At 39.4% G+C, this 144,179-nt stretch overlaps 4 protein-coding genes across 7 annotated transcripts; 2 read left to right on the forward strand and 2 right to left on the reverse strand.

The window, feature by feature from the left end:
* Positions 1-5,673: 5,673 nt before the first annotated feature.
* PNN (pinin, desmosome associated protein) lies at positions 5,674-19,120 on the reverse strand. Its single transcript, XM_067533759.1, has 9 exons — positions 18,876-19,120; positions 17,973-18,044; positions 17,444-17,509; positions 14,130-14,202; positions 13,951-14,045; positions 11,433-11,508; positions 10,252-10,407; positions 10,025-10,163; positions 5,674-7,992 (listed from the first exon to the last, which is right to left on the reverse strand). Exons 1-9 carry the CDS (start codon positions 18,986-18,988, stop codon positions 6,701-6,703), a joined length of 2,082 nt encoding a protein of 693 aa, XP_067389860.1. The 5' UTR covers positions 18,989-19,120; the 3' UTR covers positions 5,674-6,700.
* Positions 19,121-19,390: 270 nt separating this feature from the next.
* On the forward strand, positions 19,391-29,059 carry TRAPPC6B (trafficking protein particle complex subunit 6B). Its single transcript, XM_067533804.1, has 6 exons — positions 19,391-21,278; positions 21,756-21,823; positions 23,879-23,996; positions 26,402-26,485; positions 27,636-27,729; positions 28,859-29,059. The coding sequence occupies exons 1-6, from the start codon at positions 21,183-21,185 to the stop codon at positions 28,888-28,890; spliced, it is 492 nt and encodes a 163-aa protein (XP_067389905.1). The 5' UTR covers positions 19,391-21,182; the 3' UTR covers positions 28,891-29,059.
* Positions 29,060-31,218: 2,159 nt separating this feature from the next.
* On the reverse strand, positions 31,219-42,879 carry GEMIN2 (gem nuclear organelle associated protein 2). 4 transcript variants are annotated; one of them, XM_067533769.1, is made up of 10 exons: positions 42,689-42,879; positions 40,794-40,878; positions 37,609-37,698; positions 35,789-35,848; positions 35,485-35,598; positions 34,391-34,435; positions 32,958-33,026; positions 32,481-32,591; positions 32,149-32,207; positions 31,219-31,737 (listed from the first exon to the last, which is right to left on the reverse strand). In XM_067533769.1, exons 1-10 carry the CDS (start codon positions 42,808-42,810, stop codon positions 31,698-31,700), a joined length of 795 nt encoding a protein of 264 aa, XP_067389870.1. In that variant the 5' UTR covers positions 42,811-42,879; the 3' UTR covers positions 31,219-31,697. The 4 variants fall into 4 exon arrangements, with proteins under 4 accessions (XP_067389870.1, XP_067389878.1, XP_067389887.1 ...); XM_067533777.1 differs by having other exon boundaries at positions 31,219-32,004; XM_067533786.1 differs by lacking the exon at positions 34,391-34,435.
* An 11,530-nt stretch (positions 42,880-54,409) lies between these two features.
* Positions 54,410-92,855, forward strand: SEC23A (SEC23 homolog A, COPII coat complex component). Its single transcript, XM_067533817.1, has 20 exons — positions 54,410-54,819; positions 61,427-61,668; positions 64,037-64,094; positions 64,391-64,477; positions 65,731-65,967; positions 66,078-66,157; positions 67,453-67,597; positions 70,013-70,171; positions 70,744-70,859; positions 73,427-73,550; positions 74,434-74,514; positions 75,285-75,374; positions 80,454-80,560; positions 82,214-82,367; positions 83,478-83,555; positions 84,662-84,823; positions 87,480-87,566; positions 88,439-88,594; positions 89,474-89,539; positions 91,344-92,855. Exons 2-20 carry the CDS (start codon positions 61,448-61,450, stop codon positions 91,431-91,433), a joined length of 2,298 nt encoding a protein of 765 aa, XP_067389918.1. The 5' UTR covers positions 54,410-54,819; positions 61,427-61,447; the 3' UTR covers positions 91,434-92,855.
* The last annotated feature ends 51,324 nt before the right edge of the window (positions 92,856-144,179 follow it).

Consider the following 144,179-nt stretch of genomic DNA (forward strand, 5'->3'; position numbering starts at 1 on the left):
TGCTGCTGCTCCTACAGCAAAGTTTCCTCTGGGAACAGTTTCATAAACAAAGTCACTATGCTAGGTTCTCTTGGCACCTTTTGCTGGCTCCCATGCTGGATTCTGGAGCCGCCAGGTCATCATCCTGGCTGACCGGGTCATCATGCACCACGGCTGGCTCTGTGTTTGGCATAGTACTCAGCACCCGGTCAAACACCTCATAAACAGGCATGATGTCAGCAAGTTACCCAAAGTGTGGTTCTAGAACCTGGTTTTCTGGCACTCATTCTTGAGCCACTTAATCGGCTCCCTGCACTGGTCACCAGTTCGGTAAATTTGCAACACTGCCAGTTTCTTTGTTATTTGTAGGTTTACATGACCATTCCTGGTACTCTTACTAAAGTCCACTGTTTTGCTGGTTTTGCACAAGAGATTTACCAAAATCTGGCTGGGCTCCCGTGACCGGGAAGCAGCGAGCTTTGCAGAAGACTTCTTCTGTTTAGTCTCCATTGCAAACACAGAAAGCTTTGTGATGATGTGTTTGCAGCTCGGTGGTCAGAAAACAATGGAAAGTTTAAACACTGACGCACTGAGCTGCTGCATTGCACCAAGGTAGGTTGCTTCAGTGTCTCTGGAGTCAACTGGTGATTCTTGGGAGAGAGAGGACAAAGGAAGTGGCTCATGGGATTGTGGGATACTTTTGGTGACTCCCAGGACCCGAGTCCAGGGCGGGCTGCATCTACACTGCAAAGCAATAGGGCTCTAACCCTGAGTCCCAGCTAGACTCGAGCTTGAAGCCCTGCAGGGTACAAGCCTGGGTCTGAGCCTGAGAAATGTGTATGTAGACAGAAGAGAGGTTTGAACACAAGCCTGAGTCTGAGCCCAGGCTTACACTGCAGTGTAAACATGCCCTAAGTGATTTACAAACAGTCAAACATGATAGCTGTGGTAGACCAGAACTGAGGCCAGATTCTCGGAGTTCTAACCCAGTGCCTTAACCACAACACTGTACTTTTTCCTCCTTACATGTGTACAACTCAATTGATGACCATTTGAAAATCTGTTAGTCTGAGAACAGAATTTTGCTCTGCATGGTTTTCTACAGTTCAGTAGTGCTTAATTTTTATTTTATAAAAATGTACTTCCAATTTCCTTTAAAGATAAGAAGTTTTAAGTGTTAAGGGCAAAGACATGAGACTATGTAAATAACAGGGATTTTCTGAGTGATGTGGCTACACATTTGCTACATTTCACTTAGCTGCTCTGTTCATCATTCATGAACAATCTTCCTACAGATGTTCCATTTTAGCACAAGGACTCAGCTACTGTGGAACCTCACACTAGAAGATGAAGGGCATTACACACCACATTTAAAAACAAATGTTTAATTCAGTTTATAGTTCCTATTTTTATTTGTTTAATGGATGCTTATCAATATGCAGAGCCAGTGGAAAACTGTACTGTATCCCAGGGTGGTGGAGCTTCATTTTGTAACAAAATACAGAAAAAAACTACCATTCTTGTCATCTACTGCATCAATCTTAGTCACAGCATTACTACCCTGGTGAAATATCCAAGGTGATGACGCTATGTATGGAGCAAACTACATGGTAAACATTGTTTACTTTTTAGAGAACAGACATGTAAGGAAGGAGCAGCTAGATCTACTTTGCTGGAAATTGAAAATGTATGTACATTATCTAGGTAATAAATGACATCCTGAGCCTGTACATCCAAGATGGCAATGAAGAAAGCATCTCAACTTTATTCCTCTAACGGCTAAATAAAAAATTGGCAAAATTTAGAGGGAAGTCAAGTCCAAGAGATTTGTTTTCAGCTTTCTTGTCTCCCAAGTCTTGTTTTGACTTGCCAGACCAACTAAGGCACACATTTTTAACAGTGAGGGTAATTCACTATTGGAACAACTTACAAAAGGGTTGTGGTAGATTCTCCATCACTGAAAAATTTTAAATCAGGATTAGATTTTCCCCCTTAAAAGATATGCTCTGTTTCAAACAGGAATTATTTAAGGAAAGTCTTAAAGTCTACGCTATGCAGATCAGACTAGGTGATCACAAAGTTCCCCTCTGACTTTATAATCTATGAACCCCCACATCATGTAAATACTATTTTTTGTTTGAGACTGGATGTATATCTTGGCAGGAGTCTTTCACAGACTGATCATGAATATCATGTACCACAAATTTCCCTAAAGCAGGATTTTCTAGTCATAATTTTAAGGCCAGACATCATAATAATATAGTCTGATCACCTGGAAAACAGAAACAACATATCTGGTACAGTATTAGAAAGATAGTGTTTTAGTCTCATTGCCAATTTATCCAAACTACTGCCTCTATTTAATCAACTGGTCTCCAAGTCTGACTTTTTTTTCTCCACACTGTTGAGACTAGAAAGAGAATGGGACCTTCCCCTATCTCTAATCCTCATCTCCAGGCAGGAAAATGGACTTTTCTTACGCCTACGGACAGCAGCTACACAATGACGCCATGCACTCTACACCTTGAGACCCAGTAATCACTATAGAAATATTCAGTTTAAGATGCAATTTTCAATATTGGATGATGCAAATGATTGCTTTTCCCTCTTTAAAAAAAAAATTTAAAAAATCATGAAGATATCTCATAGCTGTATGTTTTGCAGGGAGAAAGGGACTTCAGCTTTTAGAGAAGTTACTGGGAAGACCACAAAGCAGCTTTCTGAAGTTGCTGCTGACATACATGGTTCTGTTTTAGTTTGGTTTGCAAGCATCTTGCTTTTGAGAAGTTTAGTTTTTCTGACCATATCATACATAAATGTCTGGATCTGATTAAACTGGACAATTTTAGTAAGGCTGGTTGTGAATGATGCAGCAATGTGATCTTATGGTATTTATATAGTTGCCATTAATATCATGATAAAACCTCTTGCATTTGAAGTGTTAAGCTATCAGATACACCATCTACACTGTTACTCTGCAAAACTAGAAGTACTTAACCAAATACTTCTCTAATCTAAATTAAAACCAGGACAGCAATCATGTTCCCTTATTTCCATAGCAATAACTTTCCCTTATTTCCATCTTGTCAAAACTTATTGCTGCATGAAATAGGACCTAAAATAAGAATTAATTACATTTAATCAACCCACTCTCTAATTGACTCACCATGACCCACTGCATGCTATTGTATGTTGTACTAGCTCATTCCTTCTAGCCTATGTAGTGTGGTGTCTGATTAGCACAGAGTCCTGGACAAGAAATGAGCTATAAATGATTAATAATGCTTGATGTTATTTAAGTATGTTTATTATATTAATAACACAAAAGCAGTGTTACTCAACACTTCCTGTACAATAACTGAACTGCTCAACTATGTTGACAGAATAAAGGACAGCTTTGTAAGATGCTGCACACTATTTCACAGGGGATGCTTTCAAGTAAAAAAGTTAAAATGGCTTCCAAAAATGGAATGTGAAACCAAATTATGGAAACAAAGGAATGTGAAACCAAGGACATGCCTGCTAACAGCTTCCCTGTAAACAACAGAATTCCTGAGAGTTGGAAACTGCTACATTTAACATTTGGAATAGCTGAATTTGTTACCCCTACATTGGTTTATAATCTGCAAGGTAGAGTCACCAAATGCAGATTATGCACAAATTCTTCTGCAGGTATTAAATCAACCCATCTCAGCTCTGAACCATTGTTTAAAAAAAAAAAAAAAAAAAAAAACAGAAGGGGAAGTGAGTTTGCACTGAGTGACAGGCAAAAAGTAAAGAAGCAGCAATTCCAGAGAAGCAAAAGCAGAAAGCACACAGAAGTGAACTGGAAGATTGATGGAAGATCCTGACTGAAAGGAATACTTGCTAGCTAGTTAGTGCAAGGCAGAAACTTGAGCAGCATCACCACTCCATATCATCCACTCTCAGCACCTCATTTCATTCTTGGGTAGTCAAGTTTTCTTTAAGCAAAGGAATCCAATGTTCTGCTCTACTATAAAATGATGTGGTCAGGCTGAATGATTTGAAAAGTGTCTGCAGAATTTAACTGAAAAATGAGTTAAGCACCAGGAAAGTTTGGCATAAGCATTGTAGTTGATTATTTTGTCTCTCTTCTGAAATGGTTCTAGGACTTCCTGAAGATATTTATGGGTGAATCATTCTGAGATTCATCTTACCAAGCCCAACTCCCACCCCCACGTACTGGGGCACGCAACGCATGTGTTTCACTCAGTTTTTCATTAGTACAGTAGTTTTGCAATTCACCTTTTAAAAATTGTTTTGGCTAGAACTTCACATGCTGTAGGAAGGACAGTCACCTTCAAATACCATGTATACGGCACAAAGATGACAACCTTTCTGCTTGCAGTAATGTTGTAGCCATGCTACTCCCAGGATATGAGACAGACAAGGGGGAGGAGGCAATATCTTCCACTAGGTCAACTTCTGTTGGTAGAGAGGACAAGCTTTTGAGACCAAAAGAGCTGCTCTTCAGGTCTAGAGAAGGTAACCAGAATGCCCAAGATAAACACAAGGTGGGATAGATTGTTAAGCATAAGAGGTTCTCACATGCTGGGAGAAATCAGCATTTATAATGAAATGGGCAATTAACAGCTCGGCAGTAGTAGAGCAATGAAAGACTACTAGGCATCAGGATGCATTACAAATTGTTTTAATGGGCCATAAAACCTGTTAAACCCATGTTTTTTAGTGTCCTGCAAAGTTATGAATTTTCCTAAGCTTGTCTTTTGAAGATGGGGTGCAGTTTTCCTTTGAGGATGAAGACTGACAGGTCAGATATGAAGCGATTGCTGTGTGAAAAGTGTTCACTCACAAGTGTTTGTCTTATTTTTCTGTGCGAGTTTGAGAGCATAGTGATTGTCTGGTTTCACCCACGCAGTTATTGTTGGGGCATCTGATGCCATGGATGAGGTTCACCACATTGTGGTAGGCGTATATAGGACTCATGGAAACCTGTACAACATCTTCAAAAGATGAGCCTGGGAATTTAAATGAATAAGGCTTTATTTACACTAGTACTTTTGTTGGTAAAACTTTTGTCTGTCCGGGATGTGAAAAAACACCCCGACTAACAAATTTCACTGACAAAAGCGCTGGTGTAGACAGCGCTACATTAGCAGGAGACGCTCTCTCCCATTGGCATAAAGCAGCAAAATGGGAGACCTTACAGCAGCGCAACTGTGCCACTGTATAAGGTCTGTAGTGTAGACATAGCCTAATTCTGCTGGACACCTAAAACCATTGACTTAAACAGCAACACTGGTTTTATCATCCATTATTACAACGATCTGTATCACACCTGGCTGCTTCTGTTGTCCTAAAACTGCAGAGGAGTAAAATGCTCACTTCATTTTAAGTGGTCTCCTACAATGTGTGAAGCCCTTATGCTTAACAATCTTGCTTACCTTGTATTTAGTTTGGAGACGGGCTACCCTTCTCCAGACCTTAAGTGCAGCTCTCCACCAACAGAAGTTAGTCTAGTAAAAGACACTACCTTACCCACTTTGTATCTCTCAATGTTAGCCTTTACAGATTAGTAAGAGCAGAAAAACAGTCTTAAGCATTCATACAGTAGTCTAATAAGCCACATTTATTTGCACATGTACAGAACAGGCCAATAAGTATAATGTGATTGTTTCATACAAATTTATAAAAACAATAAAGTCACCTTGATACACCATACTGCTTTATTTGGAACTTTCACACTTCCCTATCAAATACATTCAAAATGTATCCTTGAACAAACACAACATTGGTATTAGTCCCAGATAACTCCAACACTGCAACATAATATTTCTAATGGCACATAGGGATCAAATTTTAATCAGTGGCTAACAAATATAAGATCATAGTTAAAAAAATAACCAGAGGCCTTGGCCTTGTCCATCACTGGGCAAGAAAGCAGGGAACATCACTAAACAGACATGGTCTTCAAAACATAGTTGTAAACATAACCCGAGCACCTGCAGAGGGCAAACAGCATAGTATTCCAGACTCTCTGATTTCAGCAGTCTTGGTCAATGTTAGCACTTTTATGTAACTACTGCTCATATGCGGGTTAAAGAGACACATTTGTAAAATGGGAAAATAAATCAAGCTAGAATTGGTTGGGGTGGGGAAGAAATAAAGGAGTGAAAACAGATTGTTCGTTCCCCTCCCACCCCCGTCCTGCTTTGGGAAGGTAAGGCTGACTTTACTGGGACTTTGAATTCTTAGCAGGCATGGAGGAGAGAAGGTAGAAGGGGAATTATGCTAGGCAATGTTATAAAAGCTCCTAAAATATGTAGATCCAAAGGGGAAAGTTAAGTGTCAACAGGACATCTCAAACCATTTCTTTAAAATGCACATTTATTTCTACGAAAAAGATGTATAATACAGAAGTAGAAGTGATCACACCAATTTAAACATTTACCTATTAAAATATACAGAGATTCTTAATGAGTACAGGATATTTAAAAAAGATGCAAAGGATGTTACTTTTTATTTTTACAGGTTTTTGGAATTTCACATAATTTTGATAAGTAACTTTTACAAAATTATGTAAAAAGTACAACGTCTGGTAAATGGTCTGCATTTTTCCAAAAGACTTTTTACAGCATGCATTTGTTAAGGCAGCCTTCTCCTCCTCATAAGGAATCCTTTTACTCATCAAGTAATCTTCTGCTGCAAAGATTAGGCTAAGGAAGCTTGGTCTCTTCTGTTAACGCCTTTTGTCTTTCCTGTCTGATTTACGGTCTCTTTCACTCCGTGAAGTTCTTTTGCCTGACCGACTACTTTCTGACACAGACCTCTTTCTGTCAGACCTTGAACTTTTATCCTTTGATCCTTTTGTATCTCTGTTACTACCTTTTGAAGACTTGTGACTTCTGTCTAATCCTGAAGCATCCCTTCGCTTCCTATCCACGCTCCTCCTGCGCTTTCTATCCCTATTATGTCCCCGTCCTCTGCTTCGACTTCTGCTCTCACTGCTTGTAGTACTACTGCTACTGTCTCTGCTACTACTTCCACTAGTGCTACTGCTGCTGCTAGAACTACTCCGACTACTGCTGCTGCCACTGCTGGAACTGCTACCAGTACTACTGCTGGTTGAGCTACTACTACTAGTACTACTGCTGCTGCTATGACTCCGACTCTTGCTAGTCTTGTTCTTTGTCCTACCCCTGCTTCCACTCCTAGTTTTACTCTTATTTTCTACACTCGTCGCCTGGATCTGATCGGACTGCAACTCACCCAGCCTTACAGATACCACAGTGACTTCTTCCTTGTCTGCCTGAGGCTCTTGATCCTGAATGGATTGAGAAAATGGTAGAGGCTGTGGCAGTGGCACAGACACTGGCTGGGGCTGGACCTCAGCCTCCAGCTCTGGCTGGGTTGCAGCCTCTTTTTCCTGTTTCTCTTCAGGTTCAGCTTCAATTTCTGGTTTGTTAGCTTTCTCCTTTTCAGGAGAATCAGTGTTAAGCTCTTTTGCTGGCTGAGTGTCACACTCAGCTTCTAGTTCCACTTCTCTGCTATTTTCACATTCTAATGGTTCTACACTATCAACCTCATTCATCTCCATCATATCCTGCTCATTATCCAATGGCCGAGTACTCTCACCTTCCTCTCTCACAACCATGACTTCTTCATGCTGACTATCCTGCTGCCTGTCATTCTCTTTCACCTCAGCTCTCTCTTCTATTTTATCCTCCATATCATGTTTCTGCTCCTCCTCCTCCTCCTCCTGTTCTTTCTCTGCATCACTATGACCTGCCCCTATTTTTATCTTTTCCTCCCCTGCCTCCTCCATTTCTACATCATTATTCTGGTTACCTGTCTCCATCTCTTCCACCTGCTGAGCCACCTTACCCTCTTCCTGCTCCTTGTTCTGTTCTTCTTTCTTTTCTTCATTGTGCACCTCCTGCTGTTCTTTTTCCTTCATAGACTGTCTTCTGGGCCTGGCCTCCATTTTGTTAATTTGTTCTGCAAATTCATTGCGTCTATTTTCAAACATTGCTAGAGAACAAGAGGCAAATATGAAAGAGTAAATTTCAGAATAACTTGTCAAAGTTAAGACTGAAATCTTACTTATTCCCAAATATGCGTTGAAAGTTAAGTGATTATTCTGAACTGTACAATATTATGTTCCTGTTATCTTTCCAAAGTGTTGTGTCATTCAAGTGTAATCCAAAAGATGGCAACTGTTTACCAAAATAATAAAAAGGGGACAGAGGAAGGTGAATTTAAGCCCAAATTTTAGGTTTTTTGAAAAGCTGTACAAAAAAATTGGTCAACGGAAGTTCAAGATTTCTAGAATTCCAATGAAGAATTTTGATTGACTGAAACATTAATAGCTTTAAAAACTAAACATCAGAACAGAGGTTTCCTTGGGCCTAATTTTAAAGCTTGGCCAAAACCAAACTAGACATAGGCAATCTAAAGCCAGCCCAAGCAGAATGAGTTCAGATACTTGTAGTCAGGTGCAGTGGGTTTGGGTCAGATTGCAAGAGTCTAGCCCAGAGGTTCTCAACCTATTTACCATTGTGGGCCACATATGCAGCTCATATATGTTATGTGGGCCACATCCACACGAGATATATACTACCTGTGTGGCCCTGAGGATATCACATGTGCCAGAGCTGTATGCTGATTGGACTGCAAGTGGCCTGCAGGCCATTGGTCTGGACTCCATTTTCTTGACTTTGTTTCTTCTGTGGAGCCACCAAGGCTAATTACCCTAACCCCTCTCAGACCTCAGTCCAGTACCCCGCAAACAAAGGGTGTCTGCTTCTCCCTGGACCACTGCTCCTGAAACTGTGCTCAGTGCTGATGCCCATCCTTGGGGCCCAGCTCCTGATAGTCTCCTCACTGTGCTGTGTGCACTATCAGCACACTCACTCCGCAACACACACAGTGCAGCAAGGTGATGGCGGCCAGTAGGAAAGGGGCATGAAGTTGCTACCGTGCCAACCCAATGGGCAAAAGGAGGTGACAAGAGACTACCTAACCTGACCTAAACCCAAGAGTGTCAGGCTGTTTTCAATCCAACCCTAATGCTTATGTCACCTTTGGGTTGGTTTGCAAGGCTCTAACTCCAGAATTCTTTCACTTCCTGATACTGACTATTGGCACTGACCAGGTTCCATTACCCAAACTGAATGAAATTCAAGTATTAAAAGCCTAAATGGCACAAAGTAAATTAAATGTTTAAAAATCAATTTTAAATAAGAAGGTATTTGCATACATGAATTAGTTTTAATCTAGAATTTAACTTGACAGTATTCTTTTCAGTTAAGAAAGTCAGTCAGAATTATATAAATCCCAATATAGAAAAAAGGCTTTGAGGAAGGGTGATGTGTTTAAGAAGATGCAAAGAAAGATACCAGCTGATAAATTCTCAACTGAATTAATAATTTCCCCTTTCAAAAAAGCCATAAGATGCTCAATATCACACATATTGATCTACTTTAAATTGTTTCCTGAAAGAAAACTTAGATAGTTATTCTGAGGAAAAAGGTGTGCATGCACTATATTAAGATGGACAATTTTTTTAAGTTAAATTAATCTTATTTAGGTTATCAAACAAAAGCTAATTATTCTGTTCCTAAGAACATACAAGTTGCTGACTCCTTGGTAACACTTACATTTTCATATATGCTCATTCCATGGAATCTGCCGCCTTACCTTCTTGCCTCAGCATTTACAGGTGAGACATGGCTACGGGTGATAATACGAAGCAAAGAATACAACTCACAAACCTTTAAAAGACCATATGCATACACCACTTCTGATTTAATTTTGCACTAGATAAATTAAATCTCTTTTTTAGGGAAAAAAAAAAGTCATTAAGAACCACTTACAAAGAAACTCTGAGTAACTGTTGTACCAAACAATCTCACCCCACTTCTCCACCAACCACTTTTTAGAAATGTAAAACTTGTTCTGGTAATGGAATGAGGATATTGAAATGCAAAAAGTTAAAGAAAATGCATATCTTGCTTGAGGGAGGGGAGTACGCTCACACCCCTTTTCTGTACATATCACCTACCATTCATTTTTTTCTGCGACTCTTCTATTAGCTTCTGCGTAGCGGGACACATCCTGCCAGGTATATAGAAAAGATGGGGTCTTGTCTTGGTTCTTATATATTTAATTATTTTGGCATTATGTTCATTCCATTCTTCTTGCTGAGAAACAAAAGGAAAAAAATGTAAGATACACAAGAGTATATTTTACATAAAGAGAAGTACTGAGAGTAAAAGTCAGAAGACTCACCAGTTGAGCAAGTTCAACCTTTTGTTCCAATAGACGCAGTTCTGTCTGTTTAGCACGCCTTTCTTCAAACAGTTCTCGCCTCTCATTTTCAACTTGCTTTCTCTCCTCCTCTGCCTGCACTTCAAGCTTTTGTTCAATTTCTTGACGTCTCTTTTGCTGAAGGTAAATAAAGTATTGTTTTAGCATTTTCTTCTAGTGTAGAAAACGTGCTCTTGATCAGTTTTGTAAGTGTAAGAGTTATACAAAGACAAATGTTACAGAGTTACACTAGCTCAGATTAGGATCAAAGAGTTGTCTCAATAGGAAAAAATTCAGAACTGCAACTTACCAATAACTGTTTAATTGATTAGGTAAAATTAACTATTTTTCTTTTTTTTTTTAAATCCTATTATCTATTTAGGATCAGGCTGATCAACCACCAAAAAAGCTTTTCTAGTTTAAATGGTTATCTAGTGATAAGTTACAGCTATACTCACTATAGCTTTATCAATACCAGAGGAGACTCGCACATTTATTTATTGAAAACAGGAAGGTTTACAATACATGTTATGGAAAAGTCATTGATTTATGCACATAAGTAGCATAGCACAATTACATTCTTATGCACTTTTGGCACAGTTGGCTATGGTTTACAAGATCAGAACACAGATATAATCTGTGCGTTTTAAATCAATGATTGAGTATCTTTAACAGTTGTTTCATTCTGTATTGTTCACAGCAACAGACCACTTGTTTGACTGGTTAGATATCACAGCCAGCCTTTTAGTTGGTTACAAGTGCCATTTACTTTGAAATTACTCAAAGTACTCAATACCAAGAGGAAAATGTTATCCTTTTCCTGCATTGCAAGTGTTTTAGAACATGTTGCTCTCTTAAATAGTATATGCTCATAAGAAATTTTATTACTTGTGTCACAACAACTGGGGACAAAGCTGAGAGTAGCGCTATGAAGTCCTAAAAGACAGAAGAGTCCCTACCTACTTTTTATAGCTTTTTAGTTCAAAGCAGCTTTAAAAGCTTTTTAAATTCTTGGGCCCCAGAAGTCGGGATGTCTCACTACAAACAATGCATGTATCAAGGGAATTTTTCATTCCCTCCATTGAAGCAGTAACTACCTAATTTTGCCTCACTTGCTTTCGTTGTGTCAGTTTATAACATATAACATTAAGAGAAACAAGTACCCTCTCAGTAGCAACTGTGGATTCTTGTTTAAATTTCTGAAGAGTGCCCATCAACAAGCCAAATATACGCCGATTCCTGAATAAAAGACAAAACAGCTTCAGTTTAAAAAACACTGTTTTTGCATGCATAAACAATGATGGAAGTTATTTTACATCAGTGACATCTATTTCTAAAAGGTCACTAACATTCCAAGGCCACAAGAAAGAGTGTATGGTTTGTGCCAACAGTGTAGAACTTAATATATACTGTGACATAAATGTATACGATGCTTTACCAAATAGAGTAAGATATGGTCCCCACCCAGATCTCACACTAACAGATAATAGTTCAGGTAATAGTGTGAAAAAATAACTGGAGAAGAATTCTATATAAAATATATATACATATATGGAAAAAGTGGATTTTAAGGAAGGACTTAGAAAAGAGCACATAGAAAATTAAAAGCAAAAAAACTGTTCCAAGTGCAGGGAATAGCAGAAAGAAATAAGGATTAAAGCTGAACAGAAAATGTGGTCTAGTAGGGAGATCCATGGACTGGAAGAGTCTGGGTTGTGTCACCGGACTATTGTGTGACCTTAGAAAAGTCATTTCACTTTGTCTACTGAGGAAAGGACCACATATCACTATGTATTTGCACAAAATTTTATACAATGGGATGTCACACATTCAGTGGTAAGGGCTGACTCACTCTGACTTAGAGTTTAAGGGCTGGGAATAAAAGTTCATTGACAAGAGGCTAGTTGTGATCTGTCCAACTGCAGAATGTGCTTGACAATTATAATGTTTCTTAAGTAAATGCATTTACAAGATCTCCCTTCCCCTGTTCATTAACTCACTCCACCATGCCTTCCCTGTTCCCACCTTTTTCTGTATATTCTTCTCCCCAACCCAATACTTCCCCCCCCACCCGGCTTTAGGATTTTCCACCTTGTCCCCCCCACTTTTAGGGACTATGCCTCCCCCAACAGAATTCCTCCCCTCACTCATTTCGGGCATTCACCCGAGGAGATGGGGTACCAGAAGCAACTGCTCCTCTCAGCATGGTGCTACAGGGCTCACGATGAGCAGCAAGAGCTGGACAGGAAGAAGGAAGAGAACAGAAGCAGAGTCCTACAGGCTCAGCAGCAAGGCTAGGGACGAGGGAGGCAAGTGAGAGCTGAGGACAACACATCCTCTACCAGGGGATTAGAAGAATCAGGATAGTTTCACCATTTCACCATTCCTCTTGGAGAAAGCCTTTCCACCATAAGTGACATTTGCAATTCAAACACCCTATTTATTCCCAACCCCACCACCTCCAAGAAAAATACCTACTTACCTTAAGCAGAGTTCTGACCTCAAAGGGAGAAGTGCCAGAGACTCCATAAAGTGCATTAGGGACATTGATTTTGTGTGTAAAATGATTTGATAGTATGGTGATGGGTGGCAGCATAAAACTACCTCTAAGCCTGGATGGTGAAGGCTGCTCAAAGAGCTGTTGAAGGAAGATGAGGAGGTGCTCAGATGCCTGTGCCCCATCAGACATGATGTCTCTCCTCTGCACCTCCTCTTTCCCCCCCATATGAAGTGCAGACGAGGCAGTTGCATACCAAATTTTGTTGAAGTACATGGGGCGGGCTACAGATAGGAGGGAAAGGATCCTAAGTAGCAGATCCAGCACATGAGCTATATGTTCAAGACCCCGGCCTAGAATGAGGCCCTGATTTCAACTGGGGCTTCTAGAAGTTACCATAATTTGAATAATTATGATGAGCAGGAAGAAGACAGATGGTAAGATTATAAGGAGAAAATTATATCAGAGATGCATAAATAATATTACATATAGCCTTGAAGGCGGCAAGGAGCTTGAAATTGATATAGAAGAAGTAAGTAGCAAATACAGGAATTTGGAGGCCAGTACAGGAGTCAGAACAATCAAAGGCTTTATTTTAGTCAGTAAAGCAGGTAGATCTGTTAAGATGCTTTTTAAGAAGAATATTTTTCTAATTGCCACTGCACTCAATGGAAAAAAAACAGGCTCAAAGATTTCTTTGCACTGGGGAAAACAAAACAGAATTGTGCTAGAACAGCACATCCTGAAAGGGAAACAGTCCAAATTCAGTGAAGTATCATCAGTAGTAAACCAGATTCTAGTTTAGTTTTCCATTTTAACAATCCAAGAGGTTAAGGCTCAAGTAGCAGCCTATCAGCAAAGTTATGTACCTTTTTGTTGCATCCTAATAAAACTTGTAATAAATGGCATGGATAAACATATCAGACCATATATAGAAACATCAATAATTCCACTTAAAATTAATCAAGATGTGATGTATTTGATCATCATGGCTGCATGTAATCCATTTAAAGAAGTATATCTATGCTATGTTTATACTCTGAAGGTAGCCCTTCAAAGTCACCTGTGATGTATAAATATTGCCTTCAGTAACCACATGAAAAATTTTAAAAGTCATATCACATTCCATGTTAGGAGACAGAACACATGAAGGCATCACATAAGCATAACAGATTTATAGGTACCTTTGTTTTCCCTTCTCATCCATATTTTGATCCTGAATAAGATCTCGACGTGTTCGCTCTTTGGAGGTAGCAACAACAGAAGATTGCAACGCCGGCTACAAGAACAACAAAACACTCAGTCAGTCAGTGTTCTATCTACATGCTTCTATTCCAAATGCCCACTCTCTCAAATATTATACCTTTTTAACATCTTCATCCTCGGCGTCGCTTTCATGGCGTGATTCTCTCCTAGTCCGACGTTCCCCACCCAGCCTAAGGAGAATATACAAGAGTCAAACATCATTTGAGACTGAAACAAGTATCAAGGAAAATGTACATCCTGATAGAGGCAGCATTTTCAAGACTGCTGCAGCCAAGCGCATCAAGATTTCCAATCAACTCTCCCATCTTCCAGAAGTTTAAAAAATGTCCAATAAATAGTGCTCAGGCTAAAATTTTGCATACAGGACTCCAGTGTCAGAGAACACAAGTATTACAGTTTATGAATGGTGCCTGAAGTTGCTTTAAGCTGTGTCTAGTAAAGCAAGAGACAGAATGGCCCATTTAGCTATTTACTGTACACCCAAAACATTACTATCTTTAGTTTTATTCCCACTTCATAACGTCTCTGTGCTTAAGTTTATTCAGCCTTTGTAAAACAGGTACAGTGTTTACATACATGCAGCACTACAAGGTGGAGTTCAAAGGCTTCCAAATTTGTTAATGGTTATGAAATTTCAAGAGAAAATGCTACTGAAGTTATTTAAAATGGATGAAATCCTTACAATAAATTAATCCTTGAAACACTGCTATTTTCCAGATAATGCAATAATGGTTACACTGAAATATTTTTTGCAGAATTGTGTGAACTTTCTAACAGATTTTAACCCAGAACAATTATTCTCCAAAGTTAAAACCCTGAAAGGTTTTAGAAGAAGCAGACTAGTACAGTTCTGCAATATGATTATTTTTAGTGAAAATGATTTATGACTAAGCAGCTAAATACTTTAAATGGAGTAAATTCTACTTTTGAGGGAAATATGAGCCCCAATTCAGCAAAGCCCTTAAGTACCTGTTTAAGTGCTTTGCTGAACCAAGGCCTTACTAAAGAGTGACAAGTCTACAAATTAAGAACAAAGCTACGCTCAATTTTTATCTCCTGGTATTTCTGTACCACAAGGCCAAATATAAACTTTTCACACTTCAAGACAAATCACATACAGAAGAATACTAAAAACATATGTAACAATGCTGACCTTGTTTTCTCAAAAGGGTACACAATGAATAAAATTTTAAGAAACTATGAAACTTCTTTAAAACGCCACAAACAAAACCACTTGAGACCTTATTGCTGAACTGCAGCCAAAGACAAAGTGTTTCTGATTAAAAGGGATCCGTTACACAAGAATAAACTTGGGCACAGCTAAACAAAATTTTATGAAATTCTATTCCTGTGCGTTGCTTGTGTTTATTTAACATGTCTCCTGCACAGCCCAGTTTCTTTGTAAAGTCAAGACTTTCTGCTGTAAAGTCAAACCTAAGTAAAAACTTTCTGTTTTTACAGAACGTTGCAGTGTGACAAGTTCTACACCATATTTCCACTGCATGGATCACATAGAAAAGATTTCATGAGGAGACAGTCCCTATCAAAAGCGATGAATTCAGCAGCAAGCGCCTTAAACATATTCACAAACACTTATTTGCCTAAGACACATACTAAATTATGTGGCAAGAAAAGTCTACTGAACTGACAAAGAAATAAAATCACTGCGATATTCCTAACATTATTTTATTAACAGTGACCTACAAGGAAAAAAATAGAGAATATTCATCTGTAACTGGAGTTCTTTGAAATGGACTCTACACCGTCACACTCTTGGGTTGCACTACTGGGAGAGCTCCAGTCCATGAATGCTTCACTGCAGTGCTACCCAAGTGTTCTCATATTTCCTCCTCCCTCTTTCCTTCACTGTTCCTGAATATTTTGAGAATAAAGCTATAAAAGTGGGTGTGATTACACCCCCTTCAGTTCCTTCTATCACCTTCTTAGGTCTGTGACTGTAATAAAGACTTCACGGGCCACGGGCAGGGAGTGTGAATGTACATAGCCCATCTCAAAGAACTCCAGTGACAGGGAAGTAACCTCTATTTCTTCTTTGAGTGACATTTACACACTCCCACTCTTGGGACAGTCTGGCAAGTGGAAATGAGGAAGGTGGGATCCAGAGTTCTAATTAAACAGTGACTGAAGTAGAGCTCTACTGAACTGTGCTTCACACCTGGAAGCTAAATCAAGGGACTAACGTTTAGTGAACGTGTGTACAGAGCTCCAAAGTGCAGCTCTGCAGTTTTCAACAATAGGCATGCTTTTAAGACATGCCAAAGAGGCTGCCTTAGCCTAGTGAAATGAGTCTTTTAATCTTCCAGGAAGAGGGACACAAGGCAGCTTGTAGTTCTCCAATATAGAGCCTAACCTACTGTGACAAGCATTCAGAAATAATGCTGACCCTTACTATTCTCTATCAAGGATATGGAGAGATTAGGGGACTGAAATATAATGTCAGTGCTCTTTTATCATGTGTGAAGTTTTGATTCTCCCAAATGTGCATAAGGTCGGGAAAAGAACACTGGCAGAATAAGTGACTGATTGACATGGAAGTCAATGAGAGCAACAGGCAGCATGAGAGCTATGTAACTGCTATAAAGAAGTGTTCCACTGTCATCTAACTGCTATAAAGAAGAGTTCCACTGTCAAGAGGTATGCATAAAGACCACTCAAAGATGTAATAACAGGTTTGTGATCCTATGCTTTCTCCACATGCGAGTTTGCACTGGTTTAACTTAATTGGTTTAATATCGGTTTGGTTAAACCATTGCAATTTTCACGTGTGGAAGTCTTAGTTCTCTGCCCTAGCAATCAGATACTCAACAAACTGCTTGCACTGTCCAACTTCTGCCACTGCATTCAAAGACAAAAAACACTCTAGCAGAAACATTCAGTTAGTATGTTCAGCAGTTAACGCTGACAATTAAGCATTTTAGATTACAGTGTTAACAACCCATTGAGCTGAATAGGGCAGTTTACACCCATATATGACTTCAGAAGCATTGAATTGAGAGAGTCTGTGTCTGACCACTCAAAATTCCACATCTGATTGCACCCCTTCAGAATTAGAACATATAACCCCCTTGTCCCACTACTGATAACTGAAAGAAAAGTCTAATCTTACAGGTCCATTGTACTGCACATTTTATAGTGAGGAGAATGAGACCAGATTTCATCGAATGTGAGATGGACATGTTAATGCACAGATAGGGAGTCATACTCTTACTGGTACAACAGTGATCATCCAAAAATATTAGTGACAAGAGTCTTAAATTTGGAATGAGTGATCTATAAGCAAGTAGGTATAAATCCACCAGACTAACAATTACTAGTTCTGAGCATTTAAATTTGCTAAATCACGATGACACTTTACCCCAGTAAAGTTTTTATGTCTACCTCCATACCTACCTACTGGTTGCCCCTTCAAGATCCCTCTGTTTGGCTGGGGGTCCTCCACTATCCGAGAATCCACGCCTAAAAAAATACAAGAATTAAGATAGTTAGTACAACAAATAAGATGTAGTCTGAGCAGAAACCTGGAAGCTGGAATTCCAGAACTCCCAATACAAAGTCTGCGACTGACTCAACTATGACCATGGGAAAGTCAAACCTGCTATCTGTGTGGGTAACGCTTGCCTACCTCTCAGGATATAACCACCATAATAAATACATTATATTTTGGTAACAACCAAATTATATAGCACTCTCCAAACACTAAGTAAAATGCCCTATATTAGTGGCATGAAGTATACAATAACCCTGTAATTCTGACCCTATGACACCTGATATTCTACTTTGAGAAAGTAACATTTGATCATTTGGCCAGGGCAGACAGTCAGCTACAAAATAAATAAATGCCCCATGCAGTCACAGTCAAAGCTAACATGCATAAACATACAGTAACTTTATTTTATCATTTAATTTTGCAGTTTTTTACCTTAGCAATATGCTACCACGCCCTCTACCTCCACCAGGGCCTGTGATGGTCAATAATCTACCTTGAGCGGGCCTGGAAGAAAGAAATGTATTAGGCGTTAGAACTAGAGGAGGATAAGCAAATACATGTTCTCTCACAGACATGGACTTTGACAGTGGGAGAGCCTCAGGGGCTCAGAAACAGAGCCCTGTGCTACCTTGCCTGTGAGCAGCAGCACATCCCTCAGGGAGATTATACAGGGATGTGAGGGTGGCCAACCTTGTATCTAAAAAAAATAAGGGGCTGTTTTCTTAGCAGCCCCACCCCTCCGGCTGATATCATTATCATCAATAATGAAGAATAAATATTAGTCAGGGGGTATTTCTTGCTGTTTTTTTTTTTTTTTTTTTTTTTTTTTTGCAGCACTCAGTAACTCCCGATATTGTACAGGGTTTGAAAAAAATAAAGAGCTCAGGTTGCTAGTAGTCCTTTGTGTGTCCCTTAGATACGCTACCGACCGTGCGGGCAAAACACACGCACCGGGTCCCTACAATCATGGGATATGAGAGTCGGCCCAGTGCCCCGGCACAGCGACCCCATTGGAGCAGCAGGAAAGCGGCGGGGAGCTCCCACCCGCACGCTAGAGGAAGGCTGCAGCGCAAGCCAGGGCGCTCCCGCTGGTCTCCCGCCCTCACAGGGTGGCCCCAGGGGCCCGAACCGAGGAGAATGGGCTCCTCATGCCGCAGCCCGACACCCTAAGACCCGCCTTCAGGGCCACCTTTACTGCCAGGGTAGGACACGCGCGGCCTCTCCGCTCCCCGAGAAAAGGAGCCCGCAAGGCGCGCCCTGCCCGCCAGGGCCCGGCCCAACCCAGCTGCCCCCGCCGCGTGCAGCCTCGGGACACGCACCCAGCCCCGGCCTCACCTCACATCGTTGGGGTCCCGGCCCGTGAGTTTGCGGATATTCTCGTCCACGTGCTTGAGGCTCTCCTTGGCCTTCTCCAGCTGCTCCTGCAGCGCGCGCACCGCCACCGCCATCCCGCCAGCAGCGCGGCCTAGCCAAGGCCTACAGCGCAAAGCACCGCTGGGTAACGGGAAGAGACGCCCCGCCTACAGGCCACTCATTCCGCCTTTCAATCCGCCAATCACCAAGCCCCGAATAGGAGCGACACCTCCGATGGCCAACTATCGCCCGACGTATGGGCCAATTACAGAGCCCGAAAATCGGAGTGACATCCCTACAGCCAATCAACAGTCGCCCTTGCCTGCCACACCTGCGAATCACCCAATGGACAAACAGAATGACCTCGCTCACAGCCAACCAAGACCATTTCCTCCCTTCACGTAAACCAATCAGAAGCGAAGTAATACTGCCTATCTCCACTCTCTCCGAACTTTCCCACCCCACCCAGCGAGGCGCCTTAGAGGCCAGGAGGCAGAACTAACAGGAGGGGGAGGGGCGGTACCTAAGCAGCAGCCAATCAGCTTCCGGGATGCTCAATCGCAGTCCTGTCGTTTTAAATGATCCAATAACAAAGCATTTCATTGAGCAATCAGAAGGGAAGAGCTATACATGGCAAAGGCGCGCGTTGCCTGATTGCGTCGTCTCTCACCCTCCGGCTCAGCCTCACTCTGTCCAGTCCCTGTGCGATGATGTGATCCTGTCCTGTCCTTCCGCTGCCTCGCCCCCATGGGGTGAACCTGCTGCGGAGGAGAGAGCGAGCCGTGAGCCGCCCGGAGTTCGAGCCGCGCGGGGCGAGGCGCCTGCTTGGCGCTGTTGTCCCGTCCCTCCCGGCGCAGCGCGGGTCGGGCATTTCCCGCTGCATTGTGAATCGAGCTCCGCCACTCCACAGCCTGAGTCTGCCCCACTCCGGTGTGCACCCGCCGTCCGGCACTGCCACACGATCTCCGCCACCTATTGCAGCATGACCGGCAGGGGCAGGTCCCCGCCCGGGACAGTTCTGTGGTTGTTCTAGTCCCTGCAGAGAACTTCATACTCAGGCTTCGCGCTCATTGCCCAGGAGTTTGTAGTTCGCAATGAGTCGGGTAGCCGAGTGCCTCTGTTCTTCTGTCTTAAAAATCCTGTGGAAGAGGGTGACTTTATTCCTCTTATTTGCTATTCTGGGTCTCCAGCTGTTTAGGTTCTTTTACTGCAGCCAGCACTGTGGCATGATGAGCAACTTTCAGAATTAGAATGAAATGAAAATACATTTATTTTTCTCTCTCCCTTGCTCCGTAGTCAGTAGGGACTGTGTTGATTTTTTTGTTTTGTTTTTTGTGTGTGGGGATGCTGTGGGAACGATATGGGCCAATTACCCTTTTAAAATCAACAGGCAAGGAAACATGACTGAAATATGGGTTCAGTGTGCAGGTGCTGGGTGATTGGACTAGATGATCTAGTCTCTTCAGGCCTTAAATTCTATGACTCTAAAATAGTGTGGTAAATGTGAAGAAAGTCAGAAATTTACTTTTATCTCTAACATCATCAGTTAAATCTGGGCATAAACTAAGGGAAATGACCTGAATTAGAGGCTGTCATTTATGAACTCACATCCAGCTTGTATTCCCCCAACCCAGATCTGCCAAGACTTTGTCCTGCAGGCTGCTGTTTATTCCCTTTGTAATGAATGCTACCCAAAGAGCATTCTGCCCTTAATGACATTAGTGTAACTAAAAAAAGGTAAAATGCATTGACCAAACGATATTGGTAAAATGTCTATAACAGCTTCCAGAGCAGATAAAACTACTGGATGTGCCAGTTGAAAACAGCTGGTTGAGACCAGTGGCTGGGCATCGGTGTGAAGGGCAGCAATTATACCTTGTCCCTATGGAGAAAATTGATTTGACTGTATTTCAGTCGGGCCGCAATATTTGAACATACCTGACATTAAAATAGTCCCCGACTTTCATACCCAGCATCCTCTTCTACCTGGGCCTGCATCCCCTGCCTTGTCCTGCATCCCCTCCCTCTAGCTTTGCGTGCCCCTCCCTTGCCCCGCGTTCCCCCTCCTTCCCCGTACGCGTTTCACCTGGGGGGCGGAGCCCCTGGAGTCTGACAGCGGGAAGCCCCGCCCCTGTCCGGAAGCCACCCGTTGCCTTGGCAGTGAGGCCGCGCTACTTCCCGGTGTGCCGTGGCCGTGGCCGGATCTGGGAAGGAAAGAGCCGGGGAGGAGGAAGACAGAGAGGGGAGGCAGCGCCGGGCCGGGCCGGGCCCTGTCCCTCAGCCCCCGGCATGACCAGGCCGGAGATGGCGGACGAGGCGTTATTTCTGCTGCTGCACAACGAGATGGTGTCTGGGCTGTACCGGGCCGCGGAGCAGGGCGAAGGGGTGAGGCGGAAACGGCCGGGGGAGAGAGACTGAGGAGCCCCATTTCCCGGGCATTCGCACGCATTGCCCGGGCGGAGGGGGGTGGTCTCCCAGGGGTTCCTTATCCAGCTGGTCCCTACGCTCCGGCTTCGCGCTGTGCCTGTGGCTGGAGCAGACCCCGCTCCTGCCAGTGCCTTTGGGAGCCAGGAGCACAGTAGGGCAGAGCCCAGCCTGGAGCTGCCCTGCGGAGACAGAAAGACATGAACAAGGGGATTTCCTGAACTCAAAATATCTGATTCTCCTGTAAAATCTTTCAAGAGAGCCAGCTGGCCAAATATTATTAGCATGTGTTTGCAGGGGAGGAGCACGAACTGAAATAGCATACTAGTCTATAGCTACAGGCTATTGGGGTTGGATGAGTCCTTATTTTCCCTCTCCATCTGTGCTACAAGACTGTCATTAATAGCCTATGAAAAATGTAACTTTTGTATCTTCTAGGAAAATGGACGCTGCATCACTAAACTGGAAAATATGGGGTTTAGAGTAGGACAAGGATTAATAGAAAGGTAAGAATGGTGAGATTTTTAAAAATTGTAAAGTATAGCCCTGCTCCCACCCCCCAGATCTCCTTTCCCAGTAATACCTTGTGGACTGGAACCCTCCATGGATTTTTGGTATTGAAGTAAAGGTTTGTGGGACTATACTTCTCAGTATCACTTCGTGTCTTTTTAAGAGACAGCATCTGCTCACCTTCAGACCTTTGGTAGAGTAGCTGATTTTAATGGGTGATTGAATACTTTCATTAGCCATCCAGCCACTTCATTCTTAAAATCATCCATAATTCTTGGATGAATACTTGATTTATTTGGGTGATTTATAACTCTTTAATTGTAATTTGTTCTAGCACCTTCTCTTTTGACATTTCATTCTATGACAGTACTTCATATTTATTACTTGAAGATAGGTTACTCCCCAGCAACCTGTGTGGTAAAGATTGAGGCAAACAAATTACATACTTACTCTAATGTCCTTTTCCTTGTGAATTGTGCCTTTTACTCCCTTATAGCCCACCAGACTTATTGCTTCTCTTACAGGCTTACCACTTTTGATATACTTCATGAATTTCTTGTTTCTTCTGGTATTTGCTTTTCAGAATCCCTTTTAGCCCTCCTAATTTACATAATACTTTTTGTCTGCCATGGGTTATGCTCATTATTGACTGCAGTAGGGTCGAATTTCCCATTTCTTAAGGATGCCTCTTTGACCCTCCTGAACCTTGCCATTTAACCATACAATATTATTTTTCTTGTCTTCCTGATTCTTTTTTCCTTTAAGGACATGCTTGCCGTCTGTGACTCACATATGGTTTACTCAAGTGGACTCCATGTTGAATCTAAAGATTTTATTTTGTTTCTCTTTGATTAACATTCTATTTTTAAATCCCTTTCCCCTAAACATAGGTGTGTGTGTATATGTAGGTATATGAATGAATAATGCCAGGCAGAGGGGTAGTTGGAGGTAAACTGTATTGAGGGATGGAAAAAACAAGTAATTATATTTAAAAAATAATACGAAGTGGGCACAGGATCACTCTTTTTAGCAAGGTGTGGCAAATTAAAGGGTATGTATTTGTCTCTAGTGACTAGTTCTTTTGCCATATTTGAAGGAATTTTTGTTTTGAAAATAATAGTAAGCATATGATAATATGCCATGTGTGAGCAGTATGTTGTCTTCTGACAATCATTTTAACACAGTCTCTGATGCATACATCTGGAGCATCACACACAAACACATTAACTTTGCTTCTCTGCTCTAAGTTAATACTCAGTGCTTTGAATCCTTCCTGTATCCCTGTCAGCCATTCATTCCCCAAGATTAAAGTTAGTAAATTCAAAGATATTGGTCCCAGCATAATTTTTCACATCATGCACAGGTATTAAGATAACATAAAAGCAACACACAACACTATGTATACATAACAAAAGCTGAGTGACAGTGGCCATGGGAGTCTTATGTCTGAATTTTCTAACTGTTGTTAAATATTTAAATCTCAACCAATGTTGCATATAGAATATAAGAACATAAGAACGGCCATACTGGGTCAGACTAAAGATCCATCTAGTCCAGTATCCTGTCTTCTGACAGCGGCCAATGCCAGGTGCTTCAGAGAGAATGAACAGAACAGGTAATCGGGTGATCCATCCCATCGCCCATTCCCAGTTTCTGACAAACAGCAATCCCTGCTCATCTGGCTAATAATTGATGGACCTATCCTCCATGAACTTACCTAGTTTTTTTAAATTTTTAAACTCATTATAGTCTTGGCCTTTACAACATCCTCTGGCAAGGAGTTCCACAGGTTGACTGTGTTGTATGAAGAATATTTCCTATTGTTCATTTTAAACTTGCTACCTATTAATTTCATTTGGTGATCTTGTGTTATGAGGAGTAAATAACACTTCCTTATTTATTTTCTCTACACCAGTCATGATGTTATAGACTTCTTATAGCTTTTCTATACTTTATTTTTGTCATTTACTTGATGTGGTCAATTGAGAAAGTCATTGTACAGCTTCATTTACTTGAACAAAATCAACCTAACCATTTCTGGTTGCTCTTAGGTTTACCAAAGACACTGCCAGGTTCAAGGATGAGTTAGATATTATGAAGTTCATCTGCAAAGATTTTTGGACTACTGTATTCAAAAAGCAAATTGATAATCTAAGGACCAATCATCAGGTATTAATACTGTAGCAGAAGAGTTAATTTGTGGAGCTTGTTATAAATATTTTAGTATTTTGAAGGAATAATATTGTTTTAGTTTGTCTTGGTCTGAAATTAATCATACACATTTTCCATCAGGGATAACATTTTTCTTTATATGCTCTTAATTTAAAAAGTAGCTGTCCTTAGTTAAAAAAAATTGTTGTTGATGCTTCTTTCATTGCAGACGTCACTATAATAAATGTTGGAGTGGTGTGCAAACTTGGCTGCAATAAAAGCTTTAGAGTGATGTTATACTCTTTTGCCATTTTAAAAGACTGATGACCAGATTGTCAAAGGTATTTAGGTTCCTAACTTCCATTAAAATCAATAGCTGCTTAAATACCTTTGATGATCTGAGCTGAAAAGCCTGCAGTCTCCCAAACATTCTTTTTAGTGCTGCTGCACCAACAGACCAAATACAAGTACACAGTCCAGAAATAGAGAAGACAATTGTGATTGAGTTTTGTTTTAACACCTTTTTACATACCTGATGAAGCATTTAATAGAAAGCAATTTTACTTTGTCATACAGTACATACTATCTCTAACTGCTTGCATAATATTTTTCTAGAATGGGTTCCTTGAACCAGTTTTACTTTGAAGTCATTATTGTATGCTTATGAATGTTACCATTTGAAATACAGTAGAACTTACAAACTAGTCAACCACACATCTCATTTGGAACCAGAAGTACACAATTAGGCAGCAGCAGAGACCAGAAAAAAGAAAATACAGTATAGCATTGTGTTAAATGTAAACTATTTTTTTTTTAAAAAAAAAAGAAAGTTTAAAAAAAAAAAAGGTTTGACAGGGTAAGGAAACTGTTTCTGTGCTTGTTTCATTTAAATTAAGATGGTTAAAAGCAGCATTTTTCTTCTGCATAGTAAAGTTTCAAAGCTGCATTAAGTCAATGTTCAGTTGTAGACTTTTGAAAGAACCACCATAATGTTTTGTTTAGAGTTATGTACAACCTCCATTCCTGAGGTGTTCGTAACTCTGAGGTTCCACTGTACTTGCACCCTGCTGATCACATTTTGTATAAAACAATTAACAAACTTTCACTGCAAATTGGCATCCACTGATATTGCTCTGTATTCATGTCCCTCTCTTTGTGGAGTTATCCAGTTCTCAAAGCTATAGCAGAACATGTAAACACCTGTTTTCATTGTTAGATCCTCAGCTCTCTGGTTTTTCTTTCAAGAATCTATGATATGGCACAATTCTGATGGTAAAACTGGGATGGGGGACTTGTATGGAGGAGAAATGGCTGTGAAAAGGTAAACTCTGTAAAGTATTTAATTTCCAATGGGTATTTTATCACCAATAACATTTAACAAGGAATACTTGCAAATTAGAAACTGTATTCTCAAATCAAATAATTTGTTCTTTATTCTAATAGTTATCTTTGGAATATAATAATTTGAGATCTGTAATAGCAGAGCCTTAAACAAAGTCAGTTTTTTTATATACTTTTAAAATTTCTTTTAATAAATGTTAGGCGTTAAATTGACAGAATCATCCTTACTTTCTCCAGACAGAAATTAATCTTGGAAGCATTTTCATTGCATGCTTAGATCAGCCTGTCCTGTTTTTATATTTCCTGTTACATAAAGTTATGTGGGCACCTTTTTAATATATGCAGAGGGGATTATTAGAATCTGCTTTTATGCTATTCATATCAGGGAGTACTCATGTCCATATCCTCTTCAATGCCTATTAATTCTTAAATTATTTGGGGGGGAAAGTAGTGGAGAAAAAATTAAGTTTCTTAAGTATTAAAATAAACATTAAAAATATTAACAACAAACAAAATTGAATACATCAGAGCTGCTGTTAAAATTATTCTTCACAACTGGAAAGACTATTCCCAATTACATGGAAGTCATCAGGCAAATGCCCGCTTCACAACTTTAACCCTTGAAAGATTTGTGCCAAAAGTAAGTTAGGTACGCAGATACCACAACAGTGAATGTGCTTTCAAACTTGGATACATAAAATCATTACAGGATCCTAAATACAAAGAAATTAGCTTAAGAAAACATTATACACTTTTTACCTGCAAGTTGATAATATGTATTCATGCAATATATTGGTTTTGTATAAGCTTGTATTTTGATGGATCTTTTCTATGGTTTTATTTTATAAAACTTTTAAGAAACAGTTCAGCTTAAACTTTCCACTCTTTATTCTTTATTTATATTATATATATATATATATATATATATATATATATATATAATTCCAGTTTTCTGTTTCAATCTGAAAACATTTCACTCGTATTTGTATCTCTTACAAAAAGATGAACTGATTCTCCTCAAAAATGTTGATGACGATATGTTACTAAATATTCTGCTAAAGGAAAAACTTCTTTTCCTATAGGGTATCTATGTACTTCAGGACAACAAATTTCGTCTCTTGACTCAGATGTCTGCAGGAAAACAGTATTTAGAATATGCACCTAAGGTAATCTTCAGCTGTAGCCTGGAAAATTAGCAGTCTCAGATTTGTATTATCTTGATTCAGTTATAAAAATTCTTATGACTGGAGTTGTGTCGAAAGAAAAGATACAAAAATATGTTTGGAGAGCATTTTCTGTGTATATGTGTTAGACTAGATATCGGTTATGTTTTTTTTATTGTATTTAAGGTACAGTGAATATTATTGGTGGGTCAGGAAATAATCATTGTCATTTTGAAGCCTAGCAGTGTCAAGTTTGAATGGCTTGTCTAACAGAGCTAGGTCTGTATGTGGGTCTCTTCTGCTCTGCCTGTGAATGGAACATCAGTCAAACAACACACCCTTGCTCTATGGGAATACCATAATGGGAGTGACCGTTAGCCTCACCAAACTATTTTCTTTCTCCTCTTTAGTAGAAAGCAAGCATGTGCCTGATATTATCAGGAATCTTCCTGTCTTTCTGTTCCATTTCTTTTCTCCTAATTCCCAAGAGATGATATTATACTAAAATGATGCTCAAAACAAACTTTCAACAATACTACATTTTTATAAGAACTATCTTCCATCAGATTTTTATAAATAGCTATGTTTTATTCATTTAAATATTGTAGCTAGCATAATAGGTTAGATAACTTAAATAGATGCCTCAGCAGAGATTCTGCTGCTATGAAATGGTTTTGGTTAGAGTGGATGATGGAAAAGGTGTGCTCAATTAAATTATACTATACTATAAACAACTTAGATATCTGAACAGAAGACATGACTATGGATCTTTATAATACTGGATACAGTCTTTGGAGATTTCCCTCTTTCTGTCTAGTCTGCTTGAGATACTGTGTTTTCTACTTTTAAAATTTCTTTAAAAATATTTGGAGATATCATTAGAAATGGGTAAAAGATAAAATGGGCTTTGATTTGCCAGCAGACCTCTTAGTTTGAAGTCACTCCCTAAGTATTCTGGTATTAAATTTATATATCCTCTGGCTAAATGTCTTGTAAAACATAGGAATGTCTTGAAATGTTGAAACAAAACTAGAACTACCATATAGGCCATTTTATGCATTTGTAATTAGATTGATACAATGCTAGTATACTTTTATTGTAAACTTCATTTTTGATGATTCTGACATAAAATAAAATGTAATTTTATGTTTAGTATCTGGCATTCACCTGTGGACTAATCAGAGGAGGCTTATCGAATCTGGGAATAAAGAGTATTGTAACAGCTGAAGTTTCAGCAATGCCTGCATGTGAGTACATCTCAGATTAGACAACTGTAGTAAGATCATTTAATAGCTTTCCTTATCTACTTCATCACCATTCAAGTGTTCAGTGTGGGATGAGAATTTAAAGCTGTACTAAGTGTGGATATTAGAAAATGGCTTATTTTGAATATTATTGAAGGTTGCTCTATTGAAAGAGCAAAGGACAAGGTTACCATGAAGAAAAATCGTAATTATAAAATGAAAAGCAAAACCAAGAAAAATATATAGAAAAAGGAGGGAATGAAAAGCAGCAATCATGCCAGGGTGGGGCAGTAGGGGAAAAAAGAGGTAGGTTCCAACCAAATGAGATTGAAAATTGCAGCCTGAACAGGTATCTTCTACCTCTAGAACAGCGGTTCCCAAACTCTACCATGCTGTGTACCACCAACATAAAACACCACCATTTGTAGTACCACCACCAAGAAGCAGCGACCGGCCAAGGAACTAAGCTGCTCGACTCCAGTTGCTCAGGTAGGTTAAATGGAGCGTTGGCAGCAGAACTTCACGCTAAGCTGCTGCCAACACTCCGCTTAAGCTACCCGGGTAACTGGAGCATTGGGCAGCTTAGATGCATACCACTGGGAGATGGCCTATGTACCACTGGTGGTATGCGTACCACAATTTGGGAACTCCTGCTTTAGAAGATGATTACTACTTTTTTAGAATTCCAGGTGTCATGGGATTTAACTTTTTTTTTAGTACAACTTGGATTATTGCCTGCAAAATGAACATGTTATAGTTATTGACAAACTATCCACTCTCTACTCCTCTTCAATATCTAATGAAACCACCAGGAGAGGTGGTGACACAATGGGCTTCACTGCCAACAACATAATTAAAATCTAAGTAAATGCCCCCCCACAGGGCTTGGCACTACTTTAAATTTTTTGTTTTTACAGATTTAAAGTTAAACTGATGCAACTTTGAACGTAGACAAACTTGTAAAAACACTTTTAACTGTTAAATAAATCTAGCCATTCAACATGTTAATTAGCAAACAAGAGGACTGCACGGTCCCCTGCTAGCTCTTTTGCTAGTGTGAGAAGTTACTGCCCTTGGAAGGATTTACAGATAATACTGATATTTTGTAACTTGATTCTGCTTTTCTTTGCAGGTAAATTTCAGGTGATGATACAGAAGATGTAAAACACGTTGATTTGTATATCTGCCCGTTTTTAAAAACCCTGTGTATACTAAAGATGTCTTGATTAATTAACTTCAACTGTATACCATATAACTAAGTTATAGTAGCATGTAGCACAATTCCTGCATTATGTAAAGTAAATGTTAACTTAATAAAAATAGCTTAACACTATATTAGTTTCTTGGTATGAAATTAGTAAATTCTGTATTAAGATATTAAATATCTACCACAATACATATTCAACAACTTTAGCAAAAACAGATGATGCATTTCAGTTACTAGAATGCTATATGATGAAGATGGCAGGCAGATGTATTTTAAAAATCTTTAAAGTTGGAAACTGAAAACCTGAAGGATGGTAGTGTGGGAAACTTTTCCCCCTCCCTTTTTGTTTTTTAATAGTGTTAACTAGAATCCTGTGGGTGAGAATGAATGGATTGTAAAAGGGAGTGAAGTTTGTACATTTCAGCAACTGAGGGATTGGCAGAGTAATGGCATGTTTGTTAATGGGGTATATGGGGGTATTGCTGAAAGAGGACAGAATTAAGGTTGCTCAGGCATAGGGATAACATAACATAGGGATTTTTTGCCATTGAATTTTCTAGTTTTTTGAGTGGGAAAAGTTATGTTGTTGGTAGGGGTTAGTAGTCGTTCAGGCAGTTGTAGGTATCATGTCCCACAATTTGCATACTGAGACATCCAGAACTCCCTGCCCCCCGATCAGTTGTGCCCTACTAGCCATCCCTGATACTTCTCCATGTTTCTCAGCAGGCTCCCCACCACTACAGCAGGGAACAGATGTCCCTGAAGCCTTCACTATTTGGTATACAAACACTTCTGTTGCTGTTACTTTCCCCCATACTATAATGCAACTTGAGTAAAGGACAATTATGTTACAGTGGAATGGTGTTTGTGGTCATGTTTTGGAATGGGTGGAGGGCAGAGTTTGTGGTAGGGCTAGTGAGAGAAATCAGACACAGTGTCTGTTCCAAAATAGTTCATTTTATATTTGAGCCAGCGAGGAAATGATTTGATGGCTTGGTGGTTAGGGCAGCCATGTGGGAGGCAATTCCAGTCCCTTCTCCAATCATTCTCATTATTTATCCATAGAACAGCTTTAGCAGAAGGTGCAGAAATCTTACATCAGAATATGGGATAGCTCACTGGTTAGAGCACTCAGAGGTGAGAGACCCCTGTTCAAGTCCTTTCTCCCACTCAGGCACAGAAGAGGGTATTGGGTTTCCTTTCATGGATTGCTAAGCAGAGACACACAGCCAGGATATAGACACCTCTTTCAGAGAAGGGCAGAGCTTGGCACACATCCATCATTAGCATCTCCCATGAGCTAGCTTCAGTGACTCCCATCCAGTGTGCTGGCTTCTGTGAATAACATTCTTAGGTGCTTAATATCTCTTCCCATTCATTGTAAAGGGAGCCTAAGCACCTAACTCAGGCAGTGTGGATCAATATTGTTCCTGGGATTTTCTAAGTACTTAAAAGTTACATGCTGTGACACCCAGTATTGCAATGTCTAAATCCCTTTATGGATCCTCCCTCCCGTTTGTTCTTGAAAGGAAAGCTAGTATTTAACAGCAGTTAATGGTTGTACTACATAAGCTATGTTCAGTCTGCTGTGGCATTGTAAGAACTTAAATTTAATTATGAAAATATTAATGCTATATTATAACTCGCAGTGTTTAAGTATTTAACACATTGAATAGCTTCAGTTCCTGTATATACCCAGACTTGACTGTAAGTGCCAATATCAATAAAGTTTCTCTCCTGCTTTATAACTAACAGAGCATAGAGAAACTAGCTTCATCTTGAAGTGGTGGAATATATAAAAAGTATACTTAATCTGTGTATGAGACTATTCATAGAAATCCAGTAAAGTGAAAAAGGATTAAAGGTTACAGTATTTGTCAACATTACACTAGACCAGGTCAAATAGTTATACAAGCTTGTTCATGCTGTAATAAATACACCCATTATGCTCTTGAGTAAATGTGTAATTATCTTCTTTGCTAAAGTTAGTGTAACTACAGTTTTGCCTTATTTTGAAATTATTGCACTTGCAAGCAACATTTTCAGATCCTTGTTTTATCTGCAGTGTATACAGAGCCAGTTGTTAAGATTAGTCCCTCACTAATAAGGAATATAGTTTTGTAGTAGTGTTTAAGTTCAGTATCTGAATTGAGTCCGTTAAAAAAACCTCAGTTCCCATGTATATCTAACATGTCCACCAATTCTGAAAGGTGGCATATTATAAATAGTAAAAATAGAAGCCAAGAAGCAGGTTTTAGAAACATTCTAGCACAACACACACAGAGCAGTTTTGAAAGTTTTATTGTAAAGTTTTACCAAAAAAACTTTAATATCTGATTCTTTAGATGGGTTCATGGAAGAGCTTTCTCACTTCCTTGAGCTTTCATTTGTACAAAGCTTGGGGCCCACTCTTGCACATCTTTATTCACATAAGTAATTCAATTTCAACAAACGGGCTTACTCCCCAGAAGTAAGTTTTCAGAATCAACTACTCTTGGGTGCTTACAACAGCTCAATTTGCATGCCACTTTCAAGACCAATAGATTTTGCAGAGAAACAGGTTTATAGAAAGTAGATAGGCACTTTGCTGCTGACCTTTTTCAGGTCATGAATTATTCAGTAAGACCATCAGTCTTTTACTCAACATCATTCAAACTCACTACCAAGAAGGTAAATTTTGAGCTGCATTGCACCTGGCAGTTTAACACTGGTAGTAATGCTGGTTCTATAGTGATGCGAGACATTTAATGTCCCCAACCTGGGATCAGGAGGGCTCGTCAGCCAGATCACGTTGATCAAAATACCTATTAGAGAAGCACAATTTGAATATATTGAGGAAAAAGTTAATCTATGAAAGATTAAGATATTATTCTTTTCTCCCTCCAATTAAGTAATTGACAGGATATTTTACTGTTAGCTTATATTCCCAGAAAGTTTCTGGTTTCATGTAAATAGCTCTAGTTGTAGTTGAACTACAAGTAGTTGTTCAAAAGGTTCATTGTTGATCATGTGCTTTAGATGAGTTTTTTTATTTTACTCACCTCTCCTTGAGGAAATTAGTACATGCTTACCTTTAAAACCAAGGGAAAACGAAGTCATTGTATACTATGGTATACATTTGCTCAGTTAAAAAGTCTTTGCAAAAACACTATTGTTCTTGCTCTGTACATAAATTACTCTTAAGTTCTATTTAATGAAAATGAAGCTTGCAGTACCTGCTAACTAAACAGATTAGCAAATTCAGAGCAGATGCTCTCTCTTCGTTCTTGTTCTCCTGCAACAAAGGAATATGAAGTCTTAGGTCATATGTCTAATATCACTTGGTTGCAGAAAAGGACTGCCATTCTTATGCAACTTGCTAGGTTCCCATAAAAAACCATTCTTAATACTTTGCTTTTTCATTCACCTGAGTCTACTATCTATACACTGTTAAATCTAATGACAACTTATATAAATAAGAAAATTCTTAGTTTGCCACAATACTGTCAAGTCACCCCCCACAATATGCTAAATTGTAAGATTCTCCCCATATTAAATTGTTACTTACCTCTAATACTCTGACTTCAGAGCATCGTCTTGCCAATTGCCGAATTAGGGAGTGGGCTTCAGGCAACAAAGGCTTTTCCAGACACGCCAACAAAGCATAAAGCCATCTACCCTACATGGATTTAAATAGTAAAAGTACAGCGTGGTGTTTTTCAAATTAATTTTTACCATAATTAATTGATAACACACCAATGTCCTATACATTGCTAGCCATTGCCTTTATATTGAATGCTAGTGGAGACCAATATCTAGTCCAAGAACACACATACATTAATAAATATTGTCAGGATAGAGAGGAGTTAGGGAAAAAGGTTTCAAAGTCTGTTTTTATACCAAATACATGCTCCCTAGTGCATACCTACAGGCAAGGGAGACAAGATATTGTTACAAAAATAAATTTGAGTTTCCTGCTATGTATTTGAAATATATAACTCTCCGCTGAGTTAGTTTATAGGTAGATAGAATAAACTAAAATTACCAATTCTGGAGTAAACTCTTTCCCTCCAAACCAGTTTATCAGATATTCCAGGACACTAGTTACTGTTGCCTTTTAAAAGAGGAAAAAAGAAAAAAAAACACCTGAAAAGGAAGAATGACTACATATAACAGCCATAGTACCAATTTTTGATGATGGTTTTTGATATAGTTCTTAATAAACTATAAATAGAAGTGTGACTTTACTTTGCATAGTGAAATGACACTTGTTTACTACCATTCTTTGGTGCATCTAGACAGGCATTTATTTCAATCTGAAACTTGACATACAGGGAGAAAGGAAATGACAGGACTGATATTGGAAGTTGCAGGCTGATATTGGAAAGGACTATGAATATATAGTAAGGAAAGTAAATAATGCCCAAAGTGGAACACAATACCAGAGGCATAGAAAGACCTTTATGTCAGTAAATGAAAAAATTCAGACTTTTTTTTAAGAGATGACTAACAGGGGACATAATAGTAAAGTGAAGTAAATCAAGCACTTCTATTTAGTCTCATCGTACAGGATCAAGGGTTCATACAATGACATTGAAAGACTATTTAAAACTGTTAAGAATAAATAATCACACACACAATGTATAGTTTGTGTATAGTATAATTTGTAGAACTCAATACCTCAGATATCATCTGACAGTGAGCACCAGTAATGAAGTGATTTCCCCCCCCCTTCAAAATGTGTATTCTCTGTAGGTTTTTATATCAAGCATCATAGTATGAGGGGCTTCTATGACTTTTCAGAATGCCACAAGATGTTCCAGCAAACGCCGTTCTCTGGGTTGCTTGTAACATCTGGGATAAAAGTCCACCAACTGAAAGATGGAGGAAGACCCTCTATTACATGGATGCATCAAGTCTTCAGACATTGGACTTTTGGCCTGTCATGTCCTTGCGGCCACACAGGAATGCACCAACTGGCAAACAATCGTAACAGCTGACTGTTTGACTAAGTGTTGAAGAAGAAGTAGCGCAGTAAGCAATGTGACTAAGCATCACATCTGTTCTGTGTTTGTTCTCTCACCCTCTCTTCAGGAGGAGAAGAATGTGCAGTGGAGCATCTTGTTTTGGTAGGATTATTATTATTATTATTATTATTATTAAAGCCACAAGCAGGAGATTGTGTCCTGAGTACAATAATAAAAAAAAGTAGCTCATACAAATAAACAATATTTCTATTTTAACACAAAATATCAGTGAGAAAAGGGTAGTGGTTTGATTTGTTAGATTGTATCAAATAAAATTTTAGTGGCAGGTTGCAGTAATGCCTCAAACAAGTTATATGGTATAAATTATTGTGTCCTTGAATACGACACAATAGATGGGATAGCCATGGAATTAATAGGAAAACTATGAAAAAAAGCAAACTTTTTTGGTGATAAATATTTTACTCTCATAAGTAGAAACACATAGACTTACCTGATTCATTCTGCTAACAATACTTAAAAAAGGAGGAAAACCAATCTGAAAAGGAATATCAAGATGGAATTGTAATATATGAAGTAAGCTTCCCAACAAATAACCTTGTAATTTAAGATTTAAATTAGAAGTAACTTTGAACATGAAGACATAAATCCACTTCATATTTTCTATTGTAATGGTTTTTCAAAGCATACTAAATACTGATAGTGAAAATGCCTTACAATATATAATGGGAAGAGCAATAGAGCAAACATAAGCAACAAAAATAGCTATTAATCTAAATGTCACCATATACTAGGAGAGGCATCAGATTTAAAAGGATAACTTGAATTCCTTTATACTGCAATTTTTTTAAAAGGTATTTTTTTGGGTCTCACACTCTTTAAATAGGTCTTGAATTTTTATAAAAGGGTTTTCTGGCTCTCTGATGTTTACTAAGGGCCTTTTGGGCAAGTCCAAGAGCAACAACAAATAATGCTTGAGCCTACCTCTTGACCTATCTCTCTGTACACACCCATGCCCACCCGTCCCTACCTCCTTCCCCTCTGTACACACCCAGGCTTAATGTCTCTGTGGTTTCAGCTTTGCTGCTACTGGTAAGCACACCCTTAAAAGGCTTGGGGAATAGCATATAGGAGAGTTCCTCGGAGAGTAAGCTGCACAAGAGACACACTGCAATTGACCATCAGCAAAAAATGGAGACTATGCAGAAAATGCTGATAAATATACAGAATAAAACATTGTCTATAACAAAGGATATATATATCTATAGATATAGATATATATATAAAATAAATATATATAATAAAGGATGTTTCAGTTAACAATAATCCTAAGAGTTACTGATAGTTGTAAATTACGTAAATACATAATTTCCAGATGAAAATATAGGTTCAGATTCTCTGCTTCACCAAGTTTCCACTTAATGTAGCAGGAAGGTTGGTGGCGTGCTCATCACAGAGCCTGTTTTGGACTCAGAGTGGATCCGCAGTTGCCAACACAGGTTAGGACAGTTTCTGGAAGCTGTGAATGAGACATAACAACCAAGAACTAAGAAAGAGCTTAATATTCTTATTGAAAGTGATACCCACCTTTATGTAATCAATTCCCAGGTTTTCATTACCAGACACTTCAATAGCTGCTTCTGAATAAACCCTTTTACCCAGACAAAACAGTTTCCAGCCTTCTTCATCCTCAGATTTTGGCTGAAAAGATAAATAACCATGGGCTATTTTTCATATATTATGATTCAGTATTTTCATTATGTAAGCTATACATTTTCAAACAATTTATAACTCTGGAAATCCTGATTTGCAGTTTAACACACAAACATTACCAGAATAATACAACAGTGAAAGTATGAGGTTCACAAAATTTGTGATAATATTCACTCACCATTGTAACATTGCTGTCCAAGTGTTGTGCCTTCCAATGATTTCTGTGTTTGTTCAAACTCTGTGGATAAAAATAATTAAGCCTGATTATGGTTTATAATATAATGATTTTATTCTAGCCAAAGTAGCTTTTCATCTCCCATTTGCTTTAATTGTTCCTTCAAAATCATTAAAAAACAATTCAATACCATTATAATGTTTATTTTTCTTTTGGAGAAAGTAGATTGCATGTTGCTGTATAAATCTGGCAAATAATTGTTTATTAAATAATTGATCAAATTATTCATGTATTTCTTTTACTATAACAGTAGACTGCAATTGTAAGCTAGAATTTACTACTTTATAACCTCTAAAGACAGATGAAATATGAAGGAAATTTGTTGCTTGGTTAGTCTACTCCTTAAAATTTGATTTCAAATACTCCATTTATATACATATTGGAAAGGACTATGAATATATAGCAAGTACTCTAATTTTAGCACTACTAATCCTTTAAAGAGATTTTTTTCTTTAGGTAGCTATTTTAAGAAAAAGAATTTTCAGTTCCTGAAAGACTGCCCTTGCTTCTGTTTTGAGATGTGTGTTTAAATGGGGAACTTTCATCTTCATAAGCCAACTTTTTCCTTCTAGTGGATCTGGCAATGTTATCACCTGTTTGATAATCTTGCCCTAGAAATAAGTGTCAACAAGTACTGCAATATCCCAAATGAGGGGAACACTGGCTGAAAGGAATCAAAACCTTGTTTCAATACAAATACCAAGTACAGCAAGAAAACAACCATGAGTAAGAGATTAGATGTATTTAGATTCTCAGTCCAGTATAAGTCAAGACCCTTCGTAGCAAAACTAAAATGACCTGTTTTTGGTTTTTGTTTAAAAGCAGGCACCATGAGATCAGGATTCTGTGCTAAAATCAGAATAGCTGACAGATTTTATACAAACATAATGCTAGCACAGAATGCTAGCCTTCTGATTTTTCTTCACTACTATCATGTTTCCAATACTTTTCCTGTCCCTCCACGCTAATTCTGTCAGAGAGTATTTAACATGCTGCAATAGGAATGCTATACGGTTTAAGTCACTTAAGATCTTAGAGTATTGAAACTTTGTGATAAAAATCTAGTTTACTATTGTTTACCTTTTGCATTTTACCCAGCTTTGACTGTGGGGTGAAAAAAGGCTTTTCAGATTTCCTTTTTTAATTTTCATACAACAGGACAACTTGCAAGCACAGACTGTATGGAAGATTTAAGATCCTATCATTGGATCTGTGCAGATGGATCATTCTACCCAGATGGAATCCTACTGAAGTCAATGCATTCCTGTATAGGTGCCAGGTTCTGTCCACATGAGCCCTACTGCTGGACTGGGGCCCAAATGTTTTTATTTTGATCTAAGTAGTTCATTAAAACAGCCCTATTAATACTACATTTTGTAATTTTTTTTGATCAGCTACAAAAAACCCTAAGCTTTATCCTCAACTACTTGACAGTGATCCTTTAAATACCCAGATATCATCATTTACAAAGACTTTGTTCTCAACCAGCTAAAATGTATGATTGCCTGTTTTCTCCAAGACCCTCTCTGGTGCTGGAGTGTCATGATAAATTAGTTTTGCAGGAAAAACCCAAACAAACAAAAAATAAGTTTTCCAAAGACAGAGTAATTATCTACTTTATTTACTATTTTCTATCATAAAACGTTAAGGCCTATATCTTTCCCTAGAATACAGTTAAAGTCCACGCCCAAACCCTAAAAAAAAGTCATATTAGATACCATCATATCCACACTGCGATAGTTTGTGAACACAGTATCCTTTACCTGACGAACGGCTGAAAAGTGAGACACTTGCTGCTGTTGCCATTTGAGAGTTGGAGAATATCCTTCGGGAGCAGGATGGCATCCAGTGAGCTAAGAAAGCATAAGCAAGAACTTTTTATAACAAGTAGTCAACAAACAGAACTCTAAACTCAGCAATACAGAAACCAACCAATTACTTGTTACTGCACAGTGACACACAAACCAGAGGCTCATTCACAAAATTAATAGGTGCAATGACAATGTTATATTCCTATCTGTAACTACCTCAAGATTACTACCAGGCCTCAAAAGAGCAGGACCAGGACAACACCACACACTACTCTAGCTCACTGTTAAACTGGTCTTTCAAAGCCTCCCTAAGCTGTATACCTCCACATTGAGCTCTTCTAATAACCCTTGTATCTGGCTGTTTGAATTCAGCAGACAGCCACTCCACCTCCGCTTCCATTCCTGTGCAGGACACAGCAAGGAGCTATAATCACTGGGATATTTTTCTCACTGAGGTCCAATCATGTGAGTCAACAAAGCCAGCAACCCTTCAAATGACCAAACGCACATTCAATTGTCATTCTCCACCTGATGAGCCAGTAGCTGAATTATTCCTTGGTGCTATTGAGGTGGCCGATGTATGGCTTCATGAGTTAGGGGAGTAAAGAGTAGGTTGGGTCACCCAGGAGCACTATTGGCATTTCAACATTCCCAATGGTAATTCTCTGGTCGGGAGAGAAAATCCCTGCATATAGCGTCCTGAACTGTCCTGAATTCTTAAAGATGCGAGTACCATGCACCTTCACTGACTAGCCCACTCTAATGTCGGTGAAACGTTCCTGATGGTCCACCAATGCTCACACAAGTATATCAAAAGAGCTCTTTTGATATTCTCAGTGGCAAGGTGGTCTGGTGGCAAAATAGGGACATGGGTGCCATCTGTCACTCCACTGCAGTTGGGAACCCCATTGCTGCATATCCACATTGCTGAGAGTCACGGTCCTGCTTAGCAGGAGGCAATTAATGGCTCTGCATGCTTGCATGACAATGGCCCCTCGGTGGATTTCCCAACTCCAAATTGATTCCAGATTGACTGTAGCAATTTGGCGTTGCAAATTTCAGCAGAGCAATCACCACTCACTTCTCACTGTCACTGCCACTCTCATTTTGGTGTCCCTGCATTGGAGGGATGGGGCAAGCTCAGTGAGCAAATCCAGGAATGTTGCCTTGCAAATCTGGAAGTTCTGCAGCCACTGCTCATTATCCTAAACTTGCATTATAATGTGATCCCATCAGGTCAGTGGTTGTTTCTCAGTCCCAGAAGCGGCACTCCACCATCTGGAGCTGCTCTGTGAATGACACCAACAACCCTGAATTGGGTCTCGCTATGTCCCACAGCAATCTGTTCTCCAAGGAATTGTTATGTTCCCCATTCATTAGGTTGTTCTTGAGGCTCTGAAAATACTCCAGGCTTGTGCGCCCTGTACTCACAATGCTCATGAGAATAGTGCAGAGCTGTACAGGCTCCATGGTTCTGTAAAGATGGCAGACAGCGAGGAGGTTTGTGGGATTTTGAAAAAAACAAAAGGCACAAAAGTCACAGATACATTATGGGTTGAAGATAGTTGCAAACTCGAAGTTAACCCCATGCTCCCAATTACCGCTGCACAATTTGTTTTAGACCCATCACGCATTGCCAAAATTTCCTAAAAGACAGAAAACTAGACAATGGTGAGTTGTACAGTGGGGTACCCACACACGATGCACCGCACTCTGTATTGATGCAAGCACTCCTGATGAGTATGTGCACCGCTGACACAATGAGCCAAGTAGGCAGGCACACAAATGATGTACTAACTGTGACGGCTGTATCCCAATGTAACTTGAGTCAACCTAAGTTTGTAGTGTAGATGTGTCCTTACTTTAAACAAAACATTTATCTGCCATATTGTGTGTAGGAAGACCAACAGACACAAAAGGGGAACCTGTCAAAGGAAATAAATTAAGAAAACAGACACTTTTCCTCTACCATCTCTTAAAGATTGTAGTCTGATCTGCCTCAGTTCACCATCTACAAAACGGGGATAATCTCTCACTGGGGTGTTATGAAGATAAAATCCATTAATAAGTGTGAGGCGCTCATATAATAAGGCGAGTAAGGCTATATTAGTATTTAAGTAGATTTTAGTAATACTAGATTTTAAAAATCCATTTATGTTCAAACATTAAATAGATTATGTCCCCTCTAGAAAGTAAAACAAAAGACTATTCTTCTAAATATTTGATCTAATGCTCATCATCAAAGTTAACTGAAAGGTTAGTAACTTCATTGGGAGGTAGTCTGTTTTAAGGCTTATCATAAGAAGATAATATAATATCTTTCTATATGTATTTGCAAACAACTCCACCAAGAAAGGAGAGAAAAATCTGGGGAAGAAGAGGGGAGGAGTGAAAGAGGGAAGAGTCCCAGGTTGTTCAACTTGGAATCATGAACTAAAATTGAGCAAATGAAAATTTTAGGCCGATCCCAAGAAACATTTTCCAACAGTGAAAAATCAAAACAAAGTTTCTAGAAGAGAAATTGTAAAAGCTCCATCATTTGAGCCATTTTGAAGGGGACAGGGCAAAGCCCTAGGGCACACACAACAGGGAATAATCCTGTTTGGCTGATGAGAAGGGATGGACTAGAGTGATTTAAAAAAAAAAAAAAAAAATCACAGAAACTAGAGGTACAGAAAGACTAAGAACATACTCTGTATTGATATCCTTGTGTCTTTCAACGGTATGAAAGTTTTATGAAAAACAAGGTTTATAAATCTTTAAATACAATGTTATTTTAGTTGCATCTGCAGTGAGAAAAATATCAATTATTTTTGCTGTAGATATAAGACAGAAATTTGTGTGAATGCTGTAAGTTAGATCAGTTGAGTTTTAATGAACCTTCAGTTACCGAGTAATTCAAAATCTGGATCTGCAAGACTAGATTCCATTTATTTCTGCAGTTTACTTTAAAATCCAGTTATTCTGCAACATATTTGATGCTTAACCAGGCATCCAAGAATATTAATACACAAACATTTTAATATGAAACAAAAAGATTTTCTTCTCATTTAACTGTCTCATCTGTTTTTCTTATTTAAAAAAAAACAAACTTAAAAATATACACACACACATATATATATACACACAAGACTTACTGAAATATTCACTGTCTGCTTCTTTCTCAACTTTTTGGGGTCTATCTCTGCCACAACAACATCTGGGCATCGTGCTGCTTCAATCCTACAAACAGAAATAAGTGGCTATATTTTAAATGCCTCAGCTGTGTCCCTTTGAACCAGAAACCGTCACGGGTTTGATGTTTGCATGAGGAGGGACCTAATCAAATACAAGACATTTGCACAATTCTTAAGTTATGAATGAGAATTTATTAAAGAAAGAAAAGTTAAAGAAAAATATTTCTTATGGAAGGGTATGAGTTGAGTTTTAAAAAGATTTATGAGTCCACAATGCAGTCTACAAATGGTAGATATGTGCCCCCATTTTACAGATAGGAAACTGGGCTCGGAGAGATATTTATTTGATTTAGGTGAGCTAATCTATGGCACAGCCAGGAACATAATCCAGCACGTCTGGTTTTTAGTTCTCTGCTTTAGCCACAAGACCTTTCCATCATAAATATCAGTAAAGGCCACTGCTATTAGCAACTGTAGCCAGTAAAATACCACTGTATTCCTTCTAAGCAATACAGACTACAGTTGAGGCTAAGAACTTTCTCCTATTATTTTATTATGCCATAACAAGCCTGTCAAAAATGTGGTGATGGACCAGTGAGGGCCCTGGAATTTAAAGAATATGGTTGCTATCTGAAATGAGAAACTTATGATTATCAAAACCAAAACAACCTACAGCAACAGAGTCTGGTAATTTTAGGCTTTGGTATTTTTGGTATTGTTAAAAATAGTCCTGTTATGAATCTTGACATTAATTTAAATTCTCAGTAAGTTAAGAAGGGAAAAGAACAATTAATATTCAGCTACATAACATCTGCACCTTGAACACTTTTGTTGCCCTGTAAGATCCAGAAAGTGACATTAACTACAGTATTCAGACATCAGACTTTAATTAACATGTATTATGGTAGCACCTAGAGGAACCAAATGAGATCACAGCCCTTTTGTGATGGGTGCTGTCCAAACACATAAGAGACAGTCCATGTCCCAGAGAGTTTGTAGTTGAAGGCCCCAATCCTGCACTACGTAAGAGCATGAACAGGGCAGTTTGTCTCTGCACTTACACATTGCTGGACCAGGACCTAAGAGACAAGACAGCTAAATGATCTGGAAAAAGAATTAGGGATCGAGTCAGGGACAGGACCTGAATCTCTTAATTCCCAAAGCAGTGCCTGAACAGCACTTATTTCTTAAGGGTATGTTTACACTGCATTGTAAATCTGGGCTCAGACTCAGGGTTGAGCCCAATCCCTACCACCACCCACACAGAAGACGTTCTGACTCAGATTAGTAAACTCACAAGCCCCAGCTCCTAAGACCCACTGGTCTGAGCCTGAGTCCTGCTGTGGCTCAGATCCAAGCCTGGGTCCCCAGAGATCTGATGGAGGCTGTGCACAGTAGGGATGCATCAGCCCCACGATGAGACCCAGGGTCAGCAACTGCCAACCCAGGCTCACTAGGCAGTGAGGACCCACGAGCGGGAGCTGGGAACACGAGTCTGCAGGCGGACAGACTGGGCTGACAGTGCAGCGCAGGGGGCGGGGCGGGGCGGGGCGGCCCACAAGAACCCACGCACAGGCCTGTGCGCTGGAACCAAGGGGGGGAAGGGGTCTGGAGCCAGCCTCCCGCAGCTCGGTCAGCGCCCGAGCGCGACACAGGCCAGGGCACAACGCCCAGGACCCCGGGCCCCTTCACAGAGGAACGGCGCCCAACAGCCTCCCAGGCCCCGCGTGCTCTGGAGAAGCGGCCCAGCCCCTGCACCTCACCAAGGGAACGCGAGGCCCCGCCCCCAGCTCGGCTCCCCCCAGGGCCAAAAGGCGGCGGGGCAGCCCCCCCAGCGCACCCTTCCCCCCACTTACTGGACCCGCTTTAAATACTCCTGAGGGGTCCGCGGGGGCATGGTGGGGTCGAAATCCTCCGCGAGGTCACAGTCCCCCACGGGCAGGAGCCTGGGCATCAGCTCCTCCACCGCGGACTCCATCTCCGCAGCACGCGCGACAGCCGTTGGCGGATCGGTCAGTAGCCGCTCGCCGAGCAGAGACAACCAATCAGTCAGCTCAGCTCAGCTCAGCTCAGCTCAGCTCACAGCCCAGCAGCAGCGCACGCACGCAGCCCAGCCGGCGCAGGTGCGTTGAGTCTTAGTGACGCCGTAATTTACGACCAGAGGCCGGGGACTGCCGCTGGTCAAGAAGACAATACGCATGCGCCCTGCGCGTCGTGACTTGTTTGCTTGCTAGAGAGGCTGCGCGCCTTCCAATGCCAGCTTGAGGACGGTGCACGTGGAGTAGCATGCTCATTTTCAGGGCCCAGTAGAGGCTGGGGCGCCCTCTAGTGGTGCCGCCAAGCTCTGGTTCAGGTCTCACCGTGCCCTGTACCCATCTGTTTCTGGGACCACCGCCCTGGGAAATTGCACCTCAGGAGCCTGTACTGAAGCCTATCTGGACCCAGTCCTTTTGGCGCATGCAAACCCCATCCCATTTCAGGATGTGGTCCTTGCCCCAGGCAGTATAAGACACACTGTCCCCATCTGACGAAGTGGGTTGCAGCCCACGAAAGCTTATGCCTGCAGAAATTTGTTAGTTTTTAAAGTGCTACAGGACTCTCATTTTTTTTGTCCCCTATTGTAACAATAATTATGCCCAGGACCATCTGTTGGCATATAGTACATAATTAAGTACCATAACACAACATTACAGGTAACACTATGCCTTATTTTCCACACAGTTCCGTACTCTTGTGACAAAAGAAGGGCATGGTGATGCAATAGGTGCTCAACAAACTACCACCATATTGCAATGTGCTATGCACAAACTCAGAAATGCTGAATCCTAAACACAAGCCTGGTATGTAACTCTCAGATAGGAAGCGACAAAGGGAGTAAAAGTGTGCACAGCCAGACAGGTCTACAGGGAACAGCTATGTACTGAGTTTATAATTCATGGGCACACTTGCCCTCTTTTTTTACTGACCACAGGTCATCTCTTCAAATAATTTCTGCACCTAGAAACACACTAGGTCAACTTTGCCACTGCACTTCAACCCAGAGTTATGTGTGCCACAGCTTTCCCTTCATTTTAACAGTCCTGAATCAGGCACTTTCTCACACTTTAGTACAGACGGTGTATAGATCTACAGAAAGGATGTGTTGTCACTATAGACACTAATGAATGGCAGAATGAAATGTAACAGTTGTCCAAGAGATTTGTGTCTCATCATTGCCTTTTGGGGGCTGATGCTCTCACAATGGAATGATGGATTGTGATTGAAGATAGAGAGGAGGAAGTTTCTAGACCATCATGGTCCCTAGGAGAAAACTTCTTAAAGGGCAACCTTTGGCTTAACACACAGAAATACCAAGCATATATGTACTGTATAAATATATACTGTATATACCAAGGACATTTGTGCCCAAATAGTTCTGTGATGTTAATCCACAAATTACAAAACAATTAAATCTCCAAAATACCATTGAATCTATTTAGCTCTTTAATAACCATTTTAAAGAACCCAAGACAGTATTCTAAGTTAAATCTCAGCATTAGAAAGTGTTTCTGTTGTGTATTTTGTGTCTTGCCTTATTTCCTAGGTTGCTGTAGCAACAGAGCTTAGCTTGTTGCCATAGCAATAGAGTTATACTATTAAGGGATAGCTCAGCCAGTCCTGGCTGGTTGTAGTGTAGTTCAATTAAGACTTGTAATGGGTTTGCATCTCTCTGTGTTCTGTGCTGAATTCTCTCTGAATACAAGTACTTTTCGAGGATTTAATATACCAAAAGTGGTGACGGAGGATGGGCTTGACCTGTGCTGCACTGGCAAAAAAGTAAAAGTCAATGTAAGAAAAAAACCTTTTTGTTGTTTTGGGGGCTGGGCTGTTTACACTGGCGGTTCAAACTGAAACTAAAACAGGCTCTGCTTTGTTCTGACGGAAGTGAAGCAGACAGACTGGGAAAGGGGAAGAAACAAAAGCAGTGCTAGTGAATGGAAATCACCAGCAATTGTGTGTGAATGACCCCAACACACATGAATAAAAGACCCTAAAAGACAAGAGAAAGAAGAAGAAAAAAAAGAAGAGGGGTAGCAATAGCTACACTTACGGGGGGTGGGGGAGGGCCCTGGGACCTTTTGATGAGACTCTAGAGGAATAGAACTCAACACTGAGCGTTTTCAGCTTTTTGTTATTGCAAATGAAATTACAGATGCAAAGAAGGTGCCCACTTTCTTAAGTGTTGTAGGAGCTAAAACCTATACTTTCTTGCGCAGCTTAGTGCAGCCTGATAAGCCAGAGACAAAATCTTACAGTGACATTGTGAAAATCCTGGAGGCACATTTTTCTCCAAAACCGCTGGTAACTGCAGAGAGATTTAGGTTGCACAAAACGAATCAAGAAAAAGGTGAAACAATTGTGCAATTTGTAGTAGCTCTGAAGAAGATTGCTGAGCACTGTGAATTTAATGATGTGTTAAATGACACCCTATGTGATAGGTTAGTGGGTGCTCTGCACAATGAAGCAATACAGAAGCGCCTATTGACAGAGGCCCAGCTCACCTGGCAGAAGGTCATTGAAATTGCAATCTCTATGGAGATGGTTGCAAAGGAGGCCCAACAGCTCAGTGCATCGACCAGAGTGCATAAGGTATCACAAAAACCTACCCACAAGACAGTGGGGAGCCGGGAATGTTACTGCTGTGAAAAGCCAGGTCACCATGCATTGGAATGCTGGTGTAAAGACCTAGTGTGTCGACCATGTGGCAAAAAGAGACACATTGAACGTACCTGAAAACAAAAGAAAGAAGAGTCAAACAGAACAGGCAAACCGGAGAAAAAGAAGCCGGCTGTCAGGCAGACCAAAAAGGAAAATCTGCATGCGGTAGGGCAGACTCAGGATGATCAAAGTGACACCCAGTCAGAAGAAGTGCCACTCCATGTCTTGTCCATGGCAGTTGGCTCACATGAATACTGGGTAACCCCACTGTTGGAAGGTAAACCTGTACGCATGGAACTGGACACAGGCGCAGCAGTTTCGCTGGTCTCAGACACTGTGTATAAGGAGAAGCTAAAGCATCTTCCGCTTAAGCTGACAAAAACTGTTCTGAAGACGTACACTGGAGAAGCTGTACTCATGTTGGGCATTACTGATGTTAAGGTGGAGCTCAGTGGACAGACTGCTAAATTGCCACTGTTTGTGGTGGAAGGCAATTACCCAGCCTTAATGGGAAGGTCATGGCTTAGGAAGATCCAGTTGAACTGGGCAGAAGTGCACAAGATGGCTAAAGAAGAAACAGATCCGACAGCTGTATTAAAGAAACATGCTACTGTTTTTGGAGAGGACTTGGGAAGTATGAAGGGAATCACTGTGAAATTGAACATTAAGCCTGATAGCCAACCAAAATGTCTGAAAGTCAGAACTGTGCCATATGCCATCAGGCCAAAAGTTGAAGAGGACCTGGAGTGCCTGGTTAAAAATGGAGTCCTAGTACCTTAACTACCTGAAAGGGGGTTCCAGGGAGGATGAAGCTAGGCTGTTCTCAGTGGTGGCAGATGACAGAACAAGGAGCAACGGTCTCAAATTGCAGTGGGGGAGATCTAGGTTGGACATTAGGAAAATGTTTTTCACTAGGAGGGTGGTGAAGGACTGGAATGGGTTACCTAGAGAGGTGGTGGAATCTCCATCTATAGAGGTTTTTAAGCTGCGGCTTGACAAAACCCTCGCTAGGATTATTTAGCTGATGTTAGTTCTGCTTTGAGCAGGGGGTTGGACTAGATGACCTCCTGAGGTCCCTTCCAACTCTATGATTCTACCAGTTACCCACAGCCAATGGGCAACCCCAATCATTCCAGTACTGAAGAAAGATGACTCCATTTGGATTTGTGGGGATTTTAAGGTCACTGTTAACCCGGTGTTCTGTGCAGAGCAATACCCTCTTCCCTGCATCAATGACCTCTTCGCCGGCTTGGCTGGAGGCCAAAAGTTCAGCAAGATTGATCTGAGTCAGGAGTATTTACAGATGCACGTTGATGAGAAGTCCCAAGAGTTGTTGACTATCATGACACATAAAGGGCTATACAGATACTGTCGCTTGCCCTTTGGAATAACGTCTGCTCCTGCTTTGTTCCAGAGGGCTATGGACCAGATCTTTAGTGGCTTGCCAGGAGCCCAGTGCTATCTGGATGACATCCTGATCACTGTCAAGAATGAGGAGGATCACCTTAAGAACTTGGAGGCTGTCCTACAAAGAATGGAAGAGTACGGCCTATGAGTGTGTACAGACAAATGAGAATTCTTACAGCCCTCTGTTGAATATTTGGGACATATCATAGATGCTACTGACCTTTGTAAGGCTCCTTCAAAAGTCAAGGCTATTGTGGAAGCTCCACCTCCTCAAAATGTAAGTCAACTTCACTCTTTTTTAAGCCTATTGAACTATTAAGGAAAGTTAATTCCACGGTTAGCAACACTACTAAAACCATTACATGAACTCCTTGGCCATAACAAGGTCTGGAAGTGGACTGAAGCCTGTGATGTTGCATTTAACAAAGCTAAATGCACATTGCTAAATTCAGAGGTTCTGATGCATTTTGATCCATCCTTACCTCTATAGTTGGCCTGCAATGTCTCCCCTTATGGAGTGGGAGCAGTTGTGTCACACATCATGACTTCGGGAGAGGAGAGACCCATTGCTTTTGCCTCATACACCTTAAGCAAGGCAGAAACTATGCCCAAATTGCATGTGATGCACTGGGAATCGTTTTTGGAATTTGGAAATTTCACCTGTACCTATTTGGATGGAAGTTCACACTTCTCACCGACCATCAACCTCTAACATCAATTTTTGGACCACGCACAGGCATTCCACCATTGGCTGCTAGTCGTATGCAGTGATGGGCATTCTTGCTTTCTGCACACACATATGAGATCAAACATCAGAAATCCATTCTGCACTGCAATGCAGATGGTCTCTCAAGGCTGCCTTTACCAGTTAAACATCAAGATATTGGCCAGAAAGAAATCTTCTAATTTGAAAAGGTAGAGAACACACCCATCACTGCTACTCAAGTAAAGAAGGCAACTTGTGTTGACCCAGTACTGTCCCAAGTTATGGACCTAGTGATGCATAGAACATCTCTACAGGATTCTCAGGTCTCACCCAACTTTCTTCCCTACATGTCCAGGAGGATGGAGTTATCAATCCATTCTGGTTGCTTGTTGTGGGGGATGCGCATCATTATTCCACCATTACTGAGACTGCAGATGTTAGAACAGCTACATTCAAGTCACTGAGGTAATAGTGCACATAAAGGAAATTGCACAAAGCTACTTTTGATAGTCTGGCCTGGACAGTGCCATTGAAGAGAAAGCAAGAGCTTGTACTTCATGTCAGAGTGTGAGGAACACATCTTAGTTGGCGCCCCTACACCCATGGGACTGGCCTGAAAACCCATGGCAGTGTACTCACGTTGATTTTGCTGACCCATTTGAAGGAAGCATGTTCCTGGTTCTTGTAGACGCCCATTCTAAATGGCCAGAAGTTTCTGTAATGCTGTCCACTACTGCTGAAAGAACTATCCAGAAACTGCATGAAATCTTTTGTTGTTTCGGTCTGCCAGAACAACTTGTGAGTGACAACAGACTGTAGTTTGTCTCTCAGGAGTTTGAACATTTTATGAAAGCAAATGAGATACATCACATCACTTCAGCACCATATCATCCATCCACCAATGGTTTAGCTGAAAGATTTGTGCAGACCATGAAACAAGCTTTAAGATCTCCAAGGGGACATTTGTCCATTCAGAAGCATCTGGACACCTTCCTATTCTACAGAAACACACCTCATGCTACGACCAAAGCGTCCCCGGCCTTTCTAATGGTGGAACGACAGCTGTGCACTTCTTTGATCTGCTGAAACCCGCCAAAGCACGACAAGTTGTGCAACGTCAACAGCAAAACCAAGTAATCAGACGTGCACACAGAGCAAAAGACCGATATTTTTAGTCCTGGACAGCCTGTCCTAACTTGGAACTATGCTTCTGGAGCTAAATGGGTCCCTGCTAGAGTCATCACACAAACAGGACCTGTTTCCTACACTGTCCAGACTGCAGATGATCTTACCTGGCAGTGGAATGTAGATCAGTTGTTGCCAGGTCATACAAATCCCAAGGACACATCTCCAGTTGAACTGCCTGATCTTTCCATTATAGGTTCCATTATCATTATCATCATCATTACCATAATCATCGAGACAAGAGTCACCCATTCCTGACTCCCTTTCTCCATCCACCTCTGTAGCAGATACAGCCCCCTCCCCTGTTCGAGCAGATACAAGATGCTCATGTGTTTGAGCTACGAGTCTTGAGCCTATTTTTAGATGCACAACAATAACACCTTCTGGTGCAAGAACACCAGAAGTCCACCATAATCCACCTAGGGAAAGAAGGCCTCCTCAACAGCTGGATCTTTAGCTACAGCAAAGCCATGTTACGGGGCAGAATAATCCCTGGGGTTTAGCCCAGAAATGAGGCAGTCTACCCTCATTCCCTAGTTTAGTGATTGTTCTGTTAATTGGGCGTTTTCATTAAGGAGGGAGGAACATGTTGTGTATTTTGTGTCTTGCCTTATTGCCTAGGTTGTCATAGCAACAGAGCTTAGCTTGTTGCCATAGCAATAGATTTAGACTATTAGGGGATAGCTCAGCCAGTCCTGGGTGGTTTTAGTGTTAGTTCAATAAAGACTTTTAATGCGTTTGCATCTCTCTGTGTTCCATGCTGAATTCTCTCTGAATACAAAACAGTTTCTTTCAGCTCCAGTGCTTAAGATTCAATCTTTCTCCATTTAAGTCAATGGAAGTTTTGCCATTAGTTAATTATTTCTTGATTTCAAAATTTTCCTCATCTGGCAGCTCCCCTTGACTACTGTAAAAGAAGAAGGAAAGATAAATGTAATTAGGAAATTGTCAGAAACTGGACTCTTGTATACAGGGATCCATTGTTAGTCTTTTGGGCCATGTCTCAGAGAATAAACGAACCTACTTTAGTAAATCTTAAAACCAGCTGTTTTATTTCAGGCTGCCACCTCCATCAAGTGAGTGCATATTTCAGCCAAAAGATGACATATACAAGCCATCTTAAATAAAGGCAAAGGGGTATTTAAAAAATAAACAACAATGTATGTTATAGAGAACATAAAACTCTCTCTATCCTCCACGTCAAATTAGAATAATTATACTTGCCTCCTCTGTAAAGCTCCTTGAGATCTATGGATAGAAAGCGCTAAAAGAACTAGATATTAATTAATAATTATTATTAAATATAGTGCCTGATTTAGGCAATGGCACAAATAGCTTATATACTTATTCCTGAAGGGTCAAGGCAAAGATTTTACAATTTTACTGCACATACTGCAGTTATTGTATATTTAAAAAAACAACAACCCTGTTTGAAAGACACTTTTGGTTGTTTCTTCTATATTTGAGCAGTTCTAAATACACAATGACATTCAACTTTCTCCTCCACTTTTATTTGCTTTTAAGGTGTTTCTCATAACCATTTACGTGTAACAGGGAGTTTTACTCTGAAACCAGGATGTAACTTCCTACTAGTGCGTGTTACACATGTGAACATCACTTGAAATAAGATCTGCTTAACCAAAATGACACTGGCATTTCAGGAGAGCTTGACACAGTGGTAAAGATAAAACTTTAACTTTGTCCATATGTAAATGGATTTCTTGAAAACACTCAGATTTTAGGATCTATGACTTTATTTGGTGTGAATACAAGAATTATAAAAAGAAAGAGAATAAGTGATTTTGATATAGCAAGTGTAACTGTACAAGACTTTTTAGTGATCTAGATGATTTTTTTCCCCTGAACATTTCTAATGTTGCTTTTTGAAGCTGAATAACATACTTGGAACTAATTACTTACTTTTAAACTGACTGTTACAAGAAAACACTAGTGATTTTCCGAGGACTATCAAGAATATCAAGTAACAAGATTTAACAATGGAGTTCATGCAGTATCTGGCAGAGCTAAATATGATTCAGTGGATGAAAAAAAGAAAACAGTCAGAGTGGAAAATTATTTCTCCTTATCAACTGCTTAGGAGTTACAAAGGAGTAATTTCCTGAAGAAGAGGTGAGTTGCTACCTGTGGATGTGAACGGATGATTCAAAATCTAACACATGAATCTGTAACATATTGCAATAAGGGAAGTAAAATAAAAGTAGAATTATTGTATCTTGTAATACCAGGGCATAACAGAAAAGAGACTTTCTAATTATGGGCGCTTGCTATTTTTGGACCCAGTTCTCCATTCCATCTATGTATCTATCCAGGTACTTTTGCCTCTCTATGAGGTCCCCACCACCACAAAATCTGTGCACTTTCCTGAAGGACTGTTTGGGGTGCAAAAAATGTAGGACTGGGCCCTTATAAAATTAAATATTACTTTTTTACAATGATGGGTAACAAAAATATTTTATAGCTCTTACCCTCACTGGGCTTTCACTATATTGTATCCTCCTGATTTTCCTTCTTCCTCTCTGACCATTTTTAATGACTCTTTTGTCAAGTCCTCCTCTCTCCTGCTGTCTACAAGGGACTCCAGGGCTCTGTCCTTGGACCTCATCTCTTTTCTATACACCCTTTCTTTGGGCAATCACCATAATATCTGAGTATTCTCAGAAACCATAATACTGAGTGCGTTTTTCATCTGCTTTAACAGCACCTGCCAAGCAACTATTTGGGGCACAACCCTTTTTTTGCAGGATGGGGAGCCTGCATACCCTCAACTCACAGCTCAGTATTCCTCCCAAATGACAGGGAGATTAGAACGTGTGTAGGGGAACACAGAATCTCTCCATTCAGGCAGCAAAGGCCCTGTTTTTGTCTGCAAGTCCCTTAAGTCATGAAACCAGCCCTGTCATTCAGACCATAAGATGACTGGTGAATAGTAGTGAAGATAATAGTTGTATAGAATTTCACCACAAACACAGCTGAAGTACAAATAACAGATGTAATGATGTTATAGGCACTGATCATTGATTCACTGATACTAGGTGGTCATTATCATGTGACATGCATTTTCAGATTCTGTGAGAAAAAGTGCAAGAAAGATGATAGTGTTTTGCTCCCCACAATCAATAAGATTCCTTAGAAAAGACTACAGTTATTGTTTTGTCCAGGACATTTCAACCTTCTTTCACACAGTTGTCGGTTAAAATCATTTTGACGTGGTAACATTGCTTTGCAAACTGAATTACCGTAAGAATTTTGTTTTGGAAAAAAACAAAAACTGATAGACTAGCTTGTAACTTAAACAAACACTCTGATACAATGAGAGCTAAATGCCATTGTTTTTCTCTGTTCTTGCTAAAATATTTTGGAAAATTTGCATTTAACTTAATGCATCTGACAACATAATCAGGGACAAGTCATATGAAGAAATGAAAAGTGTAAAAATAACCTGTTCTATTAAGTATCTCCTTGAATATAAATGGTACTCCTTTTGTACTTGGGTGGTCACTTCTGATATCACCTCTACCATTTAATTATTATATATGATATTAACATACAATTCCATTACTATATATAAATATTTTAAATGGTTAAACATTGCATGTTTCAATTAAACTATAATAATTCATAGGGTAAAATTAACAAATACATAATATAAAAGTTTCATTATTATATATATACAAGCTATCTGGTATCTTTACTCTGAAATACCTGAGAGGTTTGAAGTGTTTGCTTGTCTCTTCCACCAATAGAAGTTGGTCCAATAAAAGATATTATCTCATCCACCCTGTTTCTCTCATAACTGAGAGGTGACAGATTTATGAAATAAAAAAAAAAACTATTGAAAAGTAGCACATACGAGCTTATGCAAAGTTTAGTTATGAAAACTAAAACAACACAGCCTTACCAACTTAAAATAAAAATTATGTCTTAAATCTATTTCGACAAGTTCTAAAAAGCAAAAATAATTGTGCCTGGAAGAGATAAAGCATACTGAATATTGGTGGGAACTAAGCACTGATATTTGGAACAGGGACTAGTTATTGATCTAAATGGGGAAACTCTGTATTTTTTCTTTATATAATTTATTATATTTTTAGATATAACAAAAGGAATATTGTTTCAACATAAAAAGATACGCATCCTAAACAAATCATAGAGTAATTTTGAAATCAGTGACAAAAAGCAATTTTGAGAAAACATTCATACCACCTTCCAAAATAAAAAGCACCCAAAATACCTATTAAATACAAATCCTAAAAGTATGCAAAGTGCATTGGAGGAACCTGGGAATGTTGTTCTAGCTGTCTTCTCTGTACAGAGAGTTTACCTGAAATGGACAATAGAGTAGAAAAAACAAAGAGGAGAACAAAAGTGTATACAAATACATGTGTACATGTATATAAAAATAAATAAATGATAACCTAATGGTTTCACAATATCATCTAATCATAGAAATATAATTAAATCTGTAGTGGAAATATTACAATAGAACATCATAGTTAACTAAATTGAAAAAATAAAGACAGGTAAAAGCTCCCTCTGGTGGCTGTTAATCGAAATATAATTTTCAACTACTGTATTTTGAGAGTGATACCAACATTATACACAAAGACTTGGAAGTAATTGGAAGTTCTAAAACGATAAGACACCCCCCCCCCCCCCCCACATATACAAACAAGAAAGAAAGAAAAATAATTAGAAATGACTAATTATGAAGAGCTTCCACACATTACAAGTTATAAAAGTCTGCGAAAGGTAGATTCCAGCCATCAATTGATTTCTCCTCCCTGAAAAACAAACAAACAAATAAACTTCTAATGTTAATAGTGTATTCAACATAGCTAAGAGATTTAATTTCTTAAATATATATTTGTTTTCTTATAGGACCTGTTCCTCATGCATTGTGCAGCGAGGCCCTGAATCAGCAAAGCACTTAAACATATATTTGGCATGTGAGACTACTCACATGCTCAGTTAGGCCGGTGCTAATGTGTCTTTGTGGACTAGGGCCTGAATGAGTCAGCAATATATACTAAATGGGACATGGGTCCTGAGAATCTGTGCTTAATTTCTGACCAAATTCTATTTGCAATTACCAGTGTAAATCTGCAGTAAACCCAAACCCAAATTTACACTAATGCAAATGACAACACATTTGGGCCTTCCATAGACAGAATTGACATTGCATAGTGAGTCACACAGGAATTCAAAGGATTTGTGACTCATTTAGGGCCTGATCCAAAGCTCATTTAAATCAATGGCAGTGCCACATCAGAACCTTTGTGTGTAGCATAATGATGGCAGGGAGTCCCCTGATCACAGCTGTCTGTGGGTTGAGGTGTGCTGCAGGGAGTCCCCCATGTCCAGTTGTGGTGGGTTGTGGATGCAGGGGGAGTGTTCCCTATGCTCAGTTGTGGGTGGGTCAGAGGGGTGGGTACTGGGAGTCCCCCATGCCATTGTCAGTGCGTCAGGGGTGTGGGTGCAGGGAGTCCCTTATGCCCAGGTGTCGGGGATCAGGGGCTGGGTGCAGGGAGTCCCCCATGCCCACTTGTGGCAGAACCAGGTAGCAGAAGGATGTCAGAAGCCCTGGGCTTGGCAGCACCAGCGGTGTGGTTCGCTGGCTGCCTCGGGGCTCCCCTGAGGTCCAGCCAGACCCACTCGCACACGGGGAGTCAATTCTGCCCCAGCTGCCGCGGAGACGCTCGGCCTGCTGCAGTGCGGGGGCGGATCGGCAGGGGGAGCCATGGGAAGGGGTGCCTCCCCGGCCTGCTCCCCCTCCTCCCCGCGGAAAGTGAGTCCCGACGGCGCTGAGGGCTCAGCCCCGGCCCCCGGCCGCGCCGCACTCTCTGCCCCTTGACGTGGCACGGACTCTCCCACCATCAGCCATGTTGTTGTCGCGTCGGCACGGCAGCGCGAGGGGGCTGGGTTCAGAGAGTGAGTGAGTCAGTCAGGCGGCTGGGGCTGGGACACCGACAGGTGAGCGGGGTTGGGGCTGGGTAGCAAGGGGGCGCGCGGCTTGGGGGGAGGGCGCTAGAATCCCCCAGCGCTCCTGGCCTGGTGGGGCTGTGTGCATTGCAGGGAGCCCTCCCCAGCTGCCTGTGGATGGGGGGTGTCTGCAGGGAGACCCCCGGTACCAGCGGCGTAGGTGTGGGTGAAGGCCTGCTCCCTTCCCCCCCGGTTCCCAGCGGGGTCTGGGTGTGTGTGGTACAGGGAGACCCTCCCCCCAGCTGGCTGTGGGTGGGTGAAGGGAGCGGCTCCTCCACTCCACTTGTCTGTGGGTTGAGGAATGTGTGTGTGTGTGTGTGTGTGTGCAGGGAGCCCGCAGCCCCGTTGTCTGGGGGTTGGAGAGTGTGTGTGTGGGGGGGGTGCAGTTGTCTCTGGGTTGGGAGGAGTGGTGCAGGGGAGCTCTCTCCCCCTAATGTGTTAGCAGATTTGAGGGGGGAGTGTGGGAAGCCACCCCTAGTGCCTGAGGTTTGAGAGGTGTAGGGTGTTAAAGCTCATCACCCCCAGGCCTGTGGGCTGGGTTATGCCTGCAGAGAGCCCATTTAATGGCCTGCCTCCAAGTGCCTGAGGTTTTGGGGACTCAGCAGTGTCAGAGCCCCCTCCTGTGGTTGTAAGGCTGGAATTTGGGATACTGGCCATTCAAGAACAGCAATCATCCAGTTTGCTGGGTTTGCTTTTAGATTATACCCCTTCCTGCTCTGCATGATGTGGACGAGGAGTATAAGAGGAGATGCTCAGTTATGTTGAGGAGGGGGAAAGCTGTCTTACTAACACAGCAAAGAATAGTTAAAGTGGTATAAGCCCCTAATATAGATGTGATTATACTAACTAGTATAAAGGTGCTTATATTGGTATAGCTATATCTGTAACTTTTCAGAAATCAGATATAAAAGCACCTTTTACTGGTATTACGGTGTCCACACTAGGGGATTGGAGGGGCTATATCAATTCCTAAACTGATACAGTCATAGCAGTACAAAAACTGTGTAGGCAAGCCCATATGCAGCAAAAGTTTTCCCCTCCTTAGATGGGCTATAACTTATTCTGCTCTTAAAATCAGTCCTTAATGGAGGGGGCTTGGGAAGCAGGTCTGGAGTACTTCCCTGTTCAAGAAGTAAGTGACTAAAAAGAGGGGAATTAATGAAGCTGCTGCTGACCATTTATTACTCTCTGGTTAAATTCTGTCATTTTGACAACTTACGGTCAATTCTGATCTGTGCCATCTGTTTCCACTAATTTAAACATCTTGGAATCGGAACAAATTTGTGTCTGATTTATTTTTCTTTTGGTGTAAAAGTTAGAAAGAAAATAACCAAATCAGAAATAAAGTTAATAATGATCTAGTAGGCTGATTAAAACGTGATTGCTACAGTTTCAAGTTCATTAGATTAATTTTATTTTAAAATGAGTATGTACTACTTTATATTGTTTTTATGGTATTGAAATATGACTGCTGCCCCACTGGGACCCTTACAAAAACCAGATGTTTATCTCCAGAGTATTGGCGGCGTTCAGGTGTTCTGCCTTAGTTTAATGGGTTTTATTTTAAAATAAATTAATGAGCTTCTACAAAAGGTTTAGAAACCTCTGGCCTAACAAGTTATATCCTATTTTGGTAATATAAACTGTGGTACATAAACCAAGGCAGGTCTTGGAAAGGATGGAAAGAAAGGGGGGAACATTTAGCATGAACATGTTTCCTAAATCTAAACAAGAAGCATATGCTGTTTTAGAAATATAACTGCATTTAATATGTTGCACACTAAGGAGCTTTGTATGCATTCATGCTCTTCATTTTTATGGGTTACTATACAGCATTTGTGTACCTTGCCCTCTGTAGAACATGTAACCAAGTAATAAGGGGATAAAAATAAGACTACATAGAGCTATTTCAAAGGTAGCTGGGGAGAAATGAAGTGTAAAGAAGACTTTAAAAGATACTGTACGGGGAAAAAAGGAGTTAGCTTTGAAATACTTTGTCTTAATTTCAGATTTTTACTTATGTCTTGAGTAGAGGTGGAGTTGATGGGCTATTTTTACATAAGAATGGCCATACTGGGTCAGACCAGTGGTCCATCTAGTCTAGTGTCCTGCCTTCTGATAGTGGCCAATGCCAGATGTTTCAGAGGGAATGAACAGAACAAGGCGATTATTGAGTGATCCATCCTCTGCCATCGAGTCTCAGCATCTGGCAGTCAGAGGCTTAGAGACATCCAGAGCATGGGATTGTGTCCCTGATCATCTTGGCTAATATCCACTGATGAACTTGTCCTCGATGAATTTATCTAATTCTTTTTTGAACCCTTGTTATAGTTTTGGCTTTCATGGCATCCTCGGACGAGTGCCACAGGTTGACTGTGTTGTGTGAAGAAGGACTTCCTTTCGTTTTTGAATTGGTTGCCTAATAAGTTCATCAGGTGGTTCTTATGTTATGTGAGGGGTAAATAACACTTCCCTATTCACTTTTTTCCTCACCATTCATGATTTTAGAGACCTGTCATATTCCCCCTCAGTCATCTTTTTCAAGGTGAATGGTCCCAGTCTTTTTAATCTCTCCTCATATGGAAACTATTCCATATCCCTAATTATTTTTGTTGCCTGTTTCTTTACCTTTTCCAATTCTAATATGATGGGACAACCAGAACTGCGCACACTCTAATAGGTGTGGGCGTACCATGGATTTATATAGAGGCATATGATATTTACTGTCTTATTATGGATCTCTTTCCTAATGGTCCTAACGTTAGCTTTTTTGACTGCTGCTACACAAATTGATGTTCTCATAGAACTATCCACGATGACTCCAAAATCTCTTTTGTGAGTGGTAACAGCTAATTTAGACCCCATCACTTTACATGTATAGTTGGGATTGTTTTCCATTGTGCATTCATTTGCATTTATCAACATTTATTTCCATCTGCCATTTTGTTGTTGTCTCCCAGTTTTCTGAGATCCCTTTGTAACTCTTCGCAGTCTGCTTTGGACTTACTTATCTTGAATAATTTTGTTTCATCTGTAAACTTTGCCACCTTACTGTTTACCCCCTTTTTTTGTTTAACAACTTCAGCTATAGTGTCTGAAATAATGCTCCTCTCTTAATGACTTGCCATATCCTATCTCTGTTCAGTAAACAAAAAAACCTGTTCCCTTCAAATTTGAATCCATGATTATGCCAAATATCTTTGTTTCTTCACCCACATTGCCTATTAATTTATTTTTCTTTGGGGTAACATTCTCTTACTCTCACCCAAACCACCTCCCTCCCAACATTACAGTAATGGATCCTAAAATATTAGGGGAGAATACTTTTATTTCATAGTTCCTTTTAGGTACCAGCTATCTCCTAATCATTAACTGATTTATTTTTCTCCTTTTCTTTCCCCCAACCCACCCTAACCACATACATACTAGTTTTTGTGTGGTTCCCTCCCTTATTTCTGTGCACTTTTCCTCTCTACCTAATGTCCTTTTCTACATTAGACTATTCTTCTTAAATTTTCCCACCCTGACTATTGCTGATGTACCTCCGCTAGTAGTAACAATGAAGAGAGTGCTAGTGTGGACAGAATTCCCGACAACTCCCTGACAACTCATTTTAATTACCATATTCGCTAGACCTGCTGATAGTAGGATTACATGACATGGTTGTTAAAACACTAGTCTGTACTAGTGCTCTGACCATTGAACTAGAGCAGTGCTGGGGTAGCAACTGTGGAAGATTTTAAGGGAAGGATCTAGCCTATAGACATTGACAAATAGACTATCTCCATTTTATTGTGATGTGTGCATTCAGTTTTGGGAATGGTTACTGTGAGAGATTTTCAAATTGTCTATTTTCACTGGCAATTGTTTATTAAGTTTTCCAATGATGGAATAACAGCACTTTAAAATGAAACAAAAAACTAGATACCACATTAACCTTCTGGGTAATTTTCACCATTAGATTATGATTCAAACTGATGTTTTAAAACTAAAAAACTTAACATTGTCCCTTTAGGTATAGTCTGAGATGGTACATCAACACTGTAAACTATAGGTATGTGTCATATTTAGAAAAGTTTTACTTTTTCAAATGAGAGCCAGGTCCCTGGCAATGGGAAGTTTGCCAGGAGTCATGTTCAGTGTTGTGCACTGCTCTCCAGCACCCACACAAGTGCAGGTATGGAGCCAGCGTAGCCATGAAATGTGCTGATTTAAGCCCCAGTTCAGCAAGGTACCTAAGTACATGTGTATCTTTAATCATGTGGGTAGTCCCACTGAAATCTCTATGGGACTACTTGTGTGTTTAAAGTTGCAGATATACATAAGCATCTTGCTGAATTGAATTTTTATAGTATCTTCCCAGGCAATCTCTGCTTAGATGATTTGAATGAACCATATTTTAAAGCTTCCCTCCTCTTCCAGAACCCTGCCCCTTCTGCGTACCATTGCCTGCCCTCCACAAAGGCAAATCCTCCTTCCAGTGCAGGTGTGCTCATGGGGATGAATTTGCCCCATAGTGTTTTTATAACCTAGAAAGTAAGCATTTTACTCATCACTCAAGTTGCTAAGCAAATATATGAAACTATGCACTCATCTACACTGTGGCTCCAGACCTGCAATTGAATCCACATGGATTGATCCTGGAGTTTTTGTTTTTTCTTTTTGCGTATATTGAATTCTGTAACTGCATTAGGCCTGTCTTCACTGAGAATTTGAGAGAATTCTTCTGCAGTTGAGTCTAACACTGTGAAGCTTCACTGCTATTGGTGGCAATGCTAGCATCAACTGGTTCACTGGCATTTTAACTGCTATAGGAAATGTGATCTAGTGGTTACTGACCTTTTGCCTGTGTCCTCTCTACTGTTCCCTGGCCCCTCCCCTGCTGCTGTCCCTGAACCTCTGCCATCCCATCCCCACTGCTTAACTTCTGCTCTGTTCCTCACTGTGCCTGTCCTCCTACTCCTCCATCTCCTGACCTGTCTATCCTCCACCCCTAGCTTCTGCCCATGGTTCCCTGTTCCTTCTTCTGCTCTCATCCACTTTATAGCTACTGCCCATCTTCCCTCCTCCTGCTTCTATCTCTCTTTTCCCTGAGTTCCTTTTCCTGTCCTCCCAAACCCTTCATGCATCTTCTCCCTCTGCCCCAATTCCTTACCCTTTTACATTAAAATCAGGTTGTATCCTTCTCATTGCCTGGGGACAAGCAGGAGGAGCATTAAGAATACAGAAGGGAGTGTCCTTGCTCTCGGTTCTGGTGTGTGGTGCCACAGTGGCGCCCAGCAGTAGCAATTGCGAGGAAAGTCAGCAGCTGGGTTGATATGTAGGCACTTTACGGGGATGGAGCAGACTCAGTGCAGAAGAGCGCTCAGAGAATTTAGTTGCTGTACTCTAACAATTCTTTACTGAGCCTATGTGAATTGAGATTTTATGGAGGCTCATAACGGCCAAATTTGGACACACATTCACAGGAACAGCAAATGACACATCCCTGTTACTAGGGTGACCATCTCCTGCCAAATTTCAAGTTCTTGCTGCTAAGCTTGGAGGCACCAGAGTTTCTGCAGAATGAAACAGTTGTAAGAATATTTTAACATGAGTAAAATAACATGTTTTCTCCTAACCTTGCTTTCTGAAACAACTAAACCATTTTAGCTGAAACTTAAAAAAATTCAACCTGAAGCAGACACCTGCCAGGAGAAACTGTTTGGGCTGAATTTAAGGTTGGCAAAGTTATAAGCAACCCAAAACCAGATCTGGTAATGGTAAGTTTTGGGCAGCCTTAAGTATAGGATGGTACTATATGCACCTTATAGAACCTTATTGTACCAGAACATGCACTTCCTTAGTCGTGGCAGAACATTGTATTATCACACATTTATATTTGTGGATGGGCCCTGTAGTGTGCTTTTTTTTTTTTTTAAATAAAGTTGGTGTTATGTCTCTAAATATTGTTTGTGCTCTTAGCACATTCCTATATACATTTGTATCAAAACAGAAAATTGTTTAAAATTTTCTGTTGAATTAGTTAACGGAAAGTGACCGATGAAATCATTGCAATAGAAGTGGAGTGAATAATTAAATCCCAGGAAGTGCCATTATTGGAGAGGCCTAGAACAGTCTAACAGAGATGACATTTTTTTTGTAAACAAACCTCGTATCTTTTAAAATACGTTTAAAATACTTACCTTACAGTGTCCTGCCTCCTACTTTCCCTTCCTGAATCTTTGCTTTAGTTGTAACAATGCTGGATTGCATTTATGTTCTTTAAACCAAGGCGAGTTCTCAAGATGGCAGTGCTGTACATTTATTTTAACTTTGCAGATGTTTGGCACTTTTCATGATGTTGCTGCATCCCAAGAGTTTAATTTTCTTTCTATTTCCTCTTGGAATTCTGTACAAAGTATTTGGAATTATAGAAGTTTTAGGGAATTTCTGAAAGTTCCTTTTTAACTGAATGTATAACATTTCAGTATGTGCCATTTTTTCTTCTTTTTAACTAGTAAATATTGGTTGTAATTAAAGCTTTTGTTCCCAATTGTGATTTTCTTTTAATATTTAATTCCCATATATCCAGTTAATTTATATCTTTTTATTTCAGAAATAAGAAAAGAGGTTAACAATGACAACCTTCCTGGAATTCATCCAGCAGAATGAAGACCGAGACGGAGTTAGATTCAGCTGGAATGTGTGGCCTTCAAGTCGTCTTGAAGCCACAAGAATGGTAGTCCCAGTGGCTTCTCTCTTTACACCACTAAAAGAGCGTCCTGATTTGCCTCCCATTCAGTATGAACCAGTTCTGTGCAGTAGGACTACCTGTCGTGCAGTTCTGAATCCCTTATGGTAATAATAATAATAATTTAGATAATACTTAAATATGTATAAAATACTTAAATATTATATTAAAATTTTCCTTCATAATAGTGTGAAAATACTGCATCTTGTGCATAAATTAAGTTGTTTATAACATTTCTCATAGTCTAGGCACAAATATAGGGCCCAAACCTGCAACCACTAAGGATTTCAGGATCTTGCTCATAGTTGTTTTGACATTCATAAAAATTATCCAGTTCATTAAATTGATTTCTGTTAACATTAGTTGGAATCAGGTTATAAGAAGTTTTCTGCAACTGCAGGTCACATAAACTTAAAACCCTATCTAGTATTCTGTCTCCAGAAAATAAATATGAAGAGGTGAGTTAGTGTAACAATTTTTCATTTTTGTATAGTTGGATCCTATGTGACTTATGTTCTTTGTAAAATAAATTCATTATTGCCAGATAATCTTTACTGTAATAGATGTTTGCGCATATCACAAAATCAGTTGGCTCAATTTTATATGATTCAGCAGCCCCAGCTTGGGAGACAAAGGGTGGACTTAAATAGCCGTAAAGTGGTATGTCAGGATAGAGGTCTCAGTGTTATGTTTTGAAGCTGGCACAGTACTTGCTTATAGCTGAAGTCAGGCCTAGTGTAAGCTTATCTTTATCAGAAGCATTACATTTCACTCAAAAACTTTTACATGTAAAATTAAAAGTATGGTTAACATAATTTGTAAATGATGTGTCAGATCCTCAGCTAGTATGAATTCTCCATCTATTAATGTCTTCAAATAAAGACTGGATACTTTTCTGGAAGATGTGTAATCAAATATAAATTATTGGACATAATACAGGGATAATGTGATAACGTTCTCTGGCCTGTTTTACACAGGAAGTCAGATGAAATGATTTGCTTGTCCCTTCTGCTGTTAAAATGTATGAATTGGCACAGTTTCATTAACTTCAGTAGAGCTATCCCTATATATAGCAGTTGAGGATCTGATCCAAAGACTTTAGTGGTCATCATTCAGTAACTGTTTTGCCTTTTTACTGCTGCTGTCAGAAGACAAGAATAAGGTTAAAAAAATACCAGGAAACACATTCTACTTATTTTTCTAGAGACTGTAGGTGGGATTTTCAAAAGCACGTAGGTGACTTGGGAGCACAAGTTCCATTGACTTTTTTTTATTATTGTTACAGGGTAATAATTATTGACCTTTGTAAAGTGCTTTTATATTTTCAGATGAAAGGTGCTATGCTAAAAAAGAATCACATATTGTATCTAAAATTGATCTAAAAGAATCAGTTGTATCTAAAATTTTTGGATATTGGATGTATTGAATTAATATATGACATAGCTGTCTTAGGGCCTGTCCCTCTATTAAAGAAATTTGTGTTTGAATCCAGTTAATTATTTTATTTTTTCATGTCTAAGTGGAAACTGTTGCAATAATATCGACTTTGCAGAAAGAAGGCTGGGAAAATAATACCTCTGAAGATCAGATGGCTTGGGGTGTGGTTTACAGAATTGGCATTTGCACAGTTTAACATGGTTTACATTACTACAAATAGCAGTGTTTGTGCAATTTGAAATGCGCGTATGTATTTTGATTTAGGAAGACTTAAGAAATTATAGGTACTTGGTTTACATTCAATTAGGGACTTTTGCTCTTGTCCATACGTGGAAAACAAGAACATTTATACAAAAACATCTTATTAAGGCAGTAATTTCCCTCTCTACTTGTTATTGCTGAAGGAATTTGTTTGAATAGGAGTTTTCCTCTTATCACGTTGCCTTCTCCTTTTGTCTGGACTGGCAGTGAAGCTATTATTATTATTATTTGTGTTACAGTAACATCAACAGGCCCATTGTGCTAGGCTCTGTACATGCATATAGTAAGAGACAGTTTCTGAACCCAAGAGATTGCATCTAATTAGACAAGATAGATGGAGGGTAAGAGAAAGGAAGTTTTACTTTCTCCATTTTACAGGTCGAGAACTGAGACAGAGAGACATAAAGTGACTTGCCTAAAATCACACAGGAAGTCTGTGATAGAGCTGGGACTGAACCTGGACTGCTGCATTCCAGTTCAATGCCTTAACCATAAGACCATCCTTTCTCTTTAATAGCCATGATACTGTGTTAATTACATCAGTCTGCTACTACTGAAATAATTACAAAGTTGTACATTCTTTATTGTGAATTTACAGCAGAATCATTTAGGAGAAGGTGCATTGTGAGGGGGGTTTCTTGTTTGACGGGCACGCATCTTTGACAATGAAGGATGAATCCATGCTGTACATTCAACATATGTATTCAGTGTCAAAGCCTTTGGTAAAGTAAAACAAAGATTCATAATACATTAACTTTTCTGATTTTATTTTTATAGTCAAGTGGATTATCGAGCAAAACTCTGGGCTTGCAATTTTTGTTATCAAAGAAACCAGGTAAGAAAATGAAATATTCAGAATATAGAATTACCTTCTTTTATAGGAGGAAAATGAAATGCATCATTTCTAAAATTTTACTTGTGAATTGGAATTTCCAACAGGACGCTAAACATGTGCCTATTCTGGGATACCAGAATCAAGAGAGCTTTTCACAGTAGTGATAATACCTGAAGAAAGATGTTCAGAAGAAAATAATACATGCAGATGTTGTTTATTTTTTAATGTTTTTCTGTAACATTCTATTTTGAACTGTGTACTTAATATGCTTTTTTGTTTTGTTTTTGCTTTTGCAGTTTCCTCCTACTTATGCCGGTATATCAGAGATGAACCAGCCTGCAGAACTTTTACCTCAGTTTTCTAGTATTGAATATGTAGTACAGGTAAAAACCATCAAATAAAATCTTTGACATTAAATTAGATTTAATTTAATCTCAAATGAAGTAGAATTTTGCTTCATTTTACTTTTAGTTTGATTTAGCCATGGTTAAACTGCAGTGAATAATCTTTATGTGCTTTCAATTGTAGACAATCAACCAATGTCATCCATTTTAAATGGAGAGTACTATTTTTCATTATTGTGACTATAATAAAATTATAGGAACATTATATGATTATTAAGGGCAGTACAAAAGAGGCAAGTTCTATGCTTTCTAAAGTTTTAGGCTTCTGTTGGGATATGTTTCTTCATGAAGAGTTCAGTTCACTTGTGCTTGTTTTGGAGACACCATTTTATTGCTGCTTGCCAACATAATTTAGATCAAGTTTTAGTGAATGGTTGGTCTTTGAAGTTAAGTTTATATCTGAATAATCATGGGTTGATATTGGAACCAATTCATTTCAAGGAGAAGTTGAATAGTGAACTGATGAAGTTTGCAGATGACTGTTTTTATGGCTGATCAGTTAATATAATTTGGATTTTCTTATTTAATAATTTATCTACATTTTATCATGGTAAGGCATGGGAGTGGCTTAGTAAGGATTAGTAGAGGAAAAAATCCATATAACAAGACACTGCAAAAAATAAAATTAATTAGCTTGGAAAAGGATGGAATAAAAGCGGACTTCAGTGAGGCATTCAAATTAAGAAAGGTTAAAATTGAAACTTGTCAGCTCCTCCTTTTGGCTTGTTCTGTAATACCAGATAAAAGGGAACGCTTGCTGAAATTAAAGGTGAAGGGAAAAGCTGATTTATAGAGTCAAACTATGGAATGCAATGTCACAGAGGATCAGCAGCTCTAATACCGTGTCTGGATTTTTTTTATAAATTTGGGTAATTTAATGACCACTAACATCATTTTGAGTAATACTTTGGTTTTTATCTTCTAAGGTTAATAGAATTATCTCATGATTCAAAATCATCTGGCGAGGCCTGGAAGGAATTTTTTCTTCTATATATAGCATTGCACTTTGGATAGAGTTAATTATGACAGGGAGCTCACTCTCCTGTGCAGCATTAGGTACTGGTCATTGACTGGGGTGGGTTGCCAAATTAGATAGAGCACTGGTGTGCAAATTCTATATTTACTAAAATTAATATAATTTGAACAAAGTTTGTTTTTGCAATTTAATTATTTTCTGAATGGTATATACTGTATGATGTGCTTTTTCACTCAGTAATTATTATTTCTTAAAGCGTGGTCCTCAGATGCCTTTGATATTTCTTTACGTTGTGGACACATGCATGGAAGATGAAGATTTGCAAGCCCTGAAGGAATCCATGCAAATGTCATTAAGTCTCTTACCACCAACTGCTTTGGTAGGTCTGATTACATTTGGGAGAATGGTGCAGGTCCATGAGCTTGGTTGTGAAGGAATTTCAAAAAGCTATGTCTTCAGAGGCACAAAGGACCTGTCTGCAAAACAACTTCAGGTAATAGGCAAAAAACAGTTAAAAAAAACCCTCAAACCCTGAAAATGATCATATTGTTGAATTTCAAGATAATCTGTAATCAAATTATATATATACTTTTTTTTAAACAGGAAATGTTGGGGCTTACTAAGGTATCTGTTTCACAAGTAGGCCGGGGTCCTCAGGTACAGCAGCCACCACCTTCTAACAGGTATTATTTAAAAAAACAAACAAACATCTCTTTGCTAAATTGCTTAACCAGAAAACTTTACCTCATGATTTTTTCTTGTGTGATTGATACAACTAGAGGATCACACACTTGGTTGCTCAAGTAGGTTGAGCGCTGTGTATTATCCAACTTTTATTAATGCAAATGGCTTTTGAGGTTTACGGACCATCTGAGAAGGTTTCTGGGGAGTAGAATCTTAGCTTGGCTGTCCTTAGAGAATGTGAATGTAGCTTTGGAAGCAGAGGCTAGAAGAGTTGTGACACTGATGAATTTCCCATTAGAAAAGAATGGGTAAAGTCTGTCCCAGTAACAGACTCCACATCTTATCATACTTTAAGAATTATGCTACAGTCCTGGTCATTGTAAGGGGGCCTTTAATAGTCTAATAGCTTTAACCATTTCAAGGGATAAATATAATTAGAACATCTAACATGGTAATATTTGTAGTGTAGATGGGATATTAGGCTGTAAAGATGGTATAGGAGAATTAGGGTAAAAGGAGAAGTGATTCCACATCCAAGAATGCAGTTGATTCATCCTTCAAAAAGATTTTACTAAAAGATCCCTGTCTGCAAGGGTAGTTTGCTTATAAACATCAGTATTTGTGGCATTTCTGCTATTCCCATTGCTTTTGACAGGTTTATCATGACTTCTTCCAAAGATGCATTTTAACAAATTTACTGTGCCCCAACACATTTTAGAATATATAGAAGTGTTGTTTCTATCTTCCTCTGTATATGTATATATCCAACATTTTAAAATATATCGATAGAAGTATTTATCCATACATAGTTTGATCTTTCATTCTCTCAGATTTGATGATAGGCAAAAAAGGCTATTTGCTAAATAGTCCATTTGGATTTAGGTTCCAAGACGATTTTCTGAAAATTTTACTCTTTGACATTTTCATTTGGCCTTCCCTCCAAGATTATCCTTTTCCCTTTGGTCTCTCTCTTGAATTCCCATAATGACCTGATGAGCTTTTGTCTGCATATAGTTCCTTCTGGACACTAGCATTGTTTCTAGGTCAACAGGTTGCATTGCTACAGTGCTCCATCTGGAGCTTCTTCTCTCCTCAAACAGAGCATGCCATGTATGTAGTGCTTCCAGATCTTGCCAGCCTGTTGAGCAAGAGACCATGCTCTGAACCAGATTTGGATCTTTGGTGTTGCAATCCAACACGTTGCCAGGGAATTACTAATCCTGATTATTTTTTAAAAGGTCATATAGCTAAAAATAATCTTAAAGCTAACATAATGCCATTTATCTGTTTCTAGATTCCTACAGCCAGTGCAGAAAATTGACATGAATCTTACTGATCTTTTGGGTGAATTACAGCGGGATCCTTGGCCTGTTCCACAAGGGAAAAGACCTTTGCGTTCCTCTGGAGTTGCTCTTTCTATAGCTGTAGGACTCCTTGAGGTAATAGTTTTACCAAAAATTGGTTTTAAATGCCACTGTCCTACATAAAACCTTCTATGGCTGATGCTGCAATCAACACATAACAGTAACAATCTCTGTAATTCATGTATATGTCTCATGTTCAGATTCAGACAAACATGAAACTTATTGAATTTTCCTCTATTTAGTTTGAGTAAATGCATGCATGTCATTCTAATTTCATATTCCACACAATTATGTTACTACTTTAATGCTTGTTTAGTTGGTGACTTCTTGCCTTCTAGTCTAGATTAAAGGGAGTCTACCAGTCTTTTATTGCTATATTAACTTAATATTTATATTGTTCCCAAAAGTGTGTGGGGGCACTCTATGAACCAGGAGTACCCTCCCTGTCAAAGAGCAAAAAAATCTGTATTGATAGTATATTGAGCAAAGAGGGAGAAGGAAATGGGATGCAGCCCAAGATTTTTAAAAATAGTTCTTGCCTAATTTTCCCAGTTATCTTTATTACCCTTTGTCTTTTAGTTGTTTAAACCATACCTGTTTGCTTTGACTCTGCTACTTAAGTTATAAATATTTTTCTTTTAATGTCTATTTTTGCTCAGTTCTTCACTGTTTTGTAATTTTTCTTAGCCTTTTTCTTAATTTCTGATTTTTTTACCCCCTTCCTAGTTTAACTCTTTCCCATTTTGATTTTTGTGACTTTTTTTGTTTTTAACTCTTTACTATTTAACACTGTTTTCTTCAGTTTTTAACACTTAGCCAGTTGTCCATTCTTCCCATTCCCTTCCCTTTAAGAATTGGATAGTCCCTTTGCTTTGGATATTGAAAACCAATGATATCGTGGCAGCATACTTGTCTTAGCTCCTTCCTTTGAGTCTCTAAACAGTGCAGCCTTCTCTACCTGTAACCTTACTTTGCAGCCTTTGTAGTCATATGTTTGGGTGATATTAGTTAAAGTAGTGAAGGCAGCTTGTCAAGATGCTGATGGTTCTCTGCTGGGCCTGTGAAATCTTGCCTGTATTCTCTCCTCCCCTTGTGCTCTTTCTTTGTTAATGGGATTTAATTTACATAATTTTACTTACCTTTAAAGGTTGTCTTTTATTACAGGAATAACCTAGAAGATTAATTTATTATGTGGTTTTTTTCCCCTCCCCAACTAATCAGCACAACATGGGAAGGGTCTCATTTTGGTTGAGTTTAACTGAGATGTTTCATGTGCATGTATGTATTTGATGGTTTTTTTAAAAAGATCATAGCAGAAAGTTGAGTGAGTGTATTTTATATCCCTACTTAGCTGAAAAGGATTGAGGGAACTTTCATGTTTTCTTCTATCATGAAAATCCATTTTTGAGATTAGTCTGTGGCACCTTGAGGTTAAGGATCCTTTTAACTTTTATTGTTCCTCTTTATGTTGTTAAAGATGTATTGATACCATGTGGAACAAACTTTAATTTAAAAATAAGTGAATTCAGTTCTCGTGAAAATTGCCAGGTTGGTAGCTCTGGCAACCAAGTCCTCTGGTTAGCCACAGAAGAGGTTGAGATTGGCCAACAAACTGCAAGCTTCTCCTTGCTTTTCTGCCATTTCCAGAAGGGTCCATCTGTAAGGGGGAGAAACTAGTTCAGTCTCCATGCCCATTCAGTTCTGTGCTGAGACTGCCAGCAAGACTTCCAGTTGTGTGGTGAATACCGCTCCAGTAGAAACTAGCTACTTGTTTTCTAGACACTAGTTTTACAGAGGCATAAACATCAACTGAAAAAACATTCTATTTAGAATAATTCTGCCAAGATCTAATATTTGCCCCTCCCTTATTTTTATCTCCCAAGACACTTGCATGGAAACAGGATGTTTTGTATGATGATTCCAATTATTTCTGCAGTTTATTTTCCATAGAAAGTCATTTTCTTGAGGATGACAACCATTTTAGTAACAAGTTAATGTAATGTCGCAATGTGATTTCAGGTAGAGAATAAGGAAGCAGATAAAATCTTAAAAATAAAGATCTTCTCCCCCTCCCCATTCAGTTGTTTCTCATAATAATTAATAGGGAAAGTGAAATACCCAAAATACCATGGACCAGATCTTCTATTTGTGTAAATTGTCTTAGCTCAGTTGAAATTGGTAGAGTGGTGACCAGCTGAGACTCTGACCTCAAATATATACAGAACTATCTTAAAAGTAATAAAGCTAGTTTTAGTGAGGCAAGAATGATATTTTAAAATTAAAATACTACTCAGAATTTTGAAAAGGAAATTCTAATTGTTTACTTCAGTCCAAGCAATACAATAGACATATTCATGAATTATAATTAATACAATTAATTATTATAATATAATATGAATTATATTATTCATAATCATATTCATATATTAATGTTATGTAATGTTTAAAGCAAAAAGTATTGCTCTCTGAGATTTTCTTTTTGTCCCACAGTGTACTTTCCCTAACACTGGTGCACATATAATGATGTTCATTGGAGGGCCAGGTACTCAAGGACCTGGGATGGTTGTAGGTGATGAACTGAAGTTACCTATAAGGTCATGGCACGACATTGAAAAAGACAATGCCAAATATGTTAAAAAGGCTACTAAGGTAAGACTTACCAATATATAGGGAAGAGAGAGGCACATTTTATTATTTGACAGATAATTAGAATAAGATGGTTAATATTAGTATATGTATAAAGTGATATAGAACCTGCACACATTTTGATTATTGTTGAACCTTCCCTGAATAACTACATCTCTTCCAAAATTTCATAAGGAATTTCAGTAAACTGGGTGAGAACCTGATTCAACTCCCATTGAAGTTAATGGGAGTGTTTCCACTGACTTCAGTAGGTGTTGTATCAGCTCCTTAATGCATAGTGAGTTAGAACGGTAACATTGATTTTTAAGTAGAGCACCTCCTTGATCAGTCTACCACAAGTTATCTTTTATGCTGGCTGGGAAAAGTAGGGCATAGTCATTAAAAGTTCTAGATCTTTCTTACCTAGTTTTTACTTCTAAAAAAAACAAACTCCTTTTAGCCAATATTGGAGTATAATATGGATAAAATCTAATTTAGCTGTTGTACAAGAATTCTGAGTGCATAGGTTTGAATATTAAAGGTGTGGAGAGTTCAGTTTGCGTATTGTTATAAATGCATTTTAATCTTGCATTTAGCATTATGAAGCTCTGGCTAATCGTGCTGCTACAACTGGTCATGTTATTGACATATATGCATGTGCATTAGATCAGACTGGTCTTCTGGAGATGAAGTGCTGTCCCAACTATACCGGGTATGTGTCTAATTTTGTTTAAAGTAGTGTATGAAGATGCATTTTCTTTTTAAAATATTTATATATTATAAATCGATATGTGTGTGTGTATATATATATATATATATATATATATAAAAAATATTTAGCTTATGTGCTTTTGCCAAATAATTTATTTTTTCTTTCCATATATATATATCTTGGGTTTCAATAATGCTTAGGCACACCTTTTTCACAGTGATCTTTTATTTCTTTTATGTTTATGTTCTTCCTTTTCCTCCTTTGATCGAGAGGGAAACCGTACTTGCCTAGATGTCATTTTTTGAGTGTCTTGTATCTCTTTAAAATTCATAACTTGCTGCATGATGTGTTGTTTATAGTGTGTTCTTGACCTCCCTGAAAACATTCTCTTTACTGTTGACCATGTGTTGGGTAATAAAGTAGGATTTTTCAGAACAGCATGTTAGATCTTGTATCTTCTGTAGTCTGGCTTCCTCTCATTTCACTCTGCTGAAACCACTTTAATCAAGGTTTCGAACAGTCCTCTTCTTGACCAAATCTCCAGGTCTTTACTCCATCCTTATCATCCTGGACCTCTCTGCTGCCTTACTCAAGTAGGGTATAACCCATAGTGTATCTTGCCTTCCTTCATGTTTCACAATACTGCCCTCTTCTGATTCTACTCCTTCTCTGTGGATCTGAGTGTTATTTTTGGAGGGGAGAAGGGATAGGCTGTTGTTGTAATTCTTCTCTTTCTTCCTCCCCCTGAGGATATCATACATTGGGGATGTCCTTGGACCTTTCATCTTCGTGCTTATTCTTTCTCTGGGCAGTCTGATTCACTCATGCAGTTTCAACTACAGTTTCTGTGTTGATGATTCAAATTCTTCACTCCTGAGTTGCCTCCATTTATTCAGTCATATCTCTGACATCATTGGATGTCATCCCCAGTAAAGCTTAACATGACCAAAATAAACACTGATCTTTCCAGTGAAACTCTCTGCTCTCCCCAATTCTCTCTCACTGTTGACACCACCCTCACCCTTTCTGTCACTCATGGCCATTGAATGAGGTTAATCTTTGACTCCTCTGTCTGCACTGCCGTCCCATGTCTAATTCCTGCCTCTTCTTCCTCCACAACTTCTCTATGATTAATCTTTTATTTCATTCCCTACAGCTAAAATTCCATCAGGCTTTTATATTTTTCCCTCTTGATTACTGTAACCTGCTTTGTGGCTTCCTTGACTCTCATATTACCTGTCTACAGTCAGAAGATTCTGCTGCTAAGATTATTTTCCATGCCTGTAATGTGACCATGTTAAACCCCTATTAAAATTCCACTACAAGCTCCTGTTCCTGTGTCACATCAAGTTCAAGATTCTTGTACTTGGAGTCAAAGCGCTATGTAATTCTGTCCCTTCCTTCATCTCTTTTTGCAATGCCCCATCCCACATTGGCCCCCTCTAGCAATACCAGCCTTGAGGTCCTGTTTGTCTACTTCTCTCACTGTCTGCTACTGTGTTGCCTACTAGGCATGGGGTTTCTGTTTCTGAGCTGGTCCCTGTAGTTGTTATCCTTTCCATATTTATATAACTCCTGAAGACCCACTACAAGAATCTTGTTAATTTATGAGGGCAGAACTTAACACAAAACTTGTTATCAAATATACTATTTAAAACATGGATGCCTTATATTTGCACACTGTGAGCACTATTTGGGATAAACATGAATGGTGTCTTACACTCTTATTCCTTAAATACTAATCAGATTTAAAAATACCTCCCTATTCAGTACAAGTAGTTCGAGATTGAATGGCAATCACAGTAATTTCCCCTTCAAAGAGCAATGCTGAGTTCACACATACAATTGTTTTATGAGAATAGATTCAGGTTGAAATAAATGCTTATCTGAGAGAGGCATAATGATTTGGGAAAATATCAGAATATTAGGATAAGTTAATCAACGCTGCATCGCCACAAGGCAGGGTTAAAAACTAGCTGTAATGATAAAGTCCAGTATAATGTTTTCTCCAGTTGAAATTTTTGTTTTATATTAAGATCCTGATGACTTTGACGTGCTGATCTTGTAAAAAACCCTGTCTACAAGGTTCCCCATTGTGCTTTATGATGTGATAATTGAAAGTAGCCCCTGTTAAGATGGTTTTTAAAAAGAAATGTTTCAGAGATTTCATATTGAACTGTTTTTACTTTAAACTCTTAGGGTATGTCTGCATTGCAATTAGAAAACCTGCGGCTGGCCCATGCCCGCTGAGTCAGGCTCACGGAGCTTAGGCTGCAGGGCTGTTCAGCTGCAGTGTAGACTTCCCAGCTCAGGCTGGAGACTGGACTCTGGGACCTGCAGGGAAGTCTATGCTACGATTAAACAGCCCCACAACCTGAGCGCCATGAGCCCAAGTCAGCTGGCACAGGCCAGCCACAGGTGTCTAATTGCAGTGTACACATACCCTTAGATAGTTCTTTGACAGGTAATTTAAGTATTCCCTGTTTGCTATGAATGCATAATAAGTAGTCCAGTCTAGTTGTGTTTCTTTGTGTTTTATGTTGGGTTTTTTTTTATCTTTCATCCAGAGGCTACATGGTAATGGGGGACTCTTTCAATACATCCTTATTCAAACAAACCTTTCAGAGAGTATTTACCAAAGATATACAAGGGCAATTTAAAATGGGATTTGGTGGCACTTTAGAAATAAAGGTAAGAGTCAAAACTTAATATGAATATTATTAGGGTCTGGTGTTGTATTCCCTCCTTCCACTCCCTGTTAGATACCACTGCAGTGGTGGTCACACTGAAACTCATGCACGTGTTAGAAATTCAGAAGTTCTAACAAATCAATTCTAGTGATGTTTGCATTGCTTGTAGTAGAGGTTCAGTAACCATTTCACTTGAAATTTTTATTTTTAAGGATTTATTACTTTACCATTAAAAAAAGGTCTTGAGCCAAGAATGCTTGGGACCCTATTTCTCTTATTTGGGCAAAACAATCCTTAATTCCACATACATGCTAGTCAACTGAGACTACATGTATCTAGTGCAACAGATCTCATTGGGGGCTATAGTCTTTGGGCATGCATGGTAGTTATTCCTCCTAGCACATTTTGGGCATTAAGGAGAGATCCTTTTCCGTTGCCAGCACTGGGATGAGAGGCTTTTCTACATTCTTTCTTCCCAACCTTCCTGCTAGCATTGCACCTGTACAGCAGAGGATAGGAACCAATGGAAAATAAAGCCTGTATCCTAAATTCAGATATATACATTGATAATGTCTGAGAGATTTTATTATATATTAGAAAACACAAAATAATATCTAGGTATGCTAATATGAGCAAGCATGAAGTAAATTTTAACTCAAATGAAAGAGACGTGTGGTCTGCTGTAGGGGAAGGCTAAACACCAAATGATTGTTTGGTACCCCTTAGAGCTTGTTTCCCCCTTTCTGTATTGTTGCTTATGTATGGCTCAGAAACCTGGGATCAACTGTGACTAGGGAGAATCCTTGGTAGCATGTCTTCAACAGAATGTTGAATGTCTGAGTGAGCATAGCTCAATATGTTACGTTTTTCTTTTAAATATAAAGACCTCAAGAGAAATCAAGATTTCAGGAGCTATTGGACCCTGTATCTCTCTCAATTCCAAAGGACCTTGTGTGTCAGAAAATGTAAGTTATGTTTGTTGTAAGTGGGTAGAATTTTGAATTGCTAGAAAATAAAACCTAGGTTTTCTGGATTTGTAGAGGAATGTACTGTTACTACTAAATTATTGGATCAAAACTCCTGTATAAATCATTATCAGCATTTTAAAAATTTCATGAACAGTTTTTCAGATAAGTTCCTGACTCATGCCTCAGTCCTCAGAGAGTTATATACAGAGTCTGGTGAATTTTAAGTGGTTAGGTTTTTAAAAATATTTTGGATGTATCTTAATTCTCTGTTTTTGGATGGACAACAGTGATGATGTTTTTTCACTGTGTTCTCTGCTCTCTGCAACAGTTCCATGAAACCCTATATTCCATGACCCATTTATGTTGTATCGTGACGTTGCATCAATATATGATACTCCATCAAGATGACATAATATTGTAAAAAACGTATAAGCATGCCCAGCCCAACTACAAATTTAGCAAAAATAAGTACAGAACAAATGAAGAGGGGAACTCCAAAGTTTAGGAAGTTAAATAAGTAGCTAATATATAGGAGTTTGTGACCCAGTGGAAGCTTCTGTCAAACCTCAAGAACCTCCTTTACACAATCACCTCTCTGCCTGTAGTAGCTCGCAGAGGCGCCTTGAGGATCCATAACAGAGAAGAAATAGTGGAAAACTGTGTGATCAGATGCAGCAACTGCAGCATTTTTAATAGCTCTATACGTATATTAATGAACAACAACAACATTCCTGTTTTTAAAAGCATTATATACAATTGATTTACAGGAGATAGGAACAGGAGGCACATGTCAATGGAAGATCTGTGGCCTTAACCCCAGTACAACACTTGCGCTGTATTTTGAGGTGGTCAATCAGGTAAGAGAAGTTGCACTCCACTTGTAATAAACTCAGAACACAGTAGTTTGATTTTTATGTAAATCTTGAATGCTGTATTTCATTTTTACCACTTCCTCAACCATTCCCACAGGCACACAGTCTATTACCAGTCTCAGTCAACAGTTTTTAAATTGGTATCCACACAATATGATGAGTTGATTTTGTTTATAAATGTTATGTTACATACTCAAGCAGTGATCCATTTATTGAATGACATATCAGAAGATGGAAAAACAAATGAGTGTTCATTAGCTGTAAAATGTTTACTTTTTATATATATTAAAAACCCTAATAAATTGTAAGGATTGCCACTTAAGCTTCAATAAACAGATAACCTGGTGATGAGAGAGCAATTGGTATACTGTAGTTGGAGGAAAAATGGGCTAGTTACAGTATACATTACTTTTAACCAGATATATAAATTTGCAGCTTTGCATTTTTGTGCATTTTTCTTCAAATTAGTTTAAAAAAAAATAAATTTACAAATCACTGATCTTTATAAATGTTTTTTAGCAAGTTTTCAGACTACTGTAAACACTCTTTAATATGCACTGTTTGATTGAATTCAGCAGTTCTAGGTTTTGATTTTCCAGTACACTGAATATTAACATGTTTCTTCATGTCTGAACAGAAATCAAAGTGGCACTTCCTGAAATAAATTATTGATATTTTAGGTTTGTCTCTCTCTTTAGGTGAAGGTAAAGGGTTCTGTTCCAGGTGGATAAAGACTTATTTCAATTTGCAGATAAATCTATACTGTACTTCCTGAGAAGAGAGAAAAATAATTCGTTATTTCTTTTAATAGGCAAAAGTACAATGTTCTCTTTAAAATCCTCAATAATATTGACTCAAAATACCCATATGTAACAAACTGCAATTGTAATGGATAAATAGCTCTGCATTACCAAATAGATGTTGAGAGTTTGGAAACTAATATAGTCCTTTAGTAATAATTGAATGTATTTTTCTGTAGTCTATTTCTCTTTTAAAATATGGATTGTTTTGGCTGTCAAATTGAATGTTATGGATCAGACCTTAAAATGTAGGCACATCTATTTGCATGTGCCTGACATAAACAAATATTTGATGTATGCATACAAATCAGGGATTTCTGTACATATTTGGCCAATTACTTGCCATCTGCATGAGCAAACATCTGATTTACATGTGTAAATTAGGTGCACACAAATGGCTGCCCCACGTAACTTTGAAAATGTGATCCTTTATATGAAATTCTAGCCTACTAACAAACTGCTGGTTATTCTTTCAGGCTGTATAGGGGTTTCAAAATTTGCACTTGTTATTCTTGAAGCATATTTAAATTGTTAATTATTGGAAGTGTTATGGATTAATAAGAACTACTTGAATGGAAGAAAACATAAGTTTTATTCTGTTCCCCTCAGCAGAGGGAGGAGGCTAGGTTTCCTCAAGAAATTGTGACAAAAATTTCAAACATGACAATCTCTGTCTTGCACGCAGATACTACAGGAGAGAACATAGATGCAAAATAGTTCTCAGCAAGACTTATAGCAATCCTCATTTTAAAAACTTTATTAGTTCAAGTGAGAAGATATGAAAATATTTTAGATTCAGTAAGTGATTATAAGCATTGAAAGAGTAGATATGACAGTCAGTTTTTGTGAAATAAAAATTGAAAATAAACTTGCTCAGTAACTGATGATTTATATTTACTTTAGATCAGGGGTGTCAAGCTCATTTGCTATGGTGGGCCAGATTTGAATTAAATGTACTTCAAGTGGGCCATACATACCATAAATTGAAATACTAGGCACTTTTGGAACGCTGTGTCTTGTGTACGCAGCACTCCATGCGCTGCCAGAGTACACAGATTTCGTGGCAGCGCGCGGCGCTGCGAGATCTCTTGGCGTCGTACTCTCTGGTGGCAGTGCACAATGCTGTGAGATCTCGTGGTGTTGTACTCTCTGGCGGCAGCGCACAATGCCGCAAGATCTCACGGCGTCATACTCTCTGGAGGCAGTGCGTGATGCTGCAAGATCTGGCGCCATAGAGTACAACACTGAGATCTCGCGGCAGCGCATGCTGCCCCCAGGGGCCGGACCAAAAAGGTTGGTGGGCAGTATGTTTGACACCCCTGCTTTAGATTTACTTATTAAAGTTCCTGTGGAGCTAAATTATTTTACAATCTTGCAAGAAGTGTCAATGTTCTACATAATTATTAGTGTAACTACGTTCTACCCACTTCATCTTTCTGCATTTGCAGTTGGATACGTTATTCTTCACTTTCTTTCTGAAACTATTGCATAATATTGCTTTACAGTATTAAACAGCTTCATCATTCTATCTCATTTGTAGCTGCAAGTCAATGGTAGGTGGTGATTCATGTATAGTTGGTAAAGCACTCTGGGGATCCTTCAGCATGGGTGTCTTATAAATACAATGTTAAGCCTCTATTTTTTTAAAATTAGGGTGATATCTACCTTCATTAAGATGAATTAGATATAATTTGCCTTCCTTTTTGCGAATTTTTGTATGACAGCCACCCCCAAGAAATGTATAGTATGTTAGAGGTATTATATATCGTAAAAGATAGCTCAAAATTTTCCAGACAAGATTGCATTAATTATGCTTCATTTAAATTTAACAAGATAGCCTTCTATTTATGGTCACTTCTATTTCTGTTAGGTTTGTACTGCTGCGTATTTGAGAAATCCTAGTTTGGTAGAAAATACAACCTGTTTGCTATTTCTTTCCCTTACAGTTGCAGAATATGATGTTTTCAGTGTTTTTTCCCCATTTCACCCACAACTGAATTTAATTTTAATGTTCTAATGTTTAATCTGCATAAATGAATATCTGGTATGATATGTACTTTTGTACAGTTGAATTGAAACATACCCAGATGTTTGCAGCACCAGCTGTATTGCATTCCTTTTCTACTTGTGAGGAAATATGATTGTCATGAAAGGAGTTCAGCATGCCAAAAGATACAGTGAAACGGGGAAAAGTGAACATAATTGATGTTAGCCAATAGTCATGCTGTACTTACATATATATATTTTTTATAAATCATATCTATTGCTTTGTGATTTAACAATCCCTAACATAGTTTTAAAAGTCAGCCTTACAAAGAAGAGTGTGTAAAAATGACAATTTAAGAAACTTATTGTTAGGCATATTTGAAGACTACAGCGATGGATACTTGTTCCAAAGATATGAGAGTCACTCTTAACCAGTTTTATGCAGTATTGTTGTAGCCGTGTTGGTCCCAGGATATTAGAGAGACAAGATGGGTGAGGTAATATCTTTTATTGGATCAACTCCTGTTGATGAGACAGACAAGCTTTTGAGCTTACAGAGCTCTGTGTATCACTCACTTATATACAGTAATGTGACTCTATTGACCTGGCATTGAAATATCCATTTGCATCAGTATTCCAGTTCCTATGGCACTATGCTGTGAATTATTGTTCAGCATTTTCACTAATACAGGTTTCATTAGCCTGTAATTGTAGGTTGTACTAAAAAGTCCTGCTTCCTGCTAATGAAATCAATTAGTTTCACACAATGCCTATGAAATATATGTCCCCAAATTTCTTATCTGTGACTATTTAGTAATGATCAGTATTTTTTAATACACTATCCATATGCTGAATGGCTGATCTTTATGAATTTTATATTCCTCAATAATTCTTTAAACATTTCCAGACTACTAATATCTTCTGTGTAAGGGCCCAATCCTGCAGCCTTTTGCAGTGACTTTTGCCTGATTAAGGAGTATTTAGGATTGGGCCTAACAATTTCAACTACTTCTGGTTTAAGGGACCATGACAAATAATTATACAGCGTTTATTTTATTATCAGTTGTTTTTAATCCTTCTGGGATTTTAAAAATAGAATTGCTTTAACTCTTTTACGGCAATAGAACCCTTAGCTTAGAGAATACAATACCTTTAAGAAGTTGCTCATATCAGACATCGATCCACCATACTGTGCTTTACATTAGTAATATTTACAAGCAACACTAAAGATGACTTCCTTGTATCTTTCAGGAATGCAAATATTTGGGTAGTTTAACTAGTTTTAAAATAATATTGAAATTCTGTATTTTACAATGGTTTCCTCTTGGGAAATTGAGGAGGAAGTCTTCAGTATTGCCAATCCCAAATGTTAAAAGAAAAATCATGAGTCATATCCCAAAAAATCATAAGATTAGCTAAAATTAATGAATTTAAAAAAAAACGGTTTGGGTTCTTTGCCATTTGGTTTTTGAACTTTTACAGTGTAATTGGGTCACATTTTTCAAGCATTTTTCAGTAAACATGAGGTTTAAAAGCATCTTTTTTTTTTTTTTTTTTTTTTTTTTTAAATTAGCTGAGATTTTCATGTAATCACATAAACCTGGAACATGTGACTTTAAGTAAAACCACCATATGTTGTGAGACTTCCAATAAAATCATGAGAGTTAACAAATCACGCTTTTTCCAGATCTGGAAAAAGTGTATGTGATTTCCCCCTTGCTCCCACCTAACCTGTGTGATGTGAAGTCATCATATCAGAGCATGGAATAGGAAGTGAAACAGGCTATCATTAAAACAGCAAAATTGACCATACACCAAAAGCTATCAAATATACAAAATGAACAAAAGGGAAAATAGCATATTGCTTTTTCACTAACTTCTTTCCATTATAGTAATCTTGGGCATTACTGGTAGGCTAAAAAACAATCATACAAAAATGTGATTTTTCAAATCCACAGTGTCTCTTTTTAAGACCTTGCAGCTGTCATGGTGGTTTTTTGTAATGTAGCACTTTCTCCATTAGATTACTTTCATTTTAAAGTTAGACAAATTTTGGACTTAAATCTGTAGCTTATGATTGGCGGTGAGTTTACTGACTTACGTTTTTCATCCACCAGACATTTGCTGAGCACATTAGATTTATTAAAGTAGCTTTTTTCATACAATTTGTAATTTCAGAATGGATTTTGGCAGTGATAGGAATTCTAATATGATGATTATGTTGCACAGTCTTAGAGATTTTGTTCCAGTTAATTTATTCTTCGTTTTTTTAAAACAGCACAATGCTCCAATTCCTCAAGGTGGACGTGGTGCAATCCAGTTTGTGACTCAGTACCAGCATTCAAGTGGACAGAGACGTATCAGAGTAACCACAGTTGCCAGAAAGTAAGCTTTAATTATGAATTAATTTAGAAATACTGTGGTACACATCTGTTGCATTTCAAATAATATTATTCAGTTATTTAACCAGTTCAGTGCTTTTGGATTTACAGTGCACAGGGTGAGACCATGCCTCTGACACTATGTATGTCTTCTGTATGTAGAGCTATAAGGTGTTCTATTTCCAAGAAGCTGCGGGGCTGAATGGAAATGCCCTGAAATGACCCAAGTCCTTGCACATGAATTTCTATGGCCTGTGTTATGCAGGTAGTCAGACTAGATGATCATAATGGTCCCTTCTGATCTATGAATGTTAGCTCTGTCCAGAGGGTTGTAATGTACAACTGCTCCTCCATCACCAAAATCCTCATTTGCAGCTTTATACATTCAATTAGTGTCATAATTAGCTTGCTTAGAAAATGGAGGTTTGACATTAAGAAGGCAGTTTGCAATACTGAGTGATGTTTTCTTTAGTACTGGGCAGACTATTGCATACCTAATTTGGTGGTAGATTCCTCTTATCAAGGGAGGTGTTGGCAGTCACTGTTAGTGTGAGTCCCAGGTTCTTATGCTTATTACATTATATTTAAAATTTTCTCAGTACTCAATAGAAGAACAAACAATGTATGCATACAGTCCACTTATTCCTTGGAATCTGCAAGGGCCCAAAATTAGGGCACAGAATGACACAAAGACCCAGAGTGCGGGGCACAAGGAAATTATTATTGCAGGAATCAGAATGTGTGATTAATTTTCAGTTTAACGTTTTCTATAAAAGTGCCACTGTGGCTAAACAGCAAAGTAAAAGCAGCAGTTAGAGGCAAAAAGGCATCCTTTAAAAAGTGGAAGTTAAATCATGTTTAGAAAAATAGAAAGGAGCATAAACTCTGGCAAGTGAAGTGTAAAAATATAATTAGGAAGGCCAAAAAAGAATTTGAAGAACAGCTAGCCAAAGACTCAAAAAGTAACAGCAAAAACTTTTTAAAATACATCGGAAGCAGGAAGCCCACTAAACAACCAGTGCGGCCATTGGACGATCGAGATGCTAAAGGAGCACTGAAGGAAGATAAGGCTATTGCGGAGAATCTAAATGAATTCTTTGCATCGGTCTTCACAGCTGAGGATATGAGGAAGGTTCCCAAACCTGAGCCCTTCTTTTTAGGTGAAATATCTGAGGAACTGTCCCAGATTGAGGTGGCATTAGAGGAGGTTTTGGAACAAACTGATAAATTAAACAGTAATAAGTCACCAGGACCAGATGGTGTTCACTCAAGAGTTCTGAAGGAACTCAAATGTGAAATTACAGAACTACTAACTGTGGTATGTAACCTGTCATTGAAATCAGCTTCTGTACCAGATGACTGGAGGATAGCTAATGTGATGCCAATTTTTTAAAAAGGCGTCAGAGGTGATCCTGGCAATTTCAGGCCAGTAAGTCTAACTTCTGGATGGAGCTGCATTTTGATTCAAAATTAGGAGAATTCCAAAATGAGAAGTGGCAATTGAGAAGTAAAGAGTCCACCCGAACTAAATTCCAACCTGGATTTGTCTTTTATGAAATTGGTACAGCTATGTTATCTGCATTAATTTCAATAGAATATCTTGAGTTTGGATGTTTTTCCTTTAGATATGGTAAAAATGATTGCTTTTCTTTTACAGCTGGGCAGATGCTCAGACACAGATCCAAAACATCGCTGCTTCTTTTGACCAAGAGGCAGCTGCCATTCTTATGGCCAGATTGGCAGTTTATAGGGCAGAGACAGAAGAAGGACCTGATGTACTTAGGTGGCTGGACAGACAGCTGATACGATTGGTAAGAAGACCATACCAAAAGTGTTAAATCAGCGTTTTGTCTTCGAGCTTAACTTGTTAAATAATTCATGTGTCCAGTGGTAATCTGTAAATACTGTATACAGAGAGACTGAATACTTTATCATCACCATCACCAAGAATGCACCACTAACCAAGATTTCCTATTTAAATAGTTAAAGTAGTTGTGATTTTAGTTAGTATACAAATATCTGTGTTCAGCTGTCAGCACAGAGTCACTTCTATGAAGCTGCCAAGTATCAAGAAATTTAAAATAAGATTAAAGATCCGGCTCTGGGGAGTAGAAATTTAAAGTGGGATGGAGGTGGGGAGAAAAGAAAAACAAGCTATTTCTAGCTTCACTAACTCCTTATGCAAGCACCAAATAAATACATCCTTAGAGAAGAGCTTTGCCAAAGCTAAAATGTGTGTTAATTTTCTAAGGGCAGGTCTACACTACTGCTTAAGTTGATCTAACTTATGTCGCTCAGGGGTGTGAAAAAGACACTCCCCTGAGCAGTGCAAGTTGCAGTGACCCTAAACACTATCCACATGGGCTCATTGCCTACATAGCTTCTGCCTCTTGCAGAGGTGGAGTAATTATACTGACGGGTGAGCGATCTCCCATTGGCATAGAACGTGTTTACCAGACGCACTTCAGTGATGCAGCTGGGCTGATGTAATGCTTCTAGTGTAGACCTACCCTAAACTCTGTCTGTTGGTAATGTCAGTCTTATGGTACGGTGACTGGAGGTAGGTGAAATTATTTTGGCTAGTAGTTTATTCAATGTTCTATTCAGTTTGCCTCCCACATGTATGTGATATTTATTTACAACTTTAACTATCTTAATGATTTTTGTCTGGGAACATTTAATTTTGTAACTCCTGTTTGGCGATGTAAAAAACTAATCCCACAACCTGATATGGAAAGAAATTATTACTTGCCAAGAAGAGCATTTGTATCAAGTTTCATCCTGGACCACATTTATACAGCAAAGGAAAATTGGGGAAGGAAAAAAAAATCTATATAAAAATGAAATTAAATATTTGAAAATACAATATGGCATAAACAAAGCTGCCATATTAACTTGGACTCATTTTTCTTTTCCTTCAGTGTCAGAAATTTGGAGAATACCACAAAGATGATCCAAGCTCCTTCAGATTTTCAGAAACCTTCTCACTTTATCCACAGGTGAGTAGAAAGAAAGTATTAAAAGTAAAAGGGTAAATGATTAGGAGAAAAGCTTGAATTTAGGAGGTGGTGGAGGGAATAGGACATTGGATTGGGACTCAGAATCAGAAGACCTGGATTCTGTTCCCAGCTCAGCCACTGACCTGCTGTGTGATCTTGGGCAAGCCACTTCACCTTTCTGTGCCTCTGTTTCCCCTCCTACCTTCTGTCTTGTCTGTTTAGGGCTCTTCAGGGTGGGGACTGTTTTTTATAGTGTTTGTACAGTGCATAGCATAATGGAGGCTTGTTCTCAGCTAAGACCTCTAGGTACTACCGTAATACAAATGATAATACTAAATGGATGTTGGAGGCAGCTATTAAAAAAGAAATTCACAAAATATTTTAAATTTCATGCTGTAAAGGATTGCTCTGGCGATGTCTTTCTTGAACTACTTAAGAATATCAAACTGATGAGAGGAATCACTTCACTGATGTTTTGTTAGTTTAATGCAGCTGAACTTAAAAGGATTTGTGCGGTTAGTAAATAAACATTTCCAGAGCATTGTTAAACCCTGTTGCATCTGGACTTTCCATTGACCTCAAAGCACCTTAAGGGTAAACTGGCTTCACTGAAGGTACAAATTATTGAAGAAAGATGGATTCAGCAATAAAGGGGTTTGTACTTTCCAGTTTGCACGAAAAGGTCCAAAATTTCAGTTGATGATAATTGTGTTCCTTCTGATAGAAACTACTCTTTACCCAGTTTCTGTATTTAAAACATAGTACACTAACTCCTAAAAACTGTACAGTTAATTTACACATGCTATTTTAGTAAAGATTTTTAACAGTATCAGGGTATTTTATTTTAGGTCTAAATATTGGGGGAGAAGAGATGTTAATTTCTCAGCTTACTAGAAACTGCTTTTTTTGCCTACCCATTTTGAGAGTGATCTTACTTTATTTTCACAAAGAAATGTTCAGAGAAGGTGCAATGTTAAATTATTTGAAATGCCGTTTTGTGAGTGGTACATTTCTAATGTTGCACTACCTGGTAGTTTGATAATTTTATTGGAAACAGACTTTTTCTACTTTATTTGTCCAACCCTGTTGGACTTTTTGTTTTGCAGTTTATGTTTCACTTAAGGAGATCCCCTTTCTTGCAAGTTTTTAACAACAGCCCTGATGAGAGTTCATACTATCGTCATCATTTCATGCGTCAAGATCTAACCCAGTCACTTATCATGATTCAGCCAATCCTCTATGCCTATTCTTTCAGTGGACCTCCAGAGGTATGACCATGTTTAATGCAACTATAGGGCATCAGGCACTAGATGTGGGATTTTGTATTCATCGCTGTGTTGTGGATGTTTATGTAAATATTGAAATAACTTTATGGATCATCACCCGTGAAAGTGTGTGTGTGTGTGTGTGTGTGTGTGTGTGTGTGTGTGTGTGTGTGTGTGTGTGTGTGTGTAAAATGTATTTTATATAAAACAGAAAGTTGTTAGCAAGTCAGCTTTATGAACAATGACATCTAATAGTTGCACAGTAGCCTTGAGAGCAAAACTCACTTTTTTGTATGATGAGATTCCAAACCAAGACACATGGGATGAAATTCTGGCCCCTTTGAAGTCAAATTGGAGTTTTGCCTTTCAGTGGCATCAGGATTTCCTGCATGGTGTAAACCTATTTTTCCCCCCAGGTTTTACTTTTTAATAGGGTTGAACGATTTTACACAATTACAAGGAAAAACAAAGTTTCAAGGCTGTTTATGAAATGTCATAGTCCCCCACTTATCTCACCCAGAATTGACCCCTCCATTCTCATACAGTTGACCATAGTTAATTTGCATATTGCAGTCCTATTAGTTACATTACAGCCAATTCTGTATATGCAAGAATTCTAGATAGTCTAGATATAATGTAGGTGAGTTTCCAAAGCTTTTACTACTTATTGGTACCAAACCATTAGCGGATCCCATATCCTGAATAGCCTGCATTCTGTTTTTAAATGGATTTACCAGATGCTACGGTAATTGTCAAGTGAAACAAATAGTTTTCTGCCAACATTGTAAACATAGAGAATAATATTAGGATGATTTTAATAAAATATTTAATGTGTGTAGGTGAATTTGAAACAGATATAAAACATTCCCTGCCCCAGAGAGCTAGTAATCTAGAGGAATTCTGAATCAAATTCAGCACCAATGAGTGAAGCAATCCCATTGAAATCAGTGAAGTTGCACCTGGATACACTGGCAGTGAATTTGGCCCCATGTTTTAATTGAAGTTGTAACGGTTTCATGCCTTCTCATGTGCCTTCTCCATACTACAGTCTAGCCACAATTTTCTTTCAGTTTTTTTGTACAATTAATATTTTGGGTATCTCCATTGTGATGTATCCTGTTACATCACATGTCACCAACATACAGTGGCCATCCTTAAAAGCTTTCCAGTTGCCTTTTTAAGTAATTGTACCTCAGAATTCATATATGCCTAGGTATTCAATATACAGACTATAGGTCAGCATAGACAATACTATAGTAACGTTATCTAGTTGCAAAGGCAAGACTTTAAGGAAAATATATTCTAGGATGACCATTTTTTATGCATTGAAGCATCTTTAAAGTAGTGACATGGTATTGATAAAATGGAGATGTTTGAAAGAGAAGGCAAAGGCATAGTGATGAAAGAATTCTCCCAGCTCTTGACTTCTGTATTTATTACTTTACATTACATGTTTATGAAATATTGTGTATTTAGACTCAAGCAGTCTAATTTTAGAATGAGGTTATGTGGGTTATAGGTATGTAATTTTGAGAAGTAACAATTCAGAAGGACTCTAGTTGTAATTTAAAAAAAAAGCATTTTTCTAAAATTTGGTGATGTTCCGACAGGTTAGTGATCCCCCAGAGTCAATAATGAGTCAGTTAGGAAATAAATGAGTTTTATTATAAAAACAGGAGTAGTATAGATCTTTAACTAGTTATACTCGTCTAAACAAACAATTAACTATAAAATATAGACTAATATAAAAGGATATAAAAACAATTAAGCACAAAACATAAATTGATATAAGAAAGTATTAAACAGACAACTAACTATAAAAACCTAAACAGACAGTGGTTCCCTGCCCGGGCATCAAACCCTGGTCTCCCACGTAGCAGACAGGGACACTTACCACTGTGCTACACAGACAATTAGTTAGTTGCAGGACGCAGAAAAGGGTTACACGGACGGTTAACTGCAAGGCACAGAGGGCAGTTAACTACAAGAGAATGCTTTTACACAGACACACAGAGATTTCACACAGACAGTGAACTGCAAGACACAAACGGGCAGTTTACTCTAAGGCACAGACTAATACAAAGGAATGTTAAACAGACAACGCAGCTGTAGAATACAGACTGATAGTTAACTCCTTACCACACAGGCTAATATCCACAGCATTATTCGATTCGGCCGGCAAAAAGACGTTTCGCGCTCGGGGGGAGGGGCACATGGGAGCGGGAGAGTCAGGACCAGATGATCAGGCTGGTTGTGATGAGGCTCTCAGCGGGGGCTTGGGAAAGACCCCTTTTTATGGACTAAATGGGACATGAAGGGTTAACTGATTGGTCAAGGGATATGATATGGGCTTCGTGCCAGCACCGGATTGGCTGGGGGACACTTGCAGTTTTCCTGGTTGCTGGGGAGTTTCGTCTCCCGTGGTCAGTTACATTCCTCATATATGACGTGGGAGCCAAAGGTACAGCCGATTTCATGGTTACGCCCTAATAAGGTCAGGTCGTGGGTTGAGTGTTAGCACAAAGGGATAAGGGGGAGGGCGAGGGGTGGCCATATGCAGGAACTATGCTGCAACAGGTGATAGGTTCAAAGAGGCTTGTAATATACTTGGATTACTCTGTTCTGCATATTCAACTGAAATTTGTTTCCTTTATTTTAGCCTGTTCTTCTCGATAGCAGCAGCATTTTGCCAGATCGCATTCTTCTTATGGACACCTTTTTCCAGATCCTTATTTATCATGGAGAGGTAAGATCCAATAATTCTTATGTATACACCCAGCTTTTGTAGGAATGTTCTGTTACCAAATTAAGCCCCTAATTCTGCAAGCATTTACTACAGTACTTGACTGTATGTATACAAGTAGAACCTGGTGGAACAACTTGCATGGATAAAATTAAACATGTATGTAAATGTTTGTAGGATTATGGCCTAATGTGGTTTTATATAGTGGCACCTGCTATTACTATATTTACTATTTCCACTATAAATCCTGTTTTTCAAGGGGGTTAAGGTTCATTTGCTTCAACACATGATAATATCAGCATGGATGCACTTCTTTAAAAGAATTGCTAATTTTTTATGTAGAACAGTAAAAGTTTTTTTGTACTTTTGGAAACAGTATTCCTACTAATATTTATTTCTACTGTGCCTTAGGTGTGCATGACAGTTTATAGGCAATAAGACAGGTCCCTGACCTGACAAGCTTACAATTTAGCACAGCTAAGACTGACAGACAAAGGTGGGGAAGAGCATGGGCTAGGACAATGGCTACAAGAGTAAAAGAATATATTATTGCTTTTGTTACATACACATCTTGTTGAACCTTGTTATGTTCAGAGAATCCGTTTTATAAATTAATATATATTAATAACTGGAGGGAGCAAAGTCTAGCAAGAGAGCAGGAATGCTGGAGTGGAGGTCAGCATTGGAACATTCCTCACTGAAAGTCCTGTTTATATCAACGGTATTGTGAGACTGAATGACTCTCTTTTTTTGTTTTGTGTTTGTATGGCACCTAAGCACAATGTTGTCCTGGTCATGGCTGTGGATCCCAGGCACTATGATCAAACAAATGATGACGATAATAATCGGTGTATTTTAAATTTTTTATTCTCTAGACCATAGATCAGTGGCGCAAGTCAGGCTACCAAGATATGCCAGAATATGAAAATTTTCACCATCTGTTACAAGCTCCAATAGATGATGCCCAGGAAATTCTCCATTCCAGATTCCCAATGCCCCGGTATATTGATACAGAGCATGGAGGAAGCCAGGTACAGTGTACTGTGTTCATAGATATAAGAAATGATGTGTCAGTAATGTCTAAATTAAAGATATTATAAACTTTCATTTAATTATTAATATAAATTTAGTGGATAGTTTGTAAATGGTGACTGAGGGCTTGTCTACACTTACCTCCGAGATTCAGCGGCAGTCGACCGGAGTTAGCAAGCTACACAAAAAACTTGCGTAACTCCCATTGACTTCTCTGCTTCTGTTCTGTGCGCTGTCTTCACTGCACTGCGCTGATGGGAACTGCGTTCCCATCAACGCAGTGCTATGCCACTTGAGAAGGTGGTCTTAATGTGTTGATTTCCGGATTGACTGAGCAGGTCTTCACTGACCACTCAGTCGATTCAGAGAAATTGATCTGACGGTGGCGAATTTGCCGCCGTCAGTGAAGACTTGCCTGAGCAACCGGGAGGTTGAAATTTTGACAGAAATAAGTATGTAGTATAACTTATTACTTAATGTTTGAATCTCCTTTTAGACACTAATATTCTTACATTAGCTTTTGGATTTTTTAATTTTTCTTAGTATTCTATTATTTACATTTGTTTGTTTTGTTTTATTTTAATTTTCCACAACTTTGAAAGTTGTCAACATCTCAAAGTATTTGTGTGTTGGGTAGCTATGGAATCCAGGGATCTTTAAATTTTGGTTCACATTATCATCACTTAGTGCTTACTTACTTTTTCCTGCAAAAACTTAACTTTACCAAAAAAAAAAAGAAGAAGAAAATGCTAAGAAAATGACAAACATGCATGCTTTGCTTCAGATAAAGGTAAAATTCAATGGCTATAAAATTGCTTTTGTTTTAAATTTAATTTAAATTTAGTGATTTATTTTCCCTTTGGTTTATGTTTTCAAAGGCCCGCTTCCTGCTTTCCAAAGTCAATCCCTCTCAGACTCACAACAACATGTATGCCTGGGGACAGGTAAGCATACAAAACATTGTGCTAAGTTTATCCAAGTGGTGAATATGCTTGAAGGAATATTTTTTTCTGTGTTCAGTGTTTCCCAGCTTTAAAAATATACATTGGTTTGAATCTTGGCAATAATGTCCAGAATTAAAACGAAATGCTGTGTCCAGGAAGGAAGCTTATTAAATATGCAGAAATTCAGGAAGGAGGGCTGCCTACAGCAATTCACTTTCCTGACTCTGCTGCAGCCATAACAGCTCTGCATCCCAATCCCCTACGCTGCCTTCCAGCTTTGAGCTTTATAACAGGAAAAGAAATACACCTATATGCTAACTTGGTTGCACTGTCAAACAAATATGTACTGATGTTAGGTTTTTGTACACACTTCTGTTGTTGAGACCAAGACAGCAGAAGCTCTTGCCAAGTAGTCTGATGAAGGGCATATTCAATCCAAAACATTAATCAGAAGTCAAAGTATTTCTCCATATTTATAATGGAACCAAAAACAAATTTTGACCCAATTTAAAAAATAAATAACTGTATTTCAGCCTGTACAAGTTACTCTTCTTTATTTAGCAAGGAAAAGGTAAGCTTTCCCTGCCAATGTTATTGAAAGAGACTCGGTTGCAAAGTAAAAATAGAATTTTTCTCATTTCCACTGGCATTGTATTGTATAATTTCTGCATGAACTCCTACAAAGTTAGCTTTCAGTAGCTTGTGCAAACAGATTTGAACCAAATAAAGTAGTCAGTTTACAGATCATCAAATGATATGCCATTTTTTGCAATTTTAAACTTAACTAATTTTGCTCTTAATCTTTTCCTGAGTTATTTGGGTTGTGTCATGTAATTCTGGCTGATGCCATGATTTGGTGAAAGTCACCAATACAATTTGGTACTCCACATTGCCCAAAGAGGGCACCTGCACATCATTGAAGTCGTGTTTCAGGAGGTGATGAGTCATATAATTTACCCTTTAATATCATACTGTAAGTGAAGATTTTTCAGACTTTGGCCCTATATGTGCATTTACTGTATTTAAAACTTATTCAGAAAATAAATAACTTAAAATTTAGATAGATAGTTCCATTGTATTTACTTTGAAAGTATATCTTTAAATTACTCTTTAAATTATTGTAATTAATTTGAACTTGGTACAGGATAATATCTAGCTGTGCTTGTCACTGCTTTCAATTATACTCTTTCTTTGGTGGCGACTGGGCATTTTACAATTTTTAGGAGAAAAAGCCATGTGCAATGTCATCAGTCTACTAATGCCTAACTTCTTGACATCAATATAGTTGCCTGTGTAAAATTTAAATCTTTCATGTTTGCATGCTGCAGTATTGGATTTAAAATGAATAGAAATTAAAACTTTGTTTGGTCTGTGCAAAAACAAAGCTAATTTTCATATGCTTCTCAACTTCATACAGTGAAATCTTGCTAGTTTTCCCATTGGTAAACTACAGACCCCAGAATTCTCAGTAGACAAAGTATTTGATTTGTTGTCTACTGAGCTACTTTCTAGATGGTCTTCAGCTACATTAATGGTGGATTATTATGTGATACTGAACTCTCTTCCAATGTAAAAGTTGTGGAGTGGTGAGTCACACTCTGACTCCTCAGTGCAAGTTCCCTTGAACAAGGCTATTTATAATTCTGTTGCTGCTTCTTGCCCAAGGAGAGAATTCAAACTTTTAAAAATATTAAATGATTATTTTACTGAACATGCTGTGCATTAAAAATTGTGTTTCCAACTACACTTGCTTCATAATTAATATAATCTCATGAATTCTCCTTGTTTTTACTTTCTCTTGGAGGAATCTGGAGCACCTATTTTGACTGATGATGTCAGCTTGCAAGTCTTTATGGATCATCTGAAGAAACTTGCCGTTTCCAGTGCTGCTTAAAAATGATGCAACATATTAAAGACATTGACAAGCTGAACTACATTTCATCTTTCTTTTTCCTTTACCCTTTTCAATGTGTCTGGAAACAAAACACAGTGATATGCACAGCTGCCTAACTAGATTCCAAAGTGTTGCAATTTTCTAGAAAGCATTTGTCATCAGCAAATATTTGAATGGAATATAATTAGAGGAAAAAGAACAAAGTCTTTTTGGTTACCATGATTTATATATATATATTATTTTTAGACCATTGATGATAACTTTGAAATGTGATTATTTTTTTAAATTGTTGCAGATGTGACTCTGCTTTGCACTACAAAGACATGTTAAACATTACAAAGGAAGTGTATAGTGGCACCGGGCTTTCTAGATTGCCTTGTGACTACTTCTTTTTATTAATTTTGAACAAAAAGTGAACAAAGATACAGAAAAATCATATAAAATAAATAATATAAATTCACTCTTTCTGACTTAGTCCACAGAACATTTAATTTTTTCAATAATAAATTGTGTTTGTGTGGTGATTATTTAGAAAAAAAATTCTTTTTCAAGCATTGCCTAGTTTTTTTTTTTTTTTAATTAAATCTATGTTTTTTTTGGTAACAGATTATTTTCCTCCTTTCCATTTAAAGAATTTGAACAAAATTTTTAAACATCAGTTCTTGTGCAAAGCGTTAACCTGACAATCCACGTTATGTCTCTGCCAGTAATTGTACCTATTCGAGTTAGTATTATCAAACACTATCATACATGAATATACTCAAGGTCAAGGAGAATAATATCTGGTACATTTTAGCTTGTTCTAAGAAAAATCCTACACTACAGTTGTGAAGTGATTAGAAATCAAGATTAGTCTTGATGTGTCTTAGCCATTAAAATACACTTTTTTCCTAAGATATATAGATTTTTTTTGTTATAGCCGTATAATGTTATTACTCTGATGTGTGGCACCATACATATGCTTTTCTGTTTCTGCTTCCTTTTTGTTATAAATTCAGTAAGTTGAATTTTTGATGAAACAGTATTATACATTATATGCCATAATTGTAAGAAATTTGGTGATACTCTGCTCTTGCTTGATTTTTTTGGTAAATTAATATGTATACACATTTACTGTTTACAAGTTTACATATGGAACAGATGTTTACATTGCTAATGCTATTTTGATAAGCAAAGAAATAAAATGTGGTAGTGGATAATAAGAACAGATTGTGCAATGACTGAAGGAAGAGAGAGAATTTTGACCTAGAAATCCAATTATATGCTGGTGAGATAGGCATGAGTTTTCTCCTGTTTGTCTGTAAATTCTGTAAAACTTGATGAAATCAATAGCTCTTAGTTTTATTTTCTTGATTTTCTTTTATCTAAATGAGGTTGTATCCAGGCCAACAGAAGCTCAAATAAAGCATACCTTTTCTCTCCTTTTTTTTGTATTTACTTAGCTGTTAGTATGGTATATTTACATCTAATAAACTGTTTTGTCTAAAAGCAGATGTGGGACTGAAGATGGAGATAATGAATGTCATAATAACTTCACATATTTTATATATATAAACAGTTGTATAATTTTGTTGCTGTAGCCATCAAACTTTCTGCTTAGCTTCTAGAAATAAAGAAAGGGCCCAAATCACTGACAATTTAGGTAGCATGTATTGTGACAGTCCTCGGGGTACCCAGGACTGAGAGTCACCTTGTAGCCCCTGCCTCCAGTGAGAAGGTATCTTCCTTGTGGCAGCTTTCTGACACTGCCTGCCCTTTGGCCACTCAAGCAGTCTCCTCTGGGCTATGCTAGCCCTTCCTTCATCTAGCAGGTTAACAATAAGTGCACCCTAATCCCCAAATCCCTTTGAATTGTTCCCCTGTGATATCCAGCTCCTGATAGTGGTTACTCACAGAATTTCCAGGTCCTTTGCACCCAAAAGTTCAGCATGCCCCAATTTACCAGTATTACTTAAACCACTGCTCTTGTCAACCACACAGCTCTTGTGAGCATTTATAATAAAACAAAAGAAGGTTTATTTAAGAAAAGATAAAGATTTAACTAGGAATGAGAGAGAGAGAGTGGTGGAAACAAGTGGTTACAATACAAAACAAAGTAACAAAATGCAAATGTGGTCCACACTTATCATTAGTTGGCTTTCCTATCTGATAAAGTAGATTTCCCACCCCCAAAGTTCAGTCTGTTGCAGAGGTGGCTGTCCTCTCAAGAGCTAGGATTGAAACATTCATGAAACCCCTTTGCCACGGGTTTTCCTCAGTGAATGGAGCCAGAGTACCTTTTCCTGCACTTCGTTATACTGAAAACAGACTTTTGTTTCTAATCACAGGCAGGGTGAACTCCTATGGTGTTATATGATTTCTTTTCTACCTTTAAATAGTTTGTTGTTAGCTGTTATCTCTGATGGTTTTCCATTAACTGTTTGGGATGTGGCATTGGTAGACAGAAGAACTGTACGTTACCTCACTGGCTGGCTAGGGAGAGATGACAACTCCCTCTTGCTTGAATTGGTCATCTCCAAGACACATCACTGGTGACTAATTTCTATTCCAAGTCCATGAAACATACTTTCAGTAGAAATACATTATTCCTTAAATGTTTTCTGTACATATATGTTGCAATTATTGAGTCTTGACAATTTATGAGCTTTCTGTAGATACTTTACATGTTAGCTTTATGGATAATTATCCTGTAAGATGTTTGGTATAGTGAGTTTGTCAGGTCTTAGGTGATAGCTGTTTGTAAAGAAGAGGGGACCCTTTGCCAAGGAACCTGTATGTCACATGTACCACTTCAGAAGCACTTCAGATTGCACTTCATTTTAGCCAAAAATGGCTTTTTAACACTTCAGCTCTTAACACTATATGGGTCTGATTCACTTGGCACACTTTTTAAAAAAAGGGGGCACTGTTTAATAAAGGAATACATTTATATATGTTATTGCCAGAACAGATAATTATAAAAAAAATGTATTAAAGAAGTGTCCAAAATGTGTTAGGTGCTTTCCAGGCATGGAGGAAGAGGACAAGTCTTTGCCTTAAAGCGTATACAACGTAAAAAGGCTAATGAACTTCTGCCCCACCACAGATCCTGATACCATACTAATGTGGGGAACTAGAAGAATTCTTTCACCGAATTTCACATAAAAGAATTATTTTGCAATAAAGATACCACCACCCGCAACTACCACATCTTCACCGACTTCATAAGAAAAAAATAATCTGACTAGACACCTTCCCTCCCAATAGATAAAATCACACACTTGATTATTACATAATGTAATTAAATGTAATGTTGTAGGGAGAAAATATCAAAGAAATTAATCACAGTAGCATTTAACTTCAAAAACTGGAAACCACACAAAATGAGGAAGCTAGTTAAGTAGAAATTAAAAGGAACGAGTGAAATGCCTGCAAGCTGCATGGAAAATATTTAAAAGCCACATAATAGAGGCTCAAACTAAATGTATTCCCTACATTTAAAAACAAAACGGTAAAAGGAACAAAAAAACAACACGATGGCTAAACAGCGGAGTGTAAGAGGTGGCTAGAGGCAAAAAAGCATCTTTTAAAAACGAAGTCTCATCCTACTGAGGAAAATAAAGGACTGTAAATTCTAGCAAGTTGTGTAAAAGTATAATTGGACAGGCCAAAAAAGAATTTGAATAGCTGCATGCAAAAGACAAAAAAACTGACACCAAAAAAAACTGTCTCATCAGAAGCAGGAAGCTTGCTCAAACAATCAGTGTGAATAATAGACAATTAAGGTGCAAAATGCGCACTGAAGGAAGACGAGGCTGTTACAGAGAAGGTAACTGAATTCTTTACATTGGTCTTCACTGCAGAAGATGTGAGGAAGATTCTCACACTTGAACCATTCTTTTTAGGTGACAAATCTGAGAAACTGTCTCAGATTGAGCTATTGATAGAGGAGGTTTTGGAGCAAATTGATAAATTAAATAGTAATAAATCACCAGAACCAGATGGTATTCACCCAAGAGTTCTGAAGGAACTCAAATATGAAATTGCAGAACTGCTAACTGGTATTTAATCTGTCGCTTAAATCAGCCTCTGTACCATATGGCTGGACGATAGCTAATGTAACACTGATTTTTTTAAAAGCCTCCAGAGGTGATCCTGTCAATTACTTGCAGGTAAGCCTAACTTCAGTACCAGGCAAATTGGTTGAAACTATAGTAAAGAACAGAATGATCAGACACATAGATGAATACAATTTGTTGGGGAAGAGTCAACATGGTTTTTGTAAAGGGAAATCATGCCTCACCAATCTACTAGAGGGGGGGTCAACAAGCATGTGGACAAGTGTGATCCAGTGGATATAATGTACTTGGACTTTCAGAAAGCCTTTGACAAGGCCCCTCACCAAAGGCTCCTAAGCAAAGTAGCAGTCATGGGATAATAGGGAAGGTCCACCTATGGATCAGTAACTGGTTAAAAGACAGGGAAAAAATGGAAAGTGTTTCACAATGGAAAGTGGGAAATAGCAGGGTCTCCCAAAGTACAGTGCTGGGACCAGTGCTATTCATCATATTCATAAATAATCTGGAAAAAGGGGATAAACAGTGAGGTGGCAAGGTTTACTGATAATACAAAATTACTCAAGATAGTTAAGTCCAAAGCTGACTGTGAAGAGTTACAAAGGGATCTTACAAAACTGGGTGACTGGGCAACAAAATGGTAGATGAAATTCAATGTTGATAAGTGCAAAGTAATGCACATTGGAAAACATAATCCCAACTATACTTACAAAATTATAGGGTCTAAATTAGCTGTTACCACTGAAGAAAGAGATCTTGGAGTCGTCATGGATAGTTCCCGGAAAACATCTGCTCAACGTGCAGTGGCTGGCAAAAAAGCTAATAGAATGTTAGGAATCATTTGGAAAGGGATAGATAATAAAACAGAAAATATAATGCTGCTATATAAATCCATGGCATGCCCATACCTTGAATACTGTGTGCAGTTCTGGTTGCCTCAATCTCAAAAAAGATATATTAGAATTGGGAAAAGTACAGAGAAGAGTAACAAAAATGATTAGGAGTATGGAACAACTTCTATATGAGAACAGATTAAAAAGAATGGGACTGTTCATCTTAGAAAAGTGGTAACTAAAGGGGAATATCATAGAGGTCTCTAAAGTCATGAATGGTGTGGAGATAGTAAATAGGGAAGTGCTATTTACCCCTTTACCTAACACAAGAAGCAGGGAATCACCCCATGAAATTAATAGGCAGCAGGTTTAAAGTAAAGGTTTAAAGAAAGAACTTCTTCTCTCAACTCACAGTCAAGCTGTGGAACTCATTGCCAGGGGGTGTTGTGAAGGCCAAAACTGTAACTGGGTTTTAAAAAAGAATTAGATAATTTAATGGAAGACAGATCCATCACTGGCTATTCGCCAAGATGATCAGGTATGCAATTGTATGCTCTGGGTGGCCCTAAACATCTGACTGCCAGAAGTTGGAACTGGATGACAGGATGGATTACTTGATAATTGCCCTGTTCTGTTCATTCTCTCTGAAACATCTGGCACTGGCCACTGCTGGAAGACAGCATACTGGGCTATATGGTCTGACACAATATGGCTATTCTTAATTTACATTGATTGCTGCAGGAAAAAACTGACTCTGAAACCCTTAACAAACACCACATCCACCACAATCTCTTTATTACCGAGAGGACAGCTAGTCAGTCCCTGAAATCCAGCCACCAGATAGTGATCAAACCATCAGACAAAGGGGGCACTACCATAGTCCTCAACTATGATGAGTATGTCAGTGAGGCCAACCAACAACTTTCTGACACCACCAACTATAAAAAACTCAGAGAAGAACCCACACCATAGGATTTTAAAGATATCACCAAAGCCTTCCCCAAACAACTCCAAGGGAAACACTACAACCTCATCTCCTACGAACCCACCCTATGGACCTTCAACATGCTTCCCAAGATACACAAACAAGCGAACCCAGGCAGACCAATCATATCTGGCCATAGCACTCTTATTAAAAAATATCTGGACTCACAGAAACCATCCTCAAATCACACAAAGGGCCAGTTTCCTCCAGGACACAACTGACTGTCTCCAGAAACTCTGCAACATTAACAGCCTCCCTCAGAATACCATCCTTGACACCATGGATGTTACCTCTCTATACATCAACATCCCTCACTATGATGACATTGCTACCTGCCTCAAATATCTACAATATAATGGACAACACTCAGATATCCATCCCAAATATATTACCAAACTCATCCATTTCATCCTCACCCATAACAACTTTATATTCAACACCAAACACTTTGTCCAAACCATGGGAACAGCCCTAGGATGGCTCCCCAATATGTCAGCCTCTTCATGGGAACCTCCAGGTAGAAGTTATGGAAAAATGTGCTATGAAACCAATGATACACTTGAGGTTACATCGATGTTTTACAACCCATACTTGATGGGGACCACATCCTAAAAGAAATCTTTCCCAAACCCCCTCTTCTGGCTTTCAAATAGCCTCCCAACCTCACCAAGTTCATCATAAGAAGCAAGCTTCCCACAGACCAGGACACACCAAATTAAAGCTGCACCAGACCCTGCCATAACAACAGATACAAAACCTACAGACATATCTTCACTGCTATGATGATCAGCACCCCCCACAACACACCTTTCAAGGGTGTAGTGATTATCCCAAGGGTCCTGCATGTGCTTATAACAACATGTGGTGTACCTCATCCAGTGCATCAAAACCATCGCAACATTTATGTGGGGTGAAATGAGACAATCACTACACTCTTGAATGAACTCACACAAAAAATGATAAACAAAAATACCGTATCACCGGTGGGCTAACACTTTCCACAAAACAATTTCTTCATATTTAAACTCTCAGTCCTCGTTCTCAAAGGAAACCTACACAACACCTTCAAAAGACTGTCTTGGAGCTTAAATTCATAACTTTACTAGGCACTAAAAATCGTGGACTCAGTAGAGACACTAGTTTTATTTCTCATTACAACAAACTGTAACCCATTTCACACTCCATTAGTCCTGTGACTGCAGGGGTGTTCACTTCGTCTTGAATGGTCTCTCACAACATGTATTAACTCCTTATGCTTAACAATTGGCTCGACCTTCTATTTAGCTATGACACTCTGATTATCTTTCCCAAACCTGAAGAAGAGCTCTGTGTTGCTTGAAAGCTTGTCTCTCACCAACAGAAGTTGGTCCAATAAAAGATATTACCTCTCCCACCTTGTCTCTCTCATATCCTGGGACCAACATGGCTACTGCAAATAATGAATGATTTGTTATTATCATACTAGTAACTAAAATTCAGGACTGGCTGAAAATTATCCATCAATACTTTTTTTTGACAGAAAATTGGATTTGAGTAAATGAAATTTTTTGCCAGAAGTGCCTGTTCTCAGTGGAAAATTTTGATTTTTTTCAATGGAAAAAACAAATTCTAAAAAACGGATGTATTTTGAATAGGCTATTCTGCCATGCTACCTCATGGAGTTGTAGTTCTGTTTTCTCATGTCCCCATTCTTCTCTATGGAATGAGCTCCCCAGCCAAACTACAGGTTCCCAGATGCACCACAGCTTGGGACACCCACAATGCAACCACCTCTCCTCACCAGGCGAGGAGATGGTGGTACATCATGAAAGAAAAGCATAGATAGGTATTTTTCATTCTTGTACCACAACAACTGACTTGGGACTGTGAAATGAACATTTCTAGATCAGAAATTACCATGACCTAAGCACTTCTGTATCCACATCCTACACACTATTGTAATAATCTTTGTACAATACATGCCATGTGAGGTATCATTAGAAAATGAATAACTCTCTGATCATTAATATTCTTGCATGATGTATGTATGTGGGGTGTAGTAAGAGTTATGGATATATGCTGAAATTATGACTTAAGTGTGTTTAAACCAGGCATGTCAGGGGGAGCTGGTAAACAGGTCTGCCCTAAACAAAGGAATGTGTTTGCTTCTCTGATTAGCCTGGTCATCACAAAGAGACAATGAAGGTATAGTTACATATCAAGTAAATATAGCTATCAATCCAACAAATGGGGGAGGAGATAACATGACATCTATGACCCAGCAGGAGAGATAAACTTGGACTGAGTTTTACTGTTCTGAGAATACGTTGCAAAGATTCACTGGGCTATAAAGACAGGGAGGCTGAACCTGAAGTGATAAGCAACTCAATCAACTGACTGTATAGAACATTGCTATATTACAAAAGTGTATAGAGTGAGGTCTTTTCTGAGTGCTAATGACACACTGGTGGTAAATTTCACAATGATATTAATGTATTAATGCTATATGAGGAAATATGGATACTTACTGATATTATGCTTTAAAAGTCTGTGGCCAACAGAGAGAAACAGGTACCCTCTCAGATGGGGGAGAAGGCAGCTGTTTACCTGGCTCCTATGTAAATTAAGCGTGGTGGAATCAAAACAATGGAAGCCCCATTTATATACAGAGGAATGGGAAGCCTACAGGAAGGAAAAAACAGCATGACATTATACTGCCTCTTGAAACGAGGTCATTGAACTTTGGAAAATATATGCAAAGACAGAAGCCATCTTTGGCATCCACCACTAGACAGACACAAGTGAACAAAGCTCTTGCAATCTGAGAAAGATGGTCCTTCCACCAAGGAGGGGTTGAAGTCTCTGGAAACAGAAATTAGGTGAGAGACCTGCGTAGGCAAAGGTCTTTCACCTATGAAGACAAGGGAAACCAGCATTTTGTACTTCTGTGGAACGTCCTATCTGAAGGAAAATCAGCCATGGCTGAGAAAAAGAAAGATTAGTGACTGAAACCATTTTGAACAAAGGCTGTACCTTGCTAGATTAAATTTTAGACCCTTGGATGCATGTGTTCCCCTTTTGTTTGCTTGTAACTCTTTCTAACTAATCCTTTTACTTGGCGTCACTTAACCTATGTCCTGTTGTTAATAAATTTGTTTTGTCCTTACTCTAAACCAGCTCAGTACTGTGTTTAAAGTCTGTATTTACCCCAGTTAAGTTAATAAGCGGTGATATGCTTTTGTCTCTTTAAAGGAACAAACAAACCTTATCATTTCTTTGAACTGTCCAGGAGAAGGCTGGACATTGCAGAGCACACTATTTTAGGAAAATTTGGGACTGGGAGTGTGCTGGAGTCATCTTGCTGATGGTAACTGAGGCTGGTGGAAGACAGAGTGGGGCTATGGGGCTATAGACAGGCTGCCAGGGTCAGAGTTTCTGAACTAGGTCTGGCTGCCTAGTAAACAGACACTCAGGGTGTGACCTGCATGTTTTTAGCTGACTGAGCATCCCAGGGTAACATAGTCAGAGGTGACACAACACCTCACTGATCTGGAATGCACCCCCAACTGATCCAGACCAATGAGGGGTTGTCATCTTTTTCTGGCTGGCTTGATAGCTTTATTTACCAGATATGTTAATGATTGTCTCTGCGTGATGGCCAGACTGGTCAGAGAAGCAAGCACATTCTTTGTCTCAGGCAGAACTCTTTACCAACCCCCACTGACATGTCTAGTTTAAACACACTTGGGTCATAATTTCAGCATATATCCAAACCTCTTAATATACACTGCATACACATATCACACAAGAATATTAATGATCAGCTGGTTATTAATTTTCAAATGATGCCTCACAAGGCATATTTTGTGCAAAGATTATTACAATAGTGTGTAAGGTATGAATACAGGGGTACTTACAGTCATAATTACCTCATCCAGAGTTAATGTAATTGACTGCAGTTTCCATAGAAACTTAAATTATGTTTTCTAGCTGCTGTGGGACATATGCTATTTATTATGAGCAAGTATTTGTCAATATTTAAAATCAATAACATATTCCAGGGCTGCACTACAGGAGAAAATGATTTAGGAATGATAAATTGCTGGCTATTTGCTGTCCCTGGCAGCATCATTATTACCTAGGCTTCTTGGTAAAGATGTAGTTCTGAGGTGCTACGCATGTGGACAGATGATGGGACTTTCCCATGGTTTGATACATTTAGCTGTAAATGGGGACTTCGCAGTGAATTTAATATTTGACATTAAAACAACAATACGTACTTTGCACTTTCTACAAACCTCTTCATAGGACAAATACACATCTGAAGCATTACTCAGTCTAGATGGTGTATCCATTTAGTACAGACTGCACTGTGAACACGTCTGAGGTAGATGCTTTGCCATGATCATGGAAAGGTCCAAAGAGATGTGATGGCAGAATCTCACAAGGAAACAAGGGTAGAATTAAAAGTGTTCCATCCGGGGACATAAATACTATTGTCGTCAATGCTCATGTATGATATAGAACATTATCTGACTGTCAGTCTCACTTGGTACTGATAAGAGAGACAAGGTGGTTGAGGTAATATCTTTTATTGAACCAACTTCTGTCGGTAAGAAAGAGACAAGCTTTCAAGCCGCACACAGTTGGTCTAACAAAAGATATTACCTACCTTGTCTCTCTAATATCCTGGGACAGACATGGCTACAACTACATTGCATACATTGGTACTATATATACATTTCTGTACAAAGCTCAGCCATTCCTACCTACTTGTAATATTGATGTCATTCCTCACCTTTAGTAGCATAGGCACCCTGCCATAGGACTAAGTTCACCTGCTAGGTACTGACCCCATGCATTTAGCTTTTGAAGTACCATGGTACTTAACTACAGAGCCATGACCAGCACGTCCATAGCTAGTCTTGGAACAGGCCTCAGCGCTTTTACACAATATATCCATTATATGTATGGCATGTCCTGTGGCATATTTAAACTGAGGTGGCCGTACACCTAAGAATGCATTCACCTGTTATCCTCTACCACCATCAGCTGTAGCCCCTTCTCTTTCTCCTCATTTAACTTCATAATCATTCTCCCTTCTACAGTGTTCCTTTAAATTCTGATAGTGCAGTCATTTAACCTTTGTTGACACCATATGGTTGCTCACAGTGTATATACTATTCTTAATGCATAGTGTTGCTCCCCTTCCCTTTTTTGGCCAATAAAACAACCTCAAAGCCATTTTTCACAGTTCAGCTTTTGAAATATATATATGTATGAAAAAATAACCAGTTTTAGCTGTTTTGAGATTTCTATTTTTTTTAATGTCCCCAAATGTGTTAAGTTAAATAATACAGTTATGCCGGAGGTTGGGTGAAACCTCCTTGAAGCTGGTGGAAGTGACAGCTTCCCTTCATTCATGATAAATATAAGAAGCAGTTAAGCTCCACTATCTAGAGTAAGATAGCTGAAACAATAGGAAGTCACCACTCCAAACATACTCCAACTTCACAGCTGCATCTGGTCTCTCTGTTACTTGGGGTTCTGCCAACTGAAAGCTCTTGGTAACTTTACTTTGTGTGAGGTGGTATCAGAAACTAAATCAAATGGAGACACAGCCATAGAGCCGATAGATGGACTGGTAGAAATAGCATAACACAAGAGTGCTCTCAATTAAAAGCTATACTTTACTTAGTCTCAATCACTTACATACTTCTGCGAAGGGGTTAGTAAAACACCTCAACCCTCAATAATTACCCAAGTTTGGAGTGGCTCTTGAGTGGTATATTGGTGGCTTTCTGATTGGCCAGTCTTCCAGCTGCTGTTGGGGGGACCCCAAAACTTTGTGTCCAAGAAGAGATTCCTGAAGAGTCCAGATCTCTACTCCCCTATTTATCCTTGTTAGTAGACAATAACACATCAAGGAAAAAAACTTGTTGGGCAAGCAGTTTCAAAAGCTAATCAAGAGGTTTCCTCAGATCACGTATTAGTCAAATGTGTTTGTGCAGAATCCACATGACTTGAGGCCCTGACAAACATATCCCAGAGAGTGTGCATAGATAAGCTTCTTGCTTTTCTCCTAAAACACAAATCCCAGCATGTCCATGAGAGACTTCATGGGGGGAAGGGGAGAAGAGGTGAGAGGGCGTGAAGAGTCAGAAAAGGTTGAGAAAAAGGCTTCCTTTCCCTCATGGCTTAGTCATGCTGAGGCTGCACAAGCCTGCAAAAAGGCCTACCGATTTTTGGCTGCTGTTAGCAACAGGTATGATAATCATAACATTATCAAATGGCCCCAGGCCCTTTAACTGGTCTATCAAAAACTCCCTGTACATCTCTGGTAAACTCTACAGGATGAGGTTGAAGTCTGCTTGGAAATTACTTCTTTTAACCTTTCGCCTCCCACCCCCACTGCTGGGGGAGCAGGCAAAAGTACAAGGGCATTAGCTAGTTGCAGTACCTCTCTCTTTCAAACCATGCTGATTGGAGCAGATGGAAACTAGGCAGCTCTGTGTGTGTGGGTAGGAATTTTGTGTTGATGGCCTGTGAGTTCCCTGTAGATCTACTGTCCTCATAGCCCACATCCCTTTCCCCCTCTTTGCAGCCACCGTGAGGAGAAGCAATCTTTTTCACTCCAAGGATCTGATTTTGTACTTTCACTAGAGTAAACGAGTCAATGTAGTTACACTGACACCAAAAGAGCGTGAGATCAGAATCAGGTCCTATGAGTTCCAACTTGAAGAGTTTTGGACACCTGCCCTCCTCAGCACAGGACAGCATGTAGCCCACTTTCCTCTTTCTATGTGCACTAGCTAGTTTGAAATCAGTTCTAATTTAATGTGAACATTTTAAGCACCTACTGTTCATGACCTTATGAATGTACCACCCTACAGAGAATGATCTTCATTTGCTGGACACGTCAGCATTGCAGGCATATATGGAAGAGAGTGAAAGGTTAATTGAAGCATGTGGAAGGTTTTAAGGAGTTGTTGATTGCAAGCTATTCTCATTCACCAGGCTGTCATACCCAGCTAATGATGTAGGCTAAGTGTTATGTAGCACTGTTGATATTTAACAGTGATAAAATAGCTCTGGGATGTAATAATGCAAATATATAAAAGGGCTCACATTGAACCCTTTCCAGAAAACAGATGACAGGTTGATAGGTGGTCAGAACATTACTTGCTCCATCACACAAAGCTAAAAGAACAGTGAATAACCCTTAAATCTATTTTGTTGCGAGAACAAGTTTGTCATCTGTGTAGGAGCATAGTGGGTGAATTCAATTCAATTCTGTTTGTCCAAGAGAAAAGTGAATGTGAATGCTAAGGGAGGTAGGGAAGGCTAATCACTTGTGGAAATCCACCATTTTCACAGTCAGAGGGTCCTGTGGAGTGATTACTTTAATCCCAGAGGAGCTCACAATTTCAAGCAACAATTTCAGCCTAGTTAGGACCAAAATTTGACCCATTGTAAATATGTTTATAATCTGTATTCCCATTTCTCAATATCTATATACAATATTTAAAAAATAATCCAAGCTACCCGGCAGTTTTGTGTCAGCACAACTGTAACGTGTGTGTGTGTGTGTGTGTGTGAATCTAAATTCAGATTCCAAGATCAGTTCCATCCTCCTTTCGCAGGAGGAGGAAAAGAGAGTGAGTGTTTCATCTTTTGATATGTGACAAAGGTTGATAACCTTTAATGGGACTGACCAAAACCATACCAAGTTGTTGCTCAGAATAACCTTATAGTTTTCAGATGTTAGGGAAAAATATTGCATAGTAAAGAATGTTTTGCAGAATATATTCTGTTCATTATTCCCTAGGGCATTTAGAATTCAGCCAAAGTTACATTTTGAAGCTAATATTGCTGGCACAAGATGAAACACATTTGATTTATCTTATACATTATGGACACCGCAAAACACCACAGAAACAAAACCCCACTCCAGTTCTATTTTCTGCTTTTTACCCACAATTAATAATCACTATTTAAATCAAGCCAAATACTCTCTTGTATTCAACCAAATGATAAAATGGGCTATTATGGAAAGGCTGTCTTAAATGTGCAATTTCTACAGAAACACTCCACTGTACTTTCTTCCCTTTCCTTTGGGAACAGCTGAATTGCTTTTAATTGTACTCATCACTTCCATCATTCATATCCTATCAGCAGGATACTGTGGAGTGGGGATACAGAAATTGTGGGATCTTCTGCACCTCAGAGTGGTGACAAGGCTATGTCTACTCTGCATAGTTAACCTTGGTGATTGGCATTCGGGTGTGAGCACTCCCACAGCATAGCCCCGCCTGCTTTACTGTGTCCTCACTGCTTCTGCTTGTATACTTGCTTGCATGTGTCTGGAGTATATCTCATGCTCCTTTGTGCTGAGCTGCTCCAGGATTCTTTCCCTGTCAGTTGCAATATTCCCAACCTCAAACATGAGTCAGATCCTAAAAAATTGTGGGATCTATAAAACATTATCAAACCATGGTTTTTAGTCTCTTCTGACTTTTTAACTCCCCTCCACTCTTTTGGGAAGGTGTGAGTGATAATTTCAGGTTGAAAAATCAACCTTTCTGGCTGCTCAAATGGAGATTCAGTGAATGCTGGAGTTACAGAAACATATTTAAGGAGAATTAGAATGGAGAAGATACAAAATGGTTAAATCTTTGTTTTATATGGGCTAGTCCTAAGTAGCAAGAGACTCATTTTAATATAATTGTAATGCTTATGTTAATGATGTCTCATTAACAGGAAGGATGTTCCCTCAAAAGTATTCCTTCAATAATGGAGATGGAGTGAAAGGAAGGCATCCATACTGGTGGGAAAAAGGGCTATGTGATGGGGTTAATATGGGTCTGAGAGTTCAGTTATGTTATCTGGCTGCACCTGGAGAGAGAGCCAAGCTTACCTGATCATGAAATCCAGCTGGGCAGGAGAAGGCTGGGAAGTATAAAGAGAGGAAGTTTGTAATAGAAGGGGGCTGTAGGGAGACAGTTTAAAGTAACACCCTGGGAAATAGAGACATGATGAGGCAGAAACCTGGGGGATAAGCCCTGGGATCCTTGTCCTGAAGGAAGGGTCAACCTAGAGAAGCTGTGGGGAAGAAGCCCTAAGAAAGGCTGGGTATGAAAAGTAGTAAGGAGTGGGACTGTGCTTGTTATAGGGTCCCTGGGCTAGACCGTGGTATAGTAGAGAGCCCAGGTTCCCCTACCAGCTACTGGCAAAAAGGCATGAGCCTGGAATTGGGGCCGGGGCCAAAGCCCCTCCTGTGAGGTCACTGGACTATCTTATATTGGGCTTTTTGCTATCCTGGAAGGGGAGAAATAAATTGTATTTTAGCCAGGAGGCCAAGTTATGAGAAGAAGGATCACAGCAATGATGGAGTGACTTTTGGCAGGGAGATTCTAGGGGATGGAGATGCTATGCTGTGCCTGGTCATGAGAAGGTGCTCTGGGGGTGAGCTGACCCCCTTCACAGGGTACTACTTAAGGTCTTGTATATGTATAACGAAAGTACTCCATGCGGAGCTGTGTAGTATGGTGAAATTTAAAATATGATGGAAAAACCTAAATCACACATATTTAGAAATATACTACAGAAGGGCTATAAAATGGAGCTGGAAAATGAATGTCTAAGAAACACAAACCACTCTATGTATCAGATCTACCATTTATTTTTCAGTAAAGATGTACATGAGCTGCAAATATTTTACATGCAAGAATATCTTAAAAAGATCAACCAGCTTTCAGGGCTTTCTATATTTCAGTACTTTAATTATCTTTATAATTATTAAATGTTTCCTAAATAATCTATTCAGTCACATTCAAAATACTTACAAATTATTTCAAATAACTTTTCTTTCTTTGCATAAATTTGATAATTACATAAATATCTATGTTATCTATGAATTACAATAAATTATTTTAGTTTCTTTTTATTAAAACCTCATGATTGTTCAAATAGCTACAAATAATTCATTTTATTATGGTTTATTCTTCCCTCCCACTGTCCTCTGGTACTCTTCCCTTCTCCGAACCCTGCAGCACCCTGAACCTAACCATGAGTTCAGGCCCCCCACTCCCAGCCTCACTGTCTGCTTCTCCTAGGGTCCTCCTCTCCCAGGCCTGGGGGGTGGGGAGGGAGGCTGTAGCAGGTCCCCTCTTGTCTCCCCTTTCCCATGCTGAGGGATGGGTCCAGGGACTCTTCACCTCTCTCTGTCCCTTCCCATGCTGGGTGCTGCAGGGTGGAGTGAGGGAGAAGCAGAGGTGCTGTCCTGTCTGTTTTTCTCACAGGAGGGAGCAGAGCCTCACTGTGCAATTTGTATCCTCTTGTGAGAATGGCATGTGCAGGAGAAAGACTCTGCCAGCTTCTGCCAGGGATGAACTTCACAAGGGAGCTGGAGCATCTCACATAATCATGAGATAGGGTCCAATAGCCTCTGAAATCCTGTCACTTGCGATAAAACCATGAGAGTTGACAATACTGTAATTGTCAGAGACCTTATATGTCCTTTGGGGGGAAAGACATGGGAGGGCTATCAGCACTTGAGTGATTTAGCCTGCATCCTCATTGAAAAGTGGACTGGTTCCAGACTCAGTTAAAGTAGTGCCTGGGTTCTACCCCACCCCAATAGTCTGGTAAACTAGCCTGGTCTTACAGTACCACCAAACCTGGGTAAAAGGTCTTTTTGTGTGGATTGAGGCTAAAATTGGGGTAAAATCTCTGGTTAACTGTGGAGTGAAGACACACCCAGAGTGCCTATGCTGCCTCTTCATGGCCTAGGGACAGAGCGGGTAAAGGTTTCCTTCTCTCCCACCCAGATGGAGAACCCCAGGACACAGGAATGATTGACATGGATACAGATATACATTTAATAACTGCACTAGGACTGAGGAGATAGTCTTTTAAGGTTCTCAAAGTCTCATTAGCTCATCCACTACTTTCAACTCCTTTTTTTGCAAAAATATTTCTTTACCAAGCAGAGGTACCTCTGGCATAGGTTAACTGCTATACAGCATCACTGTAGGCCTGATCCAACCCCCCCTGCAGTCAATGGAAAGACTCACATAGATGGCAGTGGACTCTGAATGAGACTTTCTGAGCCCACTCATGAGGTGCTGTAACCCTCCTACAGAGTGTTGCTTAGTGTCCTCAACTCCCATTTCAAATCTGTGACTTTATGTGTGAAGAGTTTTTAATTATTACTTTTAACAACATTAATTCTGGGAGAGGCCTTTATTGAATAGATACAGTGTAAGGGGAAGATTTTCAAAGGCACAGAAAAGAGTTAGGTGCCTAACTCCCACTGAAAGGCAATATAATATCAGTCTTGAGCTCAGTCTGGCTGAGTTACACAGCGGCTGCCCGGCCAACTAAAAACCCTGTGCTCCCAGTGCTTGATAGTCTAGTGCCTCAGTATATCCAGCTACATTGTCACTATGAAGTGAATTTGTCTTTGAGGATCATGGAGGGTAAAGCAATCTTTGAGGTAGCTTGATCTCTGTCCATAAGTACACAAGAACTAGGAAGTGAAAAGTCCTATAAAAAGGCCAGTCTAGCCTCATCATTGTAGGTGAATGTAATATACACACTAAGTCAATAGCATAAAAGGTATTAGTAAATAGACTTTGTATGCAATTTTAATAAACTATGATGTACTTCGTAATATTGATAAGGGAAAAATACCTTGTATATGACTATCTAGTCCACATTCCTTTATGGACCACATGACTTCTTTTTAAGTAGAATTGGAAGTAAATTGGAATAGCAGACCTGAGTAAAATTAATCTGGTGCTCTTATTTGGTCAGATTCATACTGCATGTTATTCCCCACACACCACTGTTCTGGCTGGATTATATTTCTTAGCAGAATGTTTTGTTAGCAATGGAAAAGGCACTGCATTTCAACATGCACAGTTTATCAAAATAGGACTTTTGATTGGTACAGGCTTGGGCTGCAATCCTGCAAAGATTTATATACTTGCTTAATTTTGCTTGCTGTAAGTAGTCCCATTGAAGTCCAAAAGTGTATTCATGGCAAAGTTCATTGAAAGTAAGTTTTTTCAGGATTGGAGCCTTGGGGAGAAAGTAGGAGGAAAACAGTAATTTAGACTTTTTAAAGTGCAAGAACAAGCATTGCAACACTTGATCAGTGGGGATATTTCAGTTGAAGGCACTATGATGGGTAAACCTCAAGAGGGCAGTAGCTGCATAATAGACTACAGGCCTGATTCTGATTCTAGCTACACTGGGGATTCATGTAACAATTGAAGTTGTCACATTTATCCCTGACTTACATTGGTGTAAGTAAGATCTGAATCAAACCCTACAGTATTTGAGTACAATTCTTTTCCATTTAGAAAACACAGCTATTATTTCCCCTCCACTTTCCTAACTGATTATTATGCCATTAATGGTCAGAAACAAGTATGACCACCATTTAAAGTAACTCACCTGCTGTCTGTTGGGGAAATTCCATAGCTAAATTCTTGGTGCTCCATGAAATGAACTAGCAAGAGCTATTATAGAGAAAAATATCATTCTTAAATAATTCTCTTCTTATAACAGACTAAACAGAAAAACTAACTTAAATGTAAACAACTATCATTTTAAAAATAAGACCCAAACTTTCCATGAATTACTGAGTGCCCAAATAAACACAGTTGGAAAAATCAAATATTTTCACCCATTTAACCCCATCATAAAAGCAGTATACATAATAAATGCAGTCTACACACGATAGATTTGTGTGTAGATGCATAACACCTGGATGACATCTTTTTTTTCTATAAAAGGAGAAAACCAAAGGATGGCTATCTCTAAGTCTGAACTTATGTATTAGTACCTTTTCTCAATTTAGCAAAGATTCCCCAGAAACATAATCAAATTGGAACTAGTAGTATCAGAAAAAGATAATATTTCAGGGTATAGACAACTTTAGTTTAGAATAAAACTCATTAAGTTATGAATTTTAGGTGTAGAATAACTTGTTTAGATCACTAGAGAATCATGTAATAGAAAAAATTCCAGGATGTACAGGGAATTATTATTTATATTGCAGCAGAACCTAGAGTCCTCAGTCAGCAAATGTAACAATCGCTTTCCATCCTTCTTACAAGCGTGGTATTTTGTTGTGGGAGAAGGCTCTGAGAGTGTACGAGTGCAGGTAGCGCAGGTCTATTACAGAGAAAAGGCAGAGTGTGAGTATGGGTGTCGTGGGGCATTGCTCAAAGAGGACAGAATTAAGGCTGCACGGATGTTTACCTTAACTCTGTATTTCCTGTTTTTTTCAGAAGGTTAAGTTTTGCTGAACTTGACATTCTGGAATGGTTTGAGCTATCTCTGGACAACCTTAACTGTGCATACGTTTTTTAACCATTTCATAGTTAGAGGCACCACCCCAGTGTGTTTGTAGTTATATCAGTTTAAATGTGCCTTTATATCAGTGAAGCTTATTTCCTGTCCTATAGGGTGGTTCCCATATAGCTATAAATCACCTTTATATGGATATACCTGCATCCTCACTATGGGGTTTGTACTGCTTTAATTATATTAGCATAGTTAAAGTGGTATGTCTTGAGTTTAGACAAGCCCTGTGTATGTATTTTCAGGTGATGTGGAATACCATTTAATAAACTTGTTTTTTGAGAGAGAATGCTCAGGAAACTGGTGTACTGTAGATAAATGTGTAGAAGTCTATTTCTTACACTTAGACATAGTTATTTATACACTGGAGCTGACACTTTACAGAGAATGAAACATTGTCACATTGTCATTTTACATCTTGAGAATTAGTTCTTTGGTAATACCAGGAAAAGTTTCCACACTACTTTAATTAAAATAATGAGATAAAATAAGAATGAATGAAGTTAATGAAATCTGCAGAAGAAAACGTTAAATCTGATCAGGGAAAAAGCAGCCTTAATTACATTAAGTCTTAATTTACATCTCAGCTCCCAGACAGGTCATGCAAAATGGCAGCAGAACAATTGGTTTCATAATGTAGTAATCATATTCTGATGACAAGGCCATAATTAAAGGCAGGCTAAATGAAAGCATGGAATGCTGGAGTTGAAGGTATTAGAACTATTACATTTATTCTCAAAATAACGTGTAAGCATATATAAATATAATTGAGAGCAACACAAGAACAAATTTTGCAGCAAGAGATTTAGTGCCAGATTCTAATCTTCTTTACAGTAGTGTCAATAGAGTGATTCTGCTGAAGTCAGTGAAACTAGTGCAGTAAAACTGGTGTAAGCACGAGAAGAATCAGGCTCCTAAAAATGGGAACATAATGTTCTTCTTTAGCTCAACTTTCTGTGCTGCTCTGCTTTTATATTTTTGCAGCTGCAGAAACTGCATTTCAGTTCTAGTGAACATAATAGCACACGAAGAATTCTCTATGTAGCTGTCATTTACTAAGGGCACATCAGGATGCTCCAATGAACATTGTTTTTATATTGAATACAAGTCATATCTTAAATTTCTATTAATTGTATGGGCCCTTTAGTTTGTTTAATATCAAGCTGTCTTTTTCTTATTTCACATTTGATTAGTAGTCCTCTTAAACATTAACTTATTTCTCAGTTTCGCATAGCTGTTGAAAAGATTTCTAAAACTCAGCTTTGGAAAAAAAGTGCAGTAATGTATACAAGCAGCCTATTTATTTTACCTATTGTAAAGGTATATACAAATATAACTTATCTCATACTAACAGCCATATATAGTGATATCCAATATTTGTCACGAGTGACTTCCAGAGTAGTCTCCAAAAAATTTAAAGGATTATTATGGCAAGATTGGGGGTATTTGGAGTAATTTATTTCTCACCTCTCCCTCACTGCCTGATGTTATTAAAACATTGTATCCCTAATGGAGCTGGATGAAACTTTTTTGACTAACTTTTTTATTGCCAAAAATACAGATTTGGTCCAGACACCACATTTCATGAATTCATGTTGATTTAGATTTTTTCGGTTAAAAAAACTGCTTCAATATTTCCAAAACATTTCAGTTTTTCAGGCAAGATTCCCAAGGAGACTTAGGGCTTGTCTAACCTTGAAACACTGGTGGCACTAGCATTTCAGTGTAGACACTACCTATGCCGACAGGAGGGATTCTCCCATTGATGTAGGTAATTTACCTCCCTGGGAGAAAGTAGCTAGAGCAATGGAAGAATTCTTCTATTGATCTACTGCTGTCTGCACTGGGGTTAGGTTGGCTTAACTATATTGTTTGGGGTGTGGATTTTTCACACCCCTGAGTAATGCAGCTAGATTGATGTAACTTTTTATTGTAGTCCAGGCCTTAAGCACCGTTCACAAAATGGTTCTGGTGCTGCTGCCCTTATACCTAATAGCCCAGTGCTCAGGGCACTCACCTGCAATGCAGGTTCAAATTGCTGCCATGGAACAGGTACTTGAACACAGCTCTCCCACATCCTAACTGAGTGCTCTATCCACCAGGCTGTTGGGTATTCTGGGTTGCATTTCCATCTTTCCCACTGAAGCTGTTCCACTTTGACCCTGCTTCACTATTTAATTACTTATACAAAGGAAGCTAATCTCACAAGAATTGTCTCCAAATGTAGAGAATGAAGCAGAGAGCAATCTATCTACCACAGCTTCTCTCAAAGTACTACAGTGTAACAGAACTAACACCAATACAGCATTTCTTCAAAGATTTGATTGCATGCTAAGAAAAAACTTGCCAGAAGATTGTGTAACAGCACTACCTGGTGACTCCTGCCAAATATGGAAGAGCTAAATATCTGTGGGTCAGATTTGCCATTGGTGTAAGTCAATGAAACAATGCACATGTAATGTTATGCTTTTGCCTAACAAACTTCAGTTCATACTGGGGAACCTCAGTGGGGGTATGTGAATGAGATAAAGCAAAAAATTCAAAATACAACACAGGAGCACACCTATGTACGAATTAATGTATCAGACCTAAATCCTTCTGAGTTAACATTGGAATATTTCTAAACCCATTTCATTCGCTGCTCAACCGATCTACTGTCATCAAAAGAAACTATAGGACACCCATTAACATTAATTAATGTATCCTTATAACCCCTGCAGTGAGGGGGTGTGGCCTATCTCTGAGATGGACAGGAAGGACACCCTACCTGCCCTTGGTGGGCGGAACCAGAACAGCCACTCCTGCCCCGCTGGAAGCAGGGGGACGGGACAGGAAATATAAAGGGAGAGCCCAACAGCTCAGTGGGTCTCAAATTGCTGGGGGAGAAGGACATTGCCCCTCCACTGCCAGAGCTGCCTGTCTCCAGGGATCCCAGGTAGCTGCCTGCCACTAGAGCCCCTGAGGAGCTGCTGGGGTTGCCACTAGCCTCTAACCTGAGGAGACCAACAACACCCCAAAAGTCAGGTACCCTATGGTGAGGCAGTAGGAAGTAGCCCAGGGAAAGCAGACAATGGTCTGACTGTGCTGTGGCCTGGTACATGGTCAGCGTGTTTTGGATGGGACCCTGCTGACCCAGTGCCAGAACCTTCCGCCACTGTTAGGGCCTGGGCTGGGATTCGGTGGAGTTGGGCAAGTGTGCATCCCCCTATCCTTCCTGCCAGCTGCCCTGGTGAGGCAGCAACCCCCTGACTGAGCCTTAGACTACAGAGGTGCTCAAATATCTGCCTTGGGCTATATACTGCTGCACTTGTCCTGCTCTACCTGAGGGCCTGGGTGAGAGACTGCTACTTGCCCTGCCTGGCCTGCAGGCTAGGGCACTGAGACAGCTAATTTCCCCATTTTTGAGCCTGACTCTTCAGGTGACACAGTGAGGGGTGTGGCCTCCCTCCCGGAAAGACAGGGAGGGGTGGCTATGATCCCTTACAATCCTATTTCTCAGATAGGGGAACTGAGATGTTAACTGACTTGTCCACAATCATATACAAAGTCATGGTATATCAGAAATTGAGCTCACATCACCTGAATCTTTGCCGAGAGCCTTAACCATACAATCATTCTTCCTTTCTGAAAGTGATATTACAGAAAGACTGAAATATTAGTAGATGTATACTGTACTGTAGAGCGGTTACAAGGCTTTTTTGTTTGATACTGAAAGACAGTTCCCTATAGAGTAAAAATAATTATAATTAGGCAAAATTTCAGTTCAGTGCCTCAACTTAATTCTGTTACACCATAAAATTTCTTGTTCTGTTCAGTTCATGAATAGCACTAATAATTCATGTAACTTCACCGTTACTTTACTTCTCTGGAAAATGATCCCTTGTTAATATGCCAAAACATCTTGTTTTAAATATTTTCATGTCAGTACTTGCTTTCCTGCTAACTCAATGATCTGACTTAAAAGCATTTTTTCCTAATCATTGCTTTTTGAATCCTTCTTTCATGGCCATAAGATGTCTGCAGCAAAAAGCCTTGAAATATGCAACATCTGTTCATTCTTTTTGAAGAAAAGATGCTGAACTCCTTTGAGATCAGTAGAAGTTGAAGATGCTCAGACCTCATAAGAAACACTGTAATTTGAGTAATAAGTCTGCCATTGTTAGCCAGAGGCCTTAATATTAGTAATAATTGTGGTCCAAGTACTGTTATATTATGGCACGATCAGATATCCATTTAAAAAATAGATGGACATCTGTAAGCCTATAATAAACTGACTGAAATAATGTGGATAGAAAATTAACAACTGGAAAAGCTCTAAATGAAGCACACCTAGCTCACAAACATCAGAGATACACATGTGACTAGTGCCTTGATGCTCTCTTCTTTGCTTACAGTATGTAAATATTAGTTTGGGGGGGATTTCTCAGGTTAAACCTATTGTTTGCTAATGGAGTACTTGGTGTTCAGCTTCTGTGAAACACCTTGAATCTGTACCCCTTTCATCTCTTCTATTTGCAAGGACTCACTGTACATTTCTCTAGAGATTAGTGATTGTATAGGCTGAGCTGAAGCCATGTATTGTATGCTGCAGCAGCTGCAAGCTCTCCACTGAATCATCAAATATTACTTATCAGAAAAAGTAAATGAACCATGAAAAGTAAGCAGTGGCAGACTGGATCCTCTATATGGCACCTTGTTCATACAGGTGAATAACTTTCATGACTGAAGAATGTTGGTGTAAGAAAGCTTCTTGGTGGCAGCTGATATGTTTTCATCATAAGATTGGCCATAGTGTGTCAGACCAAAGGTCCATCTAGCTCAGTATCCTGTCTTCCAACGGTGGTTGGCGCCAGACACTTCAGAGGGAATGAACAGAAAAGGACTAATATCCTGTGATCGATCCCCTGTTGTGCAGTCAGAGGTTTAGGGATGTCTAGACCCTGCAGCTGCATCCCTGATGATCTTGGCTAATAGGCATTGATGGACTTATCCTCCATGAATGTATCTAATTCTTTGTTGAATCCAGTTATAGTTTTGATCTTCAACATCCCTTGGCAACTAGTTTCATAGTTTGATTGTGTTGTGTGAAGTACATCCTTATTTATGTTTTAAACCTGCTACCTATTAATTTCATTGTTTGAACTCTGGTTCTTGTGTTATGTGACGGGGTAAATAACACATCCCTATTCACTTTTTCCACACCATCCATGATTTTATAGACATCTATCATATCCCCTCTTCTGTTGTCTTTTCAAAACTGAACAGTCCCAGTCTTTTTAATCCTCATTTAGAAGCAGTTCCATAACCCTTATCATCTTTACCCTTACTTTTTCCAATTCTAATATCTTTTTTGAGATGGGCAACCTGAACTGCACAGTATTCAAGCTGTGGGTGTACCTTATAGAATCATAGAATCATAGAATATTAGAGTTGGAAGGGACCTCTGGAGGTCATCTAGTCCCCCTGCTCCAACCCCCTTCTCAAAATCCCCTTGGATTTATATAGTGCCAATATATTTTCTGTCTTATTATCTATCGCTTTCCTAGTGATTCCTAACATTGTTAGCTTTTTTGACTGCTGCTGCACATTGAGCAGTCTGTCTGTCTTTCACTGTTGTGGGGCCCCTGAAGAAGTTCACACCTTTTGGTGGGATTCTGAGGAACGTGCAAGTGCAGCTGGGACACTTTGGGGAGATGGCACTAGTTTCAGGGCCTAGGCAATTGGTCTGTGGAATCCCCATTGACAAGAAAGGTGTCAAATAAGAGGTCTGCAGCTGGAGTGCATGTCTAGAGGCCAAAGTCAGGGACAGTGCCTAAATTCTGCCCAGCCCCAGTAAACTAAAGGCATGTGGGATTCAATGTTTGGGTCCTCTCAGCAGTCTGAGTGTCCATCAGTGAGCTCAATCAGATCTGTGACACATGACCTTTACCAACAGCCCATTGAAGCTTGTTAGGCCTCATGCTCCAAGTGTACAGTCTGTAACTTTCTGTTTATGTTATTGCTGTTGATGGGGGACTTGCTTCAATCTTATTTGTTGCCTTCAATCTTTTGGGTGACCTCCTATTAGTCCTCTGTATTGCCCAGATGCCTTTTCTATTCTGACTATTGCATCAGGCCAGGTGATGGCAGAGGTTTGTTCTAAGTTCTCCTGGTTCTAGTCTTGGCCCTGTCTGTCCAGATTTGCTGGCTCCCTGCTGCTATTCTGTCTTCATCTTCATCTTCACCAATGTCCCGAGTCTGTAGTGACGTCATATGTTCTGTGTCCCACTGGAGCTTGGACTGTTGTTGTTGATTGTTTGCCATTGCTTTGAGTGGCTATTTGGTTGGACCCAGACCTGCTCACCTATGTGTAGTGGACTCAGATACATGGCTTCTTTGGAGTGGACTGCCTGTCTATCTTGCCATTCTCTTAATTGCTGCTATGAACTCTCTGTAATTCCTTTGTTGGGCTGCAGCAGGCTACCCCTCATGGGAATCAGTCTTGGTTCTCCAGCCCATCAGTCCTTGTGCTGCGCTACTACCTAATTGCTGGAAGGGTGAATTGCGATAGTCCAACACTGCTAGGTAGGATCGCTTCCTGTCTGTTTTACCTCTGCCATCAGTCTCTTGCCTGCCTCTATCACTGACTCTGCCCTCTTATTGCTTTGGGGGAAGATGTCTTATGTTGAGGTTTCCATTTGGCACTGAATTGTTTGAAATCTGCTGCAGTGTACTGTGGCCCATTGTCTGAATATAGCATGTCAGGTATATCAGACCTTGCAAATTGTGCCTTCAGTTTCCTGATCACAGTTCTTGCCTGAGTGTCCTCCAGATAGTCTAGTTCCCAGAAACTGGACCAATAATCTACTGTGACTAAGGCTCCAATTGGGATTTTATGAACCTGCAGTCTTCTGTTGGTCATTTACCCTTTGCCCACCTCATACTGTTCCACATATGCTCTCAATTGGACATTCATGCTGGGCCAGGGTCTTGCTTTCTTCTCATCCTTTTCCCCAATGAGATAGTTTAAAAAAAAAAAAAGATTTTTCTTAATTTTCTCATCTTTATCGCCCATGGTCAGTGTGATGCTGGCTGGCTTAGGGGAACCATTTATGAAATTATTTAACATCAATATGTCAAAATTACAATAATTCATATGAGATGTCATGTACCATTAAAAAGGTTAGAATTTACTAAGTATGATGATACGGTTTGTGTGTGTGTGTCATATTTGTATTGAAAGTTATAGATATATTTAATGTATCTGTATTTCAACTTGTGCTGTGTTTCTGGGTGACACCCCCAGACAGGATGGCTGCAGCATTAGCTGCTTAATGGCCCATTAAGGAAACTCACAGGTACAATGGGCCCAGAGGGAGAAGCCAGGGCTACATCTGAGTCACCAGGACATGTAAGAACATGCCCTATGGACATGGAATACTCTCTGACTCTGAGGCTCTTCCATGGCTTGTGCTGAGGGCTTGTGTTTGCAACAAGCCACATGGAAATCCATTATAAAGGGCAGCTGCACCATATCCTTATTGTCTTCGGTGAGTCTGTCTTCAGTCTTCATTCTTGCTTCCTACCTCAGGATCAACTCATCCACAACTGAAGCTGTGAAACAAAGGACTGAGACCCATCCAGGTACTGGATGTACACCAGAGGGTCTGTACAAGCCTGCTAACTTCACAATTCTAATGAAAATCTGATATATTATATATATATGGACTTTCAAATCATTTGTATGTATCTGATTGCTTTAATCATTTAACATATCTCCTAGAGGTTGTTTCTTTCCTTTTACAATAAATCTTTAGTTTTAGTTACTTAAAGGATTGGCTGTCAGTGTGGTATTTTGGGTAAGATCCAAATTTATATTGATCTGGTAATGTGGCTGACCCTTTGGTGATCAGGAGAACTTTTCTGGTAAAGAGCATAGAGTTTTAAATAACTTATCTCTTTACTGGACCCAGTGGCTTATTGGGAGCCAGAGACTGAAAGGCAGTAAACGGGGCTCTGTATATTTTATTTTAGCTTCTTGTTAACCATTGTGGGGAATCAGAAGCATTATTTGTGGCTGGTTGGGAAGTCTAACTTGAGTGTTACCCACCAGGGCTGGGAGAATCTGCTTTCCTTTTGCAGCCTGCCCTCCCCTTGGCATTTTCAGGTGGCTACCCTAGGCATGGATGAGGCACAGTTAGCTCTGTTTACAGTCTCAGTTCTTACTTCCATGCTTATGCAAGATTTTTTTTTGGTCTGACAAGCCAGCATTCCCCATGGTCAGAGTGAACAGGGAATCAGTTTCTAGATGCTGCTTTGTCTGCTTGTTAATCATAGTGTCTTTCTTGCTATGGGTCTTGCTAAACTTACCACTGCCACCATATTTGATGCACCATGTGCTGGGTAATAACATGACATGGCTTCAGTGTTAGAATCAGAGTGCCCTTCTGGAAACTCTTCTTAATTTAAGATCAGCAACAAATTGACTCAGGTATTTTTATAGTTAATAATTTTGGAGATGTAAGTTAGCTCAAAAGGGAAATGATCTAGGACTGAGATGAAAAAGCTCAGCCACTTTATTAGGTGAGAAGTTTGTGTAGGGGAGTAGATGGGCAGAGAATGAATTCACTTCTAAAAGCTTTATGTACAAGAAAACTTATTGACTCCTCAAACACCCAAAACACTACAGTTTTGCACTGCCTACACTTCACTTGTTTTTTTGGCTAGGACTTGGTGCTCCTCAATGCCCTTTAGGGCCAGCAGTTGTAATACATTTTATACAACACTAGTTACCACACTTCAACTTCAGTTAGTAACTCTGGAGCTCCACAGACTGCTAAGGTTCAGCTGAGTTAAGCTTTTCTAATCTTTTCCCAGTGTCCCCTGCTTAAAGTGATCTCCTGGCCTCTCAGTTCTTGGGAGCTTTGCCCTCTGAATCTTTGTATGTCCCCACTGCAAACGTAGAGGTAAAACAAATTTTACCTCCCTTCCTTTTTGTCACACTAAATTACCTGTCTCATCTTTCACCTTGCTGTTATTAACCTGATTTAAACAGGCTAAACCTATTGCAGTCTTCTTGGGACAAGGGTTAATGAACAAGACCACATTCTGCTCACGTGTTCAGACAATCTCATGTGGATGTTTTCTCCTGCAACTTTCTTTCCTGGTGGTTTTCATTATTGTTCATAGACTGTAATTCATCTATTTGAGGTAATGGATGAAATACACAGTGAGATTGTGGCTGCAGATGTCAACCTGTGAGATGAATCCATGATTGGAAAAAAAAAGTGGAGAAATTTTAAAACCCTAATTGATTTGGAATGAGAATGTCTAAGCCTCACCAGCATTTTGCCCTCATGGAGGGAGGCAAACAGTGTTTAGTTCCTTGATCCTTGGTGATGAGGTCAATCTCCTCCCTTGTTCTGTGAATTGGCATGTACACTGAGAGAAGGGTAGAACCTGCATCCTTTCTACAGGTTAAATTTTTTGCTCCTCATTGGCGGGTACTGTAGAATATTCACAAGGCCTTCATATCCCAACTATCACAGTAAGGTAAACACTGACAAATCTATTCTCACTCAAAACTAAAATGAGCTATAAATGTGCTCACTGGGATGACATGCCTTAATGTAAGCTTTTTGTCAGACATCCTAGTTTTATACTCCCCCTCATGCTGTACAACATTCGTGGAATATGAAGACCAATCTTTGACTGCTTTTCTGATTAATTAGTAAATGAAGAGCAGAGGGTTTATTTTGATCTACAAAGACATTGACACCCATCATCAAATAGTAATATCTAAGTTATGACAGCCTGACTCTAATGAGTAATTGGTCCCTCAGTTAAATCTGAAGCTGTCTCTGGCTATAAGTGGAAAGTAACTATTAACAGTGCATCAAACTTATCACAATCGCTATTGTATGGGTCTAACCCTCACCTGGACTCTATTTTTAATGAAGTTGTTCACTGTGTCATGCTTTGTCATCAGTCTTTTAATAGAATTTCCATTCAGATTAATAGAATGCTTTGAATAGATACCAATTAATACAGCTAGATAGTAAATCTGGTATCATGGTGTGGCTTTCTCCCCCTGCAATCTGGACTGGTGTGTAGCCGTGTCACCCCAATTCCTCACTACTAGGCCTCTACTTATCCTGCTTTGCTGTGTGAACCACTCACTACTGGGTCAGCCCATGCCCAGCCTCCTGCGAGTAATTGGTCCCTGAACTAGTGAAGGAGCACTTCTGGCCAGCCACTCATAGGATAGACACCCAGCAAACACCTTCAGTCCCAGATACAACCCCAGGAACTGCTATCTTGCAGGGTTCAGTGCCGTACGCTGCACCCTGCAAGCTCATTTACATTTGTCCATCAATTTATCAAAGAAATTAGTATGCGCTAGCTCTGTCACTCTAAGTGAGGTCTCTGCACGCACTCAATCCACATGCACTGTTTTAGAGAAAACAAACAAATAAGTTTAATGATTACAGTAAGATTTTAAGTGAATATAAATCAGATTAATATAAATCAAGAGATTAATAATGCGCCAAGGAACTGATCACAATTAACTAAAAGATAACCTGCATCCTAAACTAAGATTAATATTTCCATAGCTTTTCAGTCCGATGTTAGTTTACCACACAGGCTATCTGTGATACCTCTAGAAACCCTCCCCCCCCCCCCCCCCCCCCCGTGGGTAGATTCTCAGTCTTTGGTGTTGCTTAGAAGATGGATTCCAAGGGAGAGCTTTGAGACAAAGATGCCTCAGCTTTTAATAAGTTTTCTCAATGCCCTCTGGGTTTAGGTGATCATCTATGTCCAGCAATGGGCATGATTTCTTCCACTTGAGCCAAAGTGCTCACAGGTGCTTAGGCTAGTCCATTGTTCCTGTATGCATGCCTTTGCTGGTTGTGGAAACACAGCTTTTTGTCTGCATCTATTCAAGGCATATGAGACACACATTTGGGGCTTTAGAAGGGTTTCATATCTGTACATATGTATGACATTGCAGGAAACATGCTACCACAACGATAACATTCAGTGTGCCATGAGCATTCCAAAAATACCTTACATGACATACTTCGCATTAGATTAGACAATACACAGTTACACTATAAGGTGAACATGAATGATGTACAAATCACACTATAAGGGTGTACATGGGGTACAGTGTGTCACACCTCCCCTCTTACAGAACTGCAGGAGGGTTAGCTACTGGCTAATCCAGACGCAGCACATTGGTATTCTCTTGATATTTAGCCATCAAAGTGGTGAGGAAGCCTGTCCCAGTTTTCCCATTTGCCCTTCTTAGCATGATCAAAGGCCTTTTCTAGAAATCTATGCATAATATATCTAACTACAAGGTCCAATATGAGTATTCCAATCTCCATCATCAATTTATCATCAGTACCACATTTGTTATCATAGATGGGCGTTTATAAGTGTGTTCATTATACCACACCCTTTGTTCAGGCAGTCTGGTTTCAGGATTGGTTGGTTTAACCCTTCAATAGCCTTATGGACCTTGCATTTGGTTAGTTCCAGGCTTTCTTTCCATCCAGTGTTTCCCCTGTCTGGACTCTAGGGATTTTGGTGCCTCAGGGTATGGTGAGATAGGAGTTTGGGGGGAATCCTGCATGCCAGTTGACCCTTTGTGGGTCTGTTCCCCAGCTCCAGGACTATACATGTGCAGAAAGTCCCCCTCCTTCCTTGGGGTTGCTCTGTGGTCGTCACCCCCCAGCACTGCATTCTTTCCCACCTCTTTTTCCTAAAGGGTTATCATGTGTTCGTTCTGGGTTGAGAATGTCTGCAGCTTGTGCATGTATCAACCCAGGTGCCCCCTGTGTGTTACCTTCTTGGGGAAATTTCCCCTTCCCCCTGCTAGCAAGCTGATTCAAATGCTCACAGACACCTTTTTCTTCAGCGGAAATGGGATCCTCCTGTCTTAAAGAGGCAGAGTTAATTTCCACTGGCACATCAGGGTAAGCGTCCTGAAAACCTGGGACACGAGTTTGGGCACTCTCTGTCACCTCCTCTTTTATACCTGAGGGGACAATTGTGTATCTGCTCCCTTCTGGAAAGCTAGCCACACAGCTCCCTCTCAAAATCTTAGCCACATGCTGAGTATCGGATGCACAGACCCTGAATCAGCCACTCTGTCCTGGGCATTCCCTCCCAAAGTGATCAGTGAGGAGACATTCCTTCACCCCCACTAATTCTTCCCTAGCTTCCTTCTCTGAATTCTGCTTTGGGACACAGTCCTTCATGCTTTGCGGAGTGAGACTTTCCCCTTGTCCAGTTGCAACCTGCTGGCAGCTCACCTCAGGGACTGCTCTCTCGGTGACTGGGGCTATTTCCTTCCCCTCTGGCAGGCAGGAGCCAGCCTCACTCCTTCCTCTGCCAGGAGACACGCCGGCCTCCTCCACCATAATTCCTGGGGTTTCACCCCATCTCCTGGGCTCTCAGCATGGTAATCTTTAACCAATAACCTTTCTATGGGAGCAAGTTTCAGATCTGTTAGATGGAAATTGTCTGTAAATGTTACATTGCTAGCAGTATTGAGTGAAATGTCTGGGTTTATCTATATAATCTGTTACTGCACAACAAGCCAGGGTGTGAATCTACAGCACTCAACCCTGCCATGCACTAACTGACCATGTGGACACGCTAGTGCACACTAAAAATTCTGTAGTATGCTTTGATGGACTGTTGTTTCAAAGCATAGTATGTCAAAGCACACTCCAGTACTTTTTGTGCATGGTAGCAGGGTCCACTTGGTTTCTTAGTGAGTGGTAGGTTAGAGTGCTGTAGATTTACATCCTGGCTTGCCACATGCTGTTGACAGACCATGTCAACAAGCTCTTAATCTTTCAGGGGAGATTTTCAAAGGCATCAATGACTCTCAATAGGAGTTGGGTACCTAACTGTCATTTTAAAAAAAAGTCTCCCTCTTAGTCGACAAGTTACACTGAATGCCAGAACAAAGAAGAGAACCAAAAAAATTCCATTGTGTAAAACTGCTTTGTTAGCAAGATAGCAATCGGCACACTAGATTTTCAAGTCTGAATTTTCAGAATGCATGTTAGGGGGATAACTTTTTTAAAAAGAAGCCTCTTTTTTGTGGATGCAATTTACACTTGTTTTTGCACCTGCAATTGAATTGTAGGTGCAAATCTGAGCCCTTGAACGTCTAGCTACCTGATTTGCCTGTCAGTATCTTTGTCTTGAAACTGCAAGTACTATGATTTGATCTTACATAATGAACTGAAGACACAGAACTGCAGAGGAGGAGAAGGTGAGTCGAGACTGAAAGAGAACCACTCAGGTAAGAGGAGAGTTTGTAGAGGTTCAGAAAAAGCTGGGAATGATCTAGGAGGAAATCAGAAATATTAAAAAAGGATCAGATTGCTTGGGAGGTAAAAACAAATATTGAGCAGCTGAAAAAAGTAAAATGGCATATGTTAATTGCCGTTAGTGACTGCACTTAAAGAAATGAAAAGCACTAAATAAATTAGAAGTTATACTATATTTTATGTCTTTGCTTAAACCAAAGTACTCCTCTGCTTATTAAATACATGTTGAAGATGAAAAGGCCCTTGTATTTCATGTTTATTTGCTGTATCACTTTGATCTATAGGAGAAACTCTTATTTGTGCAAAGAGAATTTTCTGAACATACACTGAATCAAGTGCAGACAAAGAGAGGTTTGGAATACATTATGTACTTGATAGACCCATTTTAAAAGATACTAATGTTCACTTTGTACCTCTATAAATTTAAGACCCAGTTCAAGAGACGAGTCAGCTAAAAGCAGGTAGAACAAAAACAGTCAAACACACTGCCTCTACCACTCTGGCTGTTGTCCTGGATATGGCACCTAACTCCCATGGAAGATACTTTTGTGGATTTGGGCCATAGTGCCTTTAATTCAAAGTACTGAATAAAAGTAACAGACGGACATAGTGACAGAAGAATAAATAACTAAACAGAAGCAAATCAATAAGCAGTGGCCCTAAGCCATTACAAAATCATAAATACAAGAGAAGAGGTATCATAAAGAAGAGGAAAAACAGCTTTTGAGATGTGACTAGAGAAGAGAATCAGAAAAACGGGGGGGGGGGGGTAAGACTTCAAAATTGAGGCTTGAAGAGGAAAAAGCATTATATTTAGAAATGGGACACGAAGAGTGAATATTGGTAAGAAAATTGTGAGAAGATGGATGGAAGAAGGGAATGTGAGGTAAGAAAGAAGGAATATGAGAAAAAAGGTCAGAAGGACCAGTTTAGCTGATGGTGTTAAAGGCATAAAAGATAAATTTTAAAGTGATTGCACTGGAAAACAGTAGTGGGAACAGGAGGGTGTGACCCTGGCAGACCAGGTCATGCCAGAGTGTACTCAGGCCAATTCACTTGTGTATTAGTATAAATCAAAGTGATTGTTGAAGGTAGAAGAGCGTATTTGGTGTTTAAACTACAGGAAAACTAATGGGATGTTACTTACATTGTTTTCACTTATCTGCATCCTATTATAGCAAACATTTACATTGTAAATACCCCTGTAACTCAATAACTCATGATATAAGAAAGAAGCCTTGTGAAATGCTAAGGAAAGTCTTTATCAGAAAAATTCCTATTGTGTTTGATGATCAGAGGTCAGAGACTCAAAGTGCATTCCTCACTCACCATCATCAAAGGAAAAGTTAATGTGGGTAATGTCACTGTCAGCTTGTTTTCTGAGAGAAGAAGCTATAATGGATTCTAGGAAAGATCCTTCATCTTTGGACTGTTTGGACTCTTATAGAAAGGTGTACCAGATGCAAAGCGGAGATCCCCAGAGACAATCTGGGTACCCTGAAAAGACTTTTGAGAAACTGGCAGTTTATTACATTACTGCCATCATTTGAAATTAAAAACTGTGATTCACCTGTACATATATTTTACCTGCTTTAAACTTTCAATAACATTCAATTCCTTTTCTTAGCTAATAAATCTTCTGTTAGTTTACTATCTAAGTGGCTGCCAGTATTGTCTTTGGTGTAAAATCTGGAGTACCAGTTGATTTGGGATAAGTGACTGGTCTCTTGGGAGTGGGAGAAACCTGATGCAGTGTGACTTTTGGTTTAAGTGGCCTTTTATCACAAAGTCCAATTTGTCTGGGTGGCAAGATAGAGTGGAGAGTTTAAGATGACTGGGACTCCATGTAAGATTGAACCAGGAGTTCACATTTGTTGCTGATCTGGTGAAATCTAATTATAGAACATACTACCAGTTTGGGATATCTGCCCTGTTTCTGACAGTCTGCCCAGAGGTAGGCACTCGCAGTTGTGAGCCACTCCAGACAGCGTAACAGGAGGAAAAACATGAATAGCAAGACAAAGAAAAAATTAGACAAGCTACATGATTTTGAACCAGATGGAGTAGCTGAGGGAAGGACTCTAACAAACCAACTGAAATAGTAGTGTAGACTTTGCTTAGTAAGCAGAAGAAACCCTTGTCAATCTCTTATTTAATATGTGATAGTATTTTACAGAAATAAAACATGAAATGAACTAGTAGAAAAAAAGGTTATTTCCTCATCACTACAATTTTAATATAAGAGGATACTAATCAGTTCTCTAATGAACAATCTTTATTATTTGTTGAGACTGAAACATCTGAAACTGTAACACTGAATCATTTGGCCCCAATGATTATGACAGTGCAATGATGATCTCCAAATGCAAATGAAGTGGAGAATCGGTTTGCACTGTCCATCTTGCTTCCTTTCTGAATGCATTAGTGTTCAGTGCAAATCACTGGATTATCTCATATTACTGTCTTCAGAACATATTAACTGTAATTTTCTATGGTTATTTTGTTTAGAGACAATGGGCTAAATTCTGCTATCAGTTACAGTGATATAAATCTACATTAGCTCAATTCAAATCAATGGAGTTGTTTTATATTTACTTTGAGTAACTAATTCCTTGATGCCAATGAAGCTATACAGGTATAAATTCAGAACAAGCAAAATTAGAATTTGATGAGTATGCTTACACTGAGATTGGATGAGTTGTAACATGTCATGGCCAATAGGATTTTCAATTGTTGATAAAATAATACTCTGTGAGTAAAAGTAAGGATCCACTGGTGATGATTCACACTGGCACTAATGACACTGCATCATGGGTTTTCTTGCAGATAATAGATGACTTCAGGGAACTGGGAAGCATGCTGAAGAAGAATGTCCAAGTGATCTTCTCTTGATCGATCCTGTCCTATAAGCGAAGGAAGACAGGAAGGCAGAAGATTTTGGTGGCTAGGTAAGTGGTAGAGGATTTGATTTTGTGGAACATTGGTCCATCTTTTATGGGGAGAGGGAGTTGTACAGTTTGGGTGGAACCAATCTCTTTGGGAACAGGCTGGCTAGAATAGTCAGGAGGGGGTGAAACTAATCACGAGAGGAAAGGGTAAAAATAGGAAGATAAGATCACTTGTTTAGCACAAAAGTGAGATTAAATAATTTCTTCTCTATGTCCTTTGGTTCCTTAACTGACTATATGTTAACATTAGGAGCTTGGGTAACAAACGAGGAATTGGAATTGCTCAAGTGTATGAGCATAAATTCAATTTAGTTGGCATTACTGAAACCTGGTGGGATGATTCGCATGACTGGAATGTTAATATCAGTGGTTATATAATCCATTTAGGAAAGACTGAGTGGGCAAAATGGAGAGAAAGTAGCACTCTGTCATCAACAGCATTGCCTGTTTCCAACTTGAAAGAAAATGATCTTGAATGTTTATGGATCAAGGTTCTAATAGATTAAGAACAAGATGGCATATTAGTTGGTGTCTGCTATTGACCACCAAATCACACGAGGGAACAGGATGACCAGCTCCTTTCATACCCATCGATAATGTGTAGGGAAAAAAGCTGCATGATCATGGGGGACTGCAATTTGAGTGTCATGTGCTGGAGGTCTCATGCTGCCAGTACTAAAATATCCTTGGAATCTCTAAATATTATAGATGACAATATCCTAACTCACAGTGTTGCATCCAAAACGGGGGAATTCTATATTCTGGTCTTCTCAGAAAAAGAACTGATCACAAAACTAAAAATTAATGGTAGCATGGGTGCCAACAATCATGACTCAATCACACTTATAAGGTGGAAACAAAATAAAGTACAGACCACTAATATATAAACTTGTGCCTTAAAAGGGCCAATTTCACAATGTTAAAAACAATTGAGCCAAATCACTGGGGAGGAAGAACTTAATCATAAAAATATGACTGATAATTGGGAATTGTTTAAGAACACTTTACTAGATGCCCCAAAAGCGACAACTGAGGAAGAAGGCTGTATTGATTAAAAACCAACCTTAGAGGGGTATTGAAGGCAGCTATAAAATTATTTGTATATTTTAATGGAATAAAGGAGAAGTTGGTAATAATAAATATAAATCAGAAGTTAGTAATTGTAATAGAATCGATAAGGGATGCAAAGGGACACAAGGAGAAATCTATGGCTGGAGGAGCTAAGGAAAATATGAAGGAGTTTCCTAAAAATGCTAGGAACAAAAATAATCTTCACACTACTAGATAGAAATCGCAGAATTATTAATAATGCAGAAAAGGCAGAAGTGTTCAATAAATATTTGTTATGTATTTGGGGAAAAACAAATGGTGTGGTCTCATCATATAATGTTAAAATTATTTCCATTCCACTAGAATTTCAGGAGGATGTTAAACAGCAGCAACTAAAGTTAGATATTTTAAAATAATCAATTCCAGATAACTTGCACCCAAGAGTTTTTTTTTTTTTTTAAAAAAAGCTGGCTGAGGAGCTCGCTGAATTGTTAATGTTGATTTTCAATGAGTCTTGGAACAGTGGGGAAGTTCTAGAAGACTGGAAGAAAGCTAAGTTGTGCCAATACTTAAAAAGGATAAATGTGATGACCCAGGTAATTATAGGCTTGTCAGTCAGACATCGATCCTAGGAAAGATAATAGAGTGGCTAATATGGGACTCCACTAATCAAGAATTAAAAGAGTGTAATATAATGAATGCCAGTCAATGTGGGCTTATGGAAAATAGGTCCTGTCAGACTAACTTGGTATCTCTTTTGATGAGATTAAACGTTTGGTTGGTAAAAGTAATAATGTCCTAATATACTTAAGCTTCTGTAAGGCATTTGATGGTACATTTTGATTAAAAAAACTAGAATGACATAACTAACATAGCACACATTAAATAGATTAAAAGCTGGCTGATAGGTCTCAATGTAACTGTAAATGGGAGTCGTCATTGAATGGATGTGTTTCTAGTGGGGATCCTCAAGGATTTGTTCTTGGCCCAACATTATTTAACATTTTTTATTAGTAACCTGAAAGAAAACATAAAATCATCACTGATAAAGTTTGCAGATGACAAAAAATTGGAGTGGTAAATAATGAAGAGGACAGGTCACTAATACAGAGCAATCTGGACTGCTTCGTAAGCTGGGCACAAGCAAACAATCTGCATTTAATATGGCTAAATGTATATATTTAGGAACAAAGACTTACAGGATGGGGATTCTAACCTGGGAAACAGTGACTCTAAAATAGATTTGGGGGGCATGGTGGATGATCAGATGAATATGAGCTCCCAGTGTGATGCTGTGGCCAAAAGAACCAATGCTATCCTTGGATGTATAAACAAGGGAATCTGAAGTAAGAATAGAGAGATTATTTTACCTCTCTATTTGACACTGGTGCAACTGCTGTTGAAATACTGTATCTGGTTCAGGTGTCAACTCAAGAAGAATGTTGATAAATTAGGGAGGATTCAGAAAAGAGCCACAAGAATGATTAAAGATTTAGAAACCCTGCCTTAGAGTGATAGACTCAAGGAGCTCCATTTAGTCAGTTCAACAAATATGAAATTAAGGGGTGACTTGATTAGTCTATAAATACCTACACTGAGAACAAATATTTGCAAATGGGCTCTCTGGTCTAGTAAAGGAAGGTACAACACAATCCAATGGCTGGAAGTTGAAGTTAGATAAATTCAGACTAGAAATAAAGTGATTAACCATTGGAACAATTTACCAAGAGTTGCGGTGGATTCTCTGTCACTGGCAACTTTTAAATCAAGATTGGGTGTTTTTCTAAAATACATGCTCTAGAAATTATTTTGGGGAAGTTCTATGGCCTGTGTTACACAGGAGGACAGACTAGATCACAATGGTCCTTTCTGGCCTTGGAATTTATGAATTGATAATTTAGTGTCACTGTGACAGAACAGAATCCAGCTGATTCTCCTGTTGTAATGTGCTTTAAGTACTAGAAGGAGTTGAGAATATAAAAACTCATTTTGTCCCTAAATAAGCAGCTATGACTCTGAATGAAAATATAAATGTATATTTATGTATTTGAAGCAGAGTAAGAAGTTCTCATTTTTACATACTTCATTTATATTCACTTCACTCTAACATTGCTGAATCCTATCAGCACTGCTACCTGGCTTTACTTTGAAGTTAGCTGATTCTTTAATGTGCTTCCTATTAACTACATGAAAACTTTGTGGCAAACAGTATGAATTTCTTTTGGATCTCTCATTTTTAGACATACCCCCCCATTGATTACACAGCAACAAGAATAATGGTGCATGTGAGTCAAGTATTAAAAGCCGATTTACTTTTAAATTTAATTATTACTCAGAGTCAGTCCTTACTGCTGAACTCAATACAAAATGAAACAGATTGCTTCAGATTCAATAGAAAGTTTCTGGAGCTATTTATTTTGACTTTCAGGATGGAACTAGAAACCTGATATTTCAAGATTGATACACCAATATGGCTGGCTAGTAAATTATTGCTCTTTCGTGACTTTGTCATGAACCCTAAACAAGTGCAAGGCAACAGTAGCCTCGGAATCAAATAGATTGTGGCCATCAGAATCAGCCTCCTGTTTTCTCCTGGAACTGCAGTTCAAGTATCCTCTCCAGGCCTATACCATGCACAGCACACATCCCCCTGTGTGCCAGCATTGCTAGTGTGTGTGTGTTGTGGGTGGGGAATCGGGAAGGCAGGAAGACTCTACCCACTTGGGAATGGCATGTACAGACTAGTCTGCTGCAAGGTGATACGTGAAAGCAAGGGTGTGTGTGTGCCTTTTGACCCTTTACTCCTTTCTATGACCATGCAAGATGAACCATAATCTGATTACCTTTCACAGTCTAGATTCCCTCTCTATCCTTAGCTCTCCTTTGCACCTAGATATTTCAGCTCTTGCCAATAAAATGACCCACTGTTCTAAAGCCCACTGACTATATGGTGCACACTGCTAGACGTCCTGGAGAATTAAGGATGGGGTAGTAACCCTAATTGGGAACTTTCTTACTTTTGTTAATTTAAGTGTGTGGGCTTATTTTTCAAACAGGGCCACTAAACGTTAACTAATCAGTATAGATGTAGGTACCTAAATGATGACTTAGTAACCTAAATATTCATTTTTAGATGCTTAAATATGGGTTTAGGTACCTATATAAAGGAAGCCAGATTTGAAATTTGGGCTCTAAACTTACACATCCTTGTAATTTAACTATTTCTGTTTAATTTTCCTCCCTTTTTAAACAGTCTCTTGCAGCTTTCAAAGGATAGATATAATGTTTATAACATGACTATAAAAACAGATGCAGGAAGCTGAAATATCACATTAGTTCCTCTCAGATGAAAGAGGGTATGGCTGACTAATGTTTCAGAGACATTTATTACTGTGTCTAGTCTAGGTTTTCATGTTGCATAGTTATGCAATCATGTAGGGAAAAAGTAAACAAGGTGCAAACATTTCCAGTCAGTTTCAGTGGTTTCAGAAAAATTCTCTGTGTAGTCATAGATAGAACTAGGATTTACATCTCTTGTTATTCAGTATGTCTTGCATGGGACAATTCTGTGGTGCCTGTAGCTGTTGACAGCTGTATGGAAGTTGCCAATCTAGGGAGTCAGGCGAAGGTTAGTATCTCAGCTGTATATTTGTTCAGGAGTTAGTGCTTGAGCCTGCATTCCTGGAGCACACAAAGCTTGTATCAATCTCTATAGGAGCTTTGTATGAATCAAGAAGAGTTTGGGTGTGCTAGGAATGCAGACCTGGATCTGTTAATAGCAATAAGGCAGTTGTTGTGTCCTGCCTAGGTTGCCATAGCAACAGAGCCTAGCTTGTTGAAATAGCAACAGAGTTAGAATATTATGGGATAGCTCAGCCAGTTCTGCCTGGTCTTAGTTGTAGTTGAATAAAACCCTGTCTGTGTGCTTACATCTCTCTGTGTTCCTGTCTGCTGGTTTCTAAATGTGCATTACTAAATTCGGAGATTCTGACACATTTTAACCCATCCTCACCTCTATGATTGGCCTGCGATGCCTCTCCTTATGGCATGGGAGTGGTCGTATCACACATTATGCCTTCGGGAGAGGAGAGACCCATTGCTTTTGCATCACACTCCTTAAGCAAGGCAGAAAGTAACTATGCCCAAATCAAAAGTAAAGCACTGGGAATCGTTTTCAGAATTTAGAAATTTCACCAGTACCTGTTTGGATGGAAGTTCACACTTCTCACCGACCATCAACCTCTAACATCAATTTTTGGACCACACACAGGCATTCCACCATTGGCTGCTAGTTGTATGCAATCATGGGCATTGTTACTTTCTGTACACAAATATGAGATCAAATATCAGAGATCCACTCTGCACTGCAATGCAGATGGTCTCTCAAGACTGCCTTTACCAGTTAAACATCAAGATATTGGCCAGAAAGAAGTCTTCTACTTTGAACAGGTAGAGAACACGCCCATCACTGCTACTCAAATAAGGAGGGCAACTCGGGTTGATCCAGTACTGTCCCAAGTTATAGACCTAGTGATGCATGGAACTTCTCTACGGGACTCTCAGGTCTCACCCAATCTTCGTCCCTACATGTCTAGGGGGATGGAGTTATCAATCCATTCTAGTTGCTTGTTGTGGGGAATGTGCATCATTATTCCACCACTACTGAGATCACAGATGTTAGAACAGCTACATACAGCTCACTGTGGAATAGTGTGCATGAAAGAAATTGCACAAAGCTACTTTTGGTGGCCTGGCCTGGACAGTGCCATTGAAGAGAAGGCAAGAGCTTGTACTTCATGTCAAAGCATGACAGCCTCAGCTGGCTCCCCTACGCCCATGGGACTGGCCTGAAAAGCCATGACAGCATATTCACATTGTTTTTGCTAGCCCATTTGAAGGAAGTATGTTCCTATTTGTTGTCGACACCCACTCCAAATGGCCATAAGTTTCTGTAATGCCGAGCAGGACCGTTGAAAGTACTATCCAGAGATTGCGTGAAATCCTTAGTCATTTTGGTCTAACAGAACAATTTGTGAGTGACAACGGACCGCAGTTCATCTTTCAGGAGTTTGAAAATTTTATGAAAGCAAATGGGATATATCACATCACTTCAGCACCATATCATCCATCCACCAATAGATTAGCAGAAAGGTTTGTGCAGTCAATGAAGCAAGTTTTAAAATCTGCAAGGGGATATTTGTCCATTCAAAAGCATCTGAACACCTTCTTACTATCCTACAGAAACACAGCTCATGCTACAACCAAAGCGTCTCTGGCCTTTCTAATGATGGGATGACAGCTGCACACTTGCTTTGACCTATGGAAACCTTCCAAAGCACAAGAAGTTGTGCAATGTCAGCAGCAAAACCAAGTAATCAGATGTGCACACAGAGCAAAAGACCAAACCTTTAGCCTGGACAGCCTATTCTAGCTCGAAACTATGCTTCTGGAGCTAAATGGGTCCCTGCTACAGTCATTGCCTAGACAGGATCTGTTTCCTACACTCTCCAGACTGCAAATGATCTCACTTGGAGGCAGCATGTAGATCAGTTGTTGCCAGGTCATACAAGTCCCAAGGACACATCTCCATTTGAACTGCCTGTGCGTTGCAGTTGCAGGTGAGATATCCCTGAGTCAAGAGTCACCTGTTCCTGACTCCCCTCCTCCGTCCACCTCTGCAGCAGATACAGCACCCTCACCTGTTTGAGCAGATACAGTACCCTCACCTGTTCAAGCTATGGGTCCTGAACCCACTGTTAGACCCGCACCAATAACACCTTTAACTGCAAGAACACTGGAAGTCCGCTGTAATCCACCTAGAGAGAGAAGGCTTCCTCAATGGCTGGATCATTAGCTAGGGCAAACCCACGTTTATGGGGCAGAATAATCCCCGGGCTTTAGCCGAGAAATGAGGCAGGCTACCCTCAGTCCCTAGTTTAGTGACTGTTCTGTTAAATGGGTGTTTTCATTAAGAAGGGAGGAATATGTTGTGTAGTTTGTGTCCTGCATAGGTTGCCGTACCAACAGAGCCTACCTTGTTGTCATAGCAACAGAGTGAGAATACTATGGGATAGCTCAGCCACTAAATGATGATTCTCATAGGCTGCATGTAAGTCAGAAATCTGAGGTCAGATCACCAGCCCTGTCCTGCCCCTTTGTGCTGCTCCAGTGGCATAGTGCAGAAGGAAACTGGCTTAAACAGCCTGCTGGGATGTCTCTTGCATAAGGGAATCCCTCCATGGCAAAACAATGGTATAGCTAGCTCCAGTCTATCCATTCCTGGCTCCTTGGAGTAACGTGTTCGGGGATGGCAGAGGGTATGGCAGAACACATGGTGCTGGCAGAATGGATCCTAAAAAAGAGCCCCTTTCTGCAGTGCAAGTAAAACAGTCCTGAGTCTGTTTTGTCTTGCACAAGAACCAGTTTGACCCCTGGCTACTTCTAGAAACTGATGGGAGGATGGGGGGAAAAAAATGTGGTGCAATGCCACTTATACCCTTCTTCTTCCCAGCTCCACTGTTCAAGTACTCTGGAAAATCTGTCCCCATACGTATTATGTGATAGTATCATTAAAGCTGGTGAAATGAATAGCTGCAAATAAACTACCCGAAGAGTCTAATTTTAAGTTTAACTCTCCCTCCCCCCAAATACACAAACCCATCTTTTCCCTTGCTAGGCTTGGTTCAGATATTACCTCTTACCATTTTTATTGCTGCTCAGTAGCTATATAGGGTTTTCATTGACTTGACATTTAAATAGATCTCTACACTTGGCTCTCAACTTTTACACAAAGTTTCATCCTGGCATTTTAAACATTCAAATTATAAACCCTGAAACTGTGCTTGTAATCAAAACATATATGGACTCTTAACAGTTTGCAATGCAGAGTTATAGTTTATGTAAGGTTTTCAATCTAAACCTTTAGTAATCAAAACAGACATTTTTAGTAACTGCCCCTACAGTAAACTGCAACAAAGGCTAAAAATATTCATCACTCTGTATAAAATTATCATGTAAATGTAGCATGAGACTTTCATTATAAAAACACACCTCTAGCCACTCTTCTCCAGGACTAGCTCATTACTGTAAATAAAAATAAGTGAGGCTCTGATTTTGAAACTGTTTGACTTTCAGCCAGGCACTTGTCAAAGTTACTGCTTTCTTTTTCTTCAGATTGTTCCATGAAGGAAGGACAGCTGACTGTCTTGCTTAATAAAACATTGTTTTCACAGCCTTCTGATCATCGCTCTTTCAAAGAATACAGAAAAATCTCAATCCCTCTGCTTCCTCACTGCTTCTTTCTTTAGTTTCTTTGCTACATGCTACTGAAGGAATTTGACTGAGAAGTCTGTCATTCTTCCACCCCCATTTAGAATAGATTAGATTAGGTCTTAATTTTGATTGTGGTCACTGATATACCTAAGAACTTTTTATTTCCCCACCTGAAAAAAACAGGGGCACTGTCCTACTCACAAAGACCTTTGGTTCAGAAAGGTGCTTAATTACCTTACTGAATTAGGGCCAGAGAGTCTGATCCAAAGACCACTGGTGTCAATCGGCTTTGGATCAAGCCCCGAGTAGTAAAATATGAGGCTATCCTGTACTAATGACAGATATTGAATGTGCATAATTTAAAACAAAATTAATAAAGTGAAATGCATTTCATAGCAAGGAACATATGATTTCTACACCTCTTCCTTTTAACTTAATGGCCAGCCCACAAAAAGAACTCTAGTAAGTAACCTTTCTTTGAGATGTGTGGTCCCTCTGGGTATTGACTGTGGTTGTGCATGTGCAGGGACCAGAAATTTTTCAATAGCAGTGTCTGTTGATCTATGCCTGTGCCCTACATCTCCTCATGCTCCCAAGGGAGTGTGGACTGATCGCCTCTCTAGTTCCAGGACTCATGGAGGAGGAGGAGGACAGTGTGAGGAAATATGCTGTACCACTGAGACCAAGGAGGCATCCCCAGCCAAAGCTTGGTGAAGTTACCCCTAGTAGGTCTCTGCTTATCTCCAACAGGGGTTTTCTATGTGAGGTGGCTACCAATGCCACTTGGGCTCTCATAGAATGGGCTCTGATGGTTTGAAGAGGAGAAGGGGCTTTCATATGCTCATCACAAAGGATGCAGGAGGAAATCCACTTAGAGAGCCTTTGGAAAGAGCTAGTTTTCCCTTTCATTCTTTTGGCAATAACAGTGAACAAGCTTAGACTTGCAAAAGGGTGCAGTTATGTAAAAGGCTAGATCTCTGCACACATCCAGTGGTGAGGCTTAGGATAAAACACCAGAAGATGAATGGTCAGGTTAAGGTGCACCTCAGATGGCACTTTTAGTATGAACTTTGGATGTAGTCACAAAGAAATCTTGTCCTTCAGAAAAATTGTATAAAGCAGGTCTGCTGTAAGGACCCCACGCTCCCCGACCTTTCTAGCAGAGGAAATTGCCACCAAGAGGGTGACTTTCAAACAACGGTGCAGGAGGGAGCAGAATGCCAAGGCTTCAACAGTGGGCTCATGAGAGCAGAGAGAAAAAGGTTCAGATCCCAGGTAGGACTGCTTTTAAAACTGGAGTCAATGTCCTTAAGATGCTCTTCAGGAAATTGCTAGTGGTGGGGTGAGAGAAGACTGAGTAGCCCTTCACCAGGGAGAGGAAAGTATTGATAGCTACCAAATGTACTCAGAGAAGCTGCTAGACAAGCCTGACCTCTTTAATGAGAGAAGATAGTCCAGTATGAGGGGGATTCTTGATGCTCAGGAGCTAAGTGGTGCTACTGGTACCAAAGGGAGAGTTGTTTCCATTTAGCAGAATAGCATTTTCATGTAGAGGGTCTCCTGCTGTTTTTCAGGATGGATTGAAATCCCTGAAAGCATGCTCTCTGTGCTCATAGTCCATCCAAAAACCAGGCTGCCAGAGGCAAGGAAGCTGGGTTGAAGTGGTTCATCTTTTCCTCATTTTGGGACAGCAGACCCAGGAATGGTTGTAGGTGGATGGGTGGCTAGCTGCAGGATAAGGTGAAACGGTTTCCCTTGTCCACCAGCGAGCTGTCAGGATCACTGTTGCCCCATTGAGCTTGATCTTCCTGACTACAGGAGGTAACGGGAATGGAAGGGAAGGCGTACATCAGTGGATCTGACCACTGCACCATGAAGGCATCTCCTCTGCAACTGAGGCCTTAGGTAGCCAGCGATCACTACTCTTGGCACTTGTTCTGCTGGGTTGTGAAGAGATCCAAAAATAGGACCCCCACATTGCTGAGAGGGGTGCTGCACTATCAATAAGTGGAGTTCCCATCTGTGATCTGCGTGGAAATTCCTGCTGAGACTGTCTGCCAGGGAATTGATTACTCCTGGGATGTGTACTGCTGAAAGCATGAAGTGATTGATTCCTGATGCACCAGTTCCAAAGGTGGGCCATCTTTCTGCTGAGGAGGGTGGATCTTTCTCACTCCTCCCTGTTTGTTTACATAGAAGATGCTGGTTATATTGTCTGATCTGACCTACACATGTGCAGACTGAATGATGGGTAGAAACATCTTCAAGTCTTGTGGACTGCCTGAAGCTCAAGTAGGTTGATATGTAGCCTGGATTCTTGTGCTTCCCAGCATGGAAGCATCTGTGATGACAATCTTTTGTAGGTGGTGAAAGAACTAAGGGGCTCCCCCCCCCCCACACACTTTGCTCTTCCATCAGGTGAGCAACATCAACATGTCCCAGAGAAGAGAAACTTTCTTGTCTAGTGAAGCTTGCTCCTTCCCTTTTCTTGTCTTTCAGTCAACCAGCAGTCAGACTTCTCCTACATCATCTCTGTAAGGAGCCCAAAAGGGGAAAGGAAGGTGGACCAGCCCATCCGCTCATTAATTTTTCCACCAAAGAGGCCTAATTTCTGATTCACCAATTTTGGTCCATTGATTTCTGGTACAATACATCTCTTGTTCACCAGGCATGATCCTAATACAATCCTTGAGTTACATCACTAACTCTTTTTGATTAGCCTATTTTAGTGTTTCTCCTTTTTGCATCTTTTCCCATCAATATTTATTGTTATAAATGATTGTGACATTTTATAAACTTTTATATACTTTCCCACAATTGAGCTCTCAATTAGGGGACATTTGTAGGCCCAATTGTCACTACAGCTCATGGCTGAAACCCTGATCTTCTAATAGCCATTGAGAAATCCTACCACTTCTCACATAGCACAAGAACTAAAAATCCCAACAGTTTTAACATGCTGACACAGTAAGTAAATATGCAGAGAAATAAAGCTGACAGCAGTTATGAGCGTTGGTGAAGAAAGATGGGTTGAGGTGTCTTCAGTATGCTGTTGATCTTATCAGGCAGAATACCTGAGTGTCTGGGGTACCGCTGAGCCTCCTTACCTGTGCAGCCTGGGCTGACCTCCAGCCATGTTTCTGCTGATGATACACAGCCAGTCACTCTGGGTCCTGTTATCACCCAAAATGACAGCAGGTGGTGCCACACACCCAACTGAGTGACATGAATACTCTCCCTGAGCCACTCATGTACCCTCCATAGAGCAAGGCATCAGTCAGTAACCGCTCTCCAAGTCCCCAGGCTCTTCACTACAGTAGTGCACCGTGAAATTACACCATCTTGCACTGAACAATGATTAGTACAGTGCAAGCTCATTAATCAGTCTGCTCCCCTCTTGATGTGGGGAAAGCATGCACCAATTTTTGTTACTGAGCTGAGATTTACCAGACACTTCAATCCAAGACACACTGTTTAAGATAAAACATTAAACAAGTTTGTTGACTACAGAAAAATAGATTTTAAGTGATTATAAGTGGTAAGTGTAAAGAGACCAGAAATAGTTACCAAAGAAATAAAAATAAGGTCAGTCTAAATTCTACACACTAATGGGATTTTAATCTAGAAATGTCTTACCCTGAGAGATGGTACAAGCAGGCTACAGACAGTAGTGCTTTCCCTGCCTGGGACCATCCCTCCACCAGTCCAAAGTTCTTTGTCTTCCTGATGTTTCTTCAGTGTTGAGCTGGGGAGAGAGAAGCCAAGGGATGATGTCACTCCCCTTCTTTTATAGTCTATTACAGCAAGCTGGAACAATTGATGCTTGTGACCTGGGAGGTTGTCCTCATTGGTCAGTCAGGGTCCATTGCTTATGTGCTTCCTTAGTGAAGTGTCCATTGCAAACAATCTGTTTTAGTGGATTCCATCCTTGAATGGGTGAAAGAGAGCCATCAACACTGTCTGGCCACTCCATATTCTACCTGAAAAGCTGGTTTGTGGGTGTTTCTCACGTTACAACATGTTCTAGTAGCATTTTCAGCAATATTTTATAACTTCACATACAATGACAACACATATAATCCACCAGGATATTGATGTTTAGCAGATCAAGACTTTTAAAATAATATTACATAAGGCCTTCTTTGCACAGAACATATAATTATAGGACAATGGTGAATATCGGGGTTTTGGGGTGTTGCTTTTAGACACAGAGTGTCACGCTGAGTTTTTGTTCCAGCAGTTTGGCAAAGGATAGGGCATGGATAAGAACAAACTGGCTGAGGCACATGTAGTGATGAGAGAGGTGATGGTCGTAGGTTGGAAAGTTCAACTGGAAGATATGGCAAAACTTATTTTTCCACCAAATGGAAAACATTCTTTCATGCCTTCTTTCATATTCATAATCTAGCACTCAGTCTAGTTGAATTTTCAGTTATTGTTGAATGATCATCCTTCAGAAGTAGCAAAGACTACCTTATGAACCTGATTCAGCAAACCATTTTAAACCCTGTTATGAACCCTATTCAGCAAAGTAGTTAAGGGATGAACTCATGCACTTGCTTAAATGCTTTGCTGATTCAAGAACTTTATTATTTGCATCACATTAGGAGATTACAACCTTTTATTTCTGATAAGCAGGCCATCACCTTGACTCATGGCTTTTGTTGTAAGACTAAACTAGACTATGTAATGCTCTTTACTTAGGGGCTTCTCCTTAATTTAATTAGGGGGCTAAAACTAGGACAGAATACAGCACTTGGTAACTGGAGGGTCTCTCCACAAACATATTTGACCAGTGCTCCATGATCTGCATTGACTGCCTGAGAGTTTGAGTGGAATGTAGGATACAGCTGGCTTGGAATTTTCTGTCCAAAATAACTTTTTGATGGAAAATAGAGTTTTCTAAAAACTCAAAATTTTCCCTTGGAAATTTTAATTATTTTTTTTTGGCAATTTTTTTGATTTTTCTGCCAAGAAAATTGAAATGAAATTTTTTGTTTCAGGAAGATTCAAGTTGAACTGAAACATTTCATTTCGCAGTGGTGCAATATTAAACTATTCTTCCTAAAGTGCAGTAGTGCCTCATGGGAGTTGTTGTTTGGGTGTTTCATGTCTCTTTTCTCTCCTATGGGCTGGGCTTTTTTGTACAGACTAAATCTCCAATGATGCACCCTAGTCTCTTCTCTGAGCTGTATGAGAATCATGGGCGTCACATGGCTGTAGTGGATGAGGGGAGATGTAGTCCAACCTGATCCATAGGGAGGAATGAGGGCAGGGAGTGCCAGAACTGCAAGTCTGAGGAGACACCAGGGCACCTTAGATAGATGTAATTTTGTTAAAAAATTGTTCAGACATTTTCATTCTGTAAAGTATTTAGATATTTTGGCTTTTCCTCCTGGTTAGGAAGAAAACAGATGTCAAAATATCAATTCTGCACAGGAGGGAAATTTTTGATTTTGCTCAGCTGTGTTTATGGTAGCTGAGTACCTATCTAACTGTGAGGCTACCTCTCTCCCCTGTATCATATTGCCACAGTTATGTTCTACAGAGGTGCTTGAGCTGGTTACCCCTTAGTATAAGAGGGTGTCACTGGCAGACACTTTTTGTGATGTTCCCCCTTATTATGGAATGCATTCCTTCCCCCTCTTTTTCCAAACCACCCCCTCTCACCTCAAATCTGCTGATTATTCAGAGCACACTGCAAAGCTTATAATTTTGGGAGGGCCACTGAAGAAGCAAATATTGGTAGGGATGATATTTGGGGAAGTGGGAAATTTGGCTTATTTTTGCACTGGCTGGCTAATAAGTAGTGTATATTAGGGGATTTGTCACAGGATGAGCTGCCCCTTTAAATTGGTCGGGGTTCAGCCTCACTTGTGCCATGCTTAGCCTGTCTCTCCAGGTGGAGGGATTAAATGTAAGGGCCATGTGATGGAGAAACATGTGACTCAGAACCGGCTTTATTAGGGGATAGTCTGAGTTCTTCAGGAGGGAGCCTAGACCTGGGAGTGAGTGTTTCCTTAAGGAGTAGGAGACTAGCCAGGAAAGAGCCAGTGGGGAGACCAGGCTGAGCATGTGGGAAAAAGCCCTAGGAAGGAAAGACAGGGTAATCTGTGTTACAGGGGTATATAATCCAATTGGTTAGGAGCCTTTGGCTAGTGACTCACAGTAAAGGGTGAGGGTCATTCTCTCTATGCTGCTATCTTCTGAAGGGAGTAGGTACTCCTGTCAACAAAGGGAAAAGGGGAGTGACCAAGAATCTGAAGCTGACTGAAGGGGAACAGAAGAGATCCTTGGAAGAAGGGCCAGGCTTGGCAAGATTCTAGGGCCAAAGACTGATTTGGTGTTTTCCTTTGGACTTTGGTTAACTCTGGAAGGAGCAGACTCTTGTGATTTAACAGGAGGCTTGAAAAACCGAGGCATTAGATGGTCCTGAAACTGGATCAGGTAACTCCCTGCTAGTTTTTCTTTTGTTGTTGCATTTGTCACAAGCACCCAGGGTGTTCACATAGCTGCCTCTTATTATTTTATCAGACTAAATTTTAGAAGGAAAAATAAACTGCAGAAAAATACAGAAATAGACTACAATATTAATAATTAAAACCCCCTTCGTTTTCCAAAATAGTGCAACACAAGACTTCAATATCAGGTAAAATCTGTGTATTCATCAGGGCCAGTTTTCTGAGCATTCAGCACCCACAATTGAAGCTATATTTTCCAAAGTGACCACCATCTAGGAGCTTGCATGGTGACACTCATAGCCGGTTTTTCAACAGGACCCACCATCTTACATGGACCAACATGCTGAGCTCATTTGAAAATGTGGTCCCTTGTGACCCATCTAAAAAATTTAAGGAGGGGAACATGAAACTTCTGGCCTATTCATAATATTATGCTGTCTGGGGTATCTTCAGAACATTCTTTACACAATGACTCCAATGACTATTCTATATAGAAATCAACAAGAACTTTGTTTTTAATATGGTCAGCATCTCTTCCATATGCAAAATTTTTCATTTAGAAATGGTAACTACCATAAAAACCCTATTTTATTAAGCACTGATGTGAAACTCTCTGAGGCAGAGGACCAGAAATATAGACCATTCCCAAGTAATTTACAAGCTAGAGAACATCTATCCATGCAGTGTGAATATTTTATCATATTTTAGTAATGTAATGATAATCTGGATCTTGCATTTATGTGGGCCTATCATTCTGAAGGAGTACCCGAAAAGGCTTTACAAAGTAAACAGATGGTTCACTTCATCTAACACTGAAAAGCAGCTACTTCTGTAATGAAATACAAACAGTTCAATGATGCACAGCAGTAATATACAACATTTTAAGGCAGGAAGAAATAAATGCTTTTTTTTAAATTTCAAGGTGAGTTTAGACCACATATTCAGAATACTTTATGAATTTAGCAAGGGCACTTTTTTCCTCAGATACTTGATTTATGTGCTAAAAATATCACCAAATAATGCAATGGGGCAATGCAGTTTTTATTTATAAAACAGTAAATACTTTCCTTCCCTTTAATTTTCTTTGCCAGGCATATTCCTGATTGACCCTAACTATCATTTTCCCCATTCTAAGAATTGGATCCTGCTCTCACTGAAGTCTACGATGCAACTTCCACTGGCTTGGGGCTTCAATGATGCAGGATGTCATGGATCCACAGTGTTTGGTCTATGCCCCAGCCTTTAACACATTTCTTGAGAACCACTTCTTTAGTGGGCCGGGCTCCAAGGCTGCACACAATTCCATAGGGGCAGGACCATGGCTTTTGAGCAATGTGAGACTGAGTGCTCAATCATTGCAAAATCATGAATTAGCCCCTCCAAAACTATAATCTCAAGAGTTCCAAGAAAGTTACCATTGTGTGGTTCACCTATCAGATTATTATCTCCTTGGAATGCTAAACCTCATGAAGCAAGAAATAAGCTAACATCCAACAATCTTTCCAATATTTCTTTCCTTCTTGTAGCTTCTGTTATTTGTTTTTGAATTTCACTGTCCACTCCATGTCCACCTGACAGTGACTACTGTAATTGCTTCCACTGGCATTAGCAAGTTTTATGTTCTATGCTCTTTTCATGTTCAGGAAGTTTAGCATATAGTTTACACCATTTTTTCACAATTGGTTAATACCCTTCATTTTTTGCCAGCTTACTGCGTTTAAGCCTTCCTTCAGGAAACAGCTGACATGGAAAACAATACAGTGCTTGGTTGGTAGAACTCCAAACAAGCCAGTCTCCTGGTATCTTTTCTCTCTTGTTGGAAGTCTTACATTTGACAAGAAATTCAGGAAAATTATGCCCATCAACATCTTTTGGCATTGACTATGCTAGCTTCCACATTTCTTCAAAAGTCCGGACACCAGATAGAACAATTTTTGACGGATAGAGCCTGTTATATTTTCAGACCACAAGCCTGGATCTTTGAAAAGACAAAAATCAGATAGTGTAGCACTACTCTCTCCTGTTTCTTGTAAACCTTCTGAATGTGGTGGTGCTAATGGTGATACTACCTGACTATCTTCAAGCATTAGATTGGAGTCACATGATGCATGTTCTGGCAGCTTTTCTTTGTCATCAATTGCCAGTGCCACAGACACAGTTTATATACTGAAATCATTTTCATCTTGTTTTTGTTCATCTGCTTCCCTAGTTAGTATATTGCCTGACTGGAGAAAGATCTTGTCTGATTTGAAAAACTGGAGGATAGATTGGTGTCCTTTAGCTTCTTTTAGTTCCCTTTCTTTTACCTCCTTATGTTTCTGGCTGCCTGATTTGTATTTATAGCCAACAATAGACGTGGCAGTATGGGTGTGTGTGTGACTGTGAGTGAATTAGACACTTACTCACATATATTTTGGGCTGCAAATCCCACCAGAAGAAGCAGCAGCACTGGCTCCCA

This window comes from Emydura macquarii, unplaced genomic scaffold, assembly GCF_026122565.2.
Source record: "Emydura macquarii macquarii isolate MOO-44397 ecotype Brisbane River unplaced genomic scaffold, CSIRO-AGI_Emac_v2 contig_374, whole genome shotgun sequence".
Lineage (NCBI taxonomy): Eukaryota > Metazoa > Chordata > Testudines > Chelidae > Emydura > Emydura macquarii.

What these genes read in the sequence shown, in the direction of transcription:
- PNN (XM_067533759.1), bottom strand. Translation starts at nt 18,988, where the DNA reads ATGGCGGTGGCGGTGCGCGCGCTGCAGGAGCAGCTGGAGAAGGCCAAG. An exon ending in AGGATGAAGATGTTAAAAAG is followed by an intron (nt 14,046 to 14,129) that starts GTATAATATTTG and finishes TTGTTCTTGTAG; the next exon opens with CCGGCGTTGCAATCTTCTGT. An exon ending in GATGAGAAGGGAAAACAAAG is followed by an intron (nt 11,509 to 13,950) that starts GTACCTATAAAT and finishes TCTTTTATTCAG; the next exon opens with GAATCGGCGTATATTTGGCT.
- TRAPPC6B (XM_067533804.1), top strand. Translation starts at nt 21,183, where the DNA reads ATGACCAGGCCGGAGATGGCGGACGAGGCGTTATTTCTGCTGCTGCAC. An exon ending in ATCTAAGGACCAATCATCAG is followed by an intron (nt 23,997 to 26,401) that starts GTATTAATACTG and finishes CTTTTCCTATAG; the next exon opens with GGTATCTATGTACTTCAGGA. An exon ending in ATTTAGAATATGCACCTAAG is followed by an intron (nt 26,486 to 27,635) that starts GTAATCTTCAGC and finishes TTTTATGTTTAG; the next exon opens with TATCTGGCATTCACCTGTGG.
- GEMIN2 (XM_067533769.1), bottom strand. Translation starts at nt 42,810, where the DNA reads ATGGAGTCCGCGGTGGAGGAGCTGATGCCCAGGCTCCTGCCCGTGGGG. An exon ending in TGGACAGCAATGTTACAATG is followed by an intron (nt 35,599 to 35,788) that starts GTGAGTGAATAT and finishes TTATCTTTTCAG; the next exon opens with CCAAAATCTGAGGATGAAGA. An exon ending in TGGGAATTGATTACATAAAG is followed by an intron (nt 34,436 to 35,484) that starts GTGGGTATCACT and finishes ATTCCTTTTCAG; the next exon opens with ATTGGTTTTCCTCCTTTTTT.
- SEC23A (XM_067533817.1), top strand. Translation starts at nt 61,448, where the DNA reads ATGACAACCTTCCTGGAATTCATCCAGCAGAATGAAGACCGAGACGGA. An exon ending in TGTCTGCAAAACAACTTCAG is followed by an intron (nt 65,968 to 66,077) that starts GTAATAGGCAAA and finishes TTTTTTAAACAG; the next exon opens with GAAATGTTGGGGCTTACTAA. An exon ending in TAGCTGTAGGACTCCTTGAG is followed by an intron (nt 67,598 to 70,012) that starts GTAATAGTTTTA and finishes TTTGTCCCACAG; the next exon opens with TGTACTTTCCCTAACACTGG.